General features: G+C 44.2%; 5 protein-coding genes across 12 annotated transcripts; 2 read left to right on the top strand and 3 right to left on the bottom strand.

Moving 5' to 3' along the window:
* Positions 1–442: 442 nt before the first annotated feature.
* On the bottom strand, positions 443–27,609 carry ITIH6 (inter-alpha-trypsin inhibitor heavy chain family member 6). 2 transcript variants are annotated; one of them, XM_020793086.3, is made up of 14 exons: positions 26,649–27,609; positions 19,470–19,624; positions 15,069–15,179; positions 12,789–13,036; positions 11,508–11,677; positions 10,776–10,892; positions 9,694–9,865; positions 7,012–8,793; positions 5,880–5,906; positions 4,321–4,350; positions 3,878–3,928; positions 3,556–3,669; positions 2,525–2,905; positions 443–1,444 (listed from the first exon to the last, which is right to left on the bottom strand). In XM_020793086.3, exons 1-14 carry the CDS (start codon positions 26,820–26,822, stop codon positions 1,209–1,211), a joined length of 3,768 nt encoding a protein of 1,255 aa, XP_020648745.3. In that variant the 5' UTR covers positions 26,823–27,609; the 3' UTR covers positions 443–1,208. The 2 variants fall into 2 exon arrangements, with proteins under 2 accessions (XP_020648745.3, XP_078242638.1); XM_078386512.1 differs by lacking the exon at positions 4,321–4,350.
* A 13,286-nt stretch (positions 27,610–40,895) lies between these two features.
* On the top strand, positions 40,896–49,255 carry LOC110078621 (non-structural maintenance of chromosomes element 3 homolog). 3 transcript variants are annotated; one of them, XM_078386511.1, is made up of 12 exons: positions 40,983–41,024; positions 41,305–41,538; positions 41,731–41,791; positions 44,609–44,716; positions 45,030–45,093; positions 45,584–45,663; positions 46,153–46,247; positions 47,165–47,244; positions 47,329–47,374; positions 47,547–47,609; positions 48,185–48,299; positions 48,806–49,255. In XM_078386511.1, the coding sequence occupies exons 3-12, from the start codon at positions 41,747–41,749 to the stop codon at positions 48,884–48,886; spliced, it is 777 nt and encodes a 258-aa protein (XP_078242637.1). In that variant the 5' UTR covers positions 40,983–41,024; positions 41,305–41,538; positions 41,731–41,746; the 3' UTR covers positions 48,887–49,255. The 3 variants fall into 3 exon arrangements, with proteins under 3 accessions (XP_020648624.3, XP_020648627.3, XP_078242637.1); XM_020792965.3 differs by lacking the exon at positions 41,305–41,538 and having other exon boundaries at positions 40,896–41,024; XM_020792968.3 differs by lacking the exon at positions 41,305–41,538 and having other exon boundaries at positions 40,979–41,024; positions 41,731–41,795.
* Positions 49,256–49,432: 177 nt separating this feature from the next.
* On the bottom strand, positions 49,433–67,346 carry PFKFB1 (6-phosphofructo-2-kinase/fructose-2,6-biphosphatase 1). Of its 4 annotated transcripts, none has more exons than XM_072991375.2 (15): positions 67,142–67,340; positions 62,220–62,345; positions 62,023–62,119; positions 57,184–57,250; positions 57,010–57,084; positions 56,550–56,606; positions 55,917–56,038; positions 54,641–54,848; positions 53,428–53,574; positions 53,057–53,161; positions 52,712–52,841; positions 51,708–51,770; positions 50,969–51,033; positions 50,527–50,664; positions 49,433–49,537 (listed from the first exon to the last, which is right to left on the bottom strand). In XM_072991375.2, the coding sequence occupies exons 1-15, from the start codon at positions 67,167–67,169 to the stop codon at positions 49,478–49,480; spliced, it is 1,488 nt and encodes a 495-aa protein (XP_072847476.2). In that variant the 5' UTR covers positions 67,170–67,340; the 3' UTR covers positions 49,433–49,477. The 4 variants fall into 4 exon arrangements, with proteins under 4 accessions (XP_072847476.2, XP_072847475.2, XP_072847478.2 ...); XM_072991374.2 differs by lacking the exon at positions 67,142–67,340 and adding an exon at positions 63,010–64,102; XM_072991377.2 differs by lacking the exon at positions 50,527–50,664 and having other exon boundaries at positions 67,142–67,346.
* A 2,293-nt stretch (positions 67,347–69,639) lies between these two features.
* APEX2 (apurinic/apyrimidinic endodeoxyribonuclease 2) lies at positions 69,640–78,900 on the top strand. The gene is made up of 6 exons (XM_072991372.2): positions 69,640–69,828; positions 72,047–72,130; positions 72,657–72,837; positions 75,014–75,160; positions 75,884–75,953; positions 77,297–78,900. Exons 1-6 carry the CDS (start codon positions 69,678–69,680, stop codon positions 78,281–78,283), a joined length of 1,620 nt encoding a protein of 539 aa, XP_072847473.2. The 5' UTR covers positions 69,640–69,677; the 3' UTR covers positions 78,284–78,900.
* Positions 78,901–79,806: 906 nt separating this feature from the next.
* On the bottom strand, positions 79,807–101,969 carry ALAS2 (5'-aminolevulinate synthase 2). 2 transcript variants are annotated; one of them, XM_078386510.1, is made up of 12 exons: positions 101,839–101,969; positions 98,065–98,178; positions 91,300–91,509; positions 90,314–90,454; positions 90,117–90,215; positions 89,655–89,877; positions 87,056–87,240; positions 86,758–86,937; positions 85,019–85,183; positions 84,651–84,919; positions 83,593–83,755; positions 79,807–80,106 (listed from the first exon to the last, which is right to left on the bottom strand). In XM_078386510.1, exons 3-12 carry the CDS (start codon positions 91,490–91,492, stop codon positions 79,943–79,945), a joined length of 1,782 nt encoding a protein of 593 aa, XP_078242636.1. In that variant the 5' UTR covers positions 91,493–91,509; positions 98,065–98,178; positions 101,839–101,969; the 3' UTR covers positions 79,807–79,942. The 2 variants fall into 2 exon arrangements, with proteins under 2 accessions (XP_078242636.1, XP_072847471.2); XM_072991370.2 differs by lacking the exon at positions 98,065–98,178 and having other exon boundaries at positions 101,839–101,943.
* Positions 101,970–117,760: the final 15,791 nt, after the last annotated feature.

Here is a 117,760-nt window from a genome sequence, read left to right as displayed (position 1 = left end):
CTTTATTCTTGGGGGCTCCAAACTCTGTGCAGTTTTCAGCCCTCCCAATCTGAAGCAACCCAGGTCTAATGCCTTGTTTTCCTCCTGAGGGCTTGGAGGTGCATGCTGCCTACACTCCTGCTGCCTTTAAGAGCCAGGTTTGTGGCTCAGCTTCCACCAGAGATGAGTAAGAGCTTTGCTTCCTTTTGTTTCTTGCCAGCATTTGCCAACATCCACAGGCTGCTTCGTATTCAGGATAGAAAAGAATGCCAGATTTTGACATTTTGAATGTAAGAGAAACTGAAGTTGGCAGAGCCATCCATGCAGGGCTAGGCCTTTGAATGCTTAATTCTAAAACCTCTAGGTTTGAATCCCTAGAGGGTATTTCAACTGTAATAGTGTTGAATGACAGTTGTCATATCTACTGTATGGATGCAGAATAAGGAGACTTTGAGGAGCAACATTATAGGATAGTCCTTTTAGTGCTGAGAGTAACTGTACATATTGACTGTGGCATGGGGCAGGGTTTCTTTGCATTTGTTTTCTAAGGATTTACCAAAATGGGCAATTTCCATCATATTCAAGCAGGAAAGCACATGAGGTTCTAAAAAGTTCTGGTGAAAGCTAAACTGACAGCTATTCCCCTCCCTAGCTTGCAGGCATCAGCTGGCAGATCAATATATGTAGTTTGGGTCCCATGGATAATCTCCAGTCTTTTCCTATCCCTGTTTTTTTTTTTTTAATTATCACTATTATTTTAAACAGCAATGGTTATTTTGTGGATATTCTGGGGCTTTGCTGTAGTATGTTCCAAAATGGGAAAGGAGTGAGGAATGTCCTACTCCATCATAAGTGAGAAGTTGTTAGCAATTTGTCTCTAGAATAAAGGAGGAAGGAAACCACTTGGGATATTTTCCGCATCCGGCGCTGAGGATTCTTTATAATTAAGTCTCTTCCCGTGTTAAATCAACCAAACTAACAACCAATCTGGGTTGGGGACAAAATTCATTTTAAATCTGTCTGTGAAAGCTGCAAAGATGGAAAATCTCCTTCTCAGTGTAACACTCTACCTGACACTTCCCTTGGGATCTCCTGCAAAGGTCCTAGAAGGGTGACCACAGACTCTTTCCTCTTCCTCATCCCCATAATGGAAGGCCATTTGGTAGTACTACATTTTTGTCACTTGTTGGGCCAGCTGTTCCAGGCTGAATGAGTGAAAGACGGCCAGCTCACATTTCCAGGAGGTTGGAGGCCACGTAGGAACTGTAGGGAGCCCCCAGCAGTGCCTCCACATCCTTGTGCTTCACCAACCAGCAAGGTGTCTTGTGGGCCCTCTGAGCTGAGTCCTTCAGTACCTTGGTAACCTCAGTGACCCATACTTTGCTCGTGCCCCTCCACATCCAGGCTGCTCGCTCCCCTTCAGCTGGGCCTAGGGAAAGCCGGACGTTGGCATTCTGGAACTGTCCTGGGGAAAAGCAAATTGGCACAGAGGTCACCAGTCATTGAGCAGAAAAAGGCAGACCTGGAATTAGCCTGGCGAAGCGCCACCTACAGGGTCAACTGCACCGTTAAACAGCATGAAGTGGCTGCCTTGGGCAGCACAGTGTGTTCTTATGAGATGACATAGGAACGTGACAAAAACTGATTTAAACCACTGCCTGCTGCGGGAACAGGTGCTCTGCTTTAGGGGTCAAAATGAGAAGACCACAGTCCAATGTCTTGCAAGGGTACCATGGCTGCTCTGCCTCAGGCAGCAGAGTGCCTTGGGCTAGCCCGGATTCGCAGGCAAGCGCCAGCTTTTCTGAACCTGCTGTTATCCAGATGTGTTGGGCTACATTTCATTGGCAAAGCTGGAGTCCATTTCTGTGCAAGTTTGCGCCATCCTCTTATGCTAGGCCTACACCTTCCTCTGCCATAAACCCAGGGTTTTCTGAAGGACAGATGCAGATGCTGGAGTTTGTGCTGGCTTGAGTGGAATTGGCCAAGGCAAAATATTTAAGTTCATCTGGGTCCCACTATTGTGATCCTTGGGGCCTAGCGCCATGTGAGAACATGGTGTGGAGAGACTTTAGGATAAGATTTTTAGCAAAATTTAAGGACCTGTTCTTGGGTGTATTCAAGTTCAAAGCAAGAAAGGGTGCATTATTTTAAGAGTTTTTGTTGTGATTACTTAAAGTTACATGTGATGCTGGTGTTTGCTGTCCTTGCTGTGGCACTGATTTTGATCACACTTCCTGCGACTACAGTTATCTTAATTTTCCATAATGAGATCGAACAGGAGAAGTTTCAAAGGATTCATGCATAATTTGGCCCTAATGTATGACTCCAAAGGAAGTATTAATTAACTTTGGAGGGCCAGGTGGAGGGAGCATTTTTGACACCCCCGCCCCCAGACAGGTTACCTTAGCCCCTTCCAGTAAATGCAGAAATAATCTGGAACTACCAATTGTAACAATGTGGGGTTTTGTGCTAACACAAGGTGTGTGTGTGGGGGGGTCTTACAAACTGGTAGCCAACAGCCATATTTACAAGAGGGTTTACTCACCTAGCAAGCCATGTGCTGAAGCTGACAGACCCTTCCCATTTACCACATAGAAGCCGAGGTGGTCCAACTGGAGAGGCGTGGGATGGGTGTAGCAGTGTAACAAAACCAAGAACTCCACCTCGGTCCCAATCCTCACAGTGATGTTGGCCTTGGCCCACATTGAAATTGCCAGGTGGGGCTTGCGGATTACTGCCCGCTGGGTGAAGGGCAGCACCAGAACATCCTCACCGTGCAGCGCCATACCCTCTCGAGTGATATTGACGACATAGCTGGCGTGTGGGCGCTCCACTACCATGGTGATGGCATCGAAGTAGGTACGGGGCCGCTCTTCATGGCCTGGCCTGAAAGGGGCTCCCATTAGATGACCATTGACTGACACACCTGGGGTCAAAAGAAGGCAGCCGTCTGTCCTGACATAATAGTTTTTCCTCTTCCCCTCTTTCTAGTTTACAAAGAGGGGGCAGAGTCTAATTGCCCTGGTTTACAACCGCTATAGGATAGACCACCAGAGCTGGAAGAACTTATGTTGTTGGACTGGGGCTCCCATCAGTCTTAGTCAGTAGAGACAGTATTGAAGGACTGGAGGGCCACGCTTTCCCTGAAGCAGACAAAAATTGCATCCCTGTTTGGCCTCCAACTAGTATCTCGACCAGAGAGCCTCTTTTATTTGGCCCAGTTTTGGCTTCCTTATCCTATCCACTGGCTAGAACAGGAAGGCCTCAAACTGGGGTGAAGACAGAATGAGTTTAGGATTTTGGAGAATTTTCCTTATTTTATAGGATGCAGGTTTTAACAAAATGGGGGAAACTAGCAGTGCTTACAAGTGCCCTGTTATAAAATTTTCTGTGCATGCACTGGGGCATTATCAGATATATTTTTTAGGTGCTTCATTTGCTGTGGCTCGGAAGACGTGGGAAGGTATTCTGCGCACAGCATGAATCGTGAAACTTTATGAAAACAGAATTTGCTGGCTCTGTCCTCAGCTTTGAACCCTGTGACCCATGTCAGTAAGAAACCATTACTGCTCTTACCCGTGGCAGGGTCGCTCACTAACCGCAGGGTGTCTCCTGACCGTCCATCAAGAGTGAAGCACAGGTTGCCCAGCGAATGTGGCAGCCTTACTACAAAGTGAGGATCTCCATCAACTGCAAGGGAAAAGGGAACAGCCATCAACTGGGGTGGAGAACCTTTGGCCTTCTGTTTCAGTCAAAAACTCCCATCAGCCCCACCCAAAGCCAGAGATATGAGGAGTCCTTTCCCAAAACATTTGGAGGGACAAAAATGCCCCTCCCCCATGTAGATAAACCAGAATTTTTTAAAATACTGTATGGGGTTATATGGGCATATTCTTACCCCAAGAGTTGAAAGTAAAGAAGCCAGTGTCAAGGGAACCTCCCACAGAGTCTGGAAAAAGAGGAGGAGGGAGCAGCATTATATCCCCTGGGTAATTTCTCAACACATTTGGGCACCATATCTCACTCTCGCACAACCACATTGACCTGTGACTGATACCAGAGTGTAGACATTGCCCTGAGAGTTTCCCCCAAAGTGTTCACATAAAATATGATGCAGAAAGTGAGAGAGAAAGTCAGAATGGGATCCTGGCAGGATCAGGGAAGAAGGACCAAAACCAAACCTTTTACACCACAAATTGAATTCTGAGGGGTGGGCGAAGTCTGGTTGAAACCAAACTTGACTTTTTTTTCAGGCCCCATTTCCACCTGACAGAAGATCTGGTTAGACTGGGGTGATTGTCGGCCCTGCAACCCATATTCATGCAACATGCAGAGGTGTACCTGGGTCACTGTCTGGTTCTTCTAAGAACTCTGCAAAAGAAAGTTTGTTCTCAGAAAAGTGAGCCATTGCAAAACCCCACAAAATCCATCCGCTTTCCTTTCCAAGGCCTTCCTAGGAGTCTGAGCCCAGCCACTGCCTTAGTGAGTCCCTTTAGGCCATGTGGGTCTCTAGATACTGCTGGACTCCAGCTCTAACACCTGGAGGACCGCAGGCACCTCATCCAGCACTTAAGCGGCTTTCCTTGCCAACAGAATTTAAATGGTCCCTTTGAAACCCAAGGCAGGCACAGATCCACAAGGCAGTGCTTCTGTTAAGTGCAGCTCACAGCGCCCAACCTCTGCTTTGCACAATTCAGGAATGGCCAACTACAACCAGACCGACTCTGAGCTCTGCCTGCAAGGATCAGCCAATATCATTATGCTGACGTTTTTGCCCAATGCACATCGCTGGTTTGAATTTATCTTTAGCAACATGGGAGGTTCTGTTGGATACCTGTAAATAAAATGTGCATTCTACCACCAGTGTTTTCTGACTGCTGCTGGGGAAGCCCAAATTCAATTGGAACTGGATCTCCACGTGTATCCCACATGCCATTTAGGGTGGCCACATGTCCTACTTCACAGACAACAATCCTTGATGTTAAGGGCTTTGGAAGATAAGCTTTGTTTGAAGGTATTTGCTTATTTGAATTGTGGTCCAGTCCCAGTCTGGTTTCATAGAATCATAGAAAAATGAAGTTGGAAGGGGCTTACAAGGCCATCAAGTCCAACCCCCTGTTCAGTGCAAGAATAAAGGTAAAGAACCATAAAAAAAGAGAGCAGGCCTTGAGGTTCCCCACCTGTAGTCATCAGCAACTGGACAGCAGAATGCCCTGCAGCAACTTGAATCACCATGTCACAGTCTTCCCTGCTACGGAGTGTATTTCTATTTAAATTATAGTAATTCGTTACGCATGTTCCAATTTTTAAATTCTGGGAGAGCGAATTGGGTACCAAACAGACTCTGTAAGGGAACCATGTGCTTCCCACTCATGAATGCCGTCTGGACAGTAAAGACCAGATCTTTGTATCTTTCTAAATCTAGACAAAATGGATTATTGTCAACTGAGAGTGAACTCATTCTTTATGTAGGTGAAACAGTAGAATCCTCACACAAGGTGGAGGAAGGGATGGGACCACAAGGCTTAAGGAATCCTTAAGGTTTGGGGGAGTCACAAGCCCCAAATAGAGGGGGAAACAGGCAATAACTGTGTAATGAGAACTGAGCAAAATCAGTTGGCAAAGATTCTAATGGACTGGTCTGGGAAGCTAAGCAGAAACATTTTCTTACCAGCTCTGTTTGCGTCCTACGCACGGATCAAAGAGGAGTTTAAACAATAGGAAAGAACTGGATCTCCAGGTCAGTCTGGTAAGGAGCATCTCAGTGCCAACCCTGATTTGCAGATGGGTCGGCAAGATTGAAATGGGAGAAACTATTTAGAGACTTACTATTTTATCTGATGTTATGACTTCATCAATCCCTGTATGTTCAGAGTTAGTGTACAAAGCAGCTGAATTACCTGAAAAGTCTTCATAATCCAGGCTTCCTGAGGAGACAAACAAGAGTTGAAAGCCAGATCATTTTGAGAGTTAGACAGGTAAGAGGATGGCCTGCAAGTAGGGTCAGGTTGAAGGTCTTCTGGCCCTCCAAGCTCAATCTCCCCCCCCTCCCCAACTGCTGGAATCCAGGTGGAAAAAGAAAGTCATTTTCAAGGTGCTTCCTCCTCAGGAGATTAATTTACTCTACCTGGACCAAAACTCCTTCTTGACCTCTCCATTGTCTCCAGCAGGAAGGCAAGCAAGGAGGAATCTGATTTTCCTCATGAGGAAAGAGTCTCCCTTTTCATGGAGAAATGAAAATGGCCTCTGGGAGCTCAAGGAGGAAGGGATCAGGTGACATCACAGGACCCATGTGCTTACAACCCAGGGTTCAATCCCAGGTAGCCGGCTCAAGGTTTACTCAGCCTTCTGTCCTTCCAGGGTCGGTAAAATGAGTACCCAGCTTGCTGGGGGGGGGGCAATGTGTAGCCTGCATAATTAACTTGTAAACCGCCCAGAGAGTGCTTGAAGTGCTATGGGGCGGTATATAAGCAGCACACTTTGCTTTGCTTTGAAGAGATGGGGCTCTGCCCATTGGCACCATATGGCCATCAGCGGCAGTCCAGGTGACAGGGCACTCCAGCTATGGGGAACTAAGTGTTCCCTTACTCCAAGTGAATAGTATGGGAACCAGTCCAGGCAAAATCCAGGACACTGGACCAGTGTGGCAGTGTGGGATGCAAAGTTACTGGGAAGGAACAGGCTGAAGCAATATACCCTGGGAGCATGATGGTGGCAGGGCCTGTTTAGATAGGATCTGGCAGTAAGGAAGAGAGAGAGAGAGAGAGAGAGAGAGAGAGAGAGCGCTTCATAGGTTCCTGACTGGTTGGACAATAGGAGGTGTCGTAATTTATTTATTTATTTATTTATTTTTGGACTACTAGCTCTCAGAATCCCACAGCCACGGTGGCTATGCAGGCTATGGAATGATGGGATGTATAATTCCCTCTCTGTGGAAGAGGGGAGGCATGTGGCTCAATATGAGGTTGAGATCTGGGGGTGGTGGTGGGACCACAGGAATACAGGGCCGTCCCCCCGTTCGCAGATACCTACCTGGGTGCTGCCTGGTTGTCACAAAGCTATACACGGCTGGTGGGTTCAACGATTCAACGTATTCCGCATCATGGTCACCGGCTGAGCGCAACTCAGACTCGCCCGACAAAAGGAGGAGACTGATGTCAGAGGCAGATGTGGTGGTAATGGTGCTGGGAATCCTGCTGGTGCCCTCCACCGCCATGTCCTGAGTCAGTGGGGAAGTGACCCTAGCTGTTGAGCCCCAAGGCCCTGTGCTGTTCTGAGGGGGCTTGTCTGTGTGCATCTCCACGGCTGCTTCACCTTGGGGAGCCGCCTTACCTGTCCAGGGGGTGCTCCCCAGCTCCACCCTGGGCGTAACCACCCGCCCGTTAAGTTGGTGCTCAGGGGCTGGTGCCTCGGGCTGCTCCCTGTTGTCATAGTTACCTTCCGGCACCTTGGCTTTGTCAGGCTGGTGCGCTGCAGAAGGCACTGTGTTCGGGACCCCGGCCGGCACCTTGGGAATCGATGTTCCTCTGGTCTCCATAAAGGAGTGAGGCTGAATCGTGACCTTGAGTCTCCCAGCTCGGGTGGGGCTGGGCTTGTGGGTTTTGAAATGGGGTGGTTTTGTGGTCTTAAGGGCCACTGTGGCTCTCGGGGGTTTCATGGAGCCGTGGCTCCCAACAGGAGTCACAGAGACAGAAGGCGTCAGGCCAGGCACGAGTGTGCTTTTGGGCACTTTGGTGCGGCCGAGGACACTAGGTGTTGGGGAAGTCCAGGGGATGGTGAGGAGAGCGGTCATTGCAGACGTGGGCGTAGAGGTGGCCCTGACAGCTTTAGTGCTTCTGGAGACGGCAAGTGGAGGCAGTGAGTCGGTAGGACCAGCTGGCCCTGCGCTTCCTTTGGGTGCTTTTGTGGCTCCGGCTGCAGGGGTGCTTCTGGCCACCTTAGAAAGCGCTGGCAGAGCAGACGTTCCCACCGCTTGGGGAGCAACCTTGGATGCTCTGGTTCCCACGGGAGGAGAAGGAGGTGCTTTCGTAGGCCGGCCGTTCTCTCTGGCCTCCTCTGGCCTCACCACGATCAGGGAGGTAACCGGGGTGACAAAGTTGTACTTGAGTGAGAGATTGGTGGCCTTTTCCGTCAGCAGGCGCCGGGCGGCTGTGTCGTTGGCTCGAAATCGGGCCTGCAGCAGGTCTTGAATGGTGAAGTAGGCCCACAGTCTCTGAACAAAGGGGCCAATCTTGTTGATGTCGCCAGAGCAGCCAAAGGAAGCTGTTTTCGTGGCATTGATTGAAATGTCATTTTCCAGACTCAGGGGACCCTCTTGGCCGTGCCCGGTGGTGCGTACTCGCAGCTCTGACACCCCCGGCTTCACCCGCCCAGCCACGACCAGCTCCGAGCCTTCAAAATAGTTGGGGAAGAGGTTCCGAGTGAGGTCCTGGGCCACCCCGTCCAGGTAGGCCAGCTCCACATCATACAGAAGAGGGCTGGCAATCTCGTCATAGAAACCCTTGAGCTGCAAAGTGGCGTCGGCATCCTCGTATATGCGCCGCGCCACACCACGGTTCTCTAAGGAGAGGCGTCTCAGGAGCCCATAGTCAGCATCATCGCCGAAGGCCAGGCCAAAAAGCGAGATGGTACCCCTCAGGGCCTTCTGGGCATTGGACAGGATGCGGCTGCCAGCCGTTACCCCAGAGGTGGGTTCGCCGTCGGTCAGGAAGATGACCAGTGGGATTCTCTGCTCCCTCATAACCTTTCCTGCCATTGGAGAGCTCTGATTGAAGACGGAGGCAGCTGCAAGAAGAGCTGCATTGATGTCAGTCCCTAAAGGAACAGAAGGCGAAGAGAGATCAGAAGGCAAAGCACGAGGGTTCCCCGGGAAGCACACGGTGGTCTTAAAGGAATGGGTAGATCTAGCTGGCTGGGACCGACATTTCCCGAGCATCCCTGCTTGCTTGCTTGTTAGTTTGGTTACATTTATATCTGGTGGCTCCTCAAATGAGCTCAAGGCAGCCTACAAGGCTCTCCTCCCTGTTTTACCTTCACAAGAGCTGGGCAAAATAGGTCAGGCTGAGAAAGAGACTAACTAGGCCAAGTCACCCAGTGAGTTTCATGGCTTAGGAGGGATTTGGACCTCACTCTCTCAAAAACAGGTCATCAAAAAGGAGGATCTGAGTTCCAAAAGGTGGATGTTGTGGTCAGTGTCCAGCCGCTCCAGTTTCAACCTTCCTGAGTAAGAACGTGGACCTGAGAGACCAAAACTGGACCATTCCCAAGGGCCATATTATTCATAAGGCTGACTAGGCTGAAGCCTAAGGGCCCCTCCATGTCTTTGGCTAAGGCGCCCATGGGCTCCAACAGTTAAAGACACTTTGTACTCTGTTCCGTAGCAATACATGCACACAGATGTTTATCCCTATTGCATTACTTTAATACTAGCACAATAAAAATATTTTTTAAAATGGTGGATAGAATTGTTGAGAACTTAAATGGATCTGGGGCAATGTAGTGCCATCTAGAACCCACTGTACCAGGATCAAGCTGTCAGCTCTAGACAGATGAAAGACTGAAGTGCCGGAGGGCCCCCGAAACACCCCGAAAGCCTAGGGGTCCAAGTCATGGGTTAATAGGGCCCTGAGCATTGCTTGTCAAGGATTTCAGGAGCAGACACTGCTCCCCAATCCCATTCCACCCTGTAGCGATTCCTCTCTGGTCAGGACTCACATCCATCAGCTTCCATCTTGCTGACATAGTCTTTGGCCTTCCGAATATTTTGAGGTGTTGCTTGAATGGACTGGCTGGGCTTCCACACATGCACCATGTCAGAGAAAGTAACAATGTTGAAATAGTCATCGTGGTGGAGGTCGCTGAGTATGACGTGCATGGCCTTCTTGGTCTGGGGAGCAGAAAGCAAAGAAAAGGAGTCGCCTTTCTCCAAAAGCTCCCCTTCCTCCTCCTTCCCCAACCTGGAACGATTAAGCTGATGTGTTGGGTTACTGTTCCAACCACTAAGATAGGAAAAAAACCCAGCAAGCAGCCGGTTGGGCAAGGCTGCCTCACAGGAAACATTTGAGCTGCATTTGGTTAAATATACAGTATACTGAAAAATCTCTCTCAAGCAGTCACGAGCTATTGTTTCTAACTTTGTGTTCACAGATCTACTCAAAGTCCGTGTTGCAAAATAGGCTCTTGCGTGCACAAATGGGGAATGGCCAGCCTAGGACATTTCAATGTTTGAGATAGAACAGCAAATCATGTCCCAGTCTTGATGTCCCAGGGTGTAGTACTCAGAGTTTAGCATCTGAGACAGAAAAGTCCACATACATCTCTTTCCCACCCAGGCAGCGAAAATACAGTAAAAATAAAGTTCACAATGAACCAGTTTGCTGTCCTCTGAAGATGCCGGCCACAGAGACTGGTGAAACGTTAGGAAGAACCACCTTCAGAACACGGCCAAGAAGCCCGAAAAACCCACAACAACCTTCACAATGAACCATTTGCTATCCTTTCATGACACCAAATATTGCTGCCCTAGGTGATCAATACCTTAGCTAACGTAGGGTTGACCTAGGTAGAAACCTACAAAACAAAGAATAGTCTTGCTGATCTGCTATTTTTTAGTCTCCCAAAAGACTTTAAAATTGCTTTGTGTACATTTGGCCACCCTATGCTCCTCTCTCCCCATTCCTTCTGGACAGTGGCAGGTGGACATACACATTCTCACCCCACTCTCAGTTCTCGTTATGTCGGAGTCTCTCACTTTCCATTTTCAGTCTCTACACCTCTTTCATCTCCTCAGTGTTCACCTGTTTCATTTTTGTGCCATACATGGAGCCGCTGACATCAATAACAAACACCACATCCTTCTGAACTGGAGGTAGTCCCCTCGGGGCAAAGTAATGAACAAAGTAGCCATTGTAGATCTGGAAAAGAGAAAGGAGTCCAAGGCATTTATTGGGGGGGGGGGGAGCAGGAGCAACAAATTTGATTGAACAATTTGTTCATTAGGAATATAATTCAGCCTTCCCTAATCTGGTGTTTTCCAGGTGTGTTGCAGTACAACTCCCATCATCTCCAGCCAGCATGTTGTAAAATGCATATGAGAACCTCAACTTTGGGAAAGCTGCTGTAAACTATCATATAATTTCCGACCTCCACCCCAACCACCTCCAACATGTGATTATGGATTTGTCCAGTACAGTTGTGCAAGCCACCCATCTGTTTCCACAATATTAATATTACAATTTCATTGTACTCCAAAGCATCTGGAGAACCAAAGGACCGTGGCCTGTTCATTTTACACCATCTGTTTGTTCCACAATGAGTGGAGCATTTGAGCTCCCTGAAGCATCTAACTTACTGCTGGACTCGACAGACAGTTGGTTTGATTCAATAAGCCAGTTCTTATGTCCTCAGGTCTCCAGGAGGACAACCCTTCTGCATCACACCATTTTGCCTTAGCCTTCCTAAAGCAGTCCTGATGCCCAAAGGGTTCGTCCTGTTCCCATTCATTGCTGCTTAACAGCCTCTCCTCTCACCTGTACATCCCCTGCAACATCCGGCATGGCCACGTCATACTGTACTACAAAATCGCCCATGATTCCCAAGCTGGAGAAGGCTGCCTGTTCTTCGGGTGTTGGACTGAACGTAATCCAAGCGCAGTGGGTTCCCCTCTCTACCTGGGTAGAGGGTGGCATGTCTGCATCGCCTGGGATGAAACAGGGAACTCATGAATGGGGGTCAAGGTCTCACACATGCAAAAGATCAGGGAGGGCCAGCCTTAGCATTAGGTGGAGCAAGGCAACCACTTTGGGCAGGAGATGCTTGGGGAGCAGGGAGACTGCTCCCCAGCCACTCCCTCTGAGTCCCTCAGCTAGTCTTCCTCATGAAGAATAGATCTCTGTCAGTCACACAGCCTGTCTTGTGCTCACTCAACTATCCTGCTGCCCTCAGATGTGGAGAAGGATCCTATCTTGTTGCAATTGAAGTAAGATTTAACTGTTCATCCTGCCAGCCTCTCCACATAGAGTGGGATACAGGGAAGATGGGTGAGCCAGCCACCATTTTGTTCCTTCCCTCAAGCAGCAAAGTGTCTAGGCCAATGGCTCCCAAGCTTAGGTCCCCAGATGTTTTTAGACTACAAATCCTGTCTAGCACTGCCAGTGGTAAGACTTCTGGAGTTTTAGTCCAAGAACATCTGGGGACCCAATGATGGGAACCACTGGTCTAGAATGCAGATACACAGAATATAACAGAAGGTTAGAATTCAAGTTATGTTTGATCCATACCACAGAGAGAACCTTTGAAGCCCAATGTCTTTCATTGGTTCTGACCAGAATCGCAAATCAAAGGAAAGTGATGAGCAGGCTGGTGTGAGCCACCCTGACGTCTTGAGTTCTGCAGGGTGGCCCTGATCCTCCTCCTTCTCATGACATCCAAAGCAGAATGCCAAGTCTTAGGGATCCCTGTTTGTCTTTGCTGAAAGACTAAAAGGAAGATCTCTGGTGTACCCGGTGCCTAGATCCAGCTTGTAACTCACTTCCAGAGATACGGTCACTATGAACTGGAGAAAGGGTGTCCCAACCCTGAGGGGAACTTGGAGTCTGCCTCAGCTTGGGCAAGCCATCCGTGAAAGGAGGGATCGCAGCCCTGACCCCAAATAGATCCCTTGGAATCTTGCTGACCACCAAAACAGCAAAAGTGATACCCATCTGTTTGTGGTGGCTAAATCCCAGCTCTGGTTATCTGAAAGGCCCACCACCAACTGGCCCCACTCCATCTGGGAGGCCCTTCTGTACTGAAGGAGGATAGATCCATACCTCGGAGGGTGTTGGTCAAGAGTCGGCTCGTGCGGATGGGCAAAACGTGGACGTAGTCGATGCCAGTCCGCTCAGAGATGCTCACCTCAACGCTGAGGTTTCTCACCACTTGCTGGGGCCGGATGTTGATGGCATGCTGATACTTGCCCAAATGCCGCTGCAGTAGCTCCTCATAGGTTAGCTCAAAGGCTACTTTGCCCCCAGCCTCCACGCTGGTGGACACCCTGAATTTTTCCGTTTCTCGATCCCTGGGAAATGTCACTCAGTAGCAGGTTATCAAGTATGATGTCCGCTATCTGCTAAGGCAGGGTTGGCAGACCTGGGACCATCCAGATTTTGGCTTCGGATTTCCATCAACCCCAGACCAGCCTGGCAACTTGTCAGCTGGACTGGGCACTATAAGTAAACAACATCTGGGAGGCCATAGGTTTCCGCCACCATGCATTAAGCCAATTCCTCCACATGTTATCTGTCCTTGCAATCAAACTGGCTCATTTTTTGTTTAGATTCCCTGCCCCCCAAATCACTTTTGAGGAGAACCTAGTTGTGTGGACATTATAATCCAACTGAAGACAAGGCAGTCTGTAATGTGGCAGGCCCTCAATGATCTCCTGAAAGTGAGATGACCAGGAGGCCCTTGAGTGCTTCAAAATGGATTTCGAACCTCTGCTAATAACAGGATTCATCAAATGAGGCTGCTTTAAAAAATAATAATTCACTGTATAACATACTACGGTCTGCCTGTCCAGCAAAGACATTCTCCACTAACTTCAATCCCATGGGGGAATCAACTCATTTATTTATTTAAGATATTTTTACACTGCCTTTCTTCATAAAAGGGCCCAAGGTGACTTACGTCATTGAAAAAGATAGCTAAAACTGACAAATCATTCAAATAGGAAAAAAGAGAATTAAATAAACATTGTGTTAAAAATGTTAAATAAAAACATTATTGAAACAGATTAAAGGCAACAAAATACTAACCATCACAATCTTAAAACTTTTCTTAGACTAAGGTAAAGCCTGCCTGAAGAGAAAGGACCTGTTTACGGAAGGACAGCGAAGATGGGGCCAGCCTGGCTTCCCACGGGAGGGAATTCCAGAGTCTGGGATCAACAATAGAGAAGGTCCTCTTCCATGTCCCCACCACCAAGCGCACCTGTGAGGGTGGCAGAATGAGAGAAAGGCCTCCCCTGGTGATCTTAATCCCCAGGCAGGCTCATGGAGGGAGAGGCAGTCTTTCAGATAGCTTGGACCAAAGCTATTCTCAGCCTCTCATGCCTTCCATTTCACCAATTACTGTACTTAATCAAAGAATTAAGTCCCACTATGATAGAAGCAAAAGCCTTTTTTAAAAATGAAAAGGCTATTATGTTCCACCAGCATTCTGCTGTCATTAATAATAAACTGATGGGCAGTGGAAATGGACAATGAGGGAAATCCATGCGAGTCTAGTGTCATCCGCAGCAACTGCTCACAGATGGATAATTCTTAGTAGGTAAGACACCTTTCAAGAGAGCACTGGGATTAAGAGAGAGTGGATTCTTTGTAAGGGCTATAAAAACCTTGGTCAATATCTGCTTACAGAAAGGAAGAGCAATTGCGTAAACTTCACCACCACTCCAGACAGCTCTCTCTCTCTCCATCACATGGCCCATCTGGCAACCAGGGCAAAAACAGGCACACGATGGAGCAGCCCTCAGAAGGAGGGAGGAAGCCCTACCGCTCTGCATTTCTGCAATAAACTATTGGCCCCTTGTGTCATGCTTAGACTTCCACTATTTCCTCCATGCGCCACTGGGAGAGAACGGCCAGTGTGAAGCACAGGCTGATGTACGGGGGCTCTGCGTCAGCAAAAGTGGTTGGACTCATGCTACATCTTTCCCCTTTTGGAACAACAAGTGTTTTAGTAATAAAAAATCATTGATAAGGACAACATTGGTTAATAATAATTAACCATAACATCTCCTCTCATGCAGTAGCCAAGAGACATTCACAGGTAAAATAACAGCTCTTCTTCTTTGTCTCTAGGCTGATAAGAAAATAAGTTACATTCCTTTATTTAATCAGTGAATGTATTGAGAATGGATGCCAAAATCCTAACCCTGCTCCTGTGGCTCTAAATTATATATCTCTGTTTTTCTTTCACAGTACAGTTTTGTGGTAATTAAGCCTCTCATGGATGGGTGTGTGAGTTACATGCTGACTGAGACCTCCTGATGGAAGCCAAACGATGCCTAGATGTGAAGAGAGCACAGTATCTGAGGGAGGCGTGCTTACTTGGTGCCAACATGAGCTGCTGTCTTTCCTTGCCTGCGAGCTTCATCATACATCTTCTTAGCCTGGTGCTTCTCCTTCACTTCAGCCACATAGACCTTCTCATTCACAATTCTAGTATGCAGGGAGAGAATAAGACGTACAGTACATCCTCCTCAGGATTGATATCATGTGGGGGGTGGGATCATAAGGAAACTATCATGGCTATTCTACAATTAATATCTGTGATTAGGGAAAAGGTAGAGAAAACAACAACCATCTTAATCATCCTACATGACATGTTCTTACAATGCAGGGTAGGGAAAACAGTGCTTCCATCTTCCTACCTGGCTTAGTCCACCTGACTTAAGGTGAAACTAGACAGCCAATTGTCCTGGGCGTGACTGGGCAAAACGGGGTCGCTTTGAGATGCAGTAAGCCATTTGGGGCAAGCCTTGCATTCACACATAAGGATCAGGAGGGTTTGGGGGCAGGAAGCCACCCCTAACCTCAAGCAACCTATTTAGCCAAATTTGTCCTTTTTAAGGGAAGAGAAAAAAAAAATCTCCCACTAGGTCCTCTCCTGTCTTCCTCCCCATGACAGAGTAGGGGAAAGGGGTCATTAACAAAAATTATTTGTAATCCTGGACGCTGCTGAATGGCCTTGCCCCTCAAATCAGTTAGTACTGGATTTTAAGGGGAAAAGGAGAAAAATCTCTCCTCATCTTCTTCTGTCACAACAAACTGATCAGTTACATTTATATCCTGCCTTTCTTCCAGTGAGCTAAAGGCAGCACACATAGCTGTCCACCCCTCACTCCACATCACAACCACCTTGTGTGAGATAGAAAGGTCAGGCTGAGAAAATAATTGCCCAGCCCAAGGTCGAGGTGTGAATTGCACAGCTCAGTAGAGGCAAGAATCTTAATATGTCAAGTCCCACTCCAGTGCTTGAACCCCCTACAGGCATGCCAGTTCTCATATTGGGAGGCCACACCCACAACATTTTGTCAAAGTATGTGTTGTGATAAGATTTGATATACCTGGAAAGAATCAGAGAGATCAGAATCCCAAAGGAACAATCTCTGTCAGATGGAAGTACATAATGGTGGGGCATCTGTCCCTCACCTCCCTCAACAAAATGGCTTAGATGATTGTATCCTTGAGCAAGTGTGGGAAACAGGATAGTTGCTTTTCAGAGGGCCTCTGGAGGGTGTCTTCCAACTCACTTGACTCCCAGCATCTAGAGATGAAATCCTGGACAGAGAGAGGATCAGAACTCCTCACTCATGCCTCACATCTTGATTTCTAGATTCACCAGTATTATGCCTCTACAGACTGGAAGAAAGACCCTGTCTTATTTTCAGGGAAACATGGTAAAATCATAGAAAAGTGAAGTTGAAAGGGGCCTACAAGGCCATCAAGTCCAACCCCCTGCTCAATACAGGAATACAATCAAAGCATTTCTGCCAGGTAATTATCTAGGTTTTTCTTGAATGCCTCCAGTGTTGGAGCACTCACCAACTCCCGAGGTAACTGGTTCCATTGTCATGTCTCATGTCATGCCCTTTACCTCACGGATGGATCAGTAAGGGAGCAGCCCTTGTACTTGTCCAATATTTTAAGACCTGCTTCAGAGACTCCAAGTTTCTGTCACCAGCACCTGAGAGAAAACGTGGAGGCCCTCACCAAGACTTTTTGCTCAAAAAGAAAACCACAAAACCCCGCATTAGGGCTTATTTTCAGGGGATGTTTTATATTTTTTTTCATGTACAACAATCTACATTTATTCAAATACAGTCATGTATCTTCTTCTGGTTGCTGCACAATGCTGCACAATGGTGGAGGGCAGGGTTTTACTTAACTGGGGCTTATTTTTGGGGTAGGGCTTACAAGCATCCTGAAAAATTATACTAGGGCTTATTTTCAGATTAGGTCTTATTTTCAGGGAAACAGGGTATGAGCACGGACAGTAATGACACCACTTACATGACACAAAGCAAGGGTAGAGAATGTGTAACCCTCTATGTGTTCCAAATAGAGTTTAAATATGACTAGAAAACAACATGGAAAGTGACCACAGCAAATCAGCCGACTGGCCAACCCCAATCCAAGGGCAATTCGAACATCCAAACCCGTATCTCAAAACAACTGGAATGTTTTAATTATGGATGCACTGCCCTGAGTCCAACTGCTGTTGTTAGCTAAAGTAGACCCACTGAATAAATTGTTCTATGTTACCTTAGTGTAAGTCCCAGTGAGTCAATGGGTCTACTGTAGATTTGAACAAAGCATTCACTAAATCCCCAATCACCCACCTGCACTTGTGCAATCAAGCCACTGCTGAAAGAAGGCAAACTGGGTGTGTTGAGTTGGAATCTTCTGACAGCAGTAAAAACCAGTGTTGGGGGGGGGGCAATGCAACAAATCTAGAATCTGTCAAACCCAGAGTCTCTGGGGATGATAGCAGTAACATGTTACCACATGTCAGACTTCAAGTGAGGAATCTGAATCTGGCAGCTCAACAAAGCTTTTGGTTATCCTGGACTGTTGTTCTCTAAATAGCTAATTCTTTAAATATCAAATTCTTAAGGAGTAGACAGGCTCTAGATGAGCTTCCAGATGAAAAGCTGGTCTTCCCTGGGAGCTCTTCCAGGTTCTGCAAAGCTTAACTCGGCCACCTGGACTTTGTTCTGTTTTCACCTCTCATTCCATCACATCGCCATAGGGGAGCTGCCAATGGATAGGAAAGGAGTGACAATATTGGTGTCACAGAGGAAGAAAAAAGTGCCAAAGCAGAATGGCAGTTGAACATTAAGAAGACAAAATTAATGCCTACAGAAGAACTATACAGTGGGGTCTTGACTTAAGAATGGCTCGAGTTAAGAACATTTTGACTTAAGAACCACTCTCATAGGAAAATATTGACTTGACTTACATACTTAGATTTGAGTTAAGAACTGAAAAAAACCCACGTGGGAGGCAGGGAAAGTGCAAAATTTGAACTTTCAGTTAACTGTTGGCCAGTGAAAAGGGTGCCTGTTTGCTTCCTCACTCCTCCCAGCGTTTAGAGAGTGGATTGGGAGACAGTCTTCGGACCGCCTGGTACTGGACTGCCTGGACTGTATTTTCCCTGCCTTCCCTGAACCTTTCTTGACCTAAGAAAAAAAGAAACAAAGTATCCCCCTCTAGTGGTCGAAGGCGGAATAGCAGCTTCCCATTAGTTTCTATGGACAGAAAAGAGCAGATACGGATCAAATGGTTTTCAATGCATTCCTATGGGAAATGCAGATTTGACCTGAGAACTTTTTGACTTGAGAACCGCCTTCCAATACGGATTAAGTTCTCAAGTCAAGACCCCACTGTACATTAATTTTGACAATGCAAAAATTGTTAAAGATTTTGTATACTTTGCTTCAATCATCAATCCAAATGCAGATTGCAGCCAAGAAATCAGGCTGAGATTCGGAAGGGCAGGAGGATTTTAAAAAAGATAATCAAGTGTGAGGAAGTATCACTGGAGACCAAGACCAAGATCATTCACATTCTTGTATTTCCAGTCACTATGTATGGGTGTGAAAGCTGGAGAGCAAAGAAAACTGACCGGAAAAAAATGATTTGTTTGAAATGTGGTGCAGGAGGAGAACTTTTTGGATGCCCTGGATTGCCAGAAAGGTGAACAAGTGGGTCCTAGATAAAATCAAGTCTGAATCCTCTCTGGAGAGAAAAATGTGGAAATGGAGGCTTATTTTGGGCACATCATGAGAAGGCAAGATTGTTTGGAAAGGACAAAAAATCCTGGGAAAGGTGGAAGGCAGCAGGAAAAGACGAAGACCAAATACAGGATGGATTGCCTCCTTAGAGGAAGCCACAGGCTTGAAGAACTGAGCGATGCTGTTGAGGACAGGACATTTTGGAAATCACTCGTTCATAGGGTTGCTGTAAATCAGAGCCGACTTGATGGCACAGAACAACAAGAAGAAAACAAAGAAGAAATGGCAATTAAAGCCATATAGGTTTCTGGTATGGATAGATTAGAAGGACACAGGAGCAAAATGTTTGTTTACGGTTTGTGATGCAGAGAGAGTTGGAACATAAATAGCCTGCTGTGGCTGTCAGTAACTCTACAGAATCTCAGGAAGAGGTGGGAAAAATACTTTTGGGAGTGCAACTTCCAGGATACACCAGCCAGGGGACTGCATTTGGTTGAGGTACTCTGGAAGTTGCAGTCCAAATAACGATTTTCATCACTTCCTGCCTGTACCTTTTCACAGCAGAGACCAAGCTTGAACCTAGGATCTTCTGCATGCCAAGCAGATGCTTCACTGCTGAGCTGTTCTTGCTTTCCCTCCCTCCACTGCCATTTCTGTGACTTATGCGATCGTACTGTGGACCTCCTGTTGCCCTTTCCTGTTCCAGACTTACATGGTGAAGTTGGAGATGAAGGCTGAACTAGGGAGGTCCAAGTCAAAGACTGCTTCCTTTGCTTCATCATGGGGGTTGCTCATGACAATCCACACTTGGGTAGAGGCATAGCGGGACACGATTGCTGAGCGCACCACGAAGCTGGAAATGGTGAGCTAGGGAGAGAAACCAGGACAATGTTCAGAACTTGTTGGTGCATCTAACTGGTAGGATATTTAAAAGTAAAAGACTGCTGCACTTCAGTACTATTAAGGTCGCTTTAATAGGTTCCAGTTCTGTCCTAGGCAGAAAGACAATCATCATTATTCTGCAGCTGAAGAGCTGAAAAATCACAGAAAGCCAAATACATGCCTTTAAAAGTAGTAGAAGAAAAAAGGATATGAGTTATCCTGATTACATGCACAGTACAAGCGGTGTAAGTTTATGGCGGCTGTTCTGTGTTGTCAAGTTGCAGCTGGTTTATAGCAACCTTAATGGGATTTTCAAGGTAAGTGAGATATTTAAGGAGTGGTTTTACCAGTTCCACAGCTCCAGTGAGTTTCCATAGCTAACTGGGGATTCAAACCCGGGCCTCCTGAGTCCTAATGTGCCATTCTATCCACTACCACACTGGGTATCTTGTAACTTGATTTGCTACAGTTCAAATTGAGTGGTTTGCAGTGAGAATGAAAACTCAGTAATCAGAAGTGAATATACCCCACTGAAAGGTTGCAAGCCTCTGTGTTATATAAATGTTGCTAAGCTTCTTAAGATAACAAGATCCCATCAGACTTTGATGGCATTTATAAATTATTTTACGTTACCCTATTCAGACTACTCTCTGTCCTATTCAATTAGTTAAGCAATATTGCATTCCATTCCCCCATCTCATTCTGCTACTTGTGTCCAACAGGCTGTAAACTGATGTGGCTCAAGCTTTATTTCAAAATTGCCGAACCAAAACAGGTATATTTTATATTCAATACCATCTCCACAAAGTCTTCAAAGGAAAACCTAGGAATAATGAACTATTTCTAGAGTAAATGAATGTTTTTGGCAGAATAGAGCTAAAACAATGCTATGGGGTGTCAGGATCTGGCCCGTGCCACCCTGGCAGCTGCAGGATCAGGGTGAACCTGAGCCAGGAGCGGCCTGGTGTTTGCAGGCTCAGGCCCTGGCCTGCCTAACAGCTGCTGGGCCACTCGTGGGGCTCACCTGGGAACCTGGAGGGAAGGCCTATTTAAAGAGTGGTTCTCCCTCCCACAACTTCCATCAGCACCAAAGGTCTTTCGGCCATGCTGTGGTGCGTTTGCTGCTCCAGAGTTCTCATACTCCTGCCTTGGTCCCTGCTCTTGCTTCCAGCGCTCCTGCACCTGCTTCCGTTCCTGTTCTTGCCTTGGTCCCTCTGCTCTTGCTACTGCTTGCCCTCTTGCCTCTCGGTGCCTTGTCCCTGCTCCTGGTGCTCCTGCCTCTGCTTAGTCATGACCAGCTGCACAGTGAGTGTTGTGGGACTTGATATTCTGTGTGATGGACTGGGTCCTGGTGTGGGACTGCCTAGTATATCCTGGACTGTGACGTAGGGAAGGCTAGACATCATATGCCAATCTAAAAAAAGATGTCATTTTAATTCCTTCTTAAAATCAGTCAGAGACTGCAACTTTGAAAGAAGTCTATTTTATAGTCTGGGAACCCACACAGGAGAAGACCATTTTCCACATGCTGAAATTGGGCTTTGCCTGCAGGTATTAAAGAGTAGAGAGGCTTATAACAAGAGAGAGAGAGGGACCCTCAGATAGCCAGGCTCCAAGCTGTTTAGGGCTTTATCGTTGAAGACCAACACTTGAATTGAGCTTGGCAAGCAACTGGCAACTGGTGCAGGTTTTCCAATACTGGGATCATAATACAATCAGGACACCATGCAGCAGTTTCTAGCCTAATTATTGCATGTTTCACCACCTGAAGATCCTGAATCCTTTACAAAATTGGCCCCACACAGACTGCATTGAACTCGTCAAGATGTGATGTAATCAAAGCATGGATGATGTTTGCCAAGTTAGGTCAATTCAGGAAAGGTCACTGATGGCACATTAGGTGGAGTTTGCAAAGGCACCACTTATTGCCATGGCCCCTTGGAAATCCAGCAACAGGGCAGAGTCAAAGAGCACTCCCCAACTACAAACCAAACATGCCAGGGGAGGCACAACCCCTTCTAGAATAGATTGGATCCCAGTTCCCAAATCTGACTTTCTATTGATCTCTGTCTTGTAGGGTCTTGGTCAAAGACAGGGCAAAGCAAAAGCACGTTGGCATCCAGGCTATAACATGCTTAAGAGCAAACCAATCTGCTTGACTTTAATGGCCTTTTGGAGCCCTTGGATCTACTCTATGGCCTACCAGCAATTACTTGGAGGGTCTGGAAGACTCTCAGGAGCAAGACATTGATGCCATATTGTAATTCCAAAGCTGTGGACATGTGAGGAAAAAGAACTGTTCATACTAATGTACGTTCGCTTCAGTCTGCGTTGGACAAATTATTCTGGTTTAGTTTTCTAACTGGGCAACTGAACACTATCACAACTTTGTCTCCATATCTGAGATGTCAGGCACCTAATATTGAAAGGTTAGCATGCAGGGAGAGGTGGCCATCACAGCACATCCCCACCTCTCCTTTTTTTCCCCCCAGTTTGGTCATGTGAGCCCAAAAAGGTTCGCCACCACTGGTCTAAGTGATTGCGAGAGGCAATGTTGCTGGCTATATTTATAAGCACAAAATATATATGAGTAAATGTCTAGTCATGTGCAGACACCATACCATCATGCCTGGCCATAACGGGAGATCATCCATGATTTTGCTGTGAAAAAGCCTCCCCCCCCCCCTAAATTGAATGTGAATTAGTCTATTTATAAAATATTTGCAGTTGCATTGCTCCATGCAAGTAAAAAAAAAAAAGGAGCGTACATCTTTATGATGTAATAATAATTGCAACCCAATTCTGATTTATGGCAACTCTTTCCAGGGTTTTCTGGGTAAAAATACTCAGAAGTGGTTTATCATGTGCTTCTTCTTTGGGGGGGATCCTGGGACTGAGCAGCTTGTCCAAATCCACACAGGTTTGTTTGTTTGTTTGTTTATATATCCCGCCTATCTGGTCATTGCGACCACTCTAGGTTGGTTCTTCTCCCTGGAGGCACAGTGGGGGAATCAAATTCCTAACATCTGGCTCCTCGATCAGATACCTAAACCACTGACTTATCCAGCTAGCTCACATCATTGTTAAGTCCAATTTAAAAGTTGCAAAATAAATCGAGCAAACTTTGTAGGACTCATCTGGGTGGATGGTGTGTTCAGCAAATATAGGAAACGGTGGAATGGGAAAGTGAAGCAAAAAAAAAAAAAAGCCACAATGTGGTATAGTTTTGCAGATGTAGAAATCCTAATTTCATAACTGTCATAGAAGCATTTATTTCAGGTCTCCTACCGCAGGATGTAAGGGACTGTGGTACGTGTGAGGGATGGAAGCTTGTGTAAGAGTTTTGCACTGCCCATCACCATGATGCTTAAGAACCAACCAAAGGAGACCCCAGGTCAAAAGTAGCTGTAGACAGAGAGATAGCAAGGATACTTCTCCCTGTCAAGCATGTTCATGAACTACTTATAGGCTGCTCTTTCCCTCAGTCTCTTCTTGCTTCTTTTCCAAGGTTGTTATGCGTAGCTCAGATAGGTCTGAGGAAGTGGACTTGATCCACAAAAACTCACAATGAAATATAACCGTTAGTCTTTAAGGTGCCTCCATGTTTTTGTCTTTTTACTTTTATTTCGTTTTCACGTATTTTTAATGTTACGTTGCGTGCTATCAAGTCCGAACTGACCCTAATAGGCTTTCAAAATAAGTGGGATATTTAAAGAGTGGTTTGACCAGTTCCACATATTGTACAGCCCAGAGAGGTTCCATGGCCACGCCAAGTGTCCTGAATCCTAATGTGTCCCTCTCTGTTCAATACACCACTCTGGGTTTTTACTTGTATTTGTAATATAGATACATTAACGTGTAAATATTTTTCTATTAGATGTAGGATGATGCACACATTGTGCTGTACTGTGGTTACAAATGTTCTGGTCTGTCATTGAGCAGAGGAGATATCTGCTGAAATGGCCTGTTCTGAATATGCTTTTCTTCTAGCAATGTGCTATACGGCCTATTTCTGCATATTTGGAGTCTCTGGCTAATTGACAGATTACCTTCAGATTTCTTCATCCTGCCTTGTGTATATTCCCAAACCAACTTGCCAGGTGTCTTCAAAGAGTCCATAAATGGTAGCTATTTTCATGAGCTTCTGAAACACAGGCAATATTTACTTCAGGGAATCCAATGGGCTGCCTGTTTTCTTTCAGTTTATGCCATCCTCCACCACAGTGGTGAAATTTCCAGTTCTGCCGGTGCTGTTTTTCATTGCTCACTCAACCATTCCTTTCCAAACATGCAGCTTCTTTTCCTGCTTTGAAGGCTGTATGTTTAGGAAGAAGGTTTATGCCCACTGCTTTTTGACAAATAGCTGCTTCCCACGGGGTAGAAACTGTGCCAGTATATAGGTCATACTGGACGTCAAAGGGAATTGCATTTTTACCCAATAACCAGGTGGTTTTATCTCTTGGCAACACAATTTGCAGATTACTGTAAGTCCTTATAATGCTGAGTCACAAAATACAGCACACTAAAATAAAAGATACAGAGATAAGGAAAAGTACATCCTAATTATTAGATAATAATACTCTTCCTGCTCTTTTTTCTTTCTTGCTGTATGTATTTTCACGTGTGTGCCTGTTTGTATGTACGTACACAGAGAAATATACTACACGTAATAGGGTTTATGTTTAACAGTGCTGACAGATTAAGGTGGTGAATTATCAGGAAACAAATGCTGAACAATTTGATCACGCTGCTTTTGTGCCAGTGGCTTGGTAAAGAGACATAGTTCTAGTTGGCATGGGTGAGAATTTTTTTTAAATTTATTATTTATTTTATGAAAAATGGAAAAAAATACTTCATATCCAGAATGGGAAAAACATGCGAAAAAAAAATTTAATGCAGGAGAGACCAAAATTCACAGATTTCTCCATGGAAATCCCGGGCTCTCCTGGAGGTTAGGGCCATCCATGGCTACTAAACAGGAAAGGTTTGCCCTGTAAATTCACCCCTTTGTTCTGAGGGCAGCCCATGACCAGGAAAGAGGATTCACCTCCCTCTGAAAATGTGGGTTGAGTTGCCCTTGTGTTCTGGATCACAAATGGCCTTTACCTTTGTTCTCAGTTCTCCCCCTCTCTGTCCTCTATGTGTATGAAAGAGAAACCTAAGACCGAAGCACAGGGGTAGGATGCAAATCAAATCGGGAAAAATCAGTGAAATAAAGTTTAACTACTAATTATATCCTGATGTTGGGAAAGTGTGAAGGCAAGAGGAGGACGTCGGATGACGAGATACTTGGACAGTGTCATCAAAGCTACCAACATAAATTTGACCAAACTCCAGGAAGCAGTAGAAGACAGGAAGGCTCTGGTCCATGGGGTCACAAAGGATCTGTCACGACTTAATGACTAAACAACAACAAACTAATTGTATAAATTGAAAGTGTTTGGAGGAAATCATCATTCCTTGACAATACTGATGAACATTTTATCCTTCACTTTTTCAATCCAGCTGTGGAAAGAATTTTCAGAGATTTCTTGTGCAGAAATTAATCACCCCTACCTTGACCTGCTCACAAAACAAAACCTTTTCTATATTTTCCTTGTCTTAAAATTTGGAAATAGGGAGCTCTCATACACAAACAGAATTATGCCTCCTTTTTTTCAATAAATTTGCCACACTCAAGACTATAACATGAGAGCACAGACTGAAACAGTAAAATAATCCTGAAATCTCATTCATTCATCCATAATTTTTAAGGGAAGGGGAATAGCAAAGAATATGAGACTGGATAATACAGAGTTTTGACCATTTTTGTCCATCCTTCTGTCATTCAGATTTGTTTCATAGTCCACATTGATACATGTGGTAAAAGGTGTTCTAGAGAATACTAACCATTTTTCATGACTGGCCTAAGATCTTGCCATTCATGAATTGCACCTGCTGTTGGCTTTTTTTGGCCCCTTAAAGTTTGGATGGGAAGAAATCGCAGCTGCCTTGGACTGGACTTGAACCAAGATACCACAGCGATAGTAATTGCTTAGAACTGCATAAAGAATGGATACACTGATTCCTATTAGCAGCAACAGAAGTTCAGTACCAGAGTGTATGAGACATGCTCCAGACAACAAATAATGAATGTCTTCTACAGGTGGCATCATCCTGCTGGGAGTTAGTGGGCCAACTATGCATGTCTTAGATAGTGTGTAAACTGAACTGCAGAATTCCTGGGTAGTTCACAAGATTAATTGCTCAACGGTAAAAGAAACAACGTGGCAGCAAAGGCATGGAAAATCAAAATATCTTTGAAGTGGATTCACTCCTTTTTGCAGAGGTGGAACTGTTTTTGATCCGATTAAACAAGCCATTCAAAATAGCCAAGAGATTATTACCCTCTATCGGATTGCTCAGTGGTTTAAGCATCTGGCTGTGGAGGTTGGAAGTTTGATTCACCACTCTGTCTCCTTGACAAGGGTTGGACTCAATGATCTATAGGATCCCTTCTAGCGTTCTAAGGTAATTTTTTAAAAAGAGTGTGCTAGCGTTCACACCCTTTTTCCAGTAGAAGTCTTCCTCTAGCAGAATAGAAGCTTTGTTATTATATGGATCATATAAGAAGCCTTGCTATCCCTTTCGAAAGAGAACTGCTTTTTCCTTCCACCAAGAACTTGCACAATAATTTATCCACTCATTCCTACAATGGACCTATGGACCAATGATGCCCAATTTGCATCATTGGTCCATAGCAGGATTCCTTTTAGACATCTGAGTATGAGAAAGGAAAACTTTTATTCATTTCCATTTCCTTTTCAAAATTCAGAAGTATAATTTTAGAGCCTTTGGATTCAACCTTGGTAGCACTCTCGAAGATCTATTTGGCAATGCTGCCGCAAGCATTTCTCAATATTTCTTTAAAAAAAAAACTACTACTATGATAATAACAATATGTTTCAAAAACTCATACAGTGTGGCATAATTCCAGGCTTCAATTGATCTAATCTCCAGCAGGACTTACCTCATGGGAAGCTGCGTGGATTTGTATAGGGCGGCCCATGATGCTTAAAGTTGCCATGGTCAGGAAAAGACGGAAAGAATATCCCAGGAGTTGATCCATGGCTGGCATGAAAGTTTTGCCTCGTCTTTGCAGAAGGTTCTGTGGATGAGAACGCCTCCCTGGCATCTCTTTCATTCGTACTTTTAAACCTTAGAGGTTCTTTCCTCTGTTTTTTAAAAGGACCTATAAATGTAGCATTCATCCTGATACAAGCCTTGATTGTCCATGGATCCAAGACTGGAGAGTGGCCAGTTTCACTCACTACTCCGTTAAGATGAAGTAAAAACAAAATATTCTGAAGAGCCCGTGTCCTGTTTTCACCACTGGATGAGGGTTCTAGAGAAAAATAATAATAAAAGAGTCCACAAATATACCATGTAAACAGGGGATGGCTCCAGATAGCTGAGGGGACAGAAGAAGGTCACTGCAACATTATCGGCATTACTCCCTTCTTCTACCTGCTGTTAATGTCTTTTGGCAATGGTGTGCCAAGGACGACTTCCTAAACTGAGTCACAGAAAATGCCCTAATTCAATAGGTGTGTGGATTGGAAACGGGGACATTTCCAGAGTCCAGGAACTTTAGTGAATTGACATAGCTCTTTTTGGATTTCTTCTAATCCTCCCATTTTGCAAGAAGCAAACCTCCCTGCTAGTTGGTGAAGCAGAGGGGGTTTTTTTCTTTCTGCCGCCCAAGCAGTGAGATAAATGAGGATATTGAGCTGTTGCACTCGGACTAATGGAAGACTGAGAAAAGGAAGCTGAGGTCTTTTCATGTTTATTTTTCTTCAAGGCATTTTTAAAAATTTCATACCAGTTTTGTTCCTCCACCTCAACACATTTCTTCTGCCAGCATTTTCAGATTTTTGGCCATAGCTCTCAAACTAAGCCAGGTTTAATTCTTGGCTCTTCTGTATTTTTATATTCCCTCCCTCAAAAAAACAACAACCCATAATCATACGCTCCAACCCTATACTGTACTTCAGAAGAGTCAGGTGGCAGATTTTGGATATATTGAAAAGGCAGTGGTTGTATGTTTATTACTATTGCCTCTTTATTTTTCTACTACAGGACAGGAGGGGAGAAATGCCTGTGGGATTTTAATGTCTCAGATTCCAAAATAACTTGGTTGACCATCTTGTATCATGCACTTCGATGTGTGTCTAGGGTTACCAAGCCAACAGCTTAGCATTTCCTGAAAGTTTGGGGCCAAAACTTACAACCTTGTGGTATAAGGAGAATGGCCTCTTGTAATATCATAGGAAGCGGGCTTTTCTGTAAGAACTGCAAAATAATGCCTGTATATTTCCCAGGGATGTTGGGAAGTCTTTAGGTCCAAGTTTGAGTTCCCATTAAAAACAAGCTTCCCCCCCCCCACAGAAAAAAAGGGAGGGTTGGGTGGGTTGAATCCAAGTCATTGGAAAAAAAAAACCCCACCAAAACCCAAGTCACTACTGGTGCGACTTAAGTTCAACTTGACAGCAAGTCCCGCGACTTGAGCCTGAAAGGCCTGGATTGTACTGTGCTTGGGTGGCTGTCTTGTGCTCTGTTGTAGGTGCAGAGGTGTCAGTGAGGTAAATATGTGACGAGTATGTCTTATACAAATTGTATTTATAACTGTAAATGCTGTAAGCCGCCCAGAGACCTTTGGGTAGTGTGGGCGGCATACAAATTAAATAAATAAATAAAATAAATAAAATAAATAACTATTCAGAAGTGTTTAAAATTGTAATGGTAACTAATTGCCTTATAAAAAAAATAACCTCCCATGTTTGGGTTTACTTGGCGTTAACAGTTTGTTTAATCAAGTAGTATCACATTTTCTTGCTCCTCTTAAGTATATATGGGCACCTTTCTCCAGTCTATACTTACAAGAGGTTACTTGCAACATTAAAGAACTAAATAAAAATGGGCTCCCTCTGTGTATGAAACAACCACCTCTTTGACGGCACAAGACTAAAAAGAAATTTATTATCAGAATCATCACCACCTGAATAATTTTTTAAAAACATGACACTTCCAAAAGCAACAGAGTGGGTGGAGAGAGAACTCAAAGTGGTGTTTTGTTTTGTTTTTAAAATCAGAATTTGTTGGCAAACGGTTGGTGGGCTAAAGCGGAAGAAACCTACACTGTGTCCACTGGGAAGTTTGGCTCGAGTTCCTGGGGCCAATTGGAACGAGGCCGTAAGGATTATTTCCATTCCCGTTCCTAGAGGTAATAACTGCTGCCCTGGAATGGCAGAGAAGATATTTATGTTTTACAGAAGAGAGACTTCACATTTTGCTCTCGTTTCCTCACAGCAACCATTTGGCACTTCTGGGCCTGACTTCTCCTTCGGTCACCTGGACTCAGACTTTGAACAGCAATTCCAAACGGCCCAGAACCTGCTGTTCCTTACATGTCCTTATACCAGAGAGTATATACAGCTGGTATGCCAGAGGAGTGTCCACCATCTCTCTCACCTATTCAGCCCAAGAAGGCCGTGAGCAGGATTTTTTTTTTTAAGGCAAGGAATTAAACAGGTAAGAATAATGTCAGGATGTACATAACTGGAATCTCCACTACAGGTCAGCAATTAAGGACTAAAGAGCCCATGATTCTGCAACAATTCAGGGACACCCTCAGGAACTGCTAGATAGCTCTGTGGTTTAGCCATTGGGCTGCAGAGCCAGTGGTTGGGAGTTCAATTCCCCACTGGGCCTTTTTTGACATGGGCGGTATTCAATGATCCATAGGGTCCCCTCCTAGCTCTGCAGTTCCAATATGATTATTATTATTACAAACCAGTGGTTGAAAAACATGCTCGGTTTTGGATTACAGCTCCCAGAATCCTCCAGCCATTTTGGGCCATGCTGTGTAACAGCTTCTAAGGGCCACAGCACAAGATCCCCCCCCCCCCAAAGCACTGCACAGAACCTGTATTAGCATACAGGCACATAACAATGCTAGACCACTGTGGCATTCACCCCATGGCCCCTGCTTATTTCACCCAACACAGAGCTCACGAAGGTATCCCAACACGCCTCTTGACACACTGTCACCAGTTGATCTCTTTATCAACATATATTTTTTTATGAAAGACTAAGGTCCATTCAGTACTGACTTTTTAACAGAAGCAGGTTTATTGATTACACGTGGTTTCAGGAATAATTCTTAAGCACCTTCTTAAGGTTACACAAAGCTTCAATATTTGACTTTGATCTCTTATATCTTAATCCATACTGGTCACACTCTAACTAATCTCTCCTTCAACACTCTTGCTCTGCCTCCAAAACCCCAAACTATTCTCTTCTCTGGCTTCCGCTGACTCTGACTGACTTCTCTCCCAGGCTCCGCCTCTTCAGCCGCCTCTTGGGCTCTGCTTCACAATCACATTAACATATAACTCGTGAATAATGCATATCACTTAGGGTGAACGCCACAACCACCTTATTCCAATAACCTCAGTGTCTCATCCTATTGAGTAGGTAAACAAGAGAGGCTGAAGTCAAGCCTTAACAAGTGACTCAGTAGGCTTCTATCCCCAAGCTGGTTAACATGGTAAGTATGGTACAGGATCTCTGGCCCACCACCTGACCCTAGGCTGGCAGCCACTTACTGATGGCCACACAATCTCTGCTACCCTGAGTGTTGCATGTTCACCCTCAAAAGATGAACCTTGTGATGTATTCCTGGATTGTGATGCCATATGGATACTGTCCAATGGGGCTAGTAACTGTATGTGAATCCACAGTTTTAATCTGTGTTTTTTAAAGGCACTACAGTATCCAAGATGCTAAACCTTGTCTCCGAAACAGGTTTATTAACATGGGCACCTCTTGTAAAGTACAAGCTAAAATCCAGAGAAAATTTACAGCCCTCCTAATGTTGGGATCACCAGCTGCCACTGATCCTGGTGTGCCCAACATACTCATGGCCCACCAACCCATACTGTAGTATATTGGATTAAAACGGGGGAAAGTGCTAGAAATTTGTATTATAAGTGGGGCTGTGCCTGTTTGCAACTAAGCCACAGCAAATATATTTTCTTCTGTTTGTTGCTACAATGTAGTTCTAGCCAATTGCACCACCTCAAATTTAATGTAAAAAGAAAGCACTATTCTGAAGGAGAACCTACTCGGAAATAGCATCTGTGTCAAGACTATTTTTATGTCACACAAGAAGCTTTCTGAAAATGGATTAAAAGACTACAAAATCCTTTTCAACGGGCAGCAGTTTATTAGAAGGGAGTGACAAAGTGACAGGACTGAGAATAAAAGGCAGTAAGATTTTGTCTTCATATTGAAACTGATAGGCAGTGTTCCTTTAAAGACTGGTTTGTTAAGCCACCGTTATGCTACTCTCTAAAACTATTTTGGTTTCCACACCTCCAACACAGTGAGTCCTTTTTTCAAGTCATTAGCTTCTGATCTTTCTGCCAAAGATCATATCCTTCTCTGCTCTAAACTGTTCATGCTAATCCTGGAAAGTGAGTAGGACTGAGAAGCCAATTAAGTTCTAACACTGAACACATACATAGCCCGAGCAATTTAACTGATAGCCAGGACACCCTTTGATCTAACCATTTGCGTGTGAATTTCTGTCTTTTTAAACCTGTTTTTAATGTGTTAGTCATAACGCCTCCTGACTAGCTTCAAATGCTTGAGGGTTGCACAGTTGCACGGATCCAGCATTGCCAACCTTCGGCGGCCAGAACTAACTAATGATTTCTAACTCTCTTTGGCAGTGCCAAAAGACCTACTTAAAAGGGAGGTTTCCACTTCAGTGTGTATTCTTGGATCCTGTCATAAAAAAACTGGGTGGACAAATTATTCCCTGGAAAATGTCTCGTATAGAAATGGAAGACTTTCACAGCAGTTCTTAGTCACCCTTTCAGTGCCTATCTGGCTCCTCTTTCCATGTTGTAGATATAAGAATATTAAGAAAAGACCTACTGACTCGGACTAATGGCCTGTCTAGTCCAGTATTTTGTTCCGTGACTGACCAACTGTCTATGGCAAACACAGAGGCAGAACATTAGTACAATTCTCCTACTCATACAACAAGGGGCCTTAAGAGAGATTTTGATACTGTGTGCCATAAAGCTGTCTCATGACTTGTAGCCATTTGGTTAAGTTGGTCAAGATGGCGGCGCAAGTATTTGCAGTGGCTAGGCATTCCAGAGATCGGTCCTTATTATGGACTCTACATGCTCAGGCACAAGTAACTTACAGTCGACAAGAATTATTATCTATTGGCAGAGAAGGTTGCAACTTTGAATCGAGGGTGTCAACTTACAACATCCCAGCTGAGCTTTTAACATGGCCTGCATATCGGGGGGTTACTCCCCCTGCTCTCCCTGTCAGGAAGAAAAGAACACAGAGAAAACGCAAGCAGAAAAGAGGTTGCAGGGCTGGTCTATGAGTGAGGTTAGGCAAAAATCCTCACAAGCCTGCATTGCCAAGTCTTTTTGTCTCAATGTTAGATCTCTACCCAACAAGATTGAGGAGTTGGAACTTACTATCTCCCTACAGAAAAATATTCGAGACTGTTGCGTTATGATCTTTACAGAGACATGGCTTGATTCTTCCATTCCAGGGGAGGTAATTGAACTACAAGGACACAGAGTACATCGAGCAGACAGGTCTATTGAATCTGGGAAGAGCAGAGGTGGAGGGGTTTGTGTTTACACTAACGATAATTGGAGCACAGATGTTAAAATAATGGACATTCACTGTTCTCCTGATTTGGAGTATTTGGCAGTGAAATGCCGCCCCTTTTACCTGCCTCGTGAGTTTAATGTTGTTATAATAACAGCAATATATATACCTCCTGATGCTAACACAACCACAGCTTTGAGCTGTTTGTTAACTGCTATCAGCAAACAGCAGCAGGCCTACCCAGATGGAGTGCTAGTGGTAGCAGGTGATTTCAATCAAGCCAATTTAAAGACCGTCCTCCCTAACTTTTATCAGTATGTGGACTGTCCCACTAGAGGGGAAAATACCTTGGATCAGGTATATTGTAACAACATGCATGGATATAAGACGAAGCCATTGCCTAGCTTGGGACAGCCAGATCATATATCTCTGTTTTTGATTCCATCGTACAAAACCCTTGTTAAAAGAATCAGACCATCAATTAGAGAAATACAAGTGTGGCCAGTGGATGCAACTGAGCAACTTCAAGATTGCTTTAGGAGCACTGATTGGACACTGTTTGAGGAGGACAATGTTGATACTTATGCCTCGACAGTACCGTTTTATATCAAAAGCTGCATCGATGTTATTACTACCACAAGACAAGTACGAGTGTTTTCTAACAACAAGCCTTGGCTAAATAGAGAAGTGCGCCTTTTATTAAAACCCAGAAATGCTGCTTTTCATTCTGGTGATGAACTACAGTATAGAGAGGCCAGAGCTAAACTGAAAAGGGGCATTAGGGATGCCAAAGCTATGTACAGCCAGAGAATTGAACAACACCTTGAGAGTTCTGACACTCGTCAAGTATGGCACGGCCTACGACAAATCATGGGGCAGAGTAACAAAACAGTCTGTGTAGCAGCAGTGATTTTTTGGCTGAGCAGTTAAATCAATTTTTCAGCCGTTTTGAGGTGGAAACAGGAACAACCATTATTCCAGCACCTACTGTCCATAATACATCACTAAAATCTACCATTGACAGACAACCACTAGTACTGCAGATTTCAGATGTGAGACACGCTTTCCAGAATATTAATATTCGAAAGGCAGCTGGACCAGATGGAATCATGGGACGAGTTGTTAGGGGCTGTGCTGCAGAATTAGCTGGAGTTTTTACGGATATTTTCAATCTATCCTTGTTGCAGTGTTCTGTCCCCACTTGCCTGAAGACATCTATTATAGTGCCAGTCCCGAAGCAGTCAGCTGTGGTATCTCCCAATGATTATAGACCAGTAGCTTTAACATCTGTTATTATGAAATGTTTTGAGAGATTGGTGCTGGATTACATTAAGGCTAGTCTTCCACCTTCTTTGGATCCATGGCAATTTGCATACAGGAGAAATAGATCTACTGATGATGTTGTGTCCATCGTACTCCATACTGTATTGAGCCACTTAGAACAACAGGGAACTTATGCGAGGCTGTTGTTTGTGGATTATAGCTCTGCTTTTAATACCATTCTACCAAATAGGTTGTTTTTAAAAATGATCAACCTGGGATTACCTCAGGAGATCTGCATGTGGATAAAGGATATTCTGACAGATAGGCCACAGTCAGTAAGGATGGGATCCCACCATTCTTCTACCCCGGTACTAAGTACAGGAGCTCCCCAGGGCTGCGTGCTAAGTCCCTTCCTCTATTCCCTGTACACACATGATTGCACCCCACTATACAACACCAATGCAATTATTAAATTTGTGGATGATACGACAGTGGTGGGACTCATAAATAAGAACAATGAGTCTGCTTATAGAAAGGAAGTACAAAGATTGATACTATGGTGTAAAGAAAATCATCTCACACTTAACATCAAAAAAACTAAAGAACTCATAATTGATTTTAGGAGGAAGAGAAATGTACATTTACCACTGTACATAAACGGTGAGGAAGTGGAGAGAGTTGGTAGTTTTAAATTTCTGGGTACTTACATCTCAGAGGACCTCTCATGGACTATAAATGCCAACATGCTAATAAAGAAGGCACAGAAGAGGCTGTATTTCTTGAGAATGCTCGGGAAGTTAAATTTATCACAGCATTTACTTCTGTCCTACTATCGTAGCACCATTGAGAGTGTCCTAACCTATGGCATTCTGGCATGGTTTGGGAGTAGCTCTGTAGTGGACAAAAAAGCTCTACAGAGAACCATTAAAATTGCCCAGAATATCATCGGGCTCCAGCTACCAACCCTGGATGACATCTTCACATCCCGGTGTCTGAGGAAGTCACACAGCATCCTGAGAGACTCTTTCCATCCTGCTTATAACTTTTTTGAACTGTTACCGTCTGGCAGAAGATATAGAACAATTAAGACTCGGACCACACGTTTTCTAAATAGTTTTTATCCTAGAGCTATAATTGCAATTAATAATGAGCTTAAAGACCACCAGTAGTGAATAATTAGTTGGACTGTGTTACTTGGCCTGAGGTGTAGATGTTTGTATTTTTAGTGGGGGACTTCTAGTGGGTGGGGAGTGTTTGGGGAATGTTATGTGTGTGCATGTGTCTGGTCTCTGGGTGTCTGTGAATTTCGTTGTATGGGTATACTGTGTATATACTTACAATGACAATAAATTATATTATATATTATATTATTGCCTTCAGAAATCTGTCTGTTTAATCCTTAAGTCGTATCCGACTCTTCGTGACCCCATGGACCAGAGCACGCCAGGCCCTCCTGTCTTCTACTGCCTCCCGGAGTTGGGTCAAATAGAAATCTGTCTAGTCTGCATTTAATTCAAGTTGGGGGCCATCACTACATTTTCTGGTCGCAGAGTCTAAATTTTAACTAGGCACTGTGTGAAGAAGTGCTTCTGTTAACCTCTATTCTATCACCAAGGTAAACTGGAAGGCCCTACGTTCTAGTGTTATTAGAAGGAGAAAAGTTCTAACAGTTATGGATTTTTGTAAGCCACTCTGAGATTGTTATTATTACACTATGTTTACTCAAATGTTAATGTAACATTATTATGTAACACTGCATTATAATAGTAATATAACATTAGTAGATTAGGCATCCTTCAGTCTCGAGATCCTATGGTAACGTGCTCTGTATGGCACTGTTCCCCAACCTTTTTCGGACCGCGGACTGGTTGAGGGGTACGGACTCCATGCGTGGACCGGTTGGGAGCGGGGGCATCCCCGCAGCCCTGGGTGGGTGTGTCACGCTCGCAGGTTGGCATGTCGAGTCTGTGTGCATGAGTGACACGCCCCTCACGCTCATGCGGGACACGCTTGCCTCTTGGGTGAGCTGGGGGGAGGCAGGCTCACAAAGGAGAGCAGGCGGGCTGTCAGGGTTGCGCGAAGCCCTCCTCGCCTTGCCCCATCGCCTTGCACTCCTGGCCGGTTGCAACAAGGAAGTCGCTAGTGGCCCATCGCCCGGTGCTGCTCAGGGCTGCCGCCGCCACTGGTGCTGCTCCTTCTGCTGCTGTGGCAGCTTGCCTTCTCCTCCTCCCCCTCCGCTTCCAGTGGGCAGGCATTTAACCTTCCTTCCCTGCAGAGGAAGCCCTTTTGCTCACCCAGGGATTGAAAAGGAACCTCCTCCGCGTTCCTTGGTTTCAGCAACCCAGGCGTGGAGAAGGGGTAGCTGAGTGTCCAGCCACAACCATCTGCTGGAGCAGGCGGGGAGCAGGTTTCAAGCAAGCATGGAATTGACTCCCCGTGCACACTCCCCCTCCCTCTCTCAGGCAGGCCAGCGGAATGCACCCTGCAATCAAACTGCCACTTGGACCACGCAAGGGACCCCGCGGCTGGAGGCAGAGCCTGGGAAATTCAAAGCACTCCCCCACCGGGCTCCTGCTTCCTGCTGCCGTGTCTCTCCATGCTGCTGGCTTTCCAGCCTGCTCTGGGAGACCGCACTGCCGTTTGCACAGGTTCACACGCACGCAGTCCCAAAAACCTTTGTGATGGTGAGTGCGTGCGGGGGGGGGGAGGTCTGTCTTGGCGGCCCGGTTGGCCTTAAGACACAGACCGGTAATGGGCCGCGGACTGGGGGTTGATGACCTCTGCTGTATGGAGGACTTGGAACAGCTTCTAGTGTGGCTGAGAAGGCCAATTCGAGAGTGACAATCCCTTCCACACTGAAGACAAATATAATCTGTTCCCTGTCCAGCTTCCTGATTTTGCTGGTTTCGGGACTGCCTATTTGTCTCGGCCTGCTGGACAAGGGTCTCTTCAAAATAGGAGAGGCCATGAAGTACCGCCTACCTCCAGGCTGAACACTCGGATATCAAGGTTTCCCATCTGTTGAGGTCCAGTCCTAATTCCTTCAGATCCTGCTTGCAGATATCTTTGTATCGCAGCTGTGGTCTCCCTCTGGGGCACTTTCCCTGCAATAATTCTTTTGGAATTTGACCATTAGCCATTCTCATGACATGCCCGAGCCAATGTAGATTTCACTGTTTCAGTAATGTATACATGCTAAGAATTCTAGCTCATTCTAGGACTGCTCAATTTGGAACTTTGTCCTGCGAGGTGATACCAAAAATACGCTGGAGACAACACATATGGAACGTGTTCAGGTTCCTCTCCTGCCATGCACAAAGGGTCCAGGACTCACTGCAGTACAGGAGTGCTCTATAGACCTGGATCTTGGTATATGCTGTCAGCTTTTTGTTAAGTCATACTCTCTTTGTGTGTCCAGAGAACATAGTAGCTGCTTTGCCAGTGCGTTTATCCAGCTCAACATCTAGGGAGAGAATGTCAGAGATCGTTGAGGCAAGGTACACAAAGTCATGAACAACCTCCAATTCTTGTGTGGAGATGGTAACAGAGGGAGGTGAGTCCACGTCCTGACATGTGTTTTCTTCAGGCTGATTGTTAGTCCAAAGTCTTGGCAAGCCTTGCTAAAACGATTCATGAGTTGTTGGAGGTCTTCAGCAGAATGGGCAACTACAGCTGCATCATCGGCGAAGAGGAAGTCCCACAGTCATTTCAGCTGGACTTTGGTTTATATCTTATAAACCCTAATTCCTTAAATTTTAGATATAATGACATTAGCTTAGAGTGCTTGTTCTTGTGTAGCGAATATGTTTCTTTCTTTATAGTCCCCAGTTTTATACATGCCTGAGCTAAATTATAATGTTTTCCATCAATATTTCTCAGATATCGTCTATGCAGTGGTTTGTTTTTAAATTGTTGTTTCTTATATTTAGCCTTTGTTTCTGTTATTTTCAGGATGTTTTCCATTTTCACCACTTTAAGTAATTTTTCTCTACTTCTATTAATATAATAATTTAGGCTTCTTTTTTTACTACCTGTTATATTTGTAGTAACCCACATCATCATCATTCCTTAGCATTACTGGTGCATGGGGGTGTGCTAAAGGGTTAAGCTTAAACATTAGGAGTCAAGTCCTAAAAATGTACAGATGAGATAATGTATTTGCAAAATCAGTTTTTTAAATTTCAGTAAGCATTTTTGTTCCAGGCTGTGGAGCCAGAGGTTGGGAGTGTGCCTCCAGGGAGATGAGTCACCCTGTGTGGCCTTTAGTGCTACCAGTCAGATGTCTGGATAGGGAACTTAAAGCCACATAGAGCCACAAAGGGCTCAGAGAATCTCCCTAAAAAAAGAATGAATAGGTTCTTCTCCCCATTGGGGCAGCCCCTCAGTTTTGGCAGGAAATGACAAAGGAGTTGTTTTGATAACTTTCAAACTCTCTTCTTTATTTACACCTACATCCACCAGCACATCACTTGTGGGATCAAAACCTTTCAACTCCGGCAACAAGCCGCAACTATCAGAAACGAAACTTTTCTCATAGTCCCAAGGACTCAGCGGCGGGACCCCCCAAGCCATTCCTGATGTTTTGGTCTCTGGAGAGGGGTGCTCCGCAGTGCACAAATTGTCCCACAGCATGTGTGCCGCACCCACCCTCTCTCATCAGGTTTGTCATGGAACGGATTATGCGAGACCGCCGACTCACACTGTAGCTCTAATTCGCAGGGCGCAATGATCACTGTCCATTCTCTGGTCACATAACGGGCTGGTATCTCTTTCTCTGTCTCTGGTCTGGTAGAAGTCCTCCCACCTGGAGGTTTGGAAAGTCTCTCACAAGGCTCTGTGTTCGAATTTTCTTGAACACCTTCTTGCGTTCCTCTTGTCTCTTTCTCTCATAATCTGCCACTACACTACTAAACCATCTCACTCCCTCTTCATTTATATCCTCCTCCCAAACCAACACTTCTTGCTCCGCCCATTCCCCTTCTATCAACTCCTGTCAAACATACCTCTTTATTTCCCACTCTTTCATCTGATTCTGCTTCTCCCGCCTTTTCTTTAACTGTCATTTTGTTTGTGTGAGGCTCTTATTTGTCTTTTACCCATGTTCTCCACAGCTAGGGATGGCACACTTAAGCTCTCCGTTCCTTCACACTGGACCCATAATTTCTGTATCGTAGTCTGTAGGCACAGATGGTGTCTATGATTGGACAGAAGCTTGGAGATGATCTTGCATCAAAATAATGTGGGTCCATGAGGATCTATGCTACAGATACATGTTTTTGCTCCACTGCAGTAGCAGGCTCTGAAGGACCCATGATCTCTATGTTGTAGTCTGTGGGTACAAATGGGACTTACTTTTTGGCAGTGGTTTACAGGTGATCCTATGTGAAAATCATGGTGTTCCATGAAGATCTGTGCCTCAGATCCATGTTTTTGCACCACTGGAAAGCTATGAGTTGGGAGACCCATGATTTCCATGTTGCAGTTTGTGAACACAGATGGTGCCTATAGGATTAGGCATCCTTCAGTCTTGAAAGACTATGGTAACGTGCTCTGTATGGAGGACTTGGAACACCGTGTAGTGTGGCTGAGGCCACACTGAAGACAGATCCAATCTGTCCTCTGTCCAGCTCCCTAATTTAGTTGCTTTCGTGACTGCCTCTTTGCCTTGGCCTGCTGGACAAGGGTATCTTCAAATTGGGAAAGGCCATGATGCAATGCCTGCCTCCAGGCTGAACGCTCAGATGTTAGGTTTTCCCATTAGTTGAGGTAAGGACAGTGATTTGGAGAGGATCTTACAGAAAATCATGTGGATCCATAGTAATTGTGATGTCCACCCTCGTGCCCCTTTCTTGACCGTCAAGACTCAGAGCACATGAAGGCAAACAATCCCCTCCTTTTATACTGTTGCCATCAGATGATCAATAAATCACCATTACTTCAGGAAGATGAAGATTCAGGTCCACACTTCAAAGTATTTTAAATACAGTGGTGCCTCGCTTGACGAGGATAATCCGTTCCAGCGAAATTGCTGTAGAGCGAAATCCTCATCAACTGAAAAAAGCCCATTGGAATGCATTGAAAACCGGTTCAATGCGTTCCAATGGGCGAAATACCTTAGCGTCCAGCGAAGATCCTCCATAGGGCGGCCATTTTCCAATGCCTGTGCAGCAAAAAATCCGTCCTGAACACAGCGGGGAGCCATTCTGAACAGCTGCTGGCCATTTTGAAAACCCGACGATCAGCTGTTTTGATCATTGTAATGCGAAGAATCGGTTCCTGAAGCAGGGAACCGATCGTCACAAAGCGGATATTGCCCATTAAAACATTGTTTTGCGATTGCAAAAACATAGTCGTGAAGCAGATTCATCGTCAAGCGAGGTAATCGTTAAGTGGGGCACCACTGTATAACTTTTGTTTATTGATTACAGTAATTGATAGTGATTAATGAATATCTTCTTTAGGTAAATTTATTATTAACAACAACCTTCTATTTGATAATACACTCCTAACTTTAATCACACCTCAGAATTCCTCAAACTCCACACTCTTATCTACTTCTCTCCCTCCCACTCTACTCATACTCTCCGACTCTTATAGCATCTCTCTCGGCTCCGCCTCTCAGCAATATGAATATGCATGAACAATTACATAACAAAACATGGACCATTGACCTAATAAAGGGGAACACGACAGTAATCTGTGCCTCATAACCTAATTTTTGCACCAATGCAAAGCCATGAAGTGAACCCAATTTCTGTGGTGTAGTCTGTGGGTATATATGAGATCTATGATTCGATGGGGATTTGGCGAGGATACCATATAAACACCATATGAAATAATGAGGATCCATTCTTGATTTCATGGACCCGCCTTTTACCTGCTTCCCCTTCAGTCCTTTTTAAGGAGAAAGGCAGGGAAAATAATAGACTACCCACAAGACTTCGTTTCAAAATATGACTACGCGGTTTTTGCCTTCGAGGTTTTCGCTTGTTCCAGACTAGACGAGGCGCTTTCGGCAGGCGCAGCTTTTCTGCTCCCTACGTGACCGACTGTGCCTGCCAAAATCCCCGTGGTTCCCCCCCCCCCCCAGAGTGGTTGGAAAGTGTCAACAGCAACCGTTCCCGCCTCGGTGGGGCGACGTTATAACTGCTGCGTGAGGAAACAAGGCTCACAGGTCCTTTAACAATGGTTTGCTGACGCGGTGGGAGACAAACGTCTCTCCGCCTCTCTTTTCCCTCAGAGACGCAAAAGGCGGGAATAAAAGAGCCGTTAAACGAAGAAACGCTCTAGCTCCGCCGCTCACGAACCCCCCCCAAGAAAACGAGGGAAGCGTCTGCCCAGAAGAGCATGCGCACAAGGGAAGTAGTAGCCGCCGGGCGGAAGAGCGGGCGCAGGCGCAAACGCAAGAGTGGCGCGTAGTTGAATGCTAGCGGAGGTAAGAGGGGTTTGGGGGAAGGTGGTGGGTCAGAGATGGAACAAGGGGGTGAAAGGTTGGCTTTTGCTCCTTCCAGCACTGCCTTAGTAGGGTTTTCAGAAGTGAGAGGATTCGAGCTGAATTTCCTGGTAGAGATGCAACTGGTACTTGTCTGCTTATCGCAACGCGGTGCCTGTTGGATACTTAATTTTTCCCTAATCAAAGAAAGACGTTGGAGTGCACCCAGAAATGAGAGGAAACAAACAAACATCAGGTTTTGGACAAGTTTCTTTTTTTGCAGTACGGCTCCAAAAATCACGTCCTGGCCATGTTAGCCGGGTAGCGGTGGCTGTTCCAGAAGTTACAAAAGGATCAAGTAATGTTTCCAGATTTTGCTTGCGATAGCCTGACCTGCACACATCCCACCAAATGGGCGGGTTATTGTACTTGGTTCTCAGACAAGACCTGCTCCTGGATGGACATGGGCCTGAAAACAGCTCTTTGAGCTGAGTCCTGTTTGTATTGCAGCAGGAAGGTGAGAATTTGAGAAGTTGGGATGCTGGTTGTAAATGTAGCTCTGGGGTCAGGCTCTCTGCTTTAGAATTTGTCAGGACTTGGAAGAACCCAGTTGGCTAGCTGTGGAAGTAGCAAGGGTTTAAGGAGACAGTGGTGCATGTTGCTTTTCCAGTAGTACTGTAACCTCTTTTTTTTCTGCTGCTGTTTGTAGATAATATCTCCAAACTATGTCTCACAATAGGCGGAATAGCAAAGGAGCTGGCCCTTCTCAAGTAGGTATATTTCTTTATTTTATATTTTAATACGTTATGTAGTTTATCTTGTTCCTGGAAATAAGTATTGTTGTTATGTGCTATTAAGTTGGAACGGACTTATAGGAACCCTAATAGGACTTTCTAATAGGACTTAGACCCTTAAGGGTTGCTATAGTACATTGGTTCCGACTTGATAGCACATAATTATAGGAATTTCAAGGATAATTAAATATTTGAAACATTTATTAGTTCCACTCTTGCAGTGAGTTTTTATGGCTGAGCAGGGATTCAAACACAGGCCTCCTGAGTCCTAGTCCATCACTCTATCCAATACAGCATACTGAATATTTCGCAAATAAGGGTGTTGTTGTTTAGTCGTTAAGTCGTGTCTGACTCTTCGCGACCCCATAAACCAGAGCACGCCAGGCCCTCCTGTCTTCCACTGCCTCCCGGAGTTTGGGCAAATTCATATTGCTCACTTCAATGTTACTGTCCAACCATCTCGTCCTCTGTCGTCCCCTTCTCCTCTTGCCTTCACACTTTCCTAACATCAGGGTCTTTTCCAGGGAGTCCTGTCTTATCATGAGATGTCCAAAGTACTGGAGCCTCAGCTTCAGGATCTGTCTTTTCAGTGAGCACTCAGGGTTGATTTTCTTCAGAATGGATAGGTTTGATCTCTTTGCAGTCCAGAGGACTCACAAGAGTCTCCTCCAGCACCACAATTCAAAAGCATCAATTCTTCGGCGTTCAGTTTTCTTTATGGTCCAGCTCTCACTTCCATACATCGCTACTGGACAAACCAGTACTATGGACTATGCGGACCTTTGTCAGCAAGGTGATGTCTCTGCTTTTTAAGATGCTGTCGATGTTTATCATCACTTTCCTCCCAAGAAGCAGGGATCTTATAATTTGGTGGCTGCCGTCACCATCTGCAGTGATCATGGAGCCCAAGAAAGTAAAATCTGTCACTGCCTCAATATCTTCCCCTTCTATTTGCCAGAAGGTGATGGGACCAGTGGCCATGATCTTAGTTTTGCTGATGTTGAGCTTCAGACCATTTTTTGCACTCTTTCACCCTCATTAAGAGGTTATTTACTGTATTTTTTGCACCATAAGACTCACTTTTTTCCCACAAAACAGGGGGGTGGAAAGTCTGTGCATCTTATGGAGCGAAGAAAACAGATTATATTTTCCTGTTTTCTTCTCCTAAAAAATCGGTGCGTCTTATGGAAAGGTGCGTCTTATAGAGCGAAAGTAATTCCTCCTCACTTTCTGCCATCAGAGTGGTATCATCTGCATATCTGACATTAGTGATACAGTGGTGCCTCTCTAGATAATCCCTTCCACTAAAATCGCTGTTTAGCGAAATCATTGTCTAGCGAAAAGCATTTCCCCATTGGAATGCATTGAAGGCTGCTTAATGCATTCCAATGAGGAAGAATTGTCGTTGTCTAGCGAAGATCGGCCATAGGAAAGCTGCTTTGCGAACTGCCGATCAGCTGTTTAAATCGCTGTCTTGCGAAGCTTAGGTCCCGAAAACACCTGTTTTGCGAGCGCGGAGGGAGCTGTTAAAATCGTCATCTAGAGAAAATCAATTTGCGAAGCAGGGACCAAACATTGTCCAGTGAAATTCCCCCCATAGGAACCACTGTTTTGTGAATCACTAGAGCTATCGCAAAAATAGTGAAAAAACTGTCATGCGGGGTAACTGTCTAGCGAGGCACCACTGTATTTCTTCCGGCAATCTTAATTTTGGTATGGGATTCCTCCACTCTGGCCTTTCGCATGATGTATTCTGCATATAAGTTAAATAAGCAGGGAGATATACAGCCTTGTTGTACTCCTTTCCCAATTTTGAACCAGTCGGTTGTTCCCTATCCAGTTCTAACTGTTGCTTCTTGTCCCACATATAGATTTCTCATGAGATATATAAGGTGATCAGGCATTGCCATTTCTTTAAGAACTTGCCATAGTTTGCTGTGGTCCACACAGTCAAAGGCTTTTGCATAGTCAATGAAGCAGAAATAGATATTTTTCTGAAACTGTCTGGCTTTCTCCATAATCCAGCGCATGTTAGCAATTCGGTCTCTAGTTCCTCTGCCTGACTAGCCCAGTTGTTTTCCTGCCTTGGATTCGTATTGAAATCATTCTATCATTTTTGAGATTGTATCCCCAGTACAGCTTTTCCCAGTCTTTTGTTGACTATGAGGGCTACTCCATTTCTTCTATGAGATTCTTGCCCACAATAGTAGATATGATAATCATCTGAAGTCAATTTGCCCATTCCTGTCCATTTTAGTTCACTGACGCCAAGGATGTCAAAAGAGTAGGTGACAGCAAATGGGTATCAAATTACTTTGAAGTAAATATTTTCAGAGGGGATTACTGCCAGGTGAAACTGAATAGGATGAGCTGCTATGGTAACGAGTAGCTTAAATTAGGGCTAGCTAATTTAGCCATTAGGGCTAGCTAATTTGGCGACAGAGGATGAGATGGTTGGACAGTGTTATCGAAGCTACCAACATGAATTTCACCCAACTCCGGGAGGCAGTAGAAGACAGGAGGGCCTGGTGTGCTCTGGTCCATGGGGTGATAAAGAGTCAGACGCGATTAAACAACAACAAATTTGGCCATGATGGACTAGTGGGGTATTATAGGAGCAGGAGCGTGTATTGGGTGGGTTAAACTTTCCCCATCACTGAATTAAATAGAGAATGCAGCCCTCTATGTACCTGGTTTTAAATTCATCACTTTCTCAGCTGGCAGGTGAGTGTAGATCATAGAGATGGATCTCAAAACCATGTTTTCTGATTCTTCCTTTTGCTTCTTCCCCAGGAACAGCCCATGGATGTAGATGAAGAATACACATTGACTCAAACACAGACACCTAGCCAGGTGCAACACGACCTGGAGCGGCGGCCCCAGAATGAAGTGGAACAAAAAGTAAGAGAGCTTGTGCTCTTTGAGACCATCCTGTCATGGCTGGTGATAGTTAGGGTTTTGTGTGCTTGAAAAGAAAAGACACCCCGCCGCCTCACACAAGTCTCAAGCATTTTTAATGCTGAGAAAAACACACCTTTCTTCAGTTATGAGAGGTGTGAGGCATTTTCAAACATTTTTTGCTCCTCTAAAGCTATAAAATAAGTATTTTAATTTTTATAGTTTTGAAAACTGAGATTCTGAGGAAGCCGTGTTCTGTGCAGGACTCAATGTAAACACAGTTCTGTCTATAATCTATGTTGTGTGATGCCTGTAGGTGAATGAGCTGGTGCAGTTTCTACTGGTCAAAGACCAGAAGAAGATCCCTATTAAGAGAGCAGGTAAGAGGACAATTGTTTTATTTTTATTTTTTCTTTTTGTTTTGCCCCAGTGAGAGCCAAATTCTGTTTCCAGAGTTATTTCAACCGGGTAGATTCCCACCATACAAATTCAGCTCCCAAACTACAGTTTCTCAAAGACATTGGGACCTTTTGAGAGGGGCTTCGTGATTCCGTTGGGGAATGGAGGGGTTAAAAAGGCATAGCCAGGAAATGAGTTAGTCATGGGAGGAGGATAGGTTACCTTCTTTTTTGCCATAATCATTACGTGTCACTGTTTCTGATCCCTTACTAAACGTAATTCACATAAATCCAAGTTTTTTTAGCCACAGGTATTAAGAAGTTGCCTTAAGCCAAGCAGCTGTACCTTTCATTACTCACTATAATTCTTTTGAGTTCAGAAGACTTTCTGTAGTGTTTCGTTCTCTATGCGGTGCCTGTGGGTACTCTGTATAATTACCTCTGATCAACAGCTCTCTTGGGCATCTTACAGATATTCTAAAGCATGTAATCAAAGACTACAAAGATGTATTTCCTGAAATCCTCAAACGTGCCAACAAGACTCTTCAACAGGTGAGGAGATAATCTGTTAATGGTTCGGGGAAAGCATTAGAATTTTGTTTTAATTTCCTCAGGATTTTTCCACGAGGTTAAGCTCAAGCCTGATGGTGCATATATTACAGAAATACATGGTGAGGCCAAAACATAGACAATTCCTTGCCAGCTGTGGGAAAGCCAGAAACCGGGCCAAGAATGTTTATCCTGTGACCAGTGTAACTGTCATGCTCTAGCTTGATGTAAAGGAGGAGGCATAGCTATTTTTGCATAAATTGTCCATAAAGATCTCCTGCGTATGTTTACTTCTGATCATTTCACATAGTTGGGGATGCCATTTTGCAACAAGTAAAAAATCCATACTCGGCAATCCAGATATTGTGAATTCACCAGAAAGATAATTACGCCAAGGACAGAAGTGATTTGGTTTTTTAAAACAATGAGTTACAATTGTTGAGGTAGGATGGAAGGCCTCTTGTCCTGAATGTATTCATTCTGCTTTCTCAGGTATTTGGACTAGAAGTGGTCGAAATTGACCCAAAGCTTCACACGTACATCCTGATCAGTAAATTGCTGCCCTTGGAAGGAGAGATTATGAATGAGTAAGAAGATGAGAGGAGGTGGTTTATGCTAGTTCTGTAATGGCAATCCTAGCTAAGATTGGAATGAAGTCTTGCACAAAGAATATCCAGAATCTCTCCAGCTCAGTAAACGTAGTATGAGAAATGTCAGTTTTCACAACCAAAAAGCTAAAGGTTGTTTTTGTCACATTGCTCATCTGAGGTACTAATTAAAATTCAGAATGATGAGATTGTCTATATCATTGCAAACCTGGGAGGAAAGCTCAGCTTTGTCCATGTTATGCTGGGCTTTGAAGAAGCTCCATTTCTTCATCTGAGAGTGCACTTTCTCAGTACATAAGGACAGAGAGGAGGTGTGACAGTGATTGTTCCCCACTCCTTTTCTACTGATAGAGGGCCAGGGTTGTGATAGTCACAACATTTAGCTAGTTATCAAGACCAGTCAGATCAGTTTTTTGGCTGCAGCCATAATTTTAGTCAAATTAGCCCTGAACTCTTGGTTAGGAGGTGCACGTGTTTGATTGCGCTTGAACATTAGGCTCATCAGTACAGAAATCTTGCTCCTCGTATTTACCATCTTCTTCCTTTTCCATATTTAGAAGAACTAAGGTACTGTAAGAGACAAATATAAGGCCAGCCCCCACCCACCAACAGAGGGTCATTGGCCCAGAACACTGGTTTTCTCTGTTTTATTTGGGGACAGAGATAGGTGTTTCTGAACACACAAAACCCAACTGCTTGTGTGATTCTCCAGCCCTAGCCCTGTTTCTTCCTTGCGTGATGCATGTTAACAGAAATCTAAACTGTTAATTCTAATGTTCAGAGCAGCTGTTTGGTTTAGACCTTGCTTCTCACTTCATGTGGGCTTCTGTTACATTGTAAGACCCACTAGTGTTCATGTCCAAATGAGGGGGTTAATTCCATTCTTGTCTTGACAGGGATGAAAACACCCCTAAGATGGGCCTTCTTATAATCATTCTTAGCCTTATCTTCATGAGGGGCAGTGTGATCAAAGAATGTAAGCTTCATTTTCACTGTTTTTATTCAATTTCTTTGCTTGCTTCACTTGCCTGCCCTTATCTTTTTCTTTCCCTCCATCTAGCCGCTGTTTGGGAGATGCTGAGAAGACTGCGAATTGAATCCTCTGGGTATGATTGGGTGGGCAGAGTGGCCTGGGTGGGGTAACAACTGTCTGAGCCACAGACCTAATCCCTTCATTGGGCTTGGTGAAATTTTACTGGGTGAAATTGGGGAAAGAAATATCTCCTTGTTACTGTGATACTGTGTACCCTGACAGTCCTGTTCTTTTCTTTTTTGAAGGGAGAAGCACAAGATCTTTGGTGATGTAAAGAAATTAGTGACAGAAGAATTTGTTAGGCAAAAGTGAGTTGGGATTGCAAAGCCCTCTACATCTGAATGGTAGATCTGGACTAGGCAAAGGTCGCCTTCCAGATGTTGAACGGCAACGGCTGTTGGCTTTAGCTAGCATTTTAAGAATGGAGTTGTAATTAAAATGTGATGTACTGGGAAACAGTTATTTCCCCTTTTTCTTTTGCTGTCTTCAAGAGCTGAAACCATCTGAAGCTTTATTGGTTTTTTTTCTAGTATAGAAGTGAAAACTGAGATTTGTCTCCTGTGAAGAGCTAAACTCTGGATCTGCATAGAATTGTTACAGTGACTGGTTGCAGGTGTTCCTTGTACACTCTATGTCACTCGCCAATTAAAATCCCTGGTATGCGCTACAATCAGGGCTGTGAATGTTTATAATGTACTGAAAACTCACAGATTTGCAATCCCTGAGCATACAGAGTTTGTTCCCTGTCTTTGGGCATGCCAGGCAGCTGCCAAGTGGAATATAGATGTTTTGAGAATGTAACCTTTCACTTCTGTTCTCCTGAATAGGGGAGAGATTTTTCTTATAAAGGATTGTGGCAGTGGTCCTCTTTCTTCCTTTCTAGATACTTGGAATATACTCGTCTCCCCCACACAGACCCACCAGAGTTTGAATTCAGATGGGGACCACGGGCTATGAAAGAGACTTCCAAGAAGCAGATCCTCCAGTTTGTATCTAAGGTATTGGTGACTTGGCCACTAGCCACTGACAGCAGAAGGAAGGATTTGAGTTTGACGTGCCAGAGGCTTTTCCCATCAAGCGGCCGAAATGCCTGTCAGTGCTTACCGTGGGGGCTCTACCAAAGATTCTAGGCAGGGCTTTATCTGTATATTCCAATGAGGGGTGGGGCGGATATATGTGCACTGAATGACTGGGACCATCACTAATTTAGCTTCTGAAATTTTCCTACATATCATCTGAATGTATTTAGGCATTTAGCAACTTTTTTATAAAAATATCAAGGAGAGTCTTAGGATGTTAAATTGTAAAAAAAGCTAGCGGTTCCTATACTGCTGTGGTAGCAACACACACATGTAGCTTGGGTCTTGTGCCTTGGTTTTCTCCTCTCATTTCTATTAGATTGGCAGCTTCCCAGCAGGCACCACTAAGAGGCTGGTGTATTGTATACATTTCCATTCAGTGTTTTCGTAACTGGACTCATCGCATTTCATTTTGTCTTCCTTAGATACAGAACAAGAACCCTAAAACTTGGATGAGCCAGTTCAATGAAGCTGAAGCAGAGGCCAGGGAGGCGGGCAGAACCTAGCCGTCATGATGTTGGACACACAGGAGCAATCAACCCAAGTCCTCTTCGGTCCTAAGAACTACAGGGTCTAACTACAACCCTCCTGGGCCACATATGGCTGCTGCGGGAGAGGTGCCTTGAGTTACATTTGGTAGGAGCTATGCACCACCACGTATGGTACATTTTCCTAACCTTCTGTCTCTTCCTATGAACGAAACTTTGACCTGCCATGTAGTTTACTGTAGTCATGTTTTTTTCTGGATGCTTTGAAACTGATGTGGAGAAGACACAAAATTGTTAGGTATTTAACTGTTTCTGCAGTACAGATGATACGTGTTGACAAAAAAAAGCGCAATTAAAACAATATAAAGTAATTATGCTTAGAAACAACCTCTTGGCTTTGTCCAGACTATAGATTTCATCTTGTTTCATATAGTGAGAATGGATTTTTCTTTGGTGGACAGTCTAGACAAGGGTTCCAGACCTCCACCTGAAGCAGGCTGGCTAATACCACGGTTATTTTTGGCAGAGCGGTGCTTGTACTAGGAATAAAGAAGTATTAGTAACTTCACAGCAGAATGAAAGGTAGGATTTTTTTAATAAGTAGTATGGTTAGTAATGGTCTGGTACTGTATTTAGGGCTTCCTCGGGATTTCGCGTCACATCGACATTCTGCAATAAGAGAACGAAAACAGTTTTGAGATGACTCCAACACGGCCTGAAGAAATATGACAAGAGAGAAAACCATATTCCATCCACAAATCAGTGTTGTCAGATGGCAAGAGAATTAGATTTACAGCTGATTTTTAAAGTCTGATGAACCCACAGGGCACTTTGGTTCTACAGTGGGGTCTTGACTTAAGAACAAATTGAGTTAAGAACATTTTGACTTAAGAACTGCTCTCATAGGAAAATATTGACTTGACTTAAGTACTTAGATTTGAGTTAAGAACTGAAAAAAACCCACGTGGGAGGCAGGGAAAGTGCAAAATTTGAACTTTCGGTTAACTGTTGGCCAGTGAAAAGGGTGCCTGTCTGCTTCCTCACTCCTCCCAGCGTTTAGAGAGTGGATTGGGAGTCTTCAGACTGCCTGGTACTGCCTGGGCTGTATTTTCCCTGCCTTCCCTGAACCTTTCTTGACCTAAGAAAAAAAGAAACAAAATATCCCCCTCTAGTGGTCGAAGGCGGAATAGCAGCTTCCCATTAGTTTCTATGGACGGAAAAGAGCAGATATGGATCAAATGGTTTTCAATGCATTCCTATGGGAAATGCAGATTTGACTAGAGAACTTTTTGACTTGAGAACCGCCTTCCAATACGGATTAAGTTCTCAAGTCAAGACCCCACTGTATTGCTTATTCTCATATGAAGCCACTGGATCATGAGTTGAATACTCTTCTCTCTTTGCGCTCTCTCTCTCTCTCTCTCTCTCTCTCGTCACTTTCTCATGTATATCATGAGTTGTCAGGCACAGTCTGGCCTGGTCCTTTGTTTTACTTCATCTCCTAGTGGGAAAAATCCTGTCTATTCAAAACTTGGGTAGTTCCCAAAGCTATCAGCTAAGTTAGCAAATGGACTTAGATACACAGCAAGACAAACCGATTAAGGTCAGAAGTGACAGAATTAGGTAAACAAGCCAGTTGGAGTTAGGGAGGTTTTTACCTGATGGCCAAACAGGCAAAGGGGAGAGGAGCGCCCCAGATCTTTCCAGCAAGGTTGCTTGGTTGGTTCGGGGCTTGCCATTGGCACGGTGCGGAAGTGCCGGTACAAGGGGGCCTGGCTAGCTTTATAGGAAAGATGCTGAGGGTGTGGGGGGAGATAAGAGGAAGAGATGCAGGTGAGCTTGAACAAGGCCATCATTTCTGTTGGGGGTCACCCACAGAGCAAAGTGAACAAGCTGAGTGATGTTGGCGCTGATGTGCTTTGCTAGGAGTACTTTGGAGAAGCAAAGCCTGTAGCATCCAACAGAAGGTCACCTAGAGGCTGCTTTATAGCATGCCAGTAGTATCTGGAACTAGTGCCATCATAGCTAGTGTGCTTTACAGTGGACCCTCTGCAGACAATTCCATGACATCTTGTCCAACACAGCTGGAATCTTCCTTACCTTTGGACGTTCCCGGTGTGTATTCACAGCCTCAATATTCAGGAAGATGGATTCCACCTCACAGCCTGTTCCCAAAAGGACAAGCTTGCTGTTACCAAATGCGGGAGGGAAGCCCCAAACACTTACTCTCCACTTGTGCTTTTAACAGGTCATGTTTGTCTCAAGGCTAAGCGCTGGGATCTAACAAGCTGCTAGTCTGAAATGCCCAGTGGGGCACTGAGTGAGTGGCATTGAGCTGCCTATTTCCTTTAGAGAAGGAGTCTAGAATGCCACCACAGCAATTATTGCTGGTGGGGTGCTTATTACTACTTATTAATAAACAGGAAGACAGGTTCCCTCCTGAATAGAGACAGGTTAATGCAACAATTGAGAAGGAGATCAGTAAGATGATTTTATCAGCCACAGCAAGTGATCAAATTCTCTTCTTCCAGTCTCCTACATGTCCATAATGTGTGTGTGTGAGCATCATTAAATTATTACATGAGTGCTTAATGCCCCGCAGTAAAAATGGAGGAAGGTATATGCTGAAACTTAGGGAAGAGTAAACTGCCAGAAACTGCATTCTACTGTGTAGAAACCAGCGTTTTGAACAGGAGACATAGATAAGTGGGGTGCTGGGTATTTTCAGGCATATACTAGGGAGCCATGGCATTATCACAGTTCCTGAGTGGATGACTCCGGATGCCTCTCCTTGGAGGAAGAGGTCTCTTGTTCTACTGTACTGGATTGAGACACTCACCGTAGGCCACAGGTGTGAGCTTGAGAACAGTATGAAGTGGACATTTGAGGTAAGGCAACTCCTCTGGGTGGGAAAAGAATGGAAAAGTGAGACAAAGGAACATAAGCAGGGGATCTAAAAACACCCGCCACCACTTCCCACCATAGGCATCCCCTTCTAGAAGGAGTCTAGAATGCTACTATGGCAGTCATTGCTAGTGCTTATTACACAGGTGGACATAACAAGGGTACAGCCATCTGGGGGTTGAACCACCCCCTGGGGCTGGACCATCCACTCACCTTTCTGCTGCTGCGGCTCCACACTCCCTCCCAATTGCTTCGGACCTTGCAGTCGACTACCCACTCGTCAGCCTGGCAGGGAGGCTCATCTTCCCTCCTGCTGGGAGTGGCTAGTTGAGCGTGGAGCCGGCTGCACCAGTGGATGGGTGAGTGGACAGTCCAACCCCGGGGGCTGGACCCTCGTTATAGCCACCTGTGCGGGGGGGGGATTCGTATATAAATACCTCCATCTCTACGATTTATTAAAGAGATAATTCCTTCCTGAGTGTATATAGATTAATGCACCCGTTGGGAAGAAAGATCAGTAAAATCATTTGGGCAGTCAAAATAGTACAAGGCTAGGGAGCCTCCGGATGGTCTTCCAGATGTTGGCTCCCAGTCAGCCCTGGCCAGCATAGCCAAGGAGGAGGGATGGGGGGGGGCTTTCAGTCCAAAGCTCTGATTACATGTAGGGGGTGCTATGCACTGCCCAGCCCTGTCTAGTGGGTATCTTTGAGGAGTACATTGTTAGACAAAATCCCATTACTTTGCAGCAATGAATGTTAAGGGGAAGGAGATATTTGTAGAATATCCCACCCTCCAATAAACGCAGGGGAGGCCAGTGCAAACTGCTGACTTGGCTGCCAAACATGGGCATTCCTGTGTGTACAGGATCCAGATTGGAATGCAGAGCTGGACAGGGAGAAGGATGTGTGACTGCAAATGCAGAGCCGTAGATTCTGATACCTGCACTCTTGTCCAGGAAGTAGGCAAGGAGGCAGCGCATGACAGCTTGGTGGCAGATCACCAGCACGTTCTCTTGTCTCTCCAGCTCCATTATGACAGGCTCCAACCGCTGCACCAGATCTTCATATGACTGAACAGGCAGAAGGAAGAAGACATTTTAGAGAGTCCCTTCCTGCAGGTTTGGGAAGTTCTGCGTGTCACTCCTCTGAGAAGTGGTGAACTTTCTCTTCCTAGCCAAACTTGGTGTTTAAATATCTTGTGATTAGCCTATGAGACTCCACAATTCCATCCCCCTGCATTAGGTCTGCCCAGTCCCCAAATCGCACATCATTGGTCATTTGTTACCTCTCCTTTAGGATAGCGGTACCGATATTTGTCTTGGTCTCTTAGGGCAAATTCTTGGGGATGGTAGACTTGGATCTCTTCGTAAGTCATCTCCTCACACACACCCTGAAAAACAGGACAAGTGAGTTGAGGGGCATGAAACAGACCTTTGGCCTAGTATGTTGCTCAAAGGAGTATGTTAGGGTAGGATGACTCAGTTCTATCACTTTGGGGAAGAGAAGGATGAGGAAGGGATGTTAGAAATGGAAGCCAAGGCTCTCAGTACAGAGCAAGTTAGGAAAAGAGAGAGAGAGAGAGAGAGGTGAGACTACTTAAGTTCTATCTCCCATTTTGATGAGTAGGGCTGAGCACTATTGGGTGATGGTTCTCACCGCGTCTATCTCGTTCAGCGCTTTCCATTGCTCGTAGGGCACATGCAGTGCTTCTGCTGTCTCTATGGTGCGTTTCATGTGGCTCGTCCATACCTTGAGGTCACAGATGAACTGGGAACGTATGAAGCTGGCCAAAGCACAGGCGTACTGCCAGGCAGAAAGAGTGAAAGAGAACAGAAAGTAGAGAAACCATTGAGGGATGCATCATGATGCAACCAAAGGGATTGTGTATATTGACTCCAGATCAAGGATGGAGCTGTTCCCCCTTCAAAGGAACTACTGGAAAGAAAAAAAAAGCTACTGTGGGAACCTTTAGGTGCTTCATAACTAGCTCAAAGTATAAACGTCCATTGGTTATGGACCTATATGAGTTCCTAGGTGGACTGGCTCACTCTCCTATTAAGCCTCTGTTGAACAAGTCTAAGACATTGTGAAGATTTGGAAGATGCTGGAAAAACTATCTCCTGCACACCAGGGGGCAAGACATTGAGCATCCCTTTCTCCTGCAGTTTGTCAAAAAGGGAGGTACAGAGTTCTGACCTTCCTGGACAGCAGTCTGGGGAAAGTTTCAGTGGAGAATATACATGGCAAGCTTTCTCCTGAGTGTCTACATTTTCCTTTGAGGTCTCTCCTCCTCCTCTCTGTTAGAGGAGGAGGAGAGACATCCAAGTACCTCGAGGAAGAAGCAAGGTCTCATTCCCCTTGTCACATGATCCTCAGACCTCACATACCAGCCTGGAGCTGTCACTGGCCGTTGATAACCAGTCCAACACTTGCAGGTTGATTTCTGGAAGCTGAAACAAGAACCAGCACTGCCCTCCTCACCGGCACCAAAAGAAGGCTGGTGGGAATTCCTAGTGCTTCTCCGGCTCTACTGTCTAGCTTCAGGCAGAGGAGATTCCTCTACCAACCTGGCTCTTGACCAGGATGTATTGAGGAGGGAGCCTGAAGGGAAATGCAGGACAAGGACTTTTGCTTCTATGGCCGAGTGGGCAGCCTCTTAAGGCACTTTACTGATGTACTGTGATGCGGCTGGTAAAGGCAAAGGGGGACTCCTCAGTAAGGATAAATCACAGCCTGCTTAGCTTGGAGTGGGGTGCTTATTGGAGGGCACTGCATATCCATACTATATGTTAAAAATCCACTTTTCTGACTTTTGACCAGGTGCTCCTTTCAGTAAGTTGCGTTCTTGGGCTTTTCTCCTATGCTGTACCTGTTTGCCACGCTCAGACAGTCCAGAGTCACCCCCAATGCGTCCTTGCAGATTGAGCTCACTCTCCCCATGCCGGGTGAGGTAAATGGACCGGGGCGTTACGTGAATATTCATCAAGTAATAGACAGTACGGCTCTGGACATGGTCCTGGACCCGGTTTACCAAGTATCGACTGCCAACGTTGAAGATCTTGATGTAGGATAGGGAGCTGTGGGGAAAAGGGGAACAGGATTTTTTTTAGTGTAGGGGTGGGTGGATGAGGGAGCATTCTGCCACCAAATCCAAACTCTTTCTTTGACCTTATTTCACATTTTGGGTCTATTTGCACAATTCTGTCATCATATGACCTGTTCAGATGATACATGGGAAACATCATGAGCATTGAAGAAACCATTTTGCAAATACTGAGTTTTAGTATGTGCAGTGATGACGGCAGCTCGAATACCTTCGTTAAAAAACTAGCACTAATAATCACATTTGACGGTGGATTTGGTATAGAGAAGCTGGTGTGGGGAAAAGGGTTTATTAACCCTTTCTTCACTTGCATTTTATGGATTTTGTTTTCTCTCTGTGTGTGTATGTGTGTGTGTGTGTGTGTTTGTGTTTGTGTGTGTCTCCACAGCAGGCTCCAACTCTGGGTTTATCTGAATGTTGGATCTTTAGGATGGAGTGGAGGAGAAGGTGCTTAAGGAGGGGAATGGAAGTAAAGAAAGCATCCCTTGATCTGGAGCAAAGTAAATTTCTCCACTCAGAAGTCACCCATACAGTTCAAAGTTGTTTGTCATTCAGCACGGTGATGCTGGTACTGTGTACCCCTTGTGTACCCCTTTGTCCGTCATGTCTAGAAGTGAATCCCTCTAATACACTTCCGTGTGCCGCATGGCTGGTACTATGAGGGGATGGGGCTGAGACAGTTGGTATGTGAGAAAGGATATACCATATATGATGGGCATTAGGCTAGTTCCATATAGATATAATGGGCACCATAAGAAAGGACTAGACAGAAGTATTGTATTTAACCATGACCTCGTCTTGGGGTTTTTTGGCTAAGAAAACTCTCATCATGTTTTCAGATGTCTTTTTGTAATGATGGTAAGAAACTCCTTTCTCATGAAGGAAAATGGTGAAATTGTAATATCTGTGTGGCTAAACTCAGTGTCAGTTAAAATTCAGTGTAAAGACATTGATATGTTGAATATACTGTATATGTCCCTGCCCTCTCCTTAGCAAGTCAACTATTATACAACAGTAGCAGATGAACTCCCCTTTCCCTTACCTGTCCAAATCATCATCCAGTGGCTCATAGGATTGCTGGTAACATTCAATCCTCTTGAGAAAATCCTCCACCACTTCATCACGGTTGCAGTCCTTATAGTCAGGACTGGTTAACTTCACTTGCTGCGAGTGAAGCCACATAACGCGAGAGAAATAGAGTTAGGGATATCAGAGGGGTGTTCAGCTTCCAGGCTAAAGAATGAATAAGGTCGACATCTTGAATGCTGTACTTTAAGCACAATAGAGCTAACCAGCATTTAGTCTGCTTCTGAGATCACCCTTGAAACATGCAATGTGTCTGAATGACTTGGCATCCTGATCCTGGGCAAAGAACATTTCTCTGGATACCAAAGAAAATGCAGCCAGAACTTGGAACATCTAACTATTTGGACTATAATTCCTGGAATCCTTTACTGACTGGGGATTCTGGGAGCTATGGTCCAAAATGAAAAATACGTTTTTCTCAACTGTGGCTACAAGAAGCCTATTTCCTTCATGCCCCAATCTGGGATCAGAGGGAGGGGTTTTCAGGTTAAAGTCCATGGTTTCCAGATCGGATAGATTTCTGACACTTCTCTTGAAAGGAAGCATGGTCAAGAATCTTGATCTGTGGGAAAGAGAAGAAAGGCTTTACCTTGATATTCTCCTGGATGATATCTGGGTCATCGCAGATGGATTCAATGAAGAAAACCTGTAGCAACAAAGCAGTGTGTCATGTTAGGATGAAATCAAGTAGACAACCAACCCCCAACGAAATAGTTACTGGGACTGAAAATAATACGTCCTACAGCGGCATCCATAAGAGCACCAGTATTTGCTGGGATACAGATTAGGATTCTGCCTCTTTACTCTCTGCTGTTTGCTTCCCTAAGGAAAAAGTTGAAAGCGGGAAAGGAGAGTGAACGAAGTTAGGCAAAACAAGCAGGTCTTACTTAATTCCTTAGCTAGCTTTGTTTTGCGAATGGTCTTCAGTTCACCTGCACACTCTTCTTTTGCCAGTCTGATTTCTCAGACAAAGGAGTTGCAAGGGTTATCTCTGGTTGGGCCGGGTTTTGAAATTTGAATTATAACAGAGACGCTATGCTGTTGCTTACTTTGTAGCCATTTTCCTTGGCAAACTGAAGGATGAGGGCACGCCGTTCCCGCGTCGTGTTTGTGGCATCGAAAACCTAGGCAAAAGATGAGAGGCGGACAGCTGAACTGAAGTGCCATCTGAAGCGGAGTGATAATACTGTATAGGACCCCTCTGTGGGCCTTTGTCCTCTTACCGCAACCTGACCCTCTTCCATGCTCAGATAGGTTCGAACATCCCGAAGAGCTGCAAGGGCGCACTGTCTGTTGGAGAATACAAGGAGAGGTTATAGAATTCATTGCCAGGTTCAGGTAGTAATACCAGCATTTAGATTTAATAAACCACTTTAGGGCCAACGCCAAACAACATGGCAAGTGCTGTGCGGTCTGGAGGTGCTGGGAGTCTAACCCAACATACAGTGTACGGTGATGCTTGTCAGGATGGGGATGCTGTTTTGGGGAGTTTGCAGGGCTTTACTTACACTGTCTCCATCAGCCTTATGACCGAAAAATTGGGGCTGGGTAAGGTGCTGCTGTAAATGCAGAACCTTCCTGGTCAACCAGTCAGACATGACTGACTTTATTATACTGGGTTTCTATTGTTAGTCCTGCCAACGTAGACCTGTTGACCTAATGGGATTCACACCAGTGTTCAATAGTTGTTTCATTGTGCCTCCTCTTGGTTGGGGCTAGCAGTAGAATACTGGCCAATGTACATAACTTCTCCTTCTATGTGTGGAAAGACATTCCCTTGAAATATATTAGATAGAAATATCAAAGCAAAGGTCTCTTTGCCTAGCTGTGTCAGGTGTATCCAGCCTAAGGCATGGGAACCAGGACCTTGGTTTCTCAACTGACTGCCTGAGGACGAGGACAAGATGAAGCTCCCTTTCTGACATGTCAGAGTTTTGTGGCAGCACACATCCCTGTCTTCCAGCAAAGGGGAAGAACCAGCAGATCTGTGTTGAATGTCTGGAAAGATGCAAATTATCTTCTCTGCTACTTCAAGTCATTAGGCAGAACGATCATGCTGGCCCAGTCAACTACATCCCCCACGACAACAAAGGCCACATACTGTGAGACCTCAGGTACTCAGTACCCGAGAGATAAAACATCAGCAGGGTCAGGCATCAAGGCCGACCCAATACTGAACCCACAGGCCTCACTGCTCCTTCCTTATGTCTTTCCTTTCTTGGTGCCACTGTTATTATGCCTGCCACCCGAAGATTCAGCAAGGAGCCTTGTTTTTCCACCTGGCCTTTTAGCGTTTCAGTTTAGTGAGTTTTTAGTCCCCCCCCTCCTTGCTGCTGCTTTATGCACCTGCAGTAGGTCTAGACAACAGCTTCAGTGTTGTGTGAGAAGGTCATTGCTATACCTTTCCCTCTGAGGTTAAAAAACATCCTTTAAAAAGATGACTCGGGAGAGTGGTGACATAGGGTGAGAGGGTAGAAAACCACACTATCAAAGCTGGCTAATAAACTTTTGGCCGTGGCTTTCTTCAGGCTTTGAATTTTAACAGCAGCTTGAAGCCTTGATGGCCAAGAGTAAAGGCAGTGTCACATCTATGATCCAACCCTGTGGTAATCTGCTACGTACAGAAGTGGTACGAGGACAGATGGACCTGGGATTTTTAAGAGATTTTACTGAGTTATAATGATATAATACACACTCTACACTTTAAAAATTATTATTAGTTTTCATGTGCTTTTTCTTCCAGTCAGTATGGGGGAGGGTGCATGGCTGTTTTCCCCACTTTTCTTCACAGGAGTGAGGTAGGTCAGGCTGAAGGTGACCTTGTGACTTTTATGCTTGCAAGGGGACTTCAAATCCCAGTCCAGTACTGTAATCATTATATCACATTAGCTGTCCCAGTAGAATCTAGTTCACCTTTTATTAAGGCCAAGCATAAACCAAAGCAGAAATAAGTCCTCTTTGTTTGAATAGCAGTGCAAACGTTTGGAATTAAATAAACATTATTTTCATCTCCTTTGGCCCATTGCAAGCAAGAAACAGGCAGAGAAGTTCTTTAAAGCCATCTGTGTGAAACAAATGCATAAAGTACACATGTGTAGGAAGCTGGACTGCACATTTTATAGGTGGCCACAAATTCTGATAGTGAATAAGGCTCTTTTAATCCACTAAATGGCTGGAAAACTAAGGCACATTGAAAGCATCAGAAGCAGACACGGCCAATATTTCTTTCTTTCAAAACAGAATAGCTCAGGGATGAGGGAGGGAAAAAAGACACAAGAAAGTATTATATTAAAAGTACAGGTATTAGTGGCTGAGGATAAAAGCCAGCCTGAAGAATAGCCAACGCATTTGAGAACCATTGTAAATACACCCTTGTGAGGCCTTCTTTCCTCACAGCCATGGGCTTTAGCTTAGAAGGCTGCTGGCCCTCTTCTGTAATAAATATTCTGTATTTATATGAATGTAATTTATAGGGTCACCATAAGTCTTGATGACAAGTAACAAATGTACTGAACTCATACAGCCATACAGTATATATCTAGCTAAGTCTGTTTTGTTAAATTACCACGTTACCCCAACATAAAACATGTGATCCCCAAATAATATTTGTACTGTATCACTAAAAATTCTAGAGACACGAAAAGTTTTGTTATATTAGCTGTTTTTCTAAAAAGTAGCTGATGACAATGAGAAAAATTAAATGAACAGTCTAGGCTTCTCTAAATACCTTAACCCTGATCATGGGGAGCCATACTTTCTCTACCCCCACTCTGCCAAATGTACTTCATGGAGATCCCTCTGCTGCTCACTATAACATGTTTTACAATATTTCCATGATGAAGGAAACCATTATTGAACATGGTGACACTTTTCTTGACTAGTCTGGCAAAACTGACAGTGTTTTGGCAAGCGTGATAATACCAAATGCACACGCGCGCGTGAGCGCGCGTGCACACACACACCCCTGATACATTTGTTTACCCTGATTTTTCCCTCTCCTTTTTTTTCACCTAATATCTCTTATATAAATAAATGCTGATTGTAATGCATATTACCTCTTCTGTTTCACAATCATCCTGCCAAATTCCAAATTCTTGGAATTTTCCTCCCAGTATTTGGAGGAGGGCTCCAGATGTCATTGAATGGGATGATGAAAGATCAAAATATGTGCGCAAACACAGAGACATAATACATAAAGGTGTGTTGTTGCAGCATGTGCTGTGTGTACAAAACACTATGCTGCCTCATTTCCCTTCCCCCACACCTCTGTGGATAGCCTTGATCTTTATGCTCAAGCAGAAAGAAGGGCCAAAATAATTATTTCACATTTTTTTTCTGATGGCAGTGATGGAACTACTGTACAATTATCATAATTTTGAGATTTAAAATTAATGCTTAGTTTGCCTGCTTTTAAGCATTAAAGGGATCTCCTATAGGTTTGGAATGGTTGAGGGACGGGGTTGGTTTAAGAGAATATGGCTGCAGTCTTAGGCACATTTACTTAGAACCAAAGTCGGCTGAATTCAGCATCTCTTACTAGTGAGTACAAAGGCATAGGATTGTGCATGCTGCAAATAAACTACAGTACATGTAGGTAAGCAGACTACATGACCTTTCTGCACAAATACCTGGACCACCTTGATAGAAATGGTATTTACACGAGTTAAAAGAATAAAATGACTTTTGGGGTAAGAAAAATGACAAACATGCATGCAGTTGTTCACAAGGACTGATTGCATACATGTGTATCTTGCTGTTATCTGTGTGCAGCAAAACACTAGAATGGGCAATTGTGACACATCTTTATCTAACATGTGGGTTCCATGCTTGTCCTATGGCAACCTTCCTGGATGCAAAACCTGGAAGAGGTCACGTCCCATCTCCCACAAAGAAGACAAATCTTTCCCAAGCAGAACAAAAATCTTCAAAACTGAGTAATCTGAACTGTAGCTGCTCTGGAACCAACAACAGTATCTACCTCAAGGGTTTCCCATGCTGGACATGGTCTTATGACTTTAAAGAAAATCTGAATTTTCATATTTCTAGGGAGCAAATTCAGTCAGACAAGACTTTTTGATTAAAATCTTAGTTTTTGCATATTAGATGATGTATCCTGCCTTTTCTCATGGGAACACAGGAAGATGCCTTATACTGAGTTATATCACTGATCCTCTTAACTAAACAACAAATCTATGCCAGTGGTTCGCAACCTTGTGTCCCCAGATGTTCTTGGACTACAACTCCCAAAAATCCTGGCCATCACATCTAGTGGTGAAGGCTTCTGGGAGGTTTAGTCCAAGAATATCTGGGGACCGAAGGCTGGGAACCATTGGTCTCTACACTAATTGGTAGAAGCTCCCCAGGGAGAGCTTTTTACCAGGCCTGCTGAGAATTGCCAAAGACTGAACCTGGGGCTTTTTCCATGAAAAGCACATGTGGTACCACTGAGTGACTGCCCAAAGGCTTTAGGGTACATAAGGGTTCCCTCCAACAAACATTTAAGAAAGAGAAAAATCTGGGTGAAGGTGACAGATTGCATGGAGTCAACCAGTGACATTTGCAGTAGAAAGGGGAATTTACACCCACATCTTTTCTAGTCCGATATTTTATATGCTATTATATGGTTAGGAAGACTGGAAGTGTTATTTAAGATCCACCACCCAGAATCTGATATAAATGAAAGATACACACTTACAATCAAGGAATTCCAGGCTTGTTGTTGTTCTGAATACCAGAATCAAATAGATCTCACAATTCCTCTGCCCAAAGATTCACTCTGTATTAATCCATTTCAGTAATTCATTTCAGCTTTAAAATTGTGAGAAGAGGCAAGTGACCTTAGTGCGGCTATTTTTAAAATAATCGGGAGTGAGAAATCCTCGCCAGGATGATGCAAATTACTCCAAGATATATTAATAAATCAAATTCTACTTTTTGCCCTTCCTTTGCACCACACCACATATGCTTTCGGAGCTCATCTCTTGCATAGGTATCTTTCCCCACTGGACGGTGGTACTTTCAGTTTCTCCTATGTACTTGTCCATTCTCGGAAAGTGTCTCACCTCCTGATCCGCATGGCCTCCTCGTTGTCAGGTCTGAAAAACTCGTAATTCTTGTAGGTCTGGACAGCTTCACGGCGATATTGCCCAACATTGAACACTGGGGAGATGAAGACAAGGATGGCCCGGGATTTTCAGGGAGTTTCCTCAAAAGATTCCCCACCTCATCGCCACTCAAGGCTCCCCCTCTGCCACCTTACCTTTAGTGGGGATCCCAATCCAGTTGAGGTAGCGGGTGAGCTTTTTAGAGATGTATGTTTTCCCACGAGCTGGCAACCCCACCATGATCACCATGGTCGGTGAATTGGTGAACTGTGGCACAGAAGCTATTGAGAGGCAAAAAGATCAACAGATGCTGTTCCTTATTCAGGGGAAGAAAGGTTCTAAGACCGGAGGGTACCCATCAAAACCTTGAAGGCAGGCAGAAGTGGAGGGTGAACCTGTGCCCTGCTTTGGTCATCTCACCTTTCCCCTGCTTTAGTGGCATAGCTTTTGAGGGATGGGTGGGAACAGAGCACCGGGAGATCTTGCGACAAAGCTAGGTGTTATCTTCCTAGCCTCCATCCTGCAATTACTCAGAAGACTACTTGGGAAATAATGATCTGGTATCTTTCCCCACAATGTCAGTGGAACTGGGTCACAGACTAAGCATGTGAATTAATGGCCTGCACACAGGATTGCATTGATGGTTCCTTTAAACCAAAACATTATTCCCAGAGGAAGGCGGTCCCTCTGGCCCAGTGCCACATTTACACTATCTAAGTAAAGTACTGTACAGATGAAGGCCTCAGATTGTGATGTCCCTCTAAAAATTAAAAGCAAACGAAGGTTAATGTTTTGATAAATCTATGAGGCCTCTTAAAGTGGACATGACTTAGAGCCTCAGTAGGTTTTGTTCAAGCCCTGCTCAGGCCTGATGCTGTAAAAAGCCCCAACCCTAGCTTTCCTCAGGGAGAAAGAGACCCCGTCTTGAGCAGAACTGACACTCACATCCCCTCCGTTGCTGCAGGCGCTTGCTGGTGCGGGGAATCCATACTTTCTGTAGGGGAGTCTGAGTGAGCTCCCCAAACTCTCCAGACATCCTGCCTCCTGCCTTCCTCTTCTGCGAAACTGGACTGTCTGGCTCTTCCTGGAGGAGGCTCCGGATTATGGTGTGTCATGTGTTTGTGCATGCAAGTAAGCGAGGTTCAGCGTGGGACAGTGTGGCCATTGAACTCCCACCTCTGTGTACATTACAGATAACTCGCAGATAATGTCTGCCCCAGCTTCCTTTGCTTATTCAGGAGAGAAAGTGCCCCTGCCTATCCCCTGTGGTTGCCAGCATAGGTAGCCATATCTCTTAGAAATGGAAATTCCCCTGCTTTCTCCCTGCTTTCCTGGTCTTGAGACTATGTGAAAGGCAGAGCTTAGAAGTAACTAGGTACAAAAGTGAGTTACTTCTAATTTATTCCTTTTCTAATTAGTAATTAAGGCATAACAAAGTTCCGTTATGATAGTAATACAACAAGCAGCAGTTTAGGCTCAGGGATCTCCTCCTGTCTATATTGTAGGCTTCTAATGTAGTACATACTTTTTAAATTGTTATTGTATAATTTTAAATTGTTTAAATTTACCTGTTGTCTGTGCTCTTCCTTGAAAGGTTTTGATAAAGTGTGTGACATAGTTACTTTAATTAATAACTACATAGTTTTTAAAAGTTTAATTCCTTTTGCCTTTGTGATGTAACTGCAATTGCTTTTAGGGTTTTGCTTTGCAAACTTCAAGTCCAAATGCTTTTAAAATTAATCCGGATACTGTATCAGGGCAGGAGATTGTCCAGGAATTGCTATAGTTATGTTAAGGAAAGAAATCCCATTTTCTCTACCTATGAAGTAAAATATTTCTCATTTTTCTGGCTTTATAGTAAAAAGACACTAGCCTATTTTACTTTGCAACTATTGGGACTAGAAACTTAACATTTTAAAAAAATGAACTTCCATGCAGTGTCATCACAGCAGCGCTAAACAGCCCATCTTTGCTATGTCTTCTTCACGGGAAAAATGACCACCATAGGTCAGGAATAACTTCCTGGTGAGAACTCAGAAATATCAGCTTTTTTCTTGGCTTTGTGAGATACAAGCGCATGTGTTGCTAGGATCAAGTACAGGGAGAAGGGGCAATGACCTTGAGGCAGTATTAGAAGCAGCATCACACATACCAACCAGGACACTCTGTCCAGGTCTGCATATAAGATGGACCCACGCCAAAGTGCCAGATCATGGGACAAAATGAAATGTTTCTACTTATTCTTGATGGGGTTGACTGGGGATTCTGGTTCACCTGCCAGGATTATTAGTCAAGAGACGGGCTAGTGCTGGAGTCTGACACCAGGGGGCACTGTAGGGAATGCTCAGTATGTAGTGGTTTCTCAGAGTCCATCTTAAGAAACTACTGTATGTTTCCATGTTGACAATGGACATCGGGCACATGCAATATATTGATTAGAATCTAGGATTTGAAAGGGCTTCAAAAGACAAGCAAGACATGCATTTAACTAATAAATAAATGAGATGCTAAAAGGCTTGAAACTGCAATATTTGTGATCTAATTGACTTCATAAAATTGTGTTCCCGCTCTTTCATAAAGCAACAGTAATGAAGATAAAGCTCTGCAAGGGCTGAGAAATGAGATCAAAGCAAATCATCTTATAGGAGCTCGTTAATAATTAACTTCTGCAAAATTAGTTTGCAAAAAATTTCCAGACCACCCCTTCAGAAAAAGTCCCCAATAAAACAATAAACTTTTAAAACTTTTGCAATGCTGGGTTTCTCTTTCTTCTTTTGACAGCTTTAAGACTATTTCAAAATAGTTGGTGTAAAGGCCAGTTTTTGAGCCCGGGACAAGATCTGGGCAGAAAGTCTCATAGAACAGGCAACCGGCAGAAGGCCCGGGAAATTATTCTGCACCAGTCTGAGTGGAAGAGCTGAGGCTGTCCAGAATTTATTGTTGGACATGTTTGATCACTAATATACTGTCTACTCAGAAAGGAAAACAATATCCATTGTGCAAGGCTTAGAAAAATAGCTGTTATTTTAATTTGCCTATAACTTCCAGAATCTCCCATCCAACATGGAACTTAAGTATCTTCATTTCAGCAGAGGATATTGTGCCACTTGTTTCCTTATTATAAACTTTTTGTTTATTGGTTGAATATTAATATTATTATTATTATTATTATTTATTAAATTTATATGCCGCCCACACTACCCAAAGGTCTCTGGGCGGCTTACAGCATTTAAAATACAATAAAGTTATGTAGCAATTAAAATACAATTAAAATATATATAAAATTGCCATCGGACCCACAGCTAATATTATTTCAGTTAAAAGCCTTCTGGAACAGGAAGGTTTTGACCTGGCGCCGAAATGTCATCAGTGTCGGCGCCAGACAAATCTCAGTCGGGAGGGCATTCCATAGTCTGGGGGCAGCTGCCGAAAAGGCCCTTTGTCTATATGTTTAATTGTTGTTGTTTCCACACTGCTCAGAGAGGCCTGTTCACTATGAGGCAGTAAATATGCCGGTAACAACAAAAACAAATTTTTGTAGCTCTGGAATTATTTCACTTAAAAGAACCTTCAATAAGCAAAATGAAAGTCCACTGTCACTAGAGTGACTACAGATCAGAGAGTGATGTTAACAGTGCAGGGTTTTTTTGCGGACTTTGGTAAGATGAAGTGGTTGTATTTAAAGGATTTTTAGTATGAATTTAAAAAATATGTCATCATTCAGTCTGAACCTATGACAGTGAGCCTGCTAAACAATCCAATAAATATCAATCAACATTTGCACATGTTATGGTCCTACAGATCAAGGCCCTTTCTACCCTTGGACAAAGGATGGCATTCATTTTTGTCAAGAAATGTGCAGTGTCATAAAAAGGCAACAAATAGCTAACTATTAAATCTGCTGTTACTATATTTTTACTGCCAAGAAAGGGGTTTGTGCGATGTTTTCTTCCTCAGGTGCCAGATACAAGTTGGTAGGCTTTGTGTTCCGTGCACTTTGGCTGAGGTGGTGAAAGAGGGGCTGTTACTCTGCCTTAGGCAACCAAATATCTTGGGGTGGCCATCATGTTAGCAACAGATTAGTATTTACTCTCTACAGTGTATTAACCCTTTTGGTTCAACGGAGGGACAGCCATTTCAAGTTGAGGCATTTAAAGCAAAATCATGTATTGTGCAGCACAACTTAGCAAATACGGTGCACATCCACAGCCTATGTCTGCAGCATTCCAGCAAACCATGCTCCCTCAGCTCTCTTCAGCTTGCTATCCCCTTGCTAGTGTGCTCAACCAAGAAATCCAACACACTTCAGTTATCGAAAGGACAAATGTTGAGAGTTTTGATGGGAGATAATAGCTAGGACGGAAGAGAGACAGATAAAGAGCCTGTGTCAGGGCAGTAGAGATCTCTTGTCAGGCTTTCCATACCTTTTCACATTAGGGATGGAGAGAATCAGACCTCTGTCTGTGGGTCCTTTCAGCAATACAGTAGGACCATGGTATCTGGAGGAAATTGGTTCCAAGACAGCCCCCCCTCCGTGGATGCTGAAAATGTGGAAGTACTGTATTGAACAAATTGCATGGTCTCTGGTGCCCTTCAGTGGACAGTTCTGGTAAGCACATCCTGTTTTTTATTTTATATTTTCAGGACATGGATAAGGGATAGTGATCCCGCAGATAGGTGGTCCTACTGTACAGAATACTATCATGGGAAGGTCTGACCATGGCACTATGCCGCTTGAGACAGAACAGCAAATGGCACCCACACATCTTATTCAAGTTGCATCGTACCCAAAGCTAGATGTGTTATTTATCACATGAAGGCATGAAATCCCAGAAGACGCTCTCCATACACCTGGCAGTAAAAATATAGTAATAATAAAACAACTAACAATGTGCTGCCCTTTCGTAATACCTCAGATCATGAAGCACCTGCCTCATCTTTCCTCGTGGTAGTGCTAGTCCTGGGAAGAGAACATTTTGTCCATTCTTAAACTGATTCTACCCGCCCTCCCCATTATATTTCCCCCTAGATTACTAGCTATCAGCCCAACTGCTGCCCACTTGGGAATGCCCCCTACCTGGGATTTTGACTGGCTTTTCCTCCATTGCTGCTCAGCCTCCCCTGTTTGTTAGAAGTCATAGCATGGGGGGGGGGATCTGCAGTGTCACTATGGAGAGGAGGGCTTTCCTTGGGGTCATGTTGCCTGCTGGGGTGTCATTCAAGGCAGCTGCTGAGTTAGAGGCAAAACAATCCAGGGAGTCTTTCCAAAAGGAGCCACGTGGCTGTCCCAGAAAGGTCAGCACTAATATTATCCCTGCAGCTGGAGAAAGGAGCAGAAGGAGGTGCTGGCTTAAAGAAAGAAGGCAGGAAGGTCTTGCTGGCTGGCTCAAAAGTGCAGGGGGCTGCAGGTGCCTGCCAGTCTAAACTTAAACATCCCTGGGAAAAAAAGAGCAGCTTTTCAAAGTTGACCTTGGGAAAGTGCCTTTGAGATTTCTGGCTTTGGAATCCCATTATGAGCTTAGGGATTCTGGGAATGGTAGTCCAAAAAGTAACTTTTCCAACCTTTGATTTTAGTTGGCTTAGTTTATCTTCAGAGCTGGTGCCCCTTGTAGCAGTGGCCAAACGTCATTTATTTTTCAGAAGTGAGCATTAGGGTCAAACTGGACATGGCATAGAAGAAGCATGATTGTATTTCTTGGTGGATTTTTAAAAATCTGAAATGCAGTGGGGGTGGGTTGCATTGGCATAAACAGGATCATGGGAGAAATGGGCTAAGCTGTCCCACTCCTTACACATATAACTTTTTTTCCAGCTGGAATCCCGCCTGCTTTAACATGATTCTTTTTAGCCCATCTGAAGAGAGAGAGAAAACTTGAATAAGGGTGCTTAATGAGAATGCCAGTACAACCATCTGCTTCCTCCTTGATTGATGGTACTGGTAGTCCAGATGTCACCATCTTTCATTCATCCATGTTTTCATTTCATTTCTTTCACCTTTCTTGCATTTGTTTTTAAAAAATTAAGGAATAAAAGGTGGCCTATCTACATAATGAATCTCAATTCATAGTGCCAGTCTTCCCTATAGTTTGGGAGTAGCCCTGTTTTTCTCTCAACAATTTCTGTGGGGAGGGAGTAATTTGATCAGGGAGAGAGCGGTGAGCTTTTCTCCAGTACCACTGCACCCATTTCATTCACCCTGGCTTTCTGCATATGCTTGCAAGCAAATGTTGGAGGATCTGACAAATGCCATTCTATGACACATCTAAATGTTGGAGAAGGGGACGGCAGAGGATGAGATGGTTGGCCAGTGTCATTGAAACGATCAACATGAAATTGACCCAACTCCAGGAGGCAGTGAAAGACAGGATGGCCTGGCGTGCTCTGGTCCATGGGGTCATGAAGACTCAGCCGCGGCTTAACGATTAAGCAACAACAAAAATCAGGCCAGAGAGAGTATTTTGGCACCTTAAAGACCAAATGGTATACTATAATGTTAGCCTTTTCGGATTAAGTCCCCTTCCTCAGACATAAGAGTGAGACTTGTCATATTGGCCAAGTGTGGGACACAGAGACAATGGTTTGTTGAACAGGACACTGAAAGTGAAACTTAGCCTCATGTACTAACTAAAGCACTGATAACTTGTTGACAAAAAATAAACTCCGAACTCCATATTCAGTTAATACTTTTACAAAACAGCCAAATTGGTATAAAATGAGTGTGCATAAATATTTGGCTTAGTATTATAATAGGATCGGGGAGATGCAGGTTCTGCTGTACCATGCAAAGGGTTGAAGACCCAGTCACCCATCAGTGTAAACGTCTGCATTTTCCTAGGATATGACAGAGACCTTTCTTTGAGGACAAAATAGGTAGGCAGCAAGTCTGAACACCAGGCCCTTGGCCTTTTAATCACAGCCTCCGTAGTACATAGTCAAGTCGATCTCGCCATCATGTTATTTTTTTGAACATAGATGTGCATTTTTTTAAAACGTTGGGAAAAGGGCAGGTACTGTACTGTATAGGAAAGGGGGAGGAGCGGGCAAGAGAAGGAGGCCCCGCCCTATTTCTAGTCAAAGGGCTACAGTCTCCATAGCTGTCTACTAAAACGTTAGGTTCATGATTGCCCTCGGTACATTTTTCTAACTTTACTACTACCCATCTGTGTTTGTGTAACAAATGAAACGCAGCTGCTAAATGCCTGCTTAGAACTTCTTTTGCACTGTGTTTTCCTCGTGATGCTCAAGAACCACCCAGCTCTTCAGTCCCACTTTTTTTTCTTTTTTAAACCTCCAGAGTTTTCTTTCAACAGTTACTGAAGGAGCAAACATATACTGTATATAGAAAGAGAGAGAGAGCGAGAGAGCCTGCTCGTTTCAAGCCTCTGCAACCAAAGGATGTTTTATACTCTTAAACTGATTTTAATGAAATGTTTCAGCCGTTACTTTTTTTTACACATTTTTCTCGCCCGGTTCGAATCAGAACCGGAAATGACAACCTTCCCCAGGGTTCGTATGTGAACTCTTCGTTGGCGCTTTGGCGTCCGGAAGTGACGTTGGGTTTAGGCCCGCCCTTCTCTTTTTTTCGTGCTTTTCAAAGGCGCCTTTTGGAGGGGATGAGGTTGCTGAGCTGGAACGTCAACGGGCTCCGGGCGGCGGCGGCAGCGGGAGGAGGAGGAGGAGGAGGGGGCTCCGTAGTAGGGTTGCGGCCGCTCCTCGAGCTGTTGGGAGCGGATATCATCTGCCTGCAGGAGACCAAGATCACCCGTGAGTTGTGGCTGGTTGGCCTCGCCTTCGTGGGAATCAAGCCAGGCTGGGCTTGGACGCCGGGAGTCGCTTTAGGGAAGAGCAAAGCAAAGGTGGCTCCTCTCCTCCCCGCGAATTCTGGGGAGTTGTGGTTGTGGCGCTTGTTGGTTTGCGAAGACTCCTTTGGCCGGGTCTCTCTTTTTTTAAATGAAGCACCCTTGCCGACCCAGTAATTACAGCGATTCCCATCCTCGGAGGACCCAGGAGTTCATGGACTGCAAATCCCAGAATCCTTCACCAGCTGTGCTGGCCGGGGGGTTTCTGGGAGTTGTAGTCCAGGAACTCGGGTTACTCAAGGTTGGGAACCGCTGCAGTAATAAGAGCGAAAACTACCCCTTGCGTTAACAGAAGCTTGTATTTTATAATGCCTCCTATATATAAGGGTTTGGGAGGCTATGAGAACGTGTGGTTTTCAGGTCCTGTTGGGCTCCAGTTTGCAGTTGCCCCAAACTGTGTTAAGGTGGCCTGGAAAGGTACTGTAGTGGCTCTAGTCCAGCAGCATCTGAAGGGAACATGGTTTTCCTTTCCCTCGTTTGAATATTGGACGGCCAGACCAAAACCAAGGCTTTATCTCTTCAGTGTTCTATTCATCCTGTATTTGACTGGATCAACACAAAAAGGCCAAAAACAGCACAAGGTGAAGGCAGTGGTGTCCTTTGTGTGTGTGCTGATCTCAACATAGGCTGTTTAGGCACAGTTGTTTGGGTCTGTGACTATATGATTTAAAAATACAGATACATGTCCATACATACAGTTTTTCTGGTTGCAGAGAGTCTGTTGAGCAACTTAGAGCAATAACAGCGGAGGTCTTTTCTGTGAGCTTTTTTATTTACTTTTTTTCTCAGGTTGAACATTAATAAAAAATAGCATATCTTTCAGTTGCTGCTGATTTTCATCAGGGTGATGGTGATTAAATCATATGGTTTACATTGCCAGGAGAAATGTCTGATTGGAGTAATTGGGAATCTTATCCAGTTCACCATCTGACGAAGAATGGGGCTAATCCACTGTTGAAATATGTAAACTTAGCAACACCAAGGAAGCATTTTACGTTTTCAGAATGGCCTCCTCATATTCTCAATTAGCAGCTTTCATTATGACATTTTGTTCTTGCAGGTGTGCCGTGCATCTCCTTGTTTGGCTTACGCTAGACACATTTACTGTACTGTTTTACCCAGATACAGTCATAGTACAGTATATCAGAATTTATGGGGAGTACATATGTATTAGGATAAACTCAATCTTGTATAACAAGAAATGAAACATTTTAACTTTGTAATGTTTGTAGTGAGTGAACAAGAATTGGACTTTCTCAGACAGATGATTACAATATGTTTTACTCTGTACATCAGTGGTCCCCAACCTTGGGCCGTCATATGTTCTTGGACCTCAACTCCCAGAAATCCTGGCCAGCAGAGGTGGTGGTGAAGGCTTCTGGGAGTTGTAGTCTAAGAACATCTGGAGGCCCAAGGTTGGGGACCACTGCTATACATGACAAACTTAGAAGATACAGTGTAGCCCCAATAACACAAGCTGTCAGGGACTGTAATATGATGTCTGACTGAGTAATATAAGTAATACTTCATGAAAACCTACAGTATCATCCAAATCTGTTGTCTAGTTACCTTCAAATGTGTTGCAGTATAACTCCTCCCTCCCCAGCCAGTCTTTATCATCGCATTCTTTCTGGAATGGCCTCATCTGCAACTTGTAACTTTTCCTAATACAAAAGTTTAGGCCTAGGGAAGTGAGTGGACAACCTGTGTCCCTCCAGATGTTGTAGAACTATCTTCCATCAGCTTTAGCAAGCATAACTAATGAGTTGGGATCATGGGATTTGCAGACAGCAAGATATGGAGAGCCACACATTCCTTGTCCATGATGTAGCCCAATTTTAAATGGCAAAGGAAGCATTGAGCCAAGTAGGTCCAGAGGCCTATCTCGCCCAGTATTCTTTTCCCATTGGTCAGCCATGCTGACCACATGCAATAATAGTTTTTGCAGGGTCTTGGATAGATTTTGTAATGCAAGGACTTAAGAGTCTTTGAAAAAGAAATCTTCAAATTAGATAAACCAAATATGAAGTTTAGTGACCACAAACTGGGTGACGTTGGGATTTTGTCAGGGGAAATAAAGGCTTTCATCATAATTTTCTCCCAAATTTCTGCTTTGTTCTCAGGGGACTTGCTGGAAGAACCATTGGCTATAGTGGAAGGCTATAATTCCTATTTCAGCTTCAGCCGTACCCGCAGTGGCTACTCAGGTAATGGAGCAGTAACAAAGGGAATGTGGCAGGCCTGGCCTGTTTCTTAGGGTGCCGGTTCAACAACGGATGCTCCTAGAAGTGTGTTCAACAGTGGCCTTGTCTGTAGCAATGAGCAGTTGAGGATTTTTAAAAATCCCTGATTTTTTATGGTTGCAGATCAAACTGCCATTCAGTGTCTCTGTGGTGATAAGGTATAAGGTGCCAATAAAGTTTGTTATCTCTGAGTGTATGTACATTATGACAGTGTTTCTCCTTTGCTTGGAAATTCTGGGATTTGCATTTTGGTGAGGGACTGGGAATTTTCTGCTGTGGTGCAGGCAGAGGGCTCTAGCACAGAATTCTAAGTAGTTCACCAAACCATGAATCCAAGGGTTCCTTAGAGTTCTGACTGGTAAAGAGGTAACAAACTGCTATTATCTGTGTATATCGAGAACACCCTATGTCTTGGACAGACAGCAAACAGGTGGCATCTCTTTTCCCTTCTGAAGCCAAGGAACAAACTCTTTAATGTCTTGCCTCCCAGGTGTTGCAACGTTCTGTAAAGCCAGCGCAACCCCAGAGGCAGCGGAGGAGGGCTTGTCAGGACTATGGAACAAGCATGAGGGAACAGTTGGTTACTATGGAGACACCGGAGACTTCACAGCTGAGGAACTCCAGGCGCTGGACAGCGAGGGCCGGGCTGTCATCACCCGCCATCGTATTCGGTAAGGGCAGAATTCAGGAACGGGCATTGCAGGGTGGGCCCCTTGCTGGCCTTGATGGGACTTTGACCATAGTACCCCTGGTGTAGCTCAGAGGTCAGTGGCACAGTTATAAACAAGCTCACTTGGAGGTTGGTTCTACTGAGATTTGAAGCTTCAGTGCGAGCTGTGAAATCCTCCCAACTCAAATCTAAGATCAGCCACGAATGTATTAAGAAAGTGGACTGTGTCAAGTCGCTGTCTGTCTCTTGGTTCTCTGTTTTCTTATCTGGGCTTGTATTACTGATCTCTTTTATGTGGTTCCTGTAAGGACACTGGAGAGAACAGTTTCTTGTCAAAATTCACCATTGAGTTACCGGATTTGTAATGTGGTGGTGACATTACTAAGTATTGAAGTTTAAGGCTATCAGTGACTGCTTGTTATGATGAAATTGTCCCTATCTTTACTGTTTATTGGTGCTACTATTTATAAAACAAAAAGGGTTTTGCTATTTATGGAGTGAGAAAAGCCTGATATTCAGACTGGATTCTGAAAAGGAAGAGACAGTCAAGATTATATTCCAAATATTTGCTGGCTACCGAAGTGTACCGAAATATTTCAGAATATCAGTCTATGCTTTTTAGACTACAGCAAAGCCTTTCATAGTGTGGATCATGAGAAACTATGGGATGTTATGAAAGAAATGGGGGACGCCTCAGCCCTTGATTGTCCTGGTGTGTAACATATATTTGTGAACAAAAAGGTACGGTTAGGACAGAATGGTTTCCTATAGGCAAAGGTGTCAGACAAGGGTGCATTTTATCCTCTTTTCTGTTCAATCTGTGCGGAGAACATATCCATGGAAAGCCAGACTAAAATCAAATGACTAAATTCAAATGTAGGATTGAAAATTGGTGGATAAAACATCAATAATCTTAAAATGTTCAGATGACACCATCTTACTGGCAGAAAGCAGCAATGACTTGAAATGACTTTTAGTGAATGTAAAGAAAGAAATTGCCAAAGCAGGACTGCAGTTGAACAGTATGAAGACTAAAATTATGACTACAGAAGAACTACACAACTTTAACATTGAGAATGAAGAAATTGGAAATGTTAAAGAATTAATATCCTTTGGTTCAATCACTAATCCTTGACACCGGGTCCCTCACCACGCTGGTCCATGCATTGGTAGTCTCGTGAGTAGATTGCTGCAATGCTGTCTACATGGGGCTGCTGCGGAAATTTCAGCAGGTCCAGAACATGGTGGCCAGACTACTGAGTGGTGTAAAGAAATATCAACATATTTCTTCTACTCTGGCTGTCTTGCACTGTGCGTTTCCATGCCATGGTGTTAACCTATGAGGCCCTAAGCAGTTTGGGCCCTCGATACCTGGCAGAACGCCTCCTCCCAATTAGATCTGTCCATCCTACACAATCCTCCCAGGGTATTGTCCCCAAGAGAGACTCGGAGAATGAGGACTAGAAACCGGGCCTTCTCAGCGGTTGCTTCCCAACTTTGGAACAGCCTCCCACCCAAAATCCATCTGGACCCTCAACTGGGGATTTTTAAGTGATTGTTAAAAACATGTTTTTTTAGACAGGCCTTTCCAGACCTTTAACACCCAGTGATTACTGGGATTTTGATCAGGTAATAGATTTTGAGTTGCATGCTACAACTACACCTATGCACAATTTTAAAATATGCAGACTATTTATAGCTACAGGTAGGCTGCTATCTCTGTTACTGTAACTAGTGTTCTGTCTAGTTTAAACCATGTATTTTGAGCCTTGTAGGGGAATTGCCCAACTCTGAAGATTTTTTCTTTTTTAATCCACAGCAGTATATTCATTCATAAACCAGGAGATGGCATAGAGCAGTGGTTCCCAACCTAGGGTGACCCAGGTGTTCTTGGACTGCAACTCCCAGAAACCTCAACCAACACGGCTGGTGGTGAAGGCTTCTGGGAACTGCAGTCCAAGGTTGGCAACCATTAGCATAGAGCAAGGATGGAGAACCTGTGTCCCTCCAAAGTGTGTTTGGCTTTGGGTTCCAGAAGCCTTAGCCAGCATGACTGATAGTAAGAGATGATGGGAGCTGCAGTGCAAACATATGAAGGACCATGTCCACCATAGAAGAAGCTTGGTGCTTAGCAACAGAACCTCTGTGACGTGTATGTGTTTCCTTCTTGGCTACAGCACATCAGAGGACCAGGAGACCACCTTGACTGTCATTAATGTCTACTGCCCCCGTGCAGACCCTGACAAGCCAGAACGTGGAGACTTTAAACTGCGATTCTATCACCTCCTCCAGTGTCGAGCAGAGGCTATTCTTAAAGCTGGAGGGTATGTGTATGCTTTGCACTGTTCCATGTCTAGTTTAATCCTTTACATGTTTACTCATCTATAATAACCCTCTGGGAGCTTGCCCTGTAGTAAGGGTGCTTAAGATGGCAACGTTCAAACAGCTGCGTTTGAAGCTAGGGAAGATTTTTTTAAAATGAAGTCTTCATTTAAAAGGCAGTACTTTGTTTCTTGAGGCAGTGCTTTGTTTCTTTTTCACCTCCTACATACTGGAGGCAATGTTGATTCCTCTCTTTAAAATCTATTTTTGAAGCTTGAGTGGTTGGGACTAGTTTTGTGTTCGATATCTTTGGGATGATATTCACTGCTGTGGGTGTTTTGGATCAGGAAGGATCTTCCTGGAAAGGCAGGGTTTAGATTATGAAGCTTGGGACTTTGGCTCAAAGAGAGTTGCCAGGAGGGCAGGCCCTGCTGCCATCTTTTGGGGAGTAGCTGTGGCACAGTGATGGGGCGCCTGCTCCACAGGCACATGGAGATGCTGCATATTCAGGTGCACAAAATGACCTGTGTTTGGAGTATGCAACACTAGGCCGCAGGTTTCAGTGTAGACTTTATTTTATCTGAGGTAAAAATTCCTCCTTTCAGCTACTGTTCATAATGTTGTTGCTCACGTACAGGTTGCCTTTGATTTGATTCCTGGGCTTAGGCACAAATGTCCATTTGCCTGCCTATCTGAACTCATGAAAACCTCCTTTCCTCTTCTAGCCACGTGGCCATCATGGGGGACATCAATACTGCACACAAACTCATTGATCACTGTGATCCAGCAGATTTGGTGAGCAAGCTGCCCACTTCCACGAGGCCTTCTCCCCTGTGTATTGTGCAGGGCATGGAACTGCGATTGCATTCAATACCTCTCCATCTCAAGGAGGGTGGGCACGTCATGACAGAAGGTTGCAAATACACATAGTACTGTAGATGTGTATGAGGATTGTGAAAGCTGAAAAGACATTTATACAGTGAAGAACATGTTGTTTATTCTTCTCTTTTCCCCTGTAGTAGATAATAGTGAAGATTAATTGATGGTAGGAAACAGAAGAGTGTAGCAATTTGTCCTTCCTGAAGGAAATTTTGCCTCATACTTTCACAGGTCTATTTTGGAAGCTTCTAGGTTCTGTGCAAAAAGGCATCCAGTGGAATAAGCTGAGGAAACACAGAAAAACGCCATTGTTGTGGCGTGGCTAAAAGCATAGCTCTAAAGACCCCAGTAAGAATGTCACCACTGCCATGAACTTGCTAGGTCCCCTTAGGGCAGGAGCGGAATAAACTTTTGCATTACTGCCTTGGATCCCTCAGAGATGACCCTTTGGGACATGTCCTCTGAAAAAGACTGCTATTCCTGAAAGCTTCGAAGAATGATCATTTTAAAGTATTCGCAAAGGCTTTCACGGCCAGGATCTAATGGTTGTTGTGGGTTTTTCAGGCTCTTAGGCCGTGTTCTGAAGGTTGTTCTTCCTGATGTTTTGCCAGTCTCTCTGGCCGCCATCTTCAGAGGCCAGCACTCTGTGCTCTGGTGTAGTTGGCTTGGCGAAACATTAGGAAGAACAACCTTCAGAACATGGCCAAAGAGCCCAAAAAACCCACAACAACCAATGATCATTTTCTTTTAAAATAAGGTACAACTCCTGCCTTGTTTTCCCTCCATCCATGAGATTTATAAGTGACTTCTGTTTTTATAGGTAATGGAGGCATAAAGTTGGGCTTTGAGCCCTGAGTTTGCCCAGTCTTGCCTCAGGGCAAGCTACTATCTCCTGAAATTTATGTGTAATCATAATGAATTGCAAATGCCAGAACAGGCAATGCCTTCACAGACTACTAAAAAAATAATAATCATATAGTCTGCAAGCTTTCATGGATCAGGGCCATCTGCTTTGTCGCATTTACCAATGTGAAGAATTTTAAGTCCAAAAGTTCATGGCTAAATGTTACATCCTGTCTCTCCAGGAATTTTGGGCTATATCTTTTCTTACCATTGGTCTTGGTGGCTTCTGGAAACTGGAGTCCCCAACATCTGAAGAACGAAAGATCCCCCAGTTGTATAATGCATGTGAAAGTACTTTCAAGGTGTATTATTGTAATCCAGTAGCGTATTCCTAATGCTTCTGCCTTCTCCTGCAGGAGTCCTTTCAGGAGCACCCCGGACGCCGCTGGCTGGACCATTTCCTGTGGGAGCCGGGCAAGGATTCCGCAGACGGGGAACTGTTTGTGGACACCTTCCGCTTTCTGCACCCCAATCAGGAAGAAGCCTACACTTGCTGGTGCAATGTGACCGGGTCCCGGCAGCTCAACTATGGCACCCGCATCGACTACATTCTGGCTGATCATGCCCTGGTGTTGTCGGAGCTGGTAGAGGCGCAGGTCAGAGCAGAAGTGTTGGGCTCTGACCACTGCCCTGTGCAGGCAGTACTGAGGAGTACCTGCCTACCTGCTCCCCGCTGCCCACCCCTCTGTACCCGCTTCCTGCCCGAGTTTGCAGGCACCCAGCAGAAGCTTAGCCGCTTCCTTGTGAAAGTGCCACGGACTGGCCTGCCAGAGAAGGGGCAGAAACGGGACTGGGCTGAGCCACGTGCTGTGGGGGGTTCCAAGAAGAGTCGGACCGGCCCATTGCAGAAGGGGCAAGGGGATTTGAGGAGCTTCTTCAAAATGGGAAATGGTAGGGCGGAAGACACGGACAGTCCTGGGTACAAATCCAAAATGATCCAGAAGGCAGAGGATACTGGGGGAAAACATTCTGTTGAAACTCCTGGAAGGGTGGTTAAGGACTCTGGGGAGGAAGACATTGCTGCTATAACTCGCCCGCCTGCCGAGGGTTTGAGAACGGAGCCCACTGTGGGTGTGACCAATGGTGAAGTGATGTATTGTGAGGAAGAAGTGGTCCCCGCCAAGCCTAAACAATCAGCTGCCGTGTGGAAGTCCCTGCTCTCAGGCCCTCCTCGGCCCCCGTGCTGTAAGGTCCATGGGGAGCCCTGCGTTCTGCGGACAGTAAAGAAGCAGGGCCCAAACTGTGGGCGGCGCTTCTATGTCTGTGCACGGCCTCTGGGGAAGCCCTCTGACCCCCGTACACGCTGTGATTTCTTCCTGTGGGCCAGTCGTGGGAACCCTTGAATGGGAAGCGGAACTGAAATAAGAGGCGATTGAATCTTTGGCAATTCCTGAATGGGGGGAAAAAGTACTCTGGCTTGCTAATGGTTGGAAGTGTCAGTGGCTCATCACCCAAGAGAAGCCTAGCCTTCCCTTTCCTGTTTAGTCATGAATGTGGTGGAGTCCCTCTTGGGGTGGGCCAGTGGAAACTTGCACTGACACTAGGACACATTAAGAGCTCATGTTATAGCACTTGCAAGTTCTTTAGGCCTTGGAAGGAGAAAGAAAGATCATTTAAACTTGAATCAATCCACGGTTTTATAGAATTCTTGATGCTAGGGTTAACATGGGCCTTGGGGATGTCTGTACAGTTCACTCTGATCTGCATTGAACGGCTGTATGAATGGTTTTAGATTTCCCCATGTTTCCTAAGTACAGGGTGAGTCAATTTGCTTTTTGCATTGGGTGTGTGGAAAGGCCCTTGAACACAGTCTTCTGTGGCCATTTATCCTTCTTCCATGCCCACGGCACTTTATTGTCTTTTCAAAATAATAAAATGCCCTTCTTAGGAACTGACCTCCTTGGGGGGAAAAGAAAGGATGTTTTCTACTTTTGATAAAATAAAGAAGTTGGAATAAAAATGGTTTTGCCAGTGTCTTCTCTGTAAGGAGAGGAAGAATGGGTGGTTTGTATTCTCTGGAAAGCTAGTGGGTAACACTGGGAAAGAGTTAGAGGGCGGTGCCCTGATTCCAAGAACTAGAGATTTTGTTTTGATGCTTCTTACCCTTCTGTTCTGTGTGGGATCAGCAAACCATCAGACCTGTGCAAGCTGCCTCAAGCGTTCAAGTAAGTACCTCTTCCTCTGGACACTGGCAGAGTTGTCTTTCCAGTGCCGCCCTTGGTGCATTTTGGTCTTCTGCAGGTGAATAATACTGGAAGAACGTGGATTCCAGCCATGTGTTACCTGGGTTGCAACTGTTGGGTCAGTACCTCTAGGAGTATTTATTCATTGGGTCTTCTAGTGCCCTCTACTGACCACTGGTGGTAATAGCAGCTTTGTGCTCTTCCGTACCTGAGGTCATGTATGAAGAGAAGGTAAATGTGAATCTACTGGGTGGTGCTTCAGTGATTGGTAGGAGATCAGCAAGAGGTTTTCCTGACTTCCAGTTAGTTAATAACTTTTTTTTTAATGGGTGGTGTTATCTCCCTTCTTTATAAGGTTCCTGGAAGGAAGAAATATTAATGGAAAAGCAACACAAGCTCAGTTTTGGTGTTAAAAATAAATTCCTGTTCATTCACACTCTAGGAACAAATACAAAACTAATGCTACCCTTTCTCCAACTTTCTGATGCCAGTTCCTGGTGCTTTAGTCTTGCCAGGTCTGATTGTTTGCTGATCCCACACAGAACTTTGGTTTTTTGAATACCCCAATACCCAGCTTGTTCTCTTCTAAGAGCTTCCTCGTTTCCTTTCCTCATTTTTTCTCATCTGCTAGTGCATCATGTAGGCATGCAAGAGTTTGCCGTCTGGAGGTAGTAAAAGATACAGACAGTTCCAGAGCTTTATTGCATATAGGTTTCCTGTTTTTGGCTTGAGCGCATCATCGGTGCTTTCAACATCCTCTTGTCTTCTTTTTCCTGTCAGGTTAGGAGCGTCAGCCCTTGTCTTCGCGGAGGCCGTTCCTCAAGCAGAAAGTGTGATGAACTGAGGCCCCATGTTGCCAAAGTAATCCCGCTCCCACTCGCTCATGAGAGTGAAATGCAGTGGGCGGTGGCAGAAGTTGCACTCGGGGGAGGCCGGGGCCTGTAGAGGCAGACCCACCTCTTGCCAGGCTGCCAGGAGCTTCTCTGGAGAGGAACAGAAGGAAGTGGTTAGGAGGGCACCTGAAGGGCTTTCTTTCCACCTGTGGTTAGCTCACTGTCCCCCTCCACCCTGCTGAACTCAATTGTCGGTGGTACCATTCGGCCTTAGAAACAACTGGGAATTGATAGCCATGCCCCTTAAGCTGTCCAAACAGCCATTTTGGAGATGAGTTAACAATTATATCAAAATCTGGCTCACAAAGAGAGGCACAAACCTCAGCCTGACATTGGGAAGGGGGAACCTTTGGCTCTTATATTTTGGGTCTAAAATTCCTTAACCGTTGGCTATGCTGGCCTAGGGCTTCTCGGAATTGGTTCAAAACCACTAGGGAGCCAGAGGGTCTTTGCAGTGCTGAGACCAGCCTTGTAGGAAGACATGTCCTTTCCAAGAATTCCTTAGAGGCAATATGCAGAACCGCAGATATACAGTAGGGCTCCCGTATCTGCAGGGGATGATTTCCAAGCCCCCCCATGGATGCTGAAAAATTCAGATTACTGTATAGCAAAAACTATAATAATAGAAAATGCTATACATGGCATAGTCTCTGGCTCCCTTTAGTGGCCACTTCTGTTAAAATATCTATCTGGGGGATTTTTCTTTTAATATTTTTAATATTTTCACGCAGTGGATAAGAGAAGCAGCAAAGACTGATCCTGCAGATAAGGGAGTCCTATTGTACTGCCATTTCCCCCCAAGAATACGGGAAAAGATACTGCATCTCCAAAGTTGCAGCTTTTATTTGAAAAGAAAGGGAAATTGGGGAGAAGTATGTTAGCTTGCTCCTTAAAGTTGAGAAAATGCAGGCAGTAAAATCCGCAGAAGTTAGTAGCCTGCAACCACATCCTTAACATCTACAAACAGCCACATTATATCATGGCTGGGCATAACTGAATGATTTGCCTGGGGTCTGTATTGCAATGGATGCAGGAAAATGGGCTGAGGCTGAACGGAGGTCCTGAGGGTGGGCGGGCCTACCATCAGCAGTTTGGGAAACTCCCTCTCCTTTGGGGAGGGTGACTCTCACAGCGAAGAGTGAAGGGCACAGCTTCGGGGTCTATCTGGAACAGGCGCTTGCCATGGAATCCCAGGTAGTGTCAGTGGTCCGCACCACTTATTTCCATCTCTGTCAGATAGCCCAGCTGTGTCCCTATCTAGATGTTGGGTCGCTCACCACTTTGCTCCATGCGCTCGTAATCTCGAGATTAGACCACTGTAATGCTCTCTACATGGGGCTGCCTCTAAGATCGATGCGGAAACTCCAGATGGTGCAGAATGCGGCGGCCAAACTTCTCAGTGGGGTAAGGAAACATCAACATATTACTCCCACTCTGGCCGCCTTGCATTGGCTGCCCGCTCGGTTCTGCATAGATTTCAAAGTCTTGATGCTTACGTATAAAGCCCTAAATGGTTTAGGGCCTCATTACCTGACAGAACGCCTTCTCCCACCTAGATCTACCCGTATCACCCGATCTAGCTAGGAGGTGAGGATGAGGAGCCTAACGCCGAGGGAGGACCGGAAAGAAAATACAAGAAACCAGGCCTTCTTGGCAGTGGCTCTTCGTCTTTGGAACAGCTTCCCTCCTGAGATTTGCATGGCCTCTTCACTGGGTATTTTAAATGCCAATTGAAAATCTGGCTGTTTAAGCAAACCTTCCCTCCATCCACCGTCTGAATTTTTGTATCTTGTTCCTTTCTTTCATCTCGGATCATTGTTTACTTAGTAATATATTGTTATGATTTTAAATTGTCATATGATGTGTTGTTAGCCGCTGAGAGTAGTCTATATCACTGGTTCTTAACCTTGGATTACTCAGGTGTTTTTGGACTGCAACTCCCAGAAGCCTTCACCAACAACTGTGCTGACTGGGGTTCCTGGGAGCTGCAGTTCGAAAACATCTGAGTAACAAAGGTTAAGAACCACTGGTCTATATGACTAGATGGGCGGGCTATAAATGTAATAAATAAATAAATAAATAAATAAATAAATAAATAAATAAATAAGAAAGGATGTCTGAACAAAATTCAGCTGGAGAACTTTCAGCCCTTCAGTTGCTTTGGCTACGTCAGGCTTTGCCACCATAGACAGATATAATGGGAACTATACTCCAAAATATCTAGAGAGTGCTGTACCGGGTTTTTTTATTCCTTAAACCTGTGGCTTAGCACTACATTCCAACGCATGGTGATCCTATAAATGAATAACCTCTGAAATATCCTGTCATTAACAGTTAAGTCTCTTGAGGAATGTTTCCACCGCACTGGAATGCCAAGCTCTACTGAAGTGTGTGCCTGTACAACTGAAACATTCTCCTCAAATATGCACTTTTCCTCTCTCCTCCAAACAAGTTTTTATTATGCTAGATAAGCACTACAATACAAACTGCTATATATATTGTCACTTGCATTTTTTTAAATGCACCCCACTGTCAATGTCATTCTAGGGCATCCCTACTGCTGTCTTTTTACATGTGTGTAGGTGATCACACATACTAGAAAGTGGGAAAAAGGCAGTGCAGGTAGAATTTCTACAAAAATATCCCCTCCCCAAAAAACCATGCAAACTGTGGCACAACCTGGGGATAAATTGTAGTATAGTTGCATCCTGTGTTATGATTTATTATGTCAAAAGTGCTATAGCTTCAGTTAGTAACTGCAGCTGTTCATGAGAGTTCCAGCTCAATTTGATCTAGAACCCATTTATGAGTCTTTTGGGTGGTCCACAGTGCCCACAAAGCTATGAGGAAGCTCATGGAAGAGAACACGCTGCCATCTCCTTAGGCTCTCTCTGTTTCAACTGCATCTGTTTTCCCCCCTGTCAACTTTCTTCGTTATTCAGGTTTTACATCCACACACCCTAACAGGGAATACCATGGTATGGATGCTCTTGGCCTTGATTTCCAGTGATACATCCTTATGCTCAAGGAACTTTTCTAATTCTTTCATATGTGAATCTTCGTATGAATTATCATATTTTTCTGTGTATAAGACGCTCACCATTTTTCAAACCTAAAATTTCTTTCTTTGCAAGAAAATGGAGGAGGAAAGTGATTCCTGCTTTCCCCCTACACTTCCGTTGCAAAAAGCAGATTTCCCTCTCCATTTCCTTTGCAAAACACGGAGTGGGAAAGCAGGGATCAAAGTGCTTTGATCCCTCCCCCCTTCCTTACTTCTGTATATAAAACAACCCTCAATTTTTCCTTTAATTATTTTAGGAAAAAGTGTTGTTTTATACACAGAAAAATAAGCTAAGTAATATCTCCTGTTAACTACTCCGTTTTTCACAAGGTGCTGAAAATTTAGTCACAGAATGGTGCCGTTCCCTTTACAATTGTTTTGATGTGACATTTGTGGGAGAAACAGGAGTTTCAATATTTGGCTTAGTCATCATTATAATGACAGAAGTACACTGCAGTCTATGCTTCAGTTTGTAAAAGTGTGTAACTTTTCTGTGCACAGTGCTAGTGACTCACCTACAAAGTAGTCCATCATTGGCGGGGTGTGGTGGGGTGAGGGAGCCAGCCTCAGCAGCTCCTCTCCCCGAGGCACAGTAGGGTAATTGATGGCTTGGACATAGATGTTATACTTGGAGAGAAGCAGGTCACAGAGATGGGTATTCAGGGCAGCATCTCCAACCTGAGGAGGGGAAAAAAAAAACATATTGTACTGAGAAGGAGATTTTGGACATTTGCTGTCTGGCTTCATGGTTCCAAACCTTTGTTTTACTTCTAAAGAGCGCTTCTGGCAAAATACAGCCTTGCAGATATGGTTGGACAGCAACTTCCATCAGACTTATCCATTATAACCCATGGTGAGCGATCATGGAAGTTGTGATCCAGCAGAAACTGGAGGAAGGCACCTTGGTCAGCCCCTTACAAATACTGGGTATGATCTGGCCAAAGCTGGGCATCGTTAGGTCCTGTTGATTTAAATGGAAGAGAAGCCAAAGTGTGCTGAATTTCCTTTTACAGTTTTGCAAAGAGCCACAAATGATAATGTCAAATCACCAACATTTTTGTTACTGTTTCCCAGTATAATCAATTCAAGTCCTTCCCTTTGGCCCCTTGTGTTCCAAGGTCAAACTAGATGATATGTTTAGCACAATTTTTGCAGAGGTGCTCCCTCAAGTTGTGAAAAACATAGGTTTGTCATAGTATCTCATTTTACCCATTTAGCTGCACTTGGCAAGATTTATTTGTGAATTGGTCATTGGAGGGGGAAATGCAGGCTCAATTTGCAAGACTGCCAGAAAAATCTCAATCTCTGGGAGAGCAAACTAGGTTAATTACAGAGATGTGCACTCTTCTTAACACATAGTTTGACTACAAGGCTTTATTGCTGCACAGTTGGATCCAGATTTCATGATACTTAAAATGAGTCTAATCAAAGTCATGGTTAACTTGAGACTTGTCAACCTCTAGGAAAGTGTGATTGAACTGAGATCCTTTCCATTGTACGGTAAACAACTGTTGTCTCCTTAGTTTCCATCCTAAATTGCAGAGACCTTGTTGAGCACCCTGGTTATCCCTACCCGTATGGGAATGATGTGGCTGGGGCAGCTGATCACTGGCAGCCCAGCATCCATAAGCAGCTGGCGCATGTGCTTGACGTTGCGCTGATGGGTCCGGCGCAGCACCTGCCCTTCAGAGCTCTTCAGGATCCGGACTGATTCCAAGGCTCCGGCCAACACCATCGGAGGCAGGGAGGTAGTGAAGATGAATCCTGCGGCGTAGGAGCGCACGGTGTCGATCAGGGAAGCAGTGCTGGCCACATAACCACCCACACAGCCAAAGGCCTTTCCTGCAAGAGACGGGGAAGAAAAGAAAACAAGAGATTTTCCTGTGATTTGCAGTCGCCCCTTCCTGTTCTTCTGTGGGCCTTGGCTTCTCCCAGACTCACCCAGGGTGCCAGAGACGACGTCTATTTTGCCCATCACTCCGTCGCGTTCACCAATGCCAGCGCCGTGGGCACCGTACAGCCCTACAGCATGGACCTCATCCACAAAAGTGATGGCTCCATACCGGTGTGCCACATCACACATTTCTTCCAGCGGGCAGATGGCCCCTGTAGAGAGTGAGAGAGAGAAAGCGAGGAGGAAAGGCTTTATGAGGAACAACACTTGTGCCTTGTTGGTTGTTCTCTGGATTGCAAGTGGAAAAGAAGGGATGTTCTGCTGGGTCAGGACTTGAAGATCTGAGCTCTCCATTTTGGTCAAGAGGTAAGGAAGTTTTCTGGGAGTTTTGAGCTCCTCAGTGGGAATAAGAACAGGCTGTTCTCTTGGCTACCTTTCCATCATCTTGCACTATATCCAGGGCCACTGGTCCCACCTGATCTTGTGGCTTTCCAGGCCCTGGTGAGACTTCATTCCTCCTGGCATCCCTTTTCCTCCTTATCAGAACAATTAGGCTATTAGGATGAATAGTCTTCTGTCCCACTTGCGCTTTAGGGGGACAGTAGTGATAACTTTATTTCAAAAGGTAGGAAGCTGGCCCTGCTTCATTTGTTCACTCTTTTCCGTGGAGGGTCTGGACCTCTGTCCCAAATTCCTGCTGGGATGGCCCTGTTGTGCCCTGCTGGCCTTCTCTGTGTCTCAGGGGATCTTCAAACTCTCTTTTGTGAGCCTCACTGTGGGCCTTGCCCACCCCACAAGCCACCATGACTCACGGCGACTTATGTCTCACCTGTGGCTCACCTGATGTGTTCATCTCCTTCCTAACCCTCCCATGCTGCCCTTGAGCTCCACTCTGTCCCTGAAGTTCCTTCACCTCTTGTTTACTGTTCCAATTTAACAGCAAAATCATGAATTGACTCAGGAAGGGAAAGCACCTTTGCTTTGCTGGTGCTGCAGCCTAGAGACTCACCACAGCAGGGATCGCAATCCCCGAGGCAGAATGGGATTGTGCAATGGGATAAGAAGAGCTGGTGCAAGACCTTTTGCTGACTATGGCAAACAGAGGCTGATCGGGTTTACATCTTACTTCAATGTTGGCAATAGGGTCACATCCTCCATTTCACCTGAGGGAGCATTCTTGCTTGTGATGGGGTGGGACAGGGCTAGGATAGACCAGACCACATAGAGCAATGATTGTTGGCCTTTGTGGGCTACGCTAGCTGGCTGGCTGAGGCTTCTGGCAGTAAATGTTCAAAATGTATGGAAAGGCTAAGGCCGAGGACATCATTGTGTCCTCCAACAGGAGGAAACATCCAGCACCCACTGTTTCCCTATCTTCTGCCACATGTGGTGCAACCATACACTGCCTACTGTAGATAGTAAGGAACAGGACTGATCCTTAGGAGCATTCTAGCTGTCTGGATGATGTCAGGGCCTGGGCACCTCCCTGAAGCCTGTCCCTTAACCATTAACAATGTGCAATTCACTGTACCCTTCTTGTTGCGTATAACCCCATGCCAGCCTCTTCACTGAACAATGGGTTCTGCTCACGTGTTCTACTGCTCCCTCTTCCTTTTGAGTTGATGAGGCTTCAGAGAATAGGAGAAGGCTTGCAGTAGAGATAGGCCAACATAGTGGTAGGCCAAAATTGGCCCATGGTCTGGAGACACTCTGTGTCTGGTTTAATGGTGGGGCCGGCCTGGTGGATGAGGACAGAACACATCAAGGCACAAGGGGTGACATTTACCATCCATGGAGTGCACAGTCTCAAAAGCAACAATCTTTGGGGTGGCGGGTTTCGCCTTGCTCAAGAGTTCCTCCAGGTGTTTGGGATCATTATGGCGGAAGACATACTTTGGAACCCCACTGTTACGGATGCCCTGGATCATGGAGGCATGATTCCCAGCATCTGAATAGATCTCACATCCTGTGGGAGACAAAGGAGCATCACGATAATCATGCTTAGCCTCAGCTCATCCTGTAGCTAGGACAGATGGAAGCCTTACCTCACAGGCTGACCCTGTGGCCTAAGTTAGCATCCTTACCTGGCATCATTCGGGCCAAAGTGAAGAGGGTGGAGTCGTTGGCTACGAAGCAAGAAGAGAAGAGCAAGGCGGCGTCTTTGCCGTGCAAGCTGGCCAGCTCTTGCTCCAGATCCACATGGAACTTGCTGGTGCCAGAGATGTTCCTGGTGCCTCCAGCTCCTGCTCCATAAGCCTGCAGTGTTTCCCTGGGGAGGAAGGTGGAGAAAGAGAAGGATGAGAATCAGTCCCCAAACATATCGGACAAACCCCACCCCAAACAAAAAAAAACAAAACAAGATACAAAAATGTTGTGGCACCTTAAAGATTGACTTCTATAGTTTAATATGAGCTTTCATGGATCAAGTCTGCTTCTTCAGTCTGATTTATGCTATTTTTAGGCTGCTATATAGCAAAAGGGTATTTATGGAGGAGCAGTACAACACACACACACACACACTCACACTCACACTCACACTCACACTCACACTCACACAAAGTCACATTGCAATAAAAAGTAGCAAGTAGAACCTAAGCTGTCTTAAAAGTCCTGCTGGAATGGAGGGAGACGTTTTGTTCTGAATTGTGGATAAGAAAGGGAGAGAAAAGCAGCTTGCTCAGCTAAGGCTACGCAATTCGTTCATGGTTGATTTACATTTTAAAACAGCTGTTTTGTTGCTTATTCTCTTATATAAGCTGCTAAAAAAGACTGTGGGCCAACAAAGGTTTTTGAAAGAGTGGTTGGTGAAAAAAACATGACATATACAAATGTTTCTTTTCTCTGGTCAGATTTTTTTTAACATGGGGAGGGGAGTCTCAGAAGCCTGGAAAAACTGCTTACTACAACCTTGTATTTTTCTAGATCAGCAGGACTCACTCCGCCTCTCTGGTGGTGGTGATGGTGGTGGTGGTAGCAGCAGTGAGGGAGGGGCTTCGATAATGGGCTTCAGTACTTGAATCGCTGGATTTGAGAGTCACTTTGTCACTTAGCTGTGGATGTCCTACTCCAGCAGAGGGTTGGACTCTATGACCTATGGGGTTCCTTGATGTACATAGATATGTGCAGATTAATGCTGTTAAAGTTACTTTTTTGCAGATTTTATATGTTTTTTTCTTTTCTTTTACAGCAATACTTTCTTGTGTAAAGTGCAAAATGAATAATTATTATGGTTGTTGTTGTTGTTCAAAAATGGCTGGAATAATCAAAAATATAATAACATTGACTGGTATCATATAACATATATGGGTTTTAACAAAAAAACCCTACATATCTGTTAAATATCAGTGCAGTATGTATGCTGTTCCTAATCATATTATTATTCAAAAATACCAAGCACAGTCAATCAAAATTATAAAAACATTGACTGGTTTTATATAACAGATAAAAGTTCTAAACAAAAACCTAAGTATCTGTTAAATATTGGCGTAGTATGTATGTTGTTCCTAATATTGCTGTTTTTTTGTATCTACAGCTGCTTATAATCCTGTGTGAAATTTCCTGATATTGTTCCCAATGCCCCAATGACTATGGGGACCACTGAAATGTGTTTGATCCACAGATGAGATGTTTTAATTGCCAGGTCCCTGTATTTTGTTAATTTTTCCAATTCTTTATCTGACATCACCTGGAATTGCAAGGACAACAGCAGCAGCAACAACACTGACTGCACCAATGATACCCTGTTTCCCCGAAAATAAGACCTAACCTGAAAATAAGCCCTAGTATGATTTTTCAATTAGGTTTTTGGTCAAAATTTGTATCTCTTATATAATACCAGTCAGTGTTTTCATAATTTTAATTAACGGTGCCTGGTATTTTTGGATAATGATAATAACAATAATTATTAGATTCCAGCTCTATGTTGGTATGAACTCCCCACAGTGCTTTGGGTATTGTCTCCCCAGAGCATGGTGGGAGAGTTCACTTATTAAAAGAAGCCAAAGTAGATATCCACAGTGGGGCCTGCTGGGGTCTGGAGGCTGCCGTGACAGTCGTGTGCTCTTAGAGGACCCGAGCAAGAAGCAATACTGGGAAACAGTTCATGCCAGAAGGAGCAATTTGTTTTCATTTCTTCAAATTTCCCTTTCCCAAGAGAAGGGATTGCACTACTGTATTCTCTGCCTCCCGCCAAAAAGTGAGGGGATGAACAGATGAAGGTTTGGGTTTTGGTGGTGATGGTAGAGCTGCTTTCGTGGCAACACGATGGTCCCTCAGAGCCATCACTGTATCTTGAATTATCTTCAAGGTAAGGCCAAAAGGAAATTTCTGACATTTGGTGACAGCCCTTACAGATACACAGGCCGAGATGTCTGCTTCAGGAAATAGATTTTGGTTGTCATAGCAGGGAGGCAAATGGCTGGCTGCTAAATTTGTGTTTTTGTTTTCAAGGAAAGAGGAAAAAAGAGACTTGTGGGGTTTTTTTTAGACCAAAGTAATTTGGTTAGCTTCAAGTATTATGCATGTTGATTTCACGTTCTGTTCCAAATCAGGCAACAGATTGTCTTGGGGTGGCCCAGGTGATGTTCCAAGAGAAACGACATTAGGCTGCAGTCCAGATTTTTCATGTGCAAGAGGTGGAGAAGAAGGAGCATGGAGGAGGGGCTAAGAGGCATTACCACTTACTGGATGGCCTGCAACACTTGAGGGTGCCGACTCATTCCCAGGTAGTCATTGCTGCACCAGACAGACACCTCTCGTGATTCGACCATGGAAGCTGAATAGTCCTCGGCAAAAGGATAGGCATCAGCCCGGCGATTGACTGTCTTGAAGACCCGATATGTATGATCTTGCTTCTTGGCCTGAATCTTTGCCTCAAAGAATTCATCATAATCAAATGCCTTGCACCCTGTCAGGAGATCATAGAGAGCTAGTTGAGGAACATGGCTGACAGCCAAAAGGAGTGAATGAAGCCTGTTTGAAAACAGGCCATTTCACCTTCATTTGTTTGCTAGTGAGGAGACGCTCAGAGCCCTCAGCTGGTACACATGCACACCTGGCACAGAGTAACAGTTGGGGGGCGTGTGTGATATCTACACAAGGCTCCCTGTGCTGGAGCAGCTTCTGGGATTCACCACCACCACTGACCTGTCATGTTGTCCCGAATGAAGTGTGTCACCATCTCAGAGTCAAAGAACTTCCTCCTGAGGCTGGAGTGAACTTCTCTGAGGAGAGAGGTCAGCACACCTACAGAGAAGGGCAGGGAGGTCAGCAATGGTCGGAAGACGGAGGGGATGTTTCTCCCTTCCCTTCATTACCTCAATGATGCAGGTCTCATTCTTTACCTGACTTGGAAGGCTGGACATCCTCCTGGACCTCAGGTTTAGCCACTTGCACAAAGGAGTTCTGGCCAGTTTGGCGCTGAGACTCCATAAAAGGGCACTGGGTGGTGGGGAGAGGTGCAGGCACCGTCTGTGGAGTGGAAACTGTAGAAAACAAGGAAGAGAGACAGAATCCACCTGGGTTCTGTTATGTCACCTATGCCCCTCCAGAGCAGTTCTGAGAGCTTTTCCCAAGCTGGACATGGGAAACAGTTTTATATCGCATCAGACTATTTGTCCAACTATTCCAACATTGTGTACTTCAAAACTCCCCAACAAATCTTGGATTACAGCTCCTGATGGGGATGTCAGTCCCAAAACATCTGGATGTGCTGCTTGGGGAAAGCTACTCTGATAGAAGCTCAGGCAGACAAGTCCCTCCCATAACCTGATAATATTTTAAGTGCAAGACCCCAGGGTTTGATCCACAGACCTTCTCTGTGCAAAGCATGTATTCTGTCACTGCCTCTCACATTGAATTTTTCCAGTCACTTTGGTTTCCAGGAAGACTGCTTTACTCAGAGGGGCTGGGTTAGCATTTGAACCAGGGTTCAACCCTAGAATCTTAAGTGGCACGACTTCCAACTAATGATAGGCTTGAAGGGGTGGCAAACCTACTTTCCTCAGCTGTATAATGAAATACAGTAGTACAAGGGATTCACAGGATTAAACAATGCTTCGTGCTAAAAATATCCTCTTCACATTGAAAAAAAATTGCCCGGGAGAGGGTTAATTTCTCTGAATTATCAATTTTGTGTGTAGATTGATTGATTGCACAGAGTTGCATTCAAAATGAAAGCCCACACCTACAGCCCATAAGGCAATGCCAACTGATCTTAATACTTAAGGCAAAGCACCGAATGGCTCCCCCTCCCCAATTTCACATGTTGAAAGCATGCAATCTATGGTACCTTGACACTTCACCCTCATGCTATCCAGAGGTCTCTTACCTCCATCCACCTGCCGTCCTATGTCTCCACCTGTCTCCTTCTCACGCTGTAGGTCAGCAATAGAAAGGGAGAAGGTGCGGGCCACCATCACAGGGCATCGCTGGACACTGCTGACCAGTAAGGGGTGAAATTTACGCAAGATGTTGGTAGGGTCCCGGGTCAGGAAAGGGCAGCACTGGAGGATCGAGACCATGTTGCCAAGACTTGGTGCTACATGCGGTGAGGAGAGGTGGAGAATTGAAATGAGAAATCAAGAAGAGTGGGAGACTGATTCTGTCTATGCTTCGTTGAGGACTAGGCCATTGGTCATGGGTGCTGAGTGGTAGGCTGGAATCAGTACAGTACTGGAGAATTACATCAGCACAGGAGATAGCCTTTACCTTTTAAGTGCCATTGGGTTGCCTCTTGAACCAAACAGGACTGGCTGGCCCTGTCATTGGGCAGAGTGAGACAACTACTTTGGGTGGCTGATAACAGGAAGTAGTAATGGTAGATACCCCCCCCAACCACTGGTAGCCTGCTTCTTTCCCCCCTCTTGGAGAAAGACGGCGCCCTGTCTCAGAAGCCCACAATCTCTGGGGGGGATTCTAGTTTACCCTTATACCACTCTCCTGGACTCCTGCGCGGCTGTGAACCCTGTCCCATTTCTGCTGTTTAAGAGTCTCCTGCCATTCTCAGTTAGCTTTTGGACAAAGAATGGGGCAGCTTCCAATTTGTCCGTTGCATTAGACAGCAAAATATCTTGGGGTATTCTCTCCTATACAGTCCTATTTCAGAGATTATTTGTAACATTTAAGAAATAGACAAAAGCAGTCTCTCTCTTTCTGTATAATAATTAGCTCTGTGAGGGACAGAGCTGGAGGAGAAAAATGTATCCAAAAGCATCACTGTCGCTTCCAAAAGCAAGAGCAGAGGTGAATTCCTTGAAATAAAAGTCCAAGTGGCTGAATATGTTGGCACACTGATGCCATTTGTCAGCTAGACTGAGAAGGAGAAAAAGTACAAATGATGGCCTCAGGACACTGTAAACATACAGTATATTGGAACAGCACAGAAGACCTGAGCCATTTATATCTTTAAAGTATAGTTCCCATACTATTTCCTACACTATCCCACACACTGCACCAGAACACAGACAGAGTTTTAACTCCTGTCCTTGGAAGATTTCACCACAGAGACTGGTGAAATGTTAGGAAGAAAAACCTCCAGAACATGGCTCAATAGCCCAAAAAACCTACAACAACCATTGGATCCCGACCGTGAAAGCCTTCGAGAATACATATCTGTTTATTGTTTTATTGCCCAACAGGGCTTCCAAAGAAATTACAATAGACAGACTAAAATTACAAAAAAAAAAAAAAAAAAGATTAAAAACTTTTTCTAGAAGCTCAAAAGTTATTTAAAACTGGACTTTTGAATATTTTCTAAAAGCTAGTTCTAAAACCAGACTTAGAAATCAAGGACCTTTAAGAACAATACAGTACAGTACTGTTTTGATGTTTTGACGGCTTGTGGGAACTCCTTAGGCATGGAGCCATGTTGGCTTCCCTAGATGTTCTCCTGGAGTCTCCTGGCTGTTCTCCTTTGTGAAACAACACAGCCATGTGTGCCATTTGGCGAGCCTTCCATATGCCACCCGCCAAGCTGACCTATTGCCCTCAGGTGTTGTGGGTGATACTCTCCCGCTGGCAGTCCTAAAGTAAGCCTCCTTTGGCAGTTCTTTTCATCATCTTCTGCATGTGAAATGAGGGAAGGGGCCCCATTTTGCCAGTTGCATCAGGCAGCAAAATGTCTTAGAGCACAGGGGCTAGAAACTTTCTGTATTTATTTATGTATTTATGTATTCATTTTATTTATATCCTATCTTTCCCCCAGTGAAAAGATTCAAGGCAGTGAACAACCACGAAAAAACACATATGCTTAAAACTTCAATAGATAAATATATTAATCTCAAAATACAATTAAACCTAAATAACTTTTTTTTAAAAAACCACACTAATTTAAAACAGATTAAAAACAACATGATAACAAATATATTGCATCCAGGGCACTTGCAGATTAAAAACCAGTTTAAAGAATGAAGGTTTTCCACTTGGACTGTAAGGAAGTGGCCAGGTGACAAAAGTTGCCAAATTGTGGTGCGTTAGTGCTAGGTTTTGTTTTTTCTTTTGGGTTTTTATATCACCTGGTTATGGTTTTAAAATTGTACCGTTTTATTCTTTTCCTTGTTTGTTTGTTTTTAGTATGCTCTGCCTTTCTACAGAAGGATGGATAATAGCAGGGGAGGGTAAGATGCAGGCCATTTTTGCAGGTCCTCATCAGCCTTCAAGCGTATTTCTCAACTTCTCATCCTCCACCCCAAGTATTATAATTTTACCAAACCAACAAGCCAGTTGCTGTTTGTTCTTTTCTATGACTCCGTTCACAGAAGGGTTATCCGACTGGATCAAAAATTATTGCATTTGTTTGCTGTAGGCATTTAAAGTCTCCAAGAAAGGAGAACACCCTGCTTCAGCAGTATGTGGACTGAGAACTCCCAGAAGTACAAGCTGGATTCCGAAGGGGCAGAGGAACTAGAGACCAAATTGCTAACATGCGCTGGATTATGGAGAAAGCCAGAGAGTTCCAGAAAAATATCTACTTCTGCTTCATTGACTATGCAAAAGCCTTTGACTGTGTGGAGCACAACAAACTATGGCAAGTCCTTAAAGAAATGGGAGTGCCTGACCACCTTATATATCTCCTGAGAAACCTATATGTGGGACAGGAAGCAACAGTTAGAACTGGATATGGAACAACTGATTGGTTCAAAATTGGGAAAGGAGTACGACAAGGCTATATATTGTCCCCTGGCTTATTTAACTTATATGCAGAATACATCATGAGGAAGGCTGGACTGGAGGAATCCCAAGTCGGAATTAAGATTGCCGGAAGAAATATCAACCTCTGATATGCAGATGATACCACTCTGATGGCGGAAAGTGAGGAGGAACTAAAGAACGTTGTAATGAGGGTGAAAGAGGAGAGTGCAAAAAATGGTCTGAAACTCAACATCAAAAAAACTAAGATCATGGCCACTGGTCCCATCACCTCCTGGCAAACAGAAGGGGAAGATATGGAGGCAGTGACAGATTTTACTTTCTTGGGCTCCATGATCACTGCAGATGGTGACAGCAGCCACAAAATTAAAAGACACTTGCTTCTTGGGAGGAAAGCGATGACAAACCTTGACAGCATCTTAAAAAGCAGAGACATCACCTTGCCAACAAAAGTCCGCATAGTCAAAGCTATGGTTTTTCCTGTCGTGATGTATGGAAGTGAGAGCTGGACCATAAAGAAAGCAGACTGCCGAATAATTGATGCCTTTGAATTGTGGTGCTGGAGGAGGCTCTTGAGAGCCCCCTGGACTGCAAGGAGAACAAACCTATCGGTTCTAAAGGAAATCAACCCTGAGTGCTCACTGGAAGGACAGATCCTGAAGCTGAGGCTCCAGTACTTTGGCCATCTGATGAGAAGAGAAGACTCCTTGGAAAAAGACCTTGATGTTGGGAAAGTGTGAAGGCAAGAGGAGAAGGGGATGACAGAGGATGAGATGGCTGGACAGTGTCTGCGAAGCAACCAACATGAAATTGACACAACTATGGGAGGCAGTGGAAGATAGGAGGGCCTGGTGTGCTCTGGTCCATGAGGTCACGAAGAGTTGGAAATGACTAAACGACTAAACGACGACGAATGGGTTTCATTGCTTGCAGTGCATACGAATGCATTTCATTGTTTCCTCTGCTGTGCTAAAAAACACACACACAGGTGCTTCTGGAAATGTGGTAGATCCTGGAGGAGTCTCTCTCTTTCTGTATAATAATTAGCTCTGTGAGGGACAGAGCTGGAGGAGAAAAATGTATCCAAAAGCATCACTGTCGCTTCCAAAAGCAAGAGCAGAGGTGAATTCCTTGAAATAAAAGTCCAAGTGGCTGAATATGTTGGCACACTGATGCCATTTGTCAGCTAGACTGAGAAGGAGAAAAAGTACAAATGATGGCCTCAGGACACTGTAAACATAGATTGGACTAGAGATGAGCATAAATCAGAAAAATTATGATTTATTTTGATTTGTGATTTGTCAAGGTCAATGAATCAGAAACTACGAATTTACACATTTTTCTGATGAATCAATTTGTCAATTGTTTTTTTACTTTAAAATCCTATAAAATGCCCACCAAGCACCTAGAGGCACCAAATTTGCAAGGATGATTCCCCTGACTCTCCTCTACAGTGCCTGCAAGTTTGGTGAAGTTTGGGATTCAGATGTCGAAGTTATCAACCCACAAGGAGGACCGCCTCCCCCAGGAAAGTTCCATTCAGTCACCTAAAACCACCAAAATCACAGAGAAGCTTCTACTGAGTCTTCTCTACAATCACTCCACGTTTGGTGCAGATTAGACTTCAGGCATCCACGTTATACACCCACAAAGTGAAATTGCCCTTTAGCAGCTGGCTTGAGGAAACCCAGTCTTCACCAAACTTGGATGGATTGTAGAAGAGAGTCATGGGAAGCATCTCTGAGATTTTGGTGTTCTCCAGGTTCCTGGAGGGAACTTTTCTGGAGGGTCCTCTTTGTGGGTATATAACTCAGACATCTGAAACCTATCTTCAACAAACATGGAGAGATTGTAGAGAAGTGTCAGAGGAAGCTTCCCTACGATTCTAGTGTCTCTAGGTGCCTTGGGGCCATTTTCCAACCGAATGAATCAACAAATCAAAAATCACTAAAAATAATTGATTGTATTTGTTCAAAGTACTGATTTGTACAAATAAGAATTGACGAATTAGTGATTTTTGAATGAATTCGGTGATTTATTTTTTTTATTTGTGTCCATCCCTAATTTGGATTACAACTCCTAGAATTTTCTTGCTGATGTGGCCAGTAACTCTGCAGGTTGGAAGGTGTGGGAGTTGTAGTTCAAAAGCTAACTTTTCTAAGCTCTGAAATGTGGTCAATGTAACACTTAACTCCAAAACGAAGACCCAGAAATAATATGATTTCCCTCTGCCTTTTTAAAACTAAGTTTTAAAAGTAGCTTTCAAGACTGCAATCTTCCTAGTCAGTGTAAAGAAAATTAATAAAGTCATACATTCATTTTAATACTGGCTTTAAAATCAACATAATCACAAAAGTGATTTAATGACCATTCACTTAAAAGCAAATGAAAACAAATGTTTACAGTTCCTCTCAAACACAACCACGGAAGGAGCTTGCTGTGTCTGTCAGGAGAGAGGTTCAGGAGATAGTGGCAAACACTAAGAAGGCCTGTTCTCCAGCGCCCGCCTGCCAGCCAAATAGATCTTCATGTTAAGTAAATAACACACATTTCTATACCAGGAAACAAGTGTGGTTGTAGCTGAGGTGATCCAAGCCACCCAACAAACGCACACAAGTGCTGGCTGTTAAAGTGGTGATTGAACATCAGGGATGCAGAATGCACAGGGTTGTAGGATTATGTTCTCATCATCCTTCACCATTGTTTGTGGAGGTCAAAGCTGGTGGGAGTTGTAGGCCAATAAATATATGGAAAGCTACAGCTCTCCACTCCTGTTCTGCATGAAGTGTTGATGTCTTGCATGGGTGCGAACGCACCCGGAAACCCTGACTCATTCCAGATTTCTAAACATTGGCTCAATAGTTGCATTGTTCCAGCACATAAACTAATATTTGATTCATAAAATACAGAGAGCTGCCCTTATGGAGGTGAATTAACCCCATTTTCTTACCCCATGGTCTTTGTGTTCACTGTATCTTAACTTTGAACAGTGATATTGCTCAATATTTATGTAAGTCCACTTGATGATAATGTTTTACGATAGAGAAGTGACTCTGTGTTCACGCCCGTGTGCATGTATAACCATTCACATCAGAAAGAGTTGTGTTCCTGTACTTGTTAACTTTTTCAAACATATATAGTGTAGGCCAGTTATGATGTCACGGCATGAGATTTGTAAAATATAAAGAAGAAGAAAAATGTTTCTTGTTAAAATGGGACAAATGATTAATGACGCTTGAAACAAGGCAAGGCAAGTGACCTTGGGTTTCATTAGAAAAAAAGAAGACACAGGCAGATCTGATAAGATCATATTTTCTTCCATTAATGTATCAAACTCTCTTTTAAAGCTAGTAGGCTGTTACCACCTCTTGAGGCATGTTTGACAGGATGCGTTCAACAGTTGATTTAAAAATCCCCGGCCTGATTAGGATTTCAAATCAGCCCGGAAACCTGTTCTGGAGTAGCAATACACAACCCTTCCACAAGTTGACTCTTTGATCTTCCTAAAACATACTCAGTGATTATTTTTCCAGGTTCTCTGTTCCAGGGGGAAAGAGAGAGAGAGAGAGAGAGAGAGAGAGAGAGAGAGAGAGAGAGAGAGAGAGAAGCCCAGCTCATCAAGGGAAAAGTGTGTGGGAAGGCAGTATTTTTGGAAAGAAATGCTTTACTAGTATCTCTGCTATGGCATGGTGAATGTGTGTGTGTGTGTGTGTAATTTAAGGGTAATTCACAGTTGGAAGGAGCAAGAAGAGCCTGTTTGCATGCAAACAGATGTGAACCTGAGGAGAAGAAAAATAGTTTTTGGTAAAGAGGCAAAAGTTATATTTGTAATTGTTTTAATAATAATTATCTAAATGGAAATTGGACTAAAAACTGTTTTCACAGGGGGGGAAGCATACATTAACAAGAGGGAGAAGGTTTTTTTTTTAATATATAGAAAATTTACCATGAATTGCCAGGTATGATTGATTTCCTGTCAGTCTGCCGATCTTTCTTTGTCCAGGAAGAGTTGATGGTTGTCCAGACTGAGTTTGGATAAGACGATACCTCTACCAGTTCACTGTTAATAGATCCAAATATTTATTGGTAGGATCTTTTCCTAGCAGTTCCCCGCCAACCTAGCAGTTCGAAAGCATGCAAATGCAAGTAGATAAATAGGGACTACCTCGGTGGGAAGGTAACAGCGTTTCGTGTCTAAGTCGCACTGGCCATGTGACCACGGAAGATTGTCTTCAGACAAAACGCTGGCTCTATGGCTTGGAAACGGGGATGAGCACCACCCCCTAGAGTCGAACACGACTGGACAACAGTTGTCAAGGGGAACCTTTACCTTTACCTTTCCTAGTGTAATGAGAATCCGGGATTTGGCAGGAAACGATTGTCATGTTCTTTAATGACTGTGGATGATCAAAAGAATTTGAGAAGGGAGTTTGTTAGACTGTGTGTAAGAAACAGCACTTTATGCACTTGGAATGCTGGAGTGGGTTGGGCATGGGGGGCGCACATACCAAGGTAACCTCCTTTAGCCAGTGAGATGAAATGAGGGGAGAATGAGGGGAGACTGCCTTCTCTGTCCTCTGTGGAGGCCCTGTGTTTGCAACAGAAAAGTCTGATGCTCTAATTTTTTTTCCCTGCCCAGTGTTATGATGAAGCTGATTAGAGGCCTGAACTAGGATTTAGGAGGTCCAGGTTAAAGTCCCCATCCTGCCCTGAAACTCTTTAGATCAGTGGTCCCCAACCTTGGGCCTCCAGATGTTCTTGGACTACAACGCTCAGAAGCCTTCACCACCACCTCTGCTGGCCAGGATTTCTGGGGGTTGAAGTCCAAGAACATCTGGAGGCCCAAGGTTGGGGACCACTGCTCTAGATGACCTTGGGTTAGTCACACACACACTCTCTCTCTCTACCTGAACTACCACAGGAGGCTGCTAGGAGAATAAACTAAGGAGGAAGACAGCCTTGAACTTCCTGGAGGAATGGCAGGAATATAAATAACAGTTACAACAACAACAACAATCACCACTACAACATGGATAAGTAAAGGCAGTATTGCAAAGGTACTGCAGATTGTCAGTGCATTCTCGTCCAGAGGGACACTGAGATGAAATTCCACACACAGTTATTGAACTTACTGGGAATTCTGAATGGATATGGATAGGATTTCACTGTTCACGGGGATGCATCTGTGGGCAACAGTATCTGTGGGAACTGTATTGTTGTGGGCATTGTATTCATTTTATATGCTGGTGAGCACAAAATCAGCTACTCTGGATTAATTTGTCCGCAAAAAATGGACACCACATAGTCTATACATGTTATGACAAAGACAATGCTCTGCGATGATACTCCGCCAAATGTCTTTATTTTGTTTTGTTTTACTTATTTAAAATATTGCAACCCTGCCTTTCTCCTTAGAAAAAGACCTGAAGCGGCCTACATCATGGAAAGACGATATTTGAGAACAAAATCATGAGTATAGGAAGGTGGCAGAGATCATTAAAAGGCAATATTAAAGCTTGAAGAAAAGGCGTGGGAAGGGGGTGTGCAAGTATGTTTGGAATTGATAATTCCCCCTGAGTTTATCTAAGTTAAAGAAGGCATGGCCCAGCCCAGCTAGAATGATTAAAGCTGACGTGTGCAGTAAGCAGAGCTGGATGTGAGACGGCCTTTAAGGAGTGTGTGCACGGAAGATTAGCCTGAGTTTGGGAAAAGCAGAGGCAACAGGTGGTACCCCTTCGTAAGCTCCTTTTCTCCTTGATGTGGAGCCAGATTGAAAAACTGCTACTCTAAAGGGAATATTTGCGCCGTCCCACCCCCCCACCCCCGTTTGGGGGGCATTTCTCATTAAATGTCCTAATAGTGCTTATCTGAAAAATATTAAACCCAAATCACTCACACACATTCTTCACTTGTATAATCTCTGTTTTGGCTAAACAGCTTCCTTCAAAAAGCTCCACTTTTTATGTCTACCCCAGTGTACAATTTACATATGACAAATTTTTTTTAAAAAAAAAATGTACGAAACACTTAAACACCTTATAAAAATGCAACTTGACCTTTACAGATCTCCATAATGATTAGACAAATCCACACAGAACAGCTTCTGCCAAGCTGCCCCATTTCAAACTGTATGTGTTAGAATTCCATGTTTGAATCTCTCATGCTGCTTGGTATGATTTGTTTCTTTGTTCAGATTCCTGTATATATATATACTGTACACCCAAAATGCCGGAATATATATATATGAAAAATTGCTGGACATTTTTCAGTTTGGCTGCACTAGCAGAGCTGCTGTCAGGAACATGATGTACATATGTTGGCCAAAGATAATGTTTGTCACCACTCAGCAAAAAGCTTCACCTGCTAACTTCTGCACATCAACTGTCTCTTGATATAACATTAGCATACCAGAACCGATGTCTATTTATTTCCTGGTCACTGATCAACCTAGAGACAATTCAAACAATGGATTATCTAATGGATTAGCTTTGATGAATTTCACCTGTGAAGAATCCGGGCTCATGTTGTGGCACATGGATCAGCTGTCACAGATATTGCTGATGCCATGATTCTCAAACAGCTTTTTGAAAATCTGTTCCAAAATGGCGTTGTTGTTGTGGCAACATCCAATAGGCCACCAGAAGGATTATGTATATTCTTGTGTTTTATTGTTTTATCTTACATTGGAAGCCGCCTAGAGTGGACGAGTAGTCCAGATAGGCAGGGTATAAATCAAATCAAATCAAATCAAATCAAATCAAATCAAATCAAATCAAATCAAATCAATCAATCAATCAATCAATCAATCAATCAATCAATCAATCAATCAATCAATCAATAAATAAATAAATAAATAATATCCCTTGCATTTTGAATTTATATCACGCACCAAATTGGCCCTGATCTTGAGATTAGAGTTCCACAACAAAGTGAAATGTAGGAAGCTAAGACAGACTCTCGCTAAACGTGACATCTTTGACCTCAAATAATAAGTGGAATCTGACTGACCAAAAACGCACTGGGGGACATAGATAGATGTCCAACCAAATTCACAAACACACTCAGACCTTGTAAAGCAAGTTTCAAGTCCTGTTAGAACAAGTAGCAAGCCCAAAAGAAAATATGCTTGGTTTTCTACCAGTCGCTGACAAAGACAGTAGGAGTAGAGGCAAGGAAAATCTGAGTGCAAAAAAACCTACTGCAACGAAGGGCAGGTTGGAAGAGAATAAGATGGTAAGAATTTATTACATTAACACTCATTTGAAATAACCTGCTTAAAATACATTCCACTTTCCTGACATTAGGAAAGTGGGTTGCTACGAGGGTTGCTACATTTTAAAACTGGACACACTTCCACATGGGATGGGTAGAAATACGCCAGCAGGATGTTATTCTTAGCATGCAGTACAGCAATAGGAGAAAAAACAATCAGTTCTCTACAGAGCATGGACAGAGTTCCTGACTGGAGAAACGTCAAGAAGAACAACCTTCAGAACAACTTTTATCGGCCAAAGAGTCCGATAAACCCACAACAACCATCAGATCCCGGCCGTGAAAGCCTTCGAGAATACATAAAACACATCCTTTGCAGTTCATAATGGCACTTAACCAGTGACATATTCACATGCAAAAATAAAAATACCATTCTCTCAGGACCTCTCCTATAGATTTGACAACATTTCATTAATTAACCCATAGAAAATTAACCCGTTTTTCCTACCTGTTGACCTGCACTGAAGTCGAACAACTTCTGCTATATAGCTTACTCTCTAGCCCAACTGGAACCTCCCTCCACCCTCCAGCTGAAGGCAGAGATAAGACAAGTTCACAGCAGAGGAGAGAAGATCCCCCCCCCCCCGGCAAGATGTCCAAGTCATAGTTTCAGAACTGACTTTCATAAGCAAATAGGGTTGTCCTGCCATTGGAGTTAGGTACGCGTCCTGCTTCACACAGAAAACACACCACAAGAAAAACCAAAGTAATCAAAAAGAAAAATGATCTCTTTTAAAAATTGACTATTTTATCTTTTTTAAAAGGGGAAGAAGGAGAAAAAAAAGTGAGCACTGTACAGAATCTTTCGTTACACAAACCAGGAACAACACATGGCGATGCACAATACAATTCCTTTTGAAGGTGGTTTAGCCAAATCTGTGTTACACAAAAGCCTCCGTTAGGGATTAATATCGCATTATTCATATGTTACGTGTTTAGCCCTGATGAAGATTTTTCTGTTGACAAGTGTTTTGGTTGAGACAAGTTAGCAAAATGGATCCAAATCAAAATGACTTGGAAAAAACCTTGCCATGGTCTACTTCTCCCGTATCTTTAACTAACTTCAGGCTTGGTATATATGAAGCAGTGAGTGAAGGTTTTCCTGATGCAAAGTGATGCGTGACTACATGGTAGAAAGAAAGGGGTTGACAAGAGAATGGGGGTGGGGTGACAGAGAAAGCCGAGTAAGAATTAATTCTGCCTGTCTGCTTCTCCTCTGGAGGTCTCAATGCCACCACCAACAAATACTGTTACCCTGCTCTTTGCTGGTGAGCAAGAGTTGACGTCACCATGTGTCACTCTGACTTTAAGACCACCTAGCAAGTTCATGGCCAAGGTAAATCATGACTGAGTTGAATTGTGAATTATGAACTGGGGAATTCATAATTCGCACCAATTATGGTTTGTTGTGGGTTTTTCGGGCTCTTTGGCCGTGTTTTGAAGGTTGTTCTTGCTAATGTTTCACCAGTATCTGTGGCCGGTATCTTCAGAGGACAGCACTTTGTGCTCTGGGTGCTGTCCTCTGAAGATGCCGGCCACAGAGACTGGCAAAACGTTAGGAAGAACAACCTTCAGAACACGGCCAAAGAGCCCGAAAAACCCACAACAACCATTAGATCCTGGCTGTGAAAGCCTTCACGAATACATCACATCAATTAGCTGCTTCTGGATCTAATTTCTCTTTTCTTTCTTGAACAACATTTTGTACGCAAAATTTACTTGAAAGACACACATACGAATAGTTGATGACAGGAAGGAAAGCATACATTTCTTTCTGTATGTTGCATATCTCCTTGGATTAGAAATTTCCTGTATAAAATACTTATATACTATTTCATAAATGTTCATGCCCATCTGTACTGCCAATTAACAATCACCTCTCCATTTTCTGTGTATTCCTTCTTGCTGTCTTACTTCACCAAATAGCACATTAACCATCTTTTAAAACCCCTCTTCCATATTCTTTTTACAGTATCTTGCTGCTTTTTAGCAGTGAAACATTCTTCCACCATAAAGTGGACTGCCTTATGTGACAAACCCAGACCTACTGGGATATGCCACAGTTTCACTAAGCTGCCACCAACCATTCCCTATAAGAAGTCACACAGACCAGGGATGGATTTTTAACAAATAAAAGAACAAGGTTTATTTACATAACACACAGGGAAAATAAAATGATCAAATGAATAAGATACAGTAACGTGGCTTAGTCTCAATCATACATACACTAGTTTGGTTCACACAGAACGCATTTAACTAAAGCACAGACCCTGAACCTATCAGTTCTGGCTAACCCTACAAACACCTGAACCTATCAGGTTGGTACTGACTGACACACAGTAGTACCCTGTCTGACACACAGACTCCCACTCAAGCTTCTTCTCTCAGCTCTTCTCCCAGCTCTCCTAACTTCTCCACACAGGCTTCACATATATATACAGTACAGCCCCTCCTCCTGATGTCCCGCCTTCCACTCCCCATAGGCTGGAACTTTCCCTCCAAACCCATGACAGACAGGTAACATCAGTGCTGTATGTAACACCTCCCCTCTTTATAAGTTGTTTTGTAGGGGGAAAGCTAAGGTGCTTTTCTCCAAAAAACAACCTGGTTAAAACACACAAAAACAGTTATACATACAATATCATACTTACTTATACTTACACTCTAAGTTAAACATTTACCATTTACAATACATCAAGTTACCTTTATTCATACAAACCAATCCTGTTTAACAAACAAGTACATTTAACTTTTTGTCATCAAAATATATACATAGTCCATGTTTCTTTCGCCGTCTTCATTCTTCAGGTCTTCTTGACAAGGCGTCAGCAACACAGTTCACTGACCCTCTGACCACCTTCACTTCAAAGTCATAGTCTTGCAGGTTTAAAGCCCACCTCATAAGTTTACTATTGTGGGTTTTCATTGTCTTTAACCATTGCAGTGGTGAATGGTCAGTGCACAGAATAAAATGTCTTCCCCAGATGTAAGGCTTGGCCTTCTGGATCGCGTAGACTATGGCCAGGCACTCCTTCTCCACGGTTGCCAAATGTCTCTCACCTTTCTGGAGTTTCCTACTCAGGTAGGACACTGGATGCTGGTCACCATTTTCATCCTCCTGGCAAAGAACTGCTCCTACCCCGCTGTTAGACGCATCGGTGAAGATGATGAACTCCCGGTCGAAGTCTGGAGCACGCAGCACTGGATAGTTGATGAGGGCCTCCTTCAACCTCTGGAACGCCTCCTCACAGTCGCTGGTCCACGGGATGCGGTCATCAGTCTTCTTCCTCGTCAGATCGGTCAGCGGAGCCGCTATCTCGCTAAACCTCGGGATGAACTTTCGGTAGTAGCCCACCAATCCAAGAAATGATTTGACCTTTTTCTTGGTGTTGGGTCTAGGTCAGGCTTGTCCAACCTGCGGCCCGAGGGCCACATGCGGCCCAGGTCAGCTCATAATGCGGCCCAGTGCAATTTTTTATTTTTAAAGAAATTCCAAAGTTTCAAATTACATTGCCGGCACTTGCAGCCAGAATGCAGCTGGGACATGTCACAACGGTAGGGGGAAAGAGAGGGAAGGAAGGAGCGGGAGGGGGCTGTGTGATGGCATTGCGCCATTCCCATCAATAGGTGGATCCCCTCCCGGCCCCATAAAGCCGCCGGAGTCGAAGCTGGTAGCTTCTGCTGTCTGAGATCGCAGCTGCTGGTAAGCGCGCTTGGAGTGGGGCTGCAGAGGATGGCTAGGGCTGCCCCCCCCCATGCGGCCCAAACCAAATTTATATGTGGCCCAAACCAAATTTTCATCTTCTAATGTGGCCCAGGGAAGGTGAAAGGTTGGACATCCCTGGTCTAGGCCAATCACGAACTGCTTCTATCTTGGCCTCTAGGGGTTTTATCACTCCTCCCCCTACCATGTGACCCAAATATTTTGTTTCTGGGATACCCAGCTGACACTTGCTCTCTTTGCAGGGCCTAGGCCACAGCACTTCCTCTCCTGGGTTAAAGTGCCTCTCCCTGCCTTCCTGGTCATCCCAAGTTTTCTTTCTGACCTTCTGAGCTTGCAGGTTTTCTGCTGCTAGCTCTAGGTTTCTCTTTAGGTCATTCATCAAGGTGTCTATGTATGTCACAACGTCTTGTGGGTCATCCTGGGTGATCTGCTCCCAATTTTGTTTGATCAAATCAAGGGGCCCTTTCACCCTTCTCCCAAATAAAAGTTCAAACGGACTGAACCCGGTACTGGCTTGTGGCACTGATCGATAAGCAAACAAAAGGGATTGCAGCTTCTGGTCCCAATTGTTTGGATTCTCTGCCAAGTAAGCCCTAATCATGCGCATTAGAGTCCCATTGAACTTCTCAGTTAACCCATTACTTTCAGGGTGATAGGCAGTGGTTTCCTTGTGTTTAATTCCACAGATTTGCCATAACCGTTTCATGAGCTTCGATGTGAACGATGCGCCCAAAGCTGTGATTATTTCTGAGGCAAATCCCATCCTGGACATATACCCCACCAAGGCATCTGCCACTGTGTTAGTTTCAATGTTAGACAAGGGTATGGCTTCAGGGTACCTCGTGGCATGGTCCACAATGGTGAGAATGAACCTGTTCCCCCTCTTTGTGGCCTTGGGCAAAGGTCCCACAATATCCACCCCTATGCATTTGAACGGAGTGTCAATCACAGGCAAAGGGCACAACTTTGCTTTGGTCCTGTCACGATTATTCCCCTGCCGCTGACACACATCACATTTTTTACAGAACTCCCTGATCTGCTTCCCTATGTCAGGCCAGTAAAAATTCTGTGTGATTCTCTGCTGTGTCTTGTTCACCCCTAAGTGCGCAGCAAACATGTCAGAGTGCCCCCTTTGTAAGATCATGGGGCGATACTTTTCAGGTACCACTAGCTGACTTCTGATCCCATCTCCCCCTTTTGAGATATTCCTCAGGGTCTCTCTATATAAAATCCCCTTTTTCTCTAGAAATCTCACTGGGGTTTCAGGTGTTAGCTGGGCGTCTGTCACCTGTTCAAAACACTTTTGGAGAGTGGCGTCTGCCTTTTGCTCTTGGCCAAATCTGCTGTCTGTGGTTAAGGTTTCCACCACAGCTTCGGCACTCCCCTCTGCTTCCGTCTCGGGCTCATCAGTACCCCCCTGAACTGTCCCCGTGGTGGCTTGTGAACGTGTAATCACTAGCACCCGTTTCACATGTTCAGCCAGGTCATTTCCCACGAGCACGGCTGCTGGCAGAGTCGATGAAATCGCTAGCCGCCAAACTCCCCTCCAGCCTTGAAAGTTCATAGGTACCTCAGCTACTGGCAGCGAGATCACCTGTCCCTCAATCCCTGCCACCTTTATGCTCTCATTTGGGATTACATACTCCCTAGGAATAATATCTGGATGGCACAGGGTCACCTGGGAACAAGTATCCCTTAGCCCCCGATACTGATGGTCAAGTATTCCTACGTCCACCCCTGCTGTTTCAAACAACTGTGAATCTGTTCTTACAAGTAAGCAGCGCTTGACCTCCACAAGAGGACCATTTTCCTCAGCCTGATCAGCAGATGTAACTGTTCCAGATTGAGTAGCCATGGCAACAGGCTCCCTCAGTGACAAGGAGCTTTGCTCTTTCTGGACACAGAACACAGCTTTTGGCTTGGTTCCACTCGAATCATGAGGCACATTTCCTTTTAGCTGCTTTAATTTCTCACACTCTGAGATTAGATGGCCCTTTCCCTGACAGAAATAACATTTTCTGCTATATTTTGAGTCTTTCTCATCTTGTTTTGGTTTTCCCTCCAAAATCTGAGGTCTTGGTTTCATGTCTGAGGGCTTCCCTTCACCATGGGCCCCTCCCCCTTGCTGGTTTTTCCCTGGTCCCTGAGAGTACTTGCTGTAGGTTTCTTTGGGTTTACCTATCGATTTCCCCTCAGCACCTAAGGGCTTTCTTATTTGGGAAATAAAATCTGCAATCTCGGCCGCTTCCGCCACAGATTTCGGTTTCCTTTCCCTCACCTGGAACTTCAGTTCCCCATGCAGGACTGAATAGAACTGTTCCAGCGCTATCAAGTCTTTGAGCTGCTGAAAGGTCTCTGTCCCCTCCTGAGATAGCCATTTCTCTAGCAGCCTCACCAGTTGGGCCCCCACTTGGGTAAAAGTCTGCTCTGGTTTCTTGGTGAGTGACCTGAATCTTTGCCTCAGCTGTTCCGCATTTATCCCATGTCTGGCAAACACCAGTTTTTTAAACTCAGCGAAATCTTTTAGCAGTTCCTCTGGCATCTCTGCATAGACTTCTGCCAGGCTGCCACTGATTAAAGATCGCATAATGGTCATCTTCTCAGTTTCCCTTACTGAGAAGTCCACAAACGCTCTTTCCACTAAGGAAAAGAACACCTCAGGGCAATCTCCCTTGTGGTACACAGGGAATTTCTTCAGGTCAGTTTTAGACAACTGGCCCCCCTCAGAATCCCTATTATTATTATTGTTCTGGTTCATCATTTCCAATTTTCTTAACTCAAACGCCATTCTTTCTTTTTCCAGAGCAATTTTCTCTCTCTCCCTCTCCATTCTTTCTTCTCTTTCCATTTTCTCTATTTCAAATTGCCTTTGTTTCTCTCTTTCCCTTTCCTCCATTTTTTCTCTCTCTAATCTTTCCTCCATTTCAAATTGCCTCATCCTCAGTTCATGCTGTTGGGCTATGAGCATTTTCCTGAGTTCTGGGTTCTGTTCTCCCGTGCTGTCACCCTGCACTGAGCCACATTCATCCTCAGAACCTTGGTCTACCTGGGGGTCTTTCACTTCACCCATTTCTGCCATTTGGCTTCGAGTCAAGGGCATAATCCCCCCCCCCCAGAACAGGCTGCTTTCAAAAGTCAAGCCTCAAAATAAAGCGACCACTTTTTTTTTTCTTTTGCCTCAGAACCAGCTTTCTATAGATTGCTGCTGTTCTTCAGCGCTAACTTGCAACTGTTGCCAGCCGGAGTCTACCCCCTCTGCTAGGCCTCTCAGCAGACAAGCTAGATCACTGCTACTTTACACAGTTTTGCCTCAGCCTTTTTCCCGCCAAAACAGGTTGCCTCAGAGCTCCCTAATCTAGTCTCCCCAGTTGGCACGTTCTTCCACTAGCGCACCTCCCCGTGAGGTACGCTTAGAAGATTACCTACGCGCCCTCAGATTGTCCCTGACTAGACCCCCCTTGCTCTGGGCACACTTGCCAAGGCTTTGCTGGACCACTGGACAACTGGACCAGTCGTATCCCACACGCTGGACACCAATCAATGTGACAAACCCAGACCTACTGGGATATGCCACAGTTTCACTAAGCTGCCACCAACCATTCCCTATAAGAAGTCACACAGACCAGGGATGGATTTTTAACAAATAAAAGAACAAGGTTTATTTACATAACACACAGGGAAAATAAAATGATCAAATGAATAAGATACAGTAACGTGGCTTAGTCTCAATCATACATACACTAGTTTGGTTCACACAGAACGCATTTAACTAAAGCACAGACCCTGAACCTATCAGTTCTGGCTAACCCTACAAACACCTGAACCTATCAGGTTGGTACTGACTGACACACAGTAGTACCCTGTCTGACACACAGACTCCCACTCAAGCTTCTTCTCTCAGCTCTTCTCCCAGCTCTCCTAACTTCTCCACACAGGCTTCACATATATATACAGTACAGCCCCTCCTCCTGATGTCCCGCCTTCCACTCCCCATAGGCTGGAACTTTCCCTCCAAACCCATGACAGACAGGTAACATCAGTGCTGTATGTAACACCTTATTCTCTTCTTTATTTAAGGCGGGGATGGGAGAATTTGGCAGGGCTGAGAGGCATTTTTCAATTTGCTGTCAACTGAAAGGCTGTACTCTTTAATTTGCATATTTTATTATATAACTATTTTACTATTTAAAATTGAGCGCACTGGTTACATACTGTAAACGTTGCTACAATGTTTTTTGTTAACTAAAATAGTTACCAAAAGGACTTTGGGAGCAATTTTCCCACTTTGGGGGGGGGGAACGGACTGGGGGAGCACAGGTGCTCGGCTACTGCAAAATATCCTGGGGAGCCACCTTTTGCACTTGTGATATAGAATATAAATGTCTAATTGTTATCCTTTGCTTTTTTCCCTCCCATCCTAAGAGTCTTGATCAACATTTGATTCATCCTTTTCCCTTCTAACTCCTTTCCCTTCACGTGTTGTTCTGTCGAGTGCCGAACCAGAATATAAAGCCAGAGCATGAAATGTTACCTTTTAGGTAATTTATTGTGGTTACTCGTTTGCTTATTAAATGTTTGTAAAGACATTTTCTGAGTGGAATAAGGGTGGTAAAAGGTGAATAATAAGAGTATATTGAAATGCAAAGGCCAAGAGGTTCCACCTTTAAGAGGACTGTGGCATTCACTTTTGTGACACCTGCGTATTTTGCCCTCACAAAGGCTCACGTCGCATTTGCCTCTCGCTGCCACCAGTGGATTACCACAATATAAATGACGTTGGTCAGGACAATTGTCTTGTGACTTCAAAACAGATTTTTTTAAATTGAAGTGAATCAGATTTAACACTAACAGAAGTTCTTCAGATAATCATTGTACACAAGCAAATTTTTAACAGTGCTCTCAGTACAATTTTTTTTCTGACAATATCATTGCCACCTTCTCTACCTATTTTCTTAACCAGTCTTATCACTCTGTATCTGCTCCTTCTATCTCTCTAATTCAACTCTCACTCTCACTCTGACTCCTAGACTGACTCAGGCTCCCTCTTTTAACCTCTTTCGGCTCCGCCTCTCCACCACATTAGCATAGTACATGAATAATACATGACTCATTTTGCATAACAAGGGGTGAACACTACAAGGACACTTTATCCCTTCCAGGTCTATCCAGCCCCTGTGCCCTGCTTTTCCCAGTGGCCAGGAGCAACCAGAAAGCTATCAATCACTTTAAGGGGTGGAGGGAAGAGAACAGCATTGTTCACATATACTCCAAGTAGGGCTCTCTGATTCTGTCAAGTACTTCCATCATCAAATTCTTGATTTTTAAAGGATATAGAAAATGTGAAATGACAGTGGCAATAGCTTTTTCATCCAAAGTCTGATGCGTGGGGAGGAGAAAATTTCCCCTGCACTCAGTAAAATTTTCTATTTCTTCGTTGCGACAGAGCAACACTCTAAAAAGATTAGATGGCTACCTTTACCTATTTTAAAATCTGCATGTTATTTTTTGACATGTGCCAGTTGTGTGAGGACTTGGTGCAGCATGAGGAATTCAAAGAACATTTTATTAACTGGCAGGAATTCACGGAATTACCCTTACATTGGTGTGAACCATCAACAGGATTCTGACCATGAAGTAAAAAAAGATTTTTATTCAAAATATATAGGATTCTTTAGTGATGGCTGAAATCCTGTGGAATGGGAACGACAGCCAGCAGCAGCAGTAGACTTCCACTGTATAAAGGCTTCCTTCGGAGATCTTGGGGAACATATGACTTGATCTCATTTTTTAGTAGTCATGTTCATCCTGAAATCACAATGAAGCCTTTAAACACAGAGATTGGCCGCTGCTGATGACATCATTCCCATTGTGCCCATGGAGCTGCACAATGGGAATGACGTCATCGACAGCGGCCAATGTGTTTAAAGGCTTCGTTGCGATTTCAGGATGAACATGACTACTAAAAAATGAGATCAAGTTTCAGCCAATATGTTAAACATTAGTTGTTGAGTGAGGGTGCGGCTACACTATGAAAATAAACTGAAAGATGGTTTTGGGTTTTTGAAGCCAGTTTAAAGTCATATGGTAGTCATGTGGTTTTTGGGTCAATGTGTGCATCCTCTTAGGAAAAGTTTTAATTTGTTTTTAAACTGTGTTGTATATCAGTCAAGGGTGGGTAGGGTTACACAGGCTTTAAGAATCATTGCATTTGAGCTTTTTTTCCTGCACCCATCTGCCCTCTTGCTGGCTGCCTCTCACAGTCACTTGCAGCTGCCAGTGTTATTTTTAATATTTGTTTTATTCTTTTTATTTCTTTCAAAGTGAGATAGCACTAAATCCACATTACAGATAGAAAAAAATTAAAACAGTTCAGGCTGCCAGGTTTATCTGCAAGACTGCCAGCTGGGGCTGACCAGAAGGAAGGCACCCCGGTGAGCTGAAAAGAGAAGCTGACCAGAGAAACTGACAAGAATAGTAGCTTCTAGGCTTGGAAGGCCAGAACACTTTTCCCCACCCTGCTGGCTCTCTTTTATTCTATTTTATTTTTTTAAAAGAACCTAAGCTATACCCCTGTTCTTCTGAGTCCCTCTGGCTTCAACTGTAAGCAGAAGGAATGAAAACAAAGAAAAAAAAGCAAAGTGTGTTGCTTATATATTGCCCCGCAGAGCTTAAAGCTCTCTCTGGCCAGTTCACAATTTAATTTTTCAGGTGCCACATTGCCCCCCACCCCTTGCCCCAGTGAGCTGGTTACTCAGTGTTATAACCTTGGAAGAACAGAAGGTTTAGTTAACCTTCAGCCAGCTACCTGAACTAGGGATCAAATGTAGGTCATGACTACAGCCTTCACTGCAGTACTGAAGTTTAACCACTACACCATGAGTCTCTTGTGAAGCGAGGGAGGAGAGAGCAGAGAGACTCTGACAACGGCAAACACACAAGCATCTCACATCCACTTGCAGCTGCTATTTCTAGCATTATTTTTTAATATTTATTATATTTTTTAATTTCTTTCAAAGTGAGATAGCGCTATATCAATACAGTATTACAGAAACAAATATATATAGCACATTGGACTTCAAACTTTCACTGCATCATAGAACCTGTAATTAAAAATGTATACAAAACAAACTACAAAGCAAGAAAACCTCACAAATCAGGTTCATTTTGGGCCACTTTGAGAAAACACACCTGCTCAGAATGAAACAAAATGTTGAACTACTTTCACCATTGGAGATTCAAAAGCTTTGTTTTGGGGCACGTCATCCCTGTCCTGACAGCCTGGTGCCACTCAATCAATTCCCTAGGCAACAATGAGAAGGACATAGAGAAAAGTGTTTGTAGTATTGATTGGCAGGTCACCCAGCCAAACATGGAGTGCCAAGTCCACTCTCGGGGAGTAGCTGGTAATGGGAACCACATTCTAGGCAGCTCAGCTGGAGATTTTACTTTTGCAGCAGCCAGCACGAGAAGATACTTAGCTAGCTAATCCATTATTTGTTGTATCTCATGAGACACATAATTTGGGGAGGATTTGAAGAACTTTGAAGAAATTGCTTGTGGCAGCTTTTAGTTTTAATTTCTAAAACACCTCTCCTGGCTGGGAAGGTATACTGGAAAGAGCACATTCCTGTGGAGGACCTGCTTTGGGGAGCTATAACTTGGATGACCAACTTTATTAGACTTGGATGGGGTGGGAAGGAGAGTCAGCTGAAGACTCACTGTGAGTTTGGCATCTCTAACTTTTGTGGGGGCCATTCTACCACTCCCAGAATTCTTGAATCACATTAACCATTAAACTATTTGTGAACATTTGTGGTTTGTGATTAATGAGAAAGCACCAACCATCACAAACTACCATTTTCTCAGACCATGGCCATCTCTGTCCCTGATCCTGGCATCCCTTACTTGACAAACCCCATAGATACAATTTATAGTGACACAGGCATTCACATATGCTGAAATAATTCAAAATAAATTGATTTCTCCAGCAATTAAAAATAAATGACTCTCTTGCAGCTCAGTAAAATACCTTGGTTTCCAGACACCCCACCCCAAAACTGTTGCAGAGTTTTGAATTTTTGGTTAAATTCTTCTAGCTGCACTGTAGAAGTGAAGTGATTCATGGAGCAGAATTCAGAGGCAGGGAAGGAAAGATTGGCAGTTAATCCCACCCAGAAAGGTCACTTCTAGCCAACCAACTAAAGGCAGCATGCAACTTTGTAAAAACTCCAGCAAAAAGCAACATTCCCAGATGAAAAAGTTCCACACTTCCCTGCATGTTGTGTAGTCAGAATTAGACATGGGATATTTGTATTCGTATACAAATACCGGCACCAGTTCACCAGTCCAGTTCTTCCACCCGATACAACCAGCAGGTGCAATTACTGGTTGCCACACACAGCTGGCATTGTTCTCATTGTGCCAATTGTTGAAGTAGCTTGGCTCACACTTCCTGCCTCCCCACACAGCCGACCACTCTGGTGAGGAGGAGGGATGATGAGTCTTCCTGCTTGGCTGCTGAGTGGTTGGCTGTGCAGGGAGGTGGGGAAGCACCAGCCGGACTACTTCTGTGATTGGTGCGACAAGAACAACATTGGCTGCACATGCTATGCTGTGACCAATAATTGGACCTACCAGTTTGGAAGGGAGGGACTGGTCTTCCCAGGTACTTGTGATGCTGATACTCGTATTCGTATCCCCAGGGATATGAATGTCGCATGTTTAGTCAGAATTTTAAAAATTGATTTCAAACATGCTAAACACAATTCAAAAAAAGGGACTTTTTAACATGTAACTAGTCCTTAAGTAACAGTAGCACAACTGTACAACATAGCAGTTCTACTTCAAGGCACTTTTTTTTTTTCAAAATAGTCATTAAAATGTAATTTCATTTGTAAATTATAGGAATGTACATTTTAGGCATTAAACAGAGGTGTTACACTTCTACTGATCCAGATATTTTAAACATTCACCGGATGAAATCCTTTAGTGAGTCACAACTGGAATAGACCCACTGAATCAGTGAAACTTACAGAATAACTAATTTACCAAATCTCCACTGATCCAATGGGTCTGCTCCATTCGTGGCTTACAACTGGATCTCAACCATTCTGCATCTCATTTTATATAGAACTAAGCGATAGTGTTCAAAAGTAATTTGTTGCTATATTATAAAAGCAACTAATTAACATTGCTGGGTTGTTTTGCTCATTTCTGCAACCCAGAAATGTTGCTAGGTTGAGTTACTCATTACAATTCCATTTTTTTTATTAAAAAAAAGCAAAATACCTTAAGATTGTTAACAGAGTGGAATAAGAATTGTAAAAGTCCTATTAGAGCACCAAGTGCTGTGGATAGTAATTGTGCAGTCTGTAATGACACCTCCTCCCCCACCTCCCCTCCTTATCAGAGGTTGGACAACTTCATGACTATACTGATTTCTGGGTGTATAAACTCTAAGCAAGAATGTTTTATTTCATCTGAACCTGTGTCCCAGAGTCTTCAGCCACTAAGTTCCTCATCTTCCTATAGTTCTTTGTCTACATAGTTGATCTTGAATGACCAGCCGTAACAACCTGTACTTTCCATTTCTCTTTTTGTGAGACCAAGTATTCTAGCTCTCTGCACTTGATGAATGCTATGGCCTTTTACTTATCCTTAGTACTTCTTTGCTGGATTCCTCTTCAATCCAAAAAATTCTCAGCAACTTGCAATAACTCGACATTTCAAATGCTTCTCTCTCTCTTTTTTTTTTTATAGTAGCCTGAGCTGAACTCTGTAATTTAATGGCTTATGGTACAACACAGAGCCACACAATGTGCATTTCTCAAAGCTACAGTAATTTTAAGCTTTTGTTGCGTATTACATTCTTCAGATTAAAGAAATTGCTCCAGGCTATCTCTGTTCTGACTTTAATTGCTCTTCCTGTCTATTTCACCAAATTCCAAGGTAGTTATAGCATGTGTTCATTTTGAAACTTTACATTGCTCGAGCTGCTTGGTTTTTTATTTATTTATTTAATTGATGATTACTATGAACTTGGTTTTCTTAAGATTTGGTTTTAGACTGTGTTCTTTGCTTACTTCATTGATTTTACTGAGTAAACTTTGCAGACCATCTAAATCATCACCTGATCATAGGGTGCTGGCTGCATATCAGATTTTTAAAACTTCCAGTTGACAACAATGGTATCATTCTCTACATATGTTGCTGGTCTACAAATTTTAAAGCCATTATCCTACAACATGGCTGAAATCTATGGACATTGTTCTGAGTTCACATCTGATTGCATGAATGTCCCATATATGAATGATTCATTTGTGTTGGCTCATTCATCCATGCCAGACATAACTCAATATACTGTCAATGAGTTATCAACTTGAAAATGTTCATTTAATGGTGAGTGATTGTGCCGATATGTGTGCAGTTCCATTTTCCAGCACATGGTGGAAGTAGATTGCAAAAGATGTGCACTCCGCCCCAAACCTATATTCTGAGTGATATAAAACGTATTAACTAAAATCAGTTTAATCTGTGATGAGTTGTTTGCACACATTCATAATCTGGTGATTCTGCAGTTACCAAATAGTCAAGTAGGCATGAACTGTTTATATTCAATTTTATTTTGCATTTCTCTGCAACTGAGAAATCTTAGGATTCACTTTCCAACAAATATCAATTGAAGTTTAGGGAGTTTCCACCAAGTTTGTGCTGTTCCCAAGTATCTGGGAGGTCCTAAGGCACCCTCTACATGTGATAGTCCACAATTCCCATGACCTTCAGGCAACATAAGGCAGCTCTCTAATTCTGCCTAATGGTAGGGCTGACCTTCCTTCTCCACAGGTGTGTTTTCAAAAATGAGGCATCCTTCCCCCCAACCCATCTCCACAATGCCTCTTGATCACATTTTGGGATGCAAAGCAAGCAAACAAACAAAGAAAAACAAAGTCAGCTTTAAATCTGCAACATCCTCTGGAAGTGTTCATTTTGACAGAGTACATCAATACATTATAGGACTGCCTTTTCATTCTCAGTGATTCTTTGCAGCACTAGAGGGCTGGTGAAGGGCAAAAGAGGGGGGGCATAGACTGAAGAATATGCATGAGGACATGCCATTACAGGAAACCAGAACCGGTTCAACTGTTCCGCTTTCCCACCTTCTCCACTGAACGTGAGTCACCATCTTGCCTGTTGTAATGAATAAAACGTCTCTCAAAGGGAGCAGTGAAGGTGTTAAGGCTTTGCTAAACCAAGAGCTATATAAAAAAACAGACAAGCTAGTCAGTTGGTGTGGTGTAGTGGTTAATGCCAGACCAGGCTACAACTTGGAAAGCCTAGGTTCAAAAGCACCTTCAGCCATGGTGGGTGATGTTGGCCAACACACCCGTAGGACACCAGGTTATAGAAGGCTGCTTCAACACTGCTGTACCCTTCCTAGCTTTTTAAATTACTATCCGGCTGAGATTGATGACCCAGTAGGCATCTGGTGTCTTCAAAGGCTGGGGCCTCCTACATTGCCCACAGAACCTTTTCATTCTCTCTTTTGCCTAGTTCCAGCTGGTTTGTACAATGTCTTAAGCACAGTATTAGACGTCCCAGGCTTCTGTGTGCATGTGGGTGCATTCACACATGCACTTTCCGTGATGTTGGGAACCCTGTGTTTGCCCTGTGAATGCAGAGACAGGGGAAAGACTTTTGCAGGGGGAAAATTGTAGACCAGGATTCCTTGACCATTTGTTCACTCACTATTTCTGTTCTGCAAATCCCAACTGGGTCCATTTTAAATGGGAAGAACAAGTAAGCTAGGAGGATGGGTTGGCCATTTTCTTATCTGAGAATTCTCCTATTCAGATGAATGCCAGCCTGTTTTTTTTTAAATGTCTCTCTTTGCATGGAACTACTGGATCTCAGGTCAGAAGGAGACCAGCCATTGAGGATAAAAGGTACTTTTGGAGTGGAATGGCAGAACTGACAAACTGCCCCTTAATTCTGCTCTAAACTCCCAACTGTCCCCTAGAAATGCTTTCCAGGCTGGTTTAAGCCCCTTCCCCCTCACTGCCCACTTATAAGACTAGCAGGAGAAACCTGGCTGTTTGCAAAGCTGATGGAGCAGCATCAGTATCAGACTGAAGAGTTAAGTACCCTCTCCAACCCACGGATTCTCTAATCCATTTGCTCCCAGGTCTGAATTCCTATTAGCCAGCAGAGCTATATTCTTGGAGGTGAAGGACAGGTTTTTCAATACAATGTACAGCTTCAGCCTAAGAGATTGAGTTGTGAAGTAGAGCCTCTTTCATCTATATCTTGCCATGATATCTGGTCTCATCTGGTGCCAGGTGGTCAGTAATGGACTGGATGAAGGCAAATAAACTGACACTTAATCCACACAAGACAGAGGTGCTCCTGGTCAGTTGAAAGGCGAGTCAAAGAACAGGGATGCAACCTGTGCTGGAAGGGGTTACACCGCCCCTGAAAACACAGGTGCACAGCTTGGTGATGCTCTTGGATTCGTTTCTCAGCCAGGATGCCCAAGTTTCAGTAGTGGCCAGGAGTCCATTTGCACAATTTAAACAAGAGAGCCAGCTGCATCCATTTCTGGAGAGACTGATCTGACCTCGGTGACACATGCCTTAATGACATTCTGGTT

This window comes from Pogona vitticeps, chromosome 2 (genome assembly GCF_051106095.1).
Source record: "Pogona vitticeps strain Pit_001003342236 chromosome 2, PviZW2.1, whole genome shotgun sequence".
Lineage (NCBI taxonomy): Eukaryota > Metazoa > Chordata > Lepidosauria > Squamata > Agamidae > Pogona > Pogona vitticeps.
This window is presented reverse-complemented; position numbering and strand designations above follow the sequence as displayed.

Excerpts from the sequence above, each read along its gene's own strand:
- ITIH6 (XM_020793086.3), bottom strand. The coding sequence starts at position 26,822 with ATGAAAGAGATGCCAGGGAGGCGTTCTCATCCACAGAACCTTCTGCAA. Across the intron at positions 10,893-11,507 it reads ATGTTGCAGGGGATGTACAG|ATCTACAATGGCTACTTTGT; the intron begins GTGAGAGGAGAG and ends TCTCTTTTCCAG. Across the intron at positions 1,445-2,524 it reads TTCAGCACATGGCTTGCTAG|GACAGTTCCAGAATGCCAAC; the intron begins GTGAGTAAACCC and ends GCTTTTCCCCAG.
- LOC110078621 (XM_020792965.3), top strand. The coding sequence starts at position 41,747 with ATGTCTCACAATAGGCGGAATAGCAAAGGAGCTGGCCCTTCTCAA. Across the intron at positions 45,664-46,152 it reads CCAACAAGACTCTTCAACAG|GTATTTGGACTAGAAGTGGT; the intron begins GTGAGGAGATAA and ends CTGCTTTCTCAG. Across the intron at positions 47,375-47,546 it reads CTGCGAATTGAATCCTCTGG|GGAGAAGCACAAGATCTTTG; the intron begins GTATGATTGGGT and ends TCTTTTTTGAAG.
- PFKFB1 (XM_072991374.2), bottom strand. The coding sequence starts at position 63,100 with ATGTCTGGAGAGTTTGGGGAGCTCACTCAGACTCCCCTACAGAAAGTA. Across the intron at positions 52,842-53,056 it reads ACCGCTATCCTAAAGGAGAG|TCATATGAAGATCTGGTGCA; the intron begins GTAACAAATGAC and ends CTGCCTGTTCAG. Across the intron at positions 49,538-50,526 it reads TTTGCCTGTTTGGCCATCAG|AATGTCGATGTGACGCGAAA; the intron begins GTAAAAACCTCC and ends CTCTTATTGCAG.
- APEX2 (XM_072991372.2), top strand. The coding sequence starts at position 69,678 with ATGAGGTTGCTGAGCTGGAACGTCAACGGGCTCCGGGCGGCGGCGGCA. Across the intron at positions 69,829-72,046 it reads GCAGGAGACCAAGATCACCC|GGGACTTGCTGGAAGAACCA; the intron begins GTGAGTTGTGGC and ends CTTTGTTCTCAG. Across the intron at positions 72,838-75,013 it reads ATCACCCGCCATCGTATTCG|CACATCAGAGGACCAGGAGA; the intron begins GTAAGGGCAGAA and ends TCTTGGCTACAG.
- ALAS2 (XM_078386510.1), bottom strand. The coding sequence starts at position 91,492 with ATGGTCTCGATCCTCCAGTGCTGCCCTTTCCTGACCCGGGACCCTACC. Across the intron at positions 85,184-86,757 it reads GACTGTGCACTCCATGGATG|GGGCCATCTGCCCGCTGGAA; the intron begins GTAAATGTCACC and ends CACTCTCTACAG. Across the intron at positions 80,107-83,592 it reads AATGATGGACTACTTTGTAG|AGAAGCTCCTGGCAGCCTGG; the intron begins GTGAGTCACTAG and ends GTTCCTCTCCAG.